The sequence below is a fragment of the Equus caballus genome, chromosome 10 (assembly GCF_041296265.1).
Source record: "Equus caballus isolate H_3958 breed thoroughbred chromosome 10, TB-T2T, whole genome shotgun sequence".
NCBI classification, from domain to species: Eukaryota; Metazoa; Chordata; class Mammalia; order Perissodactyla; family Equidae; genus Equus; species Equus caballus.
The window spans coordinates 62,549,461-62,688,137 of NC_091693.1; the positions used below are offsets into that span (position 1 = coordinate 62,549,461).

Genomic DNA, 138,677 nt, shown 5'->3' on the forward strand with positions numbered 1-138,677 from the left:
CTTTGTTCTGCTTCAGCGGGTATGTCAGTGACCCATAGGTACACCCCCAGGTTTCAGTATTTCAGACTCCACAGGGGAGGGGTTGAGGTCCTTCTGCTGTGGCAGGAGAGGGGTGTGTGTAGGCCAATTGCCCTGTGTCAGCTCTCGGGGGCACCTGCTAGCCACGAGTGACAACGTATACTGTAAGAGCTCATCTTGCTCTGTTTCTTCTCTGAGTGAAGGCGTTGCTTCATCCAGTACTCAACTATGTTGTGCTTTCCTTGGTGACTCCCATACCAAGATGCAATGGGCAGAAGTGTTTGGACTTCTGTTCCTGGCGGCTGGCACTGTGTTGATCTTTGCTGTCCTCCATGTATTTAGAGTCCTCCTCTGGTGTTAATTACACACAGGTGAACAGTGTTCTGCTCCACAGACTGCTGATGGGTACCTGGGTTTCTTCTGGGTGATGAAAATGGTCTAAACTGAGATGACATGATGGTTGCTCAACTCCACAAATATACTAATAGATGGACATGGTAACAATGCTCTTTGTTAAGAAAAATTCACTAAAATTAGAATTCTGTATAACCAATGCTTTCTGTAGCCTAGGTCCATGTAAGGATGATACTCTTAGAGGACTTATACTCCTAAGAAAGAAGAGAGGAGTCCATTAAGCCAGCCTTCTCATCTCCACTTTAAACGTCCCAGTCAGCCTCCATATTCAAAGAGGTCAAGGAGCCTAAATACAAAGGGACGCTGTGATGAAAGGGATGGTGTGTATGAGACTTTCCTCTTACTCAGCCTAGTTTCAACACTATTTGCTGATCTGCCAGATAGGTTGGATGTCAGTTTACTGTCATCTCAGCCTCCATCTTATCTACAGCTCATGCAGGCTGGCAATGTAATTTCAGGCTTTCGGCTTACATTTCACTTCAATCAGATATTCCCTTCATTTTTTTTTTTTTTTTAAGATTTAAACTTTAGCATACTGCTGTTTCAGTCCCCTTGATGCTATTTTTTTCTTCTGTTAAATTCCTGGCTCCATTCAGAAAGGGGGAAGCGGGAGATCCCAAAATACTTTCTGTTGTTCAGCCCAGATGATGAATCCTCTCTTCTCCAGTTCTGATGGTGGTCGGCGTTGTAGGAATGTGAAGCACACTGGTACCTCCAACATTGTCGTTGACTTAGCAGTTCACGGGGCACAGATAAAGTTGCTGTTAAAAGCAGTGTCCTCTTCCCTCCCTCATAGATGCCTGGGGTCACTTTTGTTTGGCATTTACGCTCCTTCACATTATTACAAAACCATACCCCGGAGTATTGCTAACTCAGTTTTCTCTTCACTCCATTCGATGTAATTTTCACATCAAGGTATTTCTATAGACTGGACAGAGTTAGAGTTCAGCTTCTTCTAGCCAAAGTGTTTAAATCTGACTAGACAGCAGCAATTGCTTTTTAATCTAAGCAAACTGATCTGTCAAAGGCAATCAACTCAGGGAAGTTATTCCAGGAGGATCCTAATAATCCTGATGAATCACACTGCCCTATGTGAAACTCAGCCGCTGAACTCTTGACACGGTGTGTCACAAGTACTTAGAGGAATAAGGACATACAGCTGAACTCTGTGTTGACACACAAACTCTCGCCTCTCGTGCATAAGTTAATGATTGCTGCATTTGGTCTGGTGGAGGAGTATACTGTTGTGTGTGGTGATGTCAACTCATGTTTAATGATGTTACATCAACTAGACTTCATGTCGCATCATCCACGGTCCTCACAAGCATTTATCAACAGTGTGCTCAATTCCTCACTGTAAATAAAGGTTTGTCGTTGTTGTTGTCGTTTTTAATCGTCTCATATGTTTTAAACAAGGGTCCCACCCTCTTAATGTCCCTACCAATTTAGGGCTTTACTTACCAAGATCTTTAAGTACTTTATCTTGTTTAATTATCAGACAGCACTGAGAGGTCAGTAGAGAGGGTAACATCATTTACTTCGTTAGTTAGTCGCAGACCTTGGACTCTCACCTACATCTGATGGTTTCAGGTTTTGAGGTCTTCCTGATGCTGTAAAGCTTGTTATTGGAGCTTTTGTTCCAGTGCTAGGATTACTCGGGTGGGTGAGCAGTGTTGAGAATCCTGTCCCTGGGTGGGGCATGCTGTCAGGGTCCCTCTGCTCCCTACAGAGAAACCCACCAAATTTAGACAAGGAAACAGCAGCTGGGAAGGCAGCAAGAATGAGTGGGGTCTGGAGGAGGGCAGGGCTGAAAATTCTCCCTAAGTGATGGGATAAGTGTTCTTTGAGAATGACCTCTACTTATTAACAGTTGGAGGAAAGCTTTAAGAGAAATTGGGACACACATTCAATTCAATCAAAGGGCAATAAAACAGAAGACTGGCTACAGGGTAAACTTGAAAGAATAATATAGTAATAATAATAGCTAACGTATATTTAGCACTTGATATTTTCCACTATTCTAAGTGTTTTGTGTATATTAATTTATTAAATTCTCATCACCACCCTTTGAAATAGGTACTGTTATTCTGATGAGAACTGAGGGAACAGGAGTTGATTAACTTACCTGTGACCCCACAGCTAGTAAATGTTAGAACCAAGATTCCAACCTGGGCAAACTTGTGCTCTGATTATATTGTGGTAATAATGATGAATTTGGGAAGACTTTCCAAATTATGAGAAATTTCATTTGTTTTTCTGACTTAAAAGCAATAATGAATATCTCCATTTCAAGCAGGATTACAGCCTCAACAGTCTGACTGACCATCCCATTAGAAACACTCAAAATTGATGCATAAAATTAAAAAGAAAAAACTTTTTAAAACATGCTAATAAGCTGGCCAGAAAATAAGAAATACTGAGATGCCTAAAATTATATGAAAAGGTGGACCCAGGGAGGCAAGCTGAACCCTGAAGTCAGTTTTCACTGTGATGATATTCACTATCGTGATGACCTTGATCTTTGCTTTTCATAGGGCATGGAGCATGAAGACACAAGTTAAAGTCCAGGGCCTGACCGAGGTGAGGAGTCTAACAGGGGACCTCAGTGGAAAGCTGGACCCACAGAGCCACTTTCCTATGTTAGAGACAACAAGAAAAACTGACGACCCAGTCCATACTGCTAGCAGAGGAGGAAAAAATTCTCTCCTAAGAATTCATAACCAGAAAACGGACATTCATCTGGGTTTCTAGTCTAAATTCACACTAGAGTGGCACCAAAGAAACTGCAGGTTAAGAATATGGTTTAAAACAGCTCTAGGTTGGTAGTGCGCTGAGATGCCTGCCAGAATCAAAAGCAAACCCTTTCTAAAGGAGCCAGACTCAAAGTCAATTCTCAAAGGATTCCCACAGGTAAACTACCAAAGAATAGAAGCTCAGACCAAAATATCACAAAACACACAAATAAAGCACCATGAGTGTAGAGCCAGTAGAAACCATCGTCATAAGAATCAGACCCCAAAAGACACCAGATAGCACAATGATGCAACAGAGAATGACAGGTGTAACCTGGTGGTGCTTTGCTTCAGCTGTACCACTTATTTCTTGCTTTCTGTCCCTGGGCTTCTCTGATGTCAGTTAGGATGTCTTCAGAAATCAACCAGGCCTCATACATGCGTATCTGGAAGTACAGGGATGTTGCCATCCCTGGGTCAACCTTTGACCAATGGGATTCAGAAGCTAATGGGTAAATGCTCCCTTCTTTCACTCTTTGGGTGGACAATTCTGAGATGCCAGCTCTTCAAAAGGTCCTGATGAGATTGAGTCCTTGTTGTCCACAGTGGAGATAAATCCACAGGGCTCTCTTACATTGGCTTTTTCTCTTTCCTTGTTTGACTCTGCAATCTCCCACTCCTGTTCCCTGGGTTCACTTCCAATAATAAACTACTTGCCTGAGAATTTAGAATACAAATAAGGAACAAAAGACTAAACCATGAAAAGGAAGATATGGAAAAAGAACCAAATAGAACTTCTAGAAATGAAAAGTAAAATAATTTTAATGTAAAATTCAAAGGATGGTTAAACAAAAGAATAGACATAGCATAAAAGAACAAACTGGAAGAGAAATCAGAATATTTTGCATAACACAGAACAGAGACATAAGCATATGGACAATCTGAAAGAGACGGTAGAGGGGAAATAGCTACAAAAGTCAAATTAGAATTCCAGAAGGAGAGAACGGGGAAAGGTGGGGGGAGACAATATTCAAAGAAATAATGGCTGAGTTTTCCAGATTGCATGATTAAAATCTTCAGATTCAGAAAGTCCTCAATTGCAAAAGCCAAAAAACATAGAAAAGCTGAATAAAAAACATAAATTAATGTTTTAATAAACATTAATATGTGGAAATAAAATATGAATAATTATATAAATTTAAATGGAAAAATAAACTCGTTTAGAAGTAAAGGCTATCAGATTGGATAAAAGTAAATAAAATCCACTTATAAGGTATTTTAAAAAGAAGCTTGTGACATAAGGATAACAAATAGTTGAAATTAGAAGGATGAAAATATATACAGTACAAATAACCAAAATAAAGCTGATGTTACTATACTAATATTAGACAAAATGTACTTTCAAGGCAAAAGGCATTGAAACTAACTACATAATGAGAAAAAGTTGATTCACCAGTCAGATATAAAAATTCCAAACTAAGTTCTAAATAATATAGCTTGAAATTATATAAAGCAAACTGAAAAGAACTACAAGAAGGACTCCATAAACACCAGTAGAGCTGAAGATTCTAACTCACCTCAGTGGTTGATGGCTCACAAAATCAAGTAGGAAAGTATCAGTAAGGATATAGAAGATTTGACCAATACAGTTAACAGGCTTTACCTAATGGGTATATATGGAACATTTTACCCAAAGAGTGGAGCAGTATTTCAAGCAGAGGCAGCAATTCGACTGATTCCAAACAAGTAATTCCAAACAAGATATAACTAATTTTAAATGACTGGTACCATAAATATTATATTCTTTCCCACAATGTGTTTCATAGAAGAATGAAGCACAAATGGCCAATAAATTCTAAAAATATTGCTTAACTTTTTAGTAATAAGGAAAATGAAAATTAGAATCACACTGAGATACTGTTTCACACCAACAGTACTGGCAGATTTTAAAAGTCTGACAATCTTAAGTGTTGGCAAGAATCTAGAGTAACCACGTCTCTTATAGACCACTAGAGAGAATATTAATTTGTATTACTACTTTGGAAAACAATTAGGATCATCTGTTAAAGTTGGATAAGTGCATTCCCTATGATCCAGCAAATCCACTGGAAAAACTCTGGCACACATGCAGACATACAAGAATATTCATAGCAGTATTGTTTTAATAAAAACTGGAAGCAATTCAAATGTCTACCCTAAACAAGGCCACAATAAACAAATAATAATGTTCACCTATGGACATGTGTGAAATTCCTCCGGGAAATATGAAGCATGAGATGATTGGGGTCATAGGTACACATACTTAATTTTACTAAATTTTTCCAGAATTCTTTTCAGAATGGCCCTACCAGTTAACACTCTGAATAGCAGGACTCAAGAGTTCTCATACACTCACTAAAATTTGCTATTTTCTATTTTCTAATATTTGCTATTCTGATATGGGACCTAATTTTTATTTTAAATTTGCCTTTTTTGACTTGCATCTTTCATACACTTCTTAGCCCATCCGGCTTCTCCATCTGTAAATTGCCTGACCATGTCCTTTGCCCATTTGTCTACTGGGTTTCCTATCATTTTCCTGTCCATATGCAGGATTTGTTTGCATAGTCTCTATGTCAATCCCCTGTTGGACTTAGACATTATGGATATCTTTTCCCAATTGTCATCTGCTAGCTTTCTCCATGCTGTCCATCAAATCAAAGAACCTCTTAGTTTTGTAATAAGCAATTTTTCACCTTCAAGTTTATGCTTTTTAGGTCTTATTATTTTTCCCCACGCCCAGGCCATAAGTCCTTTAAATAGTTTTAAGGTTTTATCTATAAATTTTTTTTGCTTTCTTTGAGAGGTTATTTCTCAGAGATTTTATAGTTTTAGCAGCTACTGTAGGTAGTATCTAATTTCCAATTAAATTTTCTGGTTGGTTATTGCTGATAAAGATGAATGCTATTATTCTTATCTCCCATCAGTTCTAATAATCGTTCTGTTCACTCCACTTACTTCTTATGTACATAAGTGCAATATCTGCAAATAATTTCGTTTCTTTCTTTCCAATGCTGATAATTTCTTACATCATAGCATTGGCCAAATCTTCAGTCCTATGTCAAACATTAACAGTGACATGAGTATTCTTGTCTTGGGGCAGATCTTAGTAAGAATGAAAGTTTCTCCATTAACATGATATTTGCTGGAGAAGTTTTGGAATATTGTCTTCATCAAATCAAGGAAATTCTTTTAAATTCTTAATTCTGTGACAGTTTTTATTAATAGGGGTTGAATTGTGTCAAGTGTTTATTTCTACATTTAATGATGTAATCATATTTTTCTCCCTTATTCAAATAATGTTCTGATCTGCAGTACTGTTAAGATAATAAATGTGTGTGGTTTTAAGCCACTAAGTTTTTGGTAATTTGTTACAGCAGCAATAGGAAACTAACACATTATGTAATTCTCATAATTTTACATCTCCTTTATAAATTGTAGTATAGAGAGGTTAAGTAACTTGCCCAAGGTCACACAGCTGAGGATTCTAGCTCCTGGTTAAAAACCTATGTGTGACTTTTCAGATCTGACCACAGGCAATTACAAAGACTTTACCTGGCAGGCCTCATGGGGGAAGGCTGCTCCCCCTGAAACATACCAGGTTTGGTGCACAGCCAGTGCACTGTAGTCTCTGAAGGCAGCGCAGTCAACGATTCCAGCAGGTCATGCTCTTCACATATTTGTATTCCTAGCCTTGGTGCCTTCATTCCTAGGTCTCTTTATCTAAGGCCTTGGGCAGAGGTCTTCCTCAGGTGCCGCTGCTGAGGCCTCCTTAGGAGGGGAGGAGGAGGAATCCTTGAAAACACTTTGTCCCACTGACTTTTCCCAGTACTTTCCCATTCCCAGCCCTTCTCCTTCACCCTCCCCACAACTGTGGGGTCCATAAAATTGCTGGAGCCTTTAGTTCAGGTCTCCCTCAACAGTGAGCCAACCCCTACGTCTACGCTGATGCACCTGATCCTGGATCAGTGCACCATTCCATGCAGACAACGCAAGGGGGGAATCAATGTCTTCTCCAGTTTTAGACTCTCACACCATCACAGTACGTGAGTAAAGGCTTGACTCTTTCATTTCTGGCGTGTTGCATTAATCGGCCACTCCAACACCTGACAGCTTAGCTCTCTCTCCCAGTCTGGCTGATCTCCTGACAACAGCTAATGGTGGAAAAGGCAGAATTCAAATCCAGGCAATCTAACTCCACGGCTGTACTCCTAACCGTGATCCTCTACTGCCATCTTTTGTGTCAGATGACAGTCGTCTAAGGAACTGATGATGGTGACTTGCACAGGGCAACTGAAGTTGACTAAGACATACTGGACAGGTAAACTCAACAAGAGTTGGTGATGGATTGGATGTAGAAGAAGAAAAATAAAGGATGACTTCTCAGTTTTCAGCTCAGAGCAATGACGCAGATGGTGGTGCCCATTTGCTGAGACAGAAGAGACAGGAATGGAGTGACAGGTGGCAGGAGGACAATGGGGAAACAAGGTCCTCTCTGGACATATTTAAGGTTTGAGATTCTTAACAAACACCCGTTAAGAAACAAACAAGTGAAGACGTCAAGTAGGCCACTGCATACAGAATTTTGGAATCTGAATGAGAATATCAATTTTGCTTTTTCTCTATTTCTAGATATTAGGACAAGAGGAATACTATATAAGAGAATACTGGGCAGACGCCACTTTAAGCATTCCTTCTCACTCCTACAATAAGCTTTTCAAAAAGAATCAGATATGGCCACTCTTCTGAGGAAAATATAGAGCCATCTTCAAATAGGGTTGGTACATGAACACAACAGTCTCCAAATCATGAAAACCACCAGGAGATCAGAATTCTCAAATGACCAGAACGTAGAACTAAGCAAGCTAATAATGCACTAATTAAAGATCTGAGAACAACTCAATGACTAGTATGCATTGGCCTTATTTTGCTGTTATCATTTTTAACCTTTTCAGGTATGTGTTCAAACAACAGGCTGATTATTTGTCTCCAAATCTAGGGGGCAATTTAATAATTCAGTGAGGCCAAATATTTGAAGCTGCCTTAGACACTCAGTGTATATTAAACCCTTCCTCCCCTACACTAATACACTTCTGTAGCTCATCTTTACATTTAATTATGTGCTGCACTGCACAGTTTTAAAACTTGTCTCAAATATTCCTTCCAAATGAATTTTATTTCCTTTGAGGATAGGGACTGGGTCACAGACCCTAAACCAGAGTTGCAGACATTTAAGGGGAATTTGTTGAATTGACTTGGAGAGTTTTCTCCACTAACTGTATATTCAGCACCCACCTAGGACTACTTCCCCTCCATTCACTCAGCTAGACTCGATTCACTCACACAAGGATACAGCAGTAGTCATTACAGTCTCCGTTTATGGTTTTAATGGTTTTGCAACATTAGATGCACAACGTATTTCCAAGTACCAAGTATGCTTGAAATTGAACATTTTTATAAAGATAATAAAAGTTAATGACTACCCATGATCTATGATCTGACAATACATCTGTTCTTTTTCATCTTGAGATGGTAAAATACCCACCCTAGCTTATTGTGGCACAGTGGGAGAGAAGAAATATAGTCCTATTAATCATTCTTAACTATCAGCTTATTAAGTTATAGTTTCCCAACAGGCTTGTCTTACATGACTGTTAATAGGCTGCAGGTGTTTTTCTAAAAGAGTCTTTTTATTATGCAGTTATGTCATAAAGAGACAGCATGGAGTAAAAGAAAACCTAGTGGACTAAGAATCAGGAAATCTAGGTTTAAATTCTAGTTTGGTTAAATAGCCCTGAAACCCTTAAGCAAGTTACCACCTCTCTGTTCTTCAATTTTCTCATTGGTAAAATAATGAGGACTGATTATAAATTAAATAAATTTGTGCCAATTTGCACTGGACCTATAGGCAGGTAACCATAACCCAGGACCTAAGAATTTCACAAAGGACATTCTAAGGAAATCTGTCCACATTAAAACAGCTTTAAACCACACTATAAAATTGGGATTTCTGATACTATTGTTAACCTTAAAAGTGAGTTTTGCTGCCTAACAACTGTGGAAGTGCACAAGAAAGAAGAGTGTTTCACATGAAAAAAAATCTGATATACTGCCATACACCGAAATTGTGGTGAAAATAACCAAAATTTTATTATCAGCTAAAAACGCATTCACAGAGACAACTGTTATATATAAATTCTCCAAATGACAAAAGGGTTGCAGTCCAACACCATGTAAGTCCATTTCTGGGAAACTTTATCAATGGAGGTTAGGTTTCTAGTTTAACCCATAAGAGCATGACTCCTGATGTAGCTGAGCTATGTAACATACTAGGAAACGCTGAAGTTCTGGGTCCTGAGGAAGGGGCTTGGTTCATTTGAAGATGAGTTTCCTTCCCTATTCTTGGGAAGAAGACCGGAAGCAAGCAATTACTCAAATGAATGTACCTTGGTCACACCTTTGTGATTCTCTTTTTAACACTTTCACACTCGGGTGGGGCACACAGCCCCAGTTGTGCTGGTAGAACAATCCCATCTGGTCTGACCTACCAAAGGGTTCAGTGTTCCAACAGCCCATTCTCGAGCCTTCAAACAGTAATTCCACAACCACGGAGCAACTGACAGCCATTTCAACAAATAGCCCAGTAAACATTACCACTCCTCGACTATAACTGGTGTTGAAAAAGATCACCTGTTATTTACAAAAGCAAAAATATCAGAAATCTAAGGGCTAAAAACTTTAGAGACATGGTCAAGTAAATTATGATACACCCACACAATAGAATATTACGCCACCATTTAAAAAACGTTTACAAGTAAGTTGTGATGACATGTGAAATGTTTAAAATACAATGCTGAATAAATAAAAAAAGATACTAAATGCTATGTTTTTTATGAACTCAACCACGGAATAAATGCATTGAGAAAGACTAGAAGCAAATACAACTTGTTGAGTAGTAGAACTATAATTTATTATTTTTTCCAAGTTGGTACATGAATCCATGCTTTCCAGATTTCCCCACTTCAAGAAAGTACCACTTTTGTTATTAAAAAAAAGGGAAAACTGGGCTGGCCTCAATGGCCTGGTGGTAAAAGTTCAGCATGCTCTTCCAGGGCCTGGGTTCAGTTCCTGGTTGTGGAACCATACTACTCATCTGTTGGTGGCCGTGCTGTGGCAGTGGTTCACATGAAAAGAAAAAAGAGGAAGGTCAGCAACAGATGTTAGCTTGTTAGCTCAGGGTGCATCTTCCCCAGCAAAAAAAAAAAAAAAAGAAAAGAAAAATTGAGGAGAAAAGTGTGAATTCAAATAAAACTCTTTAATCAGTAGAATTTTAGAGAGCTATAAATAGAGCTAGTTATTAGCAATGTGGAAATAGAGCTTTGTAGACAAAGAAGCATTCCTTTCTTTGATTTTGTTTGCAAAAGAGTTTAATTAGAAGACATTTTAAATTAACCACATTATAAAATAAGTTATGTGATTATGAAAATATTGCTTATGGCTACTGCTATGGCATTTTATAGATCTAATAAAACCTACTACTGATACTTGCTTCTCTTAATTAAAGATACTGGATGTTTCTTTTAATGTATGTATGATATAGAAAATAACACAGGCATGTGATTTAGACAAACAGGAAAAAAAAGCTATATAATGAAAAAGTCTTCATCCCATCTTACAACTTTCCTAGATGTAGCAACTGTCTCCAGCCCAGAAATCTGTCTTGCATATAAGCCCAGGAATATTGTATTTCCACCTTAACCACTCTTCTATATTACCTTATTTTATTGAACATACCTTAGAAACATTTACATACGAGTATGCACAAATCCATTTCATTCTTTGTAAATACTAATTACTATTCTATTGTATGGATGTAATACAATTTATTAGTAACTCCTTACTGAGAGACATTTAAATTATTTCCCATTTTTCTCTATAACAAACAAAGCTTCAGTGAACAATCCTATACAAATATATTTACGTACACGAACAAGTATATCCATAAGATAAATTCACAGAATTGATGAGTCAGAGTATGGGTCCATTTTAAAAATCCGATATTGCCAAATTGCCATCCAAAGAACCGGTACCAGTTTACACTCCGGGGTAACATTTCTGGTCAACATAGATTCTTTAAAGCAAACTCCAATGCTGCCAATGGCCCAGAAGGTGACATAAATGAGTGAAGCAGGCTGGCGTAAGAAAACGGCAAACCAGGAGCACATTCAGTCTTTGAAAGAAGTGGCTTCCACTCAACTCCAGCCTACTAATAATGCCTTCCTAGGAATCTATGCTCAATGTTGTTAGATTGTCTGATTTCGCAAAAGCTAAACATCTGGACTTCTGCATGAAATCTCCAGACTTTTTTTAATGTTGACAACTCATCAAAATTTCAGAATTGGCATGACAAACAAAACACATGCGTGAGTGGGAATCATCTCTTGGGCCTCCAACTCGTGACCTACGCTTTAAAGCTTTCATTTCCCCCCATGACATCCAACAACGATCCTCGTGGCAGTAGGATGTGTTCAGCATATTGTTTTAAAGCTGGGATTTCCTTAGACTATATCACATTTTGCTTTGGGATAAAGTAGATGGATTTTATTAACTACATGGTCACTATCCCTTCAAATTATTTGAATAACTTAATCTACTTCTTGCCCAGATGTTTTCATTAATCAGTTTTCTAAAACATGTTCCCTTGCCTTATATTTTTATTCCTTTAGAATGCTATGTTTCTCTCTTTTCTTTCATATATGGATTTCCCACGTTTTAAGAGTTGAGTTCCTTTCCTATTAGTGCAATCTTCTTTTACCCAAAGAAGAAAATCTTTAATCATTTTTCTATATTCCCATGCATTCAACATGTCCATCTACTTACAAAAGAAATTGTGGGAAGAGAATAAATTAAAAAGACTTTCTTCCTCTAGTTTAAATAGATTTCTGTTTTTGTTGTTTTTGGTGAGGAAGATTAGCCCTGAGCTAAACATCTGTGCCAGTCTTCCTCTACTTTGTATGTGGGATGCCTCCACACATGGCTGATGAGTGGAGTAGGTCTGTGCCCAGGATCCGAACTCACAAACCCAAGCCACTGAAGCAGAGTGCACGGAACTTTAACCACTCGGCCATGGGGCCGGCCCCTTAAGTAGTATTTTTAATCTGTATAAAATCTCTTTATACTAACTACATTCTTATAGTTAAAAAAATTAAGACAATATAAAAGAATAAACCCTGAAACTGCTAGATCTATATCAAAAAATATTCAAATTCATGGATAAAATACCATGAGACTTCTAATGTCTTATCTCTTCTACATAAATACTTGCAAAATGACCAATCTGACAAAGCCAATGTACCATACAATTATAAACAGAAATAAATCTTGTAAACATTAAATTTAGAAGCAATGTAATATTAAAGTCAGTTACCTATTTGAAAACTCAGAAGGCAATGATCTCTTCTACAAATAAATTTTGAAAATAAAAATTGGAAAATTAGCTTCATTTATTGTAAATAAAGCATCTGAATCATAATTTCAGAGCTAACAGTAATTTGTAAAAAATTCCTAGTTTATAATGTAATCTGTTGAGATATTTTATTAATATCAAAAAAACCCCACACAATAACAAAAGAGGACCAAAAAACACGTACGAAAGAAGTTTTACAACTTAGCAAAGCTTTCTATATATGTATTACATATATATGTATTTATACTGACATATACATTATCTGTTATTTGTCAGTGATAAATACACTGCTGCTCATATGAGAAAATCCGTACATAAAAGCCATTCCACCAACAATGATGCCATTGGATAGTCTATTTTCAGTTCCTAGAGGCAAGGTTCCAAACATTACAAATTCCTCTGTCAGTATTTCTGAATATGTGAGTGTTCTGACTTCTCCTTAAAAGGTATGCTGTAACTACTCAAGTGTCTCTTTTCAAAAGAAAACTGACTAGACCACCCTAAAATTAAAAAACTCAGTGCTGTGTATTAGGCATATATCACTTGAACTCAACATTTTAATTACAAAAAGCAAATTTAAGAAATAAAAGTGTACAGATTTAAATTGTAATCTGCACATCGGATTACTTCTTCAAATGTGTCATCAGAGCTCACACAAAAGTAATGAAAAGAAATACGGTAAAATATCACATTTTAATTTTACCTAAAATATAAATTAAATAAGGCAGAAGAAAAACTTTGAGACTACAATATATGTGGAAAATTGACCACTGAAAGACGCAAAGAATTCATACAATATAGTATAAGCTTTACTATACAAATTAGATGTCATTTCATAGGTGTTAGTCACATCAGTCTAAACTTTGTTATATATTAAAATATTAAAAAGCTAAAAAACATCATTGCAATATAGATTCAATATGGGAAAATACATATTTGTGGCTTTATACACAATCGAAATTAATCCATTCTATACAATAGTTTTCCAAAATATAAACAGCACTTTACATGCAATAGAACATACCAGCTGGATGTCCTAATATAATTTAATATATAGGAAAATAAAGAGAAAACACCCTTTTAACAAGACAGTTACATAGCAGAGGTGGAATGTACATTAAGATTGTGGTTTAACACAATCTTGGATAAGATTAAAGAAATATGAAAAAAGAACAATTTCTACTACTTTCAATTAGCATTTTTTAAAATAAAGACTATTGTGATTTTATATTTCTAATTGTATTACAAACTGAGCAAACATAAAAGGAAAAAGAGAGGAGGGGAAAAAGAAAACCTGATCCTTTCTGAATTTTAAACATCAGCCCTGCCTATGGGCTGCATTCGGGCTGCTTTTCTGCTGACAGTTTCCTAGATTACTTCTGCCACTCTGAATTGCGCATCAGTAGTCAGATGAGTTTTCCAGACTTCATTACGCCATTGTGTAACCATAGCTGCCACAATGTAGTGCCACAAGAAGTCTGTCTTTGAGTATTTCTTTACTTGGGTATTCAGGTAACTTGAGCATGTTGATGCTTTCAAAGAAAAATATACCACAATTAAATAGGACACCTATGAAATTTCTGACTGTTTGTCTAGCAGTGAAACACCACTCAGAATTAACATGAAACCACCCTCTCAAATTTGCATTCAAATTGGAAAACCCTAAAGTAGTATTTAAAAAGAAAAAAACTGCTGCATTGCAGTTTCCTTTAGCATGCAAATGTAGTGGAAGAAAATAAGTTCCTTTCAGCCTAAAATAAATAAGCATTAGAGCAATTTGAGTTTGAAGTGATGGTATAACTCAGTGATACTTATGACACCGTAACTTTAGTGATACTTGAACTATATTCAATTAAATTATAGGTAGTTTCCCCAAACATTTTCCCCACCAAAAAAGGCGGCGGTAAGGAACTATGCAGCTACTTATTTATCAGTGACTCCAAAATGCTGAATAGAGATCACACTGTTGAGGTTTTCCTCTCAATGCAGCAGTACATTAGTTAGACCTATGATCATTCAATATTAATTAAAACAATTCACGATGCATGCAAATGAGCCAATTTCACATACCATGTGCTTGAGGTTGGTAGGAGATTTGGAGTATATGGCACAGCAGCAATTGTGAAGTTTTGCAATCCACTTCCACCCATGATATTAGCAAATCCACCGTGTGGGACCCTGGAGCTAAGAGTTCATATCTTAATAAGTTATAATTATTACAGGAAAATCTTGGTGATAATTGTATTTCAAATTCTACATTAGGTTAAGAATATATTCAACTCTAGGACACTGACAAGATAACGTTTTTGAATCCGCAAATCTCCAACTCATTACTAAAAGCTGTTTTCTGGCCAGTCAGGAGGCTTCCATGGAGACACTCCCCCCTGCCCCCCGCCCCGCGTGTCTCTATAAGCCACACCACGCTTTGAATTGGCCACAGCACAGACCCCTACTATTGAATTTAGCATACTGCATGTACATCTATTTTCTTTCTTGTATCCCCCTACTAAACTGGAAATGATCTGAGGGCCCAAATATGTCATATTTGTATTTGTATCCTTGGGGTTATTAGCAAAATGGCATCTAGGAGACATTCATTAAATATTTGCTGAGTAAATGAATGTTTGCCTGATTAACTCAAGCAACAGAAGCTCTCACACATAATCCAAATGATTTCCCTGTTTGTGAAAAATAGCTAGGGTCATCCAAAGGGTTTTTGTTTTTTACTTTTCACAGTGGGAAAACTAGAAAATTCTTCACATTTCTCTTTCCAGGGATTCAGAATATCAGATCTATTTTTTTTTTAATGTCACCTAACATTACAAGTTCACAGGAAGGCTAACACTTAATGCATAAACACTACTAGAAAATTTAATCTTGGGTACACGGCTGTAGATGATGTAATTACAACTTCCTAAATTCTACTGTTTCCTTTGAAAGAAAATTATTACTTCAAATTAGCCTTTGTATGTATCATGATTAAACATACTGATTGAAAAACCTTCGCTTTTTTTTTTTTTTTTTAAAGATTGGCACCTGGGCTAACAACGGTTGCCAATCTTCCTTTTTTTTTTTTCTGCTTTATTTCCCAAACCCCTCTCCCCGGTTACATAGTTGTATATCTTAGTTGCAGGTCCTTCTAGTTGTGGGATGTGGGACGCCGCCTCAACGTGGCCTGACAAGCGGTGCCATGTCCGCGCCCAGGATCTGAACCTTGGGCCGCCGCAGCGGAGCGCGCAAACTTAACCACTCAGCCACGGAGCCGGCCCCAAAACTTCGCTGTTTTTAAAATGAGATCTGTAGTGCTTTTTACACTAAATTAGAATGACTTAGATAAATTAGAATGACAAAGAAACATTTAATGTATAGGTATTATATGCATACTCAAAGGCAGAAATCTGACTAGTATTAAAAATGTTTTCTAACATATGATTCACAGTACTAAGCATAATTCAGTTCATTAAAAAAACTGTTGAACCCCGAATATCCAAAACAATCTTGAAAATGAAGAACAAAGACAGAGGTCTCATAGTTCCTGATTTCAAAATTTAAGCTACAAAGCTACAGCAACAAAACAGTGTGGCACTGACATAAGGACAGACATATAGACCAGTGAAATAGAACAGAGAACCCAAAAATAAACCCTCACATATACGGCCAAACGATTTTCAACAGGACTGCTAAAAACATTCAACAGGAAAGGACCATCTTTTCAACAAATTGTCTTAGGAAAACTGGATATCCACTACAAAAAAATTAAGTTGGACTCTTACCTAACACAATATATAAAAATTAACTCAAAATAAATCAAAGACCTAAATGTAAGAGCTAAAACTATAAAATTCCTAAAACAGGAAGTAAATTCTGATATGTGCTACAATATGGACATACCTTGAGGACGTTATGTTAAATGAAATAAGGCAGTCACAAAAAGACAAATTATGCGTAGTTCCACTTATATGAGGTACTCAGAATAGTTAAATTCAGAGAGACAGAAAATAGAATGGTGGTTGCCAAGAGCTGGGAGGAGAACAAATGGGGAGTCAGCGTTTACTGGGTACAGTTTCAGCTCAGGAGGAGAAAGTTGGGGAGAGAAATGGTGGTGACAGTGGCACAACAAAGTCAATGTACTTAATGTCACAGAACTGCGTAGTTAAAATGTTAAATTTTAAGTTATGTATTTTTTACCACATACACTAAAAAAAGAACATGAAAAAAATGGACCAGAATTTTCTATTTGAAATCACTGATGATACATATACATTCACAGGGAAAAATAATTAACAATTCAATATAGATGAATCCCTAAAAAGAGCAGTTTTCTTTTCTAGCGGGAAAGCAGTTTAGTTACTGTTAAATGCTTTATTGATGAAATGCCTGAGTTTACCTTAGAAATCCAAGTGAATATTAAAAGTATGCTTGAATCTTGCTAATAAAACACTAATGCCTGAACAATTCCCACTTAGGGCAAGAGACTATCTAAAGAAGACCTGGATATGTCTGTAACCTGAAAATAAAATTCAGCATTAGCTAACCTATGTAGATTAATCTATGCCTAAAAAATTAACAACAGCAACAAAAATGAAAAAGGATAAAAGGCCAAGTTGTTCTCAATTTCCCATAGAGACAGAATTTTGAAATAAATATACTACTTTATCAGGACAAGATGAGAAAATAAGCCTTGACACTGATTCTTACACAAATTATAGCACAATATTTCAACAGCAGGATGATCAATCTAATGTCTTTCATATAACTAAATTTTGAAACATAAGCTTAAAAAATCAGAAGATCTCCTTTTTTTTTTTTTTTTTGAGGAAGATTAGCCCTGAGCTAACTGGTGCCAATCCTCCTCTTTTTGCTGAGAAAGACTGGCCCTGAGCTAACATCCATGCCCATCTTCCTCTACTTTTTTTAATATGTGGGACACCTACCACAGCATGGCCTGCCAAGCGGTGCCATGTCCACACCCGGGATTCAAACCAGTGAACCCCAGGCCACTGAAGCGGAACGTGCACACTTAACCACGGCGCCACCAGGCCGGCCCCCAAGATCTCCCAATTTTTAACATCTAAATTGAAATTATTCTGTAAGGTGATATTCACAAACCATCCTTGAAACCTCAATTCTCTTCTAAACTACAGCCAAATATGACCGGGCCCCATACTTGAATAATCAGTGGATCTTATGCTAAGATCACGGCTCATCAAGCTTAAGCATACGTGAGAAAAATAAATGAAATAGTCTTTGGTTGAATATCATGACAGCTGGATTATACAATGTAAAATTACCGTTAATAAAAATGATATGATTCTATTTTATACACAAAGAAATCATCAAGTCTGATTTTCATTACTCCTAAAGGGTAATGAAACCAAAGAGTAAGACATTTAAGACAGTCTTATAGACCAACAAAATATTGTCATTACTATAAAAGTTACTTTCTGTACTGATTCTTGGTTCTACACTTGGAACACACTTGAATTTTCAGTAAGGTTGCACTAAATTATACTCTGGACATGGATTAAGACATGTTTAGTATGCAAATATAAACAAATAGATAATCAGAATTTTCCAAAAAGTGTTAGAAGGAAAAAAATACACACTTTAGGTTTAGAATGGCAAATGCAATACCTATACTAACGACTACGGGTCTAATAAAAAGGAAAGTTAAGGTTTTAGAGAACGTATGACTTAGTTTGAATTCATAACAAGGACTCTACATAGACTAAGTGTTGACAGGTGGCTCCTTCAAGCTGAAGGTGAAACTTAGCTGTGTGCTGTCTCCCCTTGGCGTCGAATCTTCACCCACATCCTTCACCTCAGTTTAAATGGATTCACGCGCTACACTTCATGACCAGTTAAACAATAAACAGTGCAGCTCTTTTCAGCACTGCTAACAAAGACTATACTACTGACACAGGAGGGGCACTCTGCATTGCTAATTCAAGTATTTTTTTATTCTGCAAGAGCAAGTAATTTAATAGACATTTTTAGTACCAAAAAACTTGAATGATTGTTTTCTGCATTTAAAACTCACACTGACCAAATCACGGGGGAAAATCTAATTCATGAAATGGTGTTTAGATATAAACCATTTAGAAAAATAATAAAAGAGCGCTACCTCACAACATAAGCCAAAATAAAGTCCAAATGGCTTAAAAATTGGAATGTAAAAACAGAAATCATAAAAAAGTTACAGAAAAAAATGTTGACAAACATATATATATAAAATCTTGGCAGCAGGGAAGGATTTATAAAAACCATAAAGAAAAGTATTGATAACTGACTTGCAACGTAACTTAAAACTTTCATTTTATAATTTTTTTTTTTTGAGGAAGATTAGCCCTGAGCTAACATCTGCCACCAATCCTCCTCTTTTTGCTGAGGAAGACTGGCCCTGAGCTAATACCCATGCCCATCTTCCTCTACTTTATACGGGGGACACCTACCACAGCATGGCTTGATAAGTGGTACGTAGGTCTGCACCCAGGATCCGACCCAATGAACCCCCAGGCGCCAAAGCACAGCACACAAACTTAACTCCTGTGCCACTGGGCTGGCCCCCATTTTATAAACTAAATTTATAACTTAAATTACATGAAACTTGTATATTTAACTTAATAAAGTTAAAAGGCAAACAGACTGGACAAATATTTATAAAGTTGATGTCCCTAATACATAAAGAACACTTAAAAATTGAATTTTTTTAATGACAGGATAATGCACAAAAAATAAAGACAGGCAATTCACATGACACAAAATAATTACATAAATAAGAAATTATATGAAAATAAAAATGATTACATCCTGTATTGACTGAATAAGGGAAAGGCCTTCTCATTCCCTGCTGATGTGAATACTGAGAACCTTCTGGAGGGTAAATGAACAGCACGTATCACAGGTGCAGAAATTTATATACTTCTGTATCCAAAAACTTCCCTTCTAAGAATTTATCCTACATAAATAATCAAAGTGGCCCACAGGTATATAAGCACAAGAATTCCTTATTTGTTCAACACTACTCATAAACAGGAAAATTTAACAATAAAGGACAATATGAATTAACGGAGGTCCATAAATTGAAGAGCAAGCAGCCATTAAAACTATCAGATCTACAAATGGAACAATTTTTAATGATATATTGATAAATTCAAGTTATAGAACAGAAACAAGGTTTTTAAAAAGTAAAAATTTATATATGTGGGAAAAATTCTGGAAGAATAACCAAAATGTTAACAGCAATTATCTTCAGAGACTGAGCTCAGAGGTGATTTCTCTTTTTTAATTTGAATTGTCTAACTTTCTTACATAGAAATTATAATTTTTGTTTAATTCTCTTTATTAAATTACTCAAATCTCTTGGTATTTCTTGGCACTATGAAGCCTAAAAAAACAAAACAAAACCAACAACAAGGTTTTCTTTCATATCTTTAGTCTACAATCTGTGTATATCCATGCTTTATTTATGCTTTAAAATTAGATGTATAGTGTGACTCCAACTATTTTTCTAGTTATATAGTTAAAAGATTAAAAGAATAAAGCAAAATGTTAATAGTCTTATTTCTGATAATGGAATTAGTCAAAAGGATTTTCACTTTCTTCTCTTCTATCTATATCTTCCATTTTCCAAATTTTCTATAATGGTCATGAACTACTTTTAAAATAAGAAAACAGTTGACTTGAAATTACACATATATATTTCATACAGATATACACTCACAATTATGTTTTTAAAATAGGCAAGAAAGGGGCCAGCCCAGTGTCATAGAGGTTAAGTTCGCACGTTCCACTTCTTGGCGGCCTGGGGTTTGCTGGTTTGGATGCCGGGTGCAGACATGGCACTGCCTGGCAAAAGCCATGCTGTGGTAGGCATCCCACGTATAAAGTACAGGAAGATGTGTATGGATGTTAGCTCAGGGCCAGTCTTCCTCAGCAAAAAGAGAAGGATTGGCAGTAGTTAGCTCAGGGCTAATCTTCCTCAAAAAAAAAAAAATTTTTTTTAAGTAAAAAAATAAAATAGGCAAGAAAAATTAAGAAAAATAATTGCATCAAATTGTTAATAGTGGTTATTGCTGGTAGACAGTGGTTTTCCTTATTTCTTCTAATTTTCTGAGTATCCTAACTTTCCTAGAACTATGCACATTTATAACAGAAAAACTGAACTATATTTTCATAAAGAGAAGGATGCAGATGAAATTCTAAGTTATCAAGAATGAAGATTAGGGGGCCGGCCCAGTGGTGTAGTGATTAAGCTTGCGCACTCCACTTTGGTGGCCTGGGGTTTGTGGGTTTGGATCCCAGGCATGCATCTACACACTGCTCATCAAGCCATGCTGTGGCAACGTCCCACATACAAAATAGAGGAAGATTGGCAGAGATGTTAGCTCACGGACAATCTTCCTCAGTCGCATAAAAAACCAAAAGAGAATGAAGATCAAACTCTTTCTTTACATCTTTCAGATATATAAATTAAGAGGTTTAAATCATCTAGTTTTCTAATATCTACAATATTTAATTGGTTCCAAAACTGGACTTTTCAAAGAAGTATGGTATCACAAATTATTTTTTAGGCCATGAATCTCGAGACTTTAAAAGTTTGATAACAACTGGAGAAAAACTGAATAAAAGGATTAGCAAATTATAAAATACAATACCTATGCTAATAGTTATGACTGGAACAATCTGTTTTTTAGCAAACAACATTTATTTTTTAACATTAAACAAACATAACTGAGCATACTGTATGTGTTTTATCTTTAATGCCTGAATAAATCTCTGTTTAATACCTTAAAAAGTGGAAAGGGAGGAAGAAACTCACAATTCAGAGTAATAATTCACTTGGTTGTTTATCTCTAAGCCATTAGAAAAGGAATACATTAAATTCTTTCCATATTATTGTAAAAAACTTCTTACCTGCCAGTAACAAACTGCAGGAGAAGAACTCGCTCCTCTGGAGTAATGTCTTCCACCACTTCCCAGAACCACTAACAACAACAACAACAAACTCAGCTCGTGTTTCACAGCAAGTGCAGACTGCCTAACACCACCGAAATATGCAACATTCATAAAGCATATTCTATTCTATGAGACTCATTTATCAAAAATGACTTTATAAAAAGTTTTCATAGGCAATATTCCCAAGAGAAGAATTCAGAGAAAAACTTGACTCTGTTAATTAATGTAGGTTTCCATCCAATAGTGCTGAAAAGCTTACAAAATTAAATGGCAAAACTTAACTTCGTTCTAAGCTCTAGAGAGATTGTACCTGAATAACCGGATCTTCTCTTTCATAGCCACTGGTGTATTCTGTATTTTTCATCCAATCACTCACGTCAATTTCTGGCATGCCAGAAAGCAGCAGCTCCTTTGGGGAAGAAGAAAAGTATTTCATTAATCTTCTTCAGGGGAAAAGAAGCTATTACATTTAAATAGTAAATTTGCCTTAATTAGAAACTAATCCCATATAAAACTGATTTATTTTTGCCACAGTTTCTGCATGTCATCAATAACAAGCATGACATGGGAAAGAACACTTGACACTGATAAGCTCCAACAGTGTGAGATGTGGAGATGTGTCCACGTTGATATAATTTAATTAAAACATAAGAAGAGACAATAGTTTACGTTTATATATAAACACATATGCAACAACAGTTCAGATGCACCAACAACTTTATGAACATTATCTTTGGTTTATGTTTATTCATTATTTTACAAATTTGTTAAATCCTATAGAGACCGACTTTCAACATGAAAGTGACAAAAAAGACCTGAATAAAGCCTGAGTTGAGCAAAGAAAAAGATCATCAAGAAACCCTATCACTAGGAAAAAGGAGGTAATACAATAAAAATAGCTATTATTTTTTTAAAAAACAGATTCAGGCCTCTATTCTGGAATAATTCATATCCTTTAAAGTCAAGTTTCCCCAAGATGAGAAAAAAATGCAATTTTCCTAATTACTTTTGGTAGCCACCTTTTTGCCAGGAAGAACATCAAACAAACAAAGTATTAACCAAATAACTAAAAATGAAATTAAGAATGGTAAAATTTCCCATTATGTCTTCCAAAATAAAAGAGAACATGAAAAGAGCTTGTCCACATCTCTGAATCAGTCCATATCTCACAGTCGGATGTGTTTACATACTCAGGTAAGGCACTGACTAGCCTACTCTTAACCCTGACAGGCCAGAAGGCAGGGTTTGCTATTACCGAGACATAGATACAATGTGGCTCAAAAACCACAACTCCTGCAGCAACTACTCATAACATACATCTGACTGGTACCGATTGTGCTCTAAAGAAGGTTAACGATGGTTAACATAAGGTGATGTCTGAGAAGTCTTGGGGGTTTCTAATATCTACTCAAGGAGTCTGCAAGGTTCTCCCTTTTCCAACTTATCTGAGGCTGGATTTTCTCCATATAGTTCAGCCAAACAACATGTCACAATAGATTATATGCAGAAGCTGACGTGAGAACCCAGTTGTTTTCTATTAAGTCAGACATCAAAGAAACGTGCAGAAATGTAAAACAATGCCACTCTTCCCACTATTTTTGTTTTATTCTGGAAAATGAAGTTTTCATCTTTAAAATGTTATTTACATTAATATGTAATGGATTGTTATTTTTATAAGAATAAAATATTTTACACATCTGTTTTAACTTCAAATACAGTAACTATCAATTATTATAACCCACATAAACAAAAACTCTTGTTGAAAGGGGATCCTAAGACCACAAAGTTTGAGAGCTTCTAGTCTAGGGTACGTTTTAGCCCTCCTTGCCATAGTATTATAAGATACTTTTCCTGGATGAAGACGTTCTGGTTAATGTCCATTTATCACCCCCGAACACCCTCTCCACCTTTTTTCGCACTGCCCTGTGCCCCAGGAGGCCACTCCGTACAGACTGGCTCTCTTGCCCGTCGGCTTCAGGTTGGGTTCCGTCACTGAGAAACAGGCAGGAGTCTGGAGGTGAGGGTATTTTCTGCTCCCTCCTGCTTCAGCCCATCTTTGCAGTAGCCATGTCTCCACAATAACTCCTCCACCTGCCTCTTCAATTCCAGGAGTGACAAAGGCTTTCCACCGGAGCTAGTCTCTGGATGCCTCATCACATCCTGTTTATTCTTAACACTGCCCACACCTCTGTAATAGGCCCTTGGTTCAAGTTTCATTATTCGAACTAGCAGGAGAAATTCTGTTCCCTAGCAGGACCCTGATACACATCTGCCAAAAGGGGTGGGGATGAATTTTATACTTTTCTTACAATCCATGAGTTTAACCCTCTTCCCTTCTAGGCTGAAGATAAGCTTTTAATAATACTGAGTATGCTTGCATTGTTAATAATTATGAATAAAAATGACTGTGACTTTATTCTCTCAAGAAATTTGAGGTATTTCATAAAATGTCATATTATTTGTTATGACTTCTAGTGAAGAGGATGAACGATCTTTATTAAACTGTTGAACACCTGGGCAAAAAACGTTATTAAACTGACTGAAAACAAGTAGATGAAATGGGAATTCCACAATGAAAAGTACATATAACACAAAGTCCCAATCAATAATTTCTTATTTTTTTAACATATGACAAAACTGAATTAACCTACTGGAACTGGGTATAACATATAACCCATTCTAACGTCAGAAACTGAATCATGCAAGTGTTCAGAGCCATCAGCTCACCTAGTATTCACATGGCTCAAAGTTTTAATATTCTGGTACCATCACGGATAAATTCATAAGCAGCGCAATATGGAAGGACAGTCCCTCTGACACTGGGTAAGAACCTCTCCACTGTAATAGCATTGTATATGTATTAATGACAACAATGTTGTCACCCTTTTTGAACCTGATAATCATCTCTTGACTTGGAACTGCATTCTGTCCACAATGGACAAATACACCTCCGGTTAGGACAATGACGCTACTAGATACCCTCTTCTCACTAAACCTCTAGAATCTAACGTGTAGCCTTTAACTCAGATGCACATTTAGATGTTTGTGTCAACTTCTGAAAAAAGTTTCCTATCCCAGTGTAGCACAGCCCTTTCCTACGAAGGACATAAAGTCCCACGACAGGTTCTAAAACCAAGTCCCATTTATAACTCATGCCACTGAGAGGTGGTGTGGCAATGCTGAGGAAGAGAGACTGGGCTGTGTCTAACACACACTCGATGAACAGGAGCAAGTTCTGTACCTTCTTTGTTCTAGTTCTCCTCATTTGTGAAATGGGAATAGTACCGCTTACCTCAGAGTTCTGTTGTGAAGATTTTCAAAGTTAATACACATAAAGCGCCTGGCAAATACTAAGTGTTTAATCATCATCATCATCATCATCACTGCATAAATCAGAGCCACGTCTACAACACTGCTCTTCCTAAATAATGCCACCATCTCAATCAATCAGCTCAACGTTGTAAAGCCAGAAGCTAAGACGGACTAGGAATCCTGACCTCACTTCCAATATAAGAACCACAATTGAAAACTTACCAGTAGCAGACCTAAACGTGAAAGATAAAGGAATAAAGTTTTTAGAGGAAAACATAGGGAAATATCTTCATGACCTTGGAATAAGAAACAGTTTCCTAAACAGAACACAAAAAGCTCCACTCATTAAAAAAAGAAAAGAAAAAACAAGTGAACTGAACTGTGTTAAACTAAAACTTTTATTCACTAAAAGACACTGAAGTAAGAGAAGATATTCACAACACACATATCTACCAAGATTCCTATACAGAATATAAAGAATCCTACAAATCAGTAAACAAAACCCAGAAAACACAGTGGAAAAATGAACAAGTTACTTGAACAAATCCTTCAAAAACAGAGTACATAAATGGCCAATAAACACATAAAAACACTCAACCTCACTAGCCATGAGGAAAATGCAAGTTAAAATCACAATGAAATAACACTACTGATCCACTAGAATGGTAACAAAGAAAAAGACAAAAAATATCAAATGCCGGTGAGGATGTGGAACACCCACAACTCTCGTATCTGTTAGCAGGAGTGTAAACTGACACACTCTTTGGAAAACTATTTGCTAGTACCTACTATAATGGAATATATGCACACCCTATATGCCAGCAATTCCACTCCAAGGCATATAATCTACAGCATGCATACAAATGTTCTCCCAGCAACATGTACTACAACATTTGTGGCAGCACTATTTCAAATAGCCTGAAACTGAAGTACCCACCCAATGTGTATCAAGAGCAGAAAAGAAAAGAAAAAGCAGATTGACAGAATGAAATACGATACAGCAATGAAAATGAACAAATTACAACTGCATGCAACAATATGTATGATTCTCACAACAAAAAGTTGAGCTAAAGAAGTCAGATATATTCTAGGTGATTATTCTATTTATATAAAGTTCAAAAACAGGCAACCTAATCTATGATATTAGAAGTCAGGAGAGTGGTTACCCATAAGGCTGGACAGTGACTGGAAAAGGACATGAGAGGGACATCTGAGGTGCTAGGATTTCTGTTTCTTGATCTAGGTGCTGGTTTTATGGTATATTCAGTTTTTGAAAATTCATAAAGCTATACATTTACAGATGTATGTATTTTGCTCTATGTATATTGTAATTCAGTATCAGGAAATTATGAGGCAAAGTTTTTATAAGTTATTTCTGTTGTTAAGTGTTTTTTACATGTAGGTCCAGAAAATAATGTAATTCTCTCTTTTGAACTTCACAAGGCTATTTATTTATTTATTTTTTAGTGAGGAAGATTGGTGCTGAGCTAAGATCTGTTGCCAATCTTCCTCTTTTTGCTTGAGGAAGATTAGCCCTGAGCTAACATCGGTGCCAATCTTCCTCTATTTTGTATGTGGGTCACCACCACAGCATGGCTTGACAAGTGGCGTAGTTCTGCACCTGTGATCCAAACCTGCAAACCCAGGTCACCAAACTGGAGTGTGCCAAACTTAACCACTACACCATGGGGCTAACCCCATGAACTTCACAAGGCTAATTTAATCTAAGTGCAGTATAGGAAAAGTCAGATTTCAGTCACGTCTAATAATAGTCATAAGTACTCCTCCATTTTTAAATACTAAAAATAGTAACTTTTTTGGTTATCCAAAAACTAGATGAGTTTATGCTAAACAAAACCATTAATCTTAAACTTAAAAACACAACTGAAAAACCTCAATACTGTTATTTACTGAAACTAAGTCACAATGGACTTCAAAATTAATTAGCAAATTTTGTCCACTGTTATACTAAGATATACTATGAATAATAAGTTGAAAATACTGGTATATATGTAAAATTAAAGGTATACACTAGTGTACTTACTCATATATTAAAACGAAAGGCGTAAACTAATTTCAAGAGAAAGAATAAAAATCAAGGGATACTTTTCCATTGATCTAAAATTTACTATTCCAAATTATGATTTTTTAAATAAGAAAGCAGCTACACTCTATTTAAAATATTGTGTTTTACTAAGGATTTAGACAACTCAAAGAGTTTGAAAATAATTTATTACTAAAAATAGAAGAGAAAAAGGAAACAGGAAAATGCAGACATAAATCGTACAAAATTAGAAATCCCATTAGATCATAGTTAAAGGTAGGTAAATTAAAGGAGCAAAACAAAACATTCATTACAGACTAGCCAAGAGTGGACTCCACGTTGGTTTAAAATAGAAAATTATAAAATTATATATATGATAAAATAAGAAGCTGGAGAAGATAACACAAATACAACAAGAAAAACCGTCTTAATCAATTCTTCTTTTTGGAAGCATAAGCAGTTAGTATCAGTATCCTTGACCTCATATGGCCAAAGAAGACACTCAGGAATCAGGTGAAGACTGCTTTTGGGAGGACTGGCCTTCAACATCTCCCATGCAGAATACTTTGGAAATACTTTGCATTTTTGTTTATCACTACCTCACTCCATTTCACATTAAGGAACTGCTAATCTGGTTATTAAGTTTAAGAGAAGCACAATCACAAACCTTATAACAAATCTCTAAACACAAAATCAAACCATAGGCCTTATTATACATTATTCCATTCATCATAGTACTTCAAAATTATCTCTGAATTACATCAACTGGAGTTTTGTGTCCTGTGTAACAACAGAAGAACTGATGTTTTTCCTTACCAACTCGTATTCATCGAAGAGTTGTATGAGGGACGGCGGAATGAACATATGAAAGCCCTGTAAAAAAGCATTGATCTGAGGCTGGATGGCTCTTGTCATTCGAAGTTCAGTAACAAGCTGGACATACTCCGCCTAGGAAAATAAAAAAGCTTTTGTGATGATTTTGTTTTAATTTCACATATTTAAGATAATGTTGATACAATCATTTCTCATTTAATAGGTAAAAGTTTAGAATTAATTTAGCAACAATCATCATACATCTCAGCAAACAGGTAATCTACCATTCACTAAGCTAATGTTTAAGCCAATATCCTAGGAATCAATCACCCACGATTTCTCTCACACATCTCTCAGTGAGTGCTATCAGATCTACCTCCAGAAATTATTCTCAACCTGACCTTGTCTCACCACCACCACTTCTTGTGCCTTGGTGCAAGCCATCATCCTCTCTCACCTGGATTACTGCAACATCTGGTGTCCCTGTTTCCATTCTTACCTCCGTTCTGCTGCTTCTCCACACCAGAGTGATTTGAAAAATATATATGTATTTTATATATAATACAGATCACATAACTTTCCTCTTCAAAATCCTACAACGACTTCCCACTTAAGAGGAAAATCCAAATTCCTTTCCCCATCTGTTAGACCCTAAATGATCTAGCCTCTGTCTAGCTCTCTCATCTCACTGCCTTCCACTCTCTCCCTTGCTCACTCACTCTATTCTCCAAACACAAGCTTGTTCAGGCCACAGTGTCTTTATGCTTCCTGGTGTCTCTCACTGAAATGTCTCATTAGAATGTAATATTTCTATAGGCAAGGGCTCTGTTTTGTTTACCAGTATATACCACAGCTCCTAAAAAAGTGGCTGCCACTTTGTGTCAATAGATATGTGATGAATGCATACATTCAACAAATTCATTTAATACATACTTAGAACTTGACCAAACAGCTCATTCAAGAATAGCCAATTTGATTCTCACTTAAGGTAAACTACTTTCACACATTTTATTTTAGACGAGATTGGGCGCATTCAAGGTGGTATGGCCATAGACACATTTTATTTTAAAAAACATCATCGTCATCATAGAAAACAGTGTCCCTTAAAATTTAACTGGTAATAAAAAAAGACATTTTAGCTCAGACCAGAATAAATGATCAAATCTATCTATATACAAAAACTCTATCAATTGTTACCATTAATTTTTTTTTTCTCCCCAAAGTCCCAGTACATAGCTGTATATCCTAGTTGTAAGTCCTTCTATTTCTTCCATGTGGGATGCAGCCACAGCATGGCTTGATGAGTGCTGTATAGGTCTGCGCCCAGGATCCAAACCGGTGAATCCTAAACCACCAAAGCAGAGCATGTGAACCACTACACCACCAGGCTGGCCCCCTATCATTAAATATTTTAAATTATGTCTAAGTGAAACTTCGTGAGTTAAAAGCAAAATGTATACAGTTTTCCCCTCCCAGGAATAAATGCTGTAAACACAGAGGGAGAAAGCCTGTGTTAGACTCCTTTCTCTTTTTCCTTTCTTTTGGCAGAAATCTGATGATCTGATTTCCCACAAAAACTCACAGGCACTGAGCCAGCAAGTTACACATGACTACTGGCTATGAATTCTCTACACAACTCAGAGCTACTGAAGTGTCACAGGGGATTCCTCACAGCTCTCCCCAAACCCTACACAGACCCCTGTACAACCTGGCACAGGGAAGGCTGCCATCTCTGCTATTCAATTGACTCCTACTCCTACCACACCAAGTTTTTCTCCACTATTTAAGAATTAATCATCCTTTTACGAACAGGAAGCAGACAAGGATGCCCACTGTCACCACTCTTATTTAACATAGTATTGGAAGTCCTAGCCAGAGCAATCAGGCAAGAAAAAGAAATAAAAGGGATCCAAATTGGAAAGGAAGAAGTGAAACTGTCACTATTTGCACATGACATGATTTTATAAATAGAAAACCCTAAAGAATCCACTAAAAAACTTTTAAAATAATAAATGAATACAGTCAAGTCACAGAATACAAAATCAACATACAAAAATCAGCTGCATTTCTATATGCTAACAATGAAATAGCAGAAACAGAAATTAAGAATATAATCCCCTTTACAATTGCAACAAAAAGAATAAAATACCTAGGAATAAACTTAACCAAAGAGGTGAAAGATCTGTGCACCAAAAACTATCAAACGTTGAACGAAACTGAAGAAGGCATGAAGAAATGGAAAGTTATTCCGTGCTCTTAGATTAGAAGAATTAACATAGTTAAAATGTCCATATTTCCTAAAGCAATCTATAGTTTCAATGCAATCCCTATCAAAGTTCCAACATTTCCACAGAAATAGAACAAAGAATCCTAAAATTTATACGGAGGAACAAAAGATCCTGAATAGCCAAAGGAATCCTGAGGAAAAAGAACAAAGCTTGAGGTATCACACTCCCTGATTTCAAAATATACTACAAAGCTATAGTAATCAAAACAGCATGGTACTGGCACAAAAACAGACACACAGATCAATGGAACAGAATCAAGAACCCAGAAATAAACCCACACATACATGGACAACTAATATTCAACAAGGGAGCCCAGAACATACAACAGAGAAAGGAGAGTCTCTTCGATAAATGGTACTGGGAAAACTGGACAGCCACATGCAAAAGAATGAAAGTAGACCATTATCTTACAACATGCACAAAAATCAACTAAAGATGGATTAAAGACTCGAATGTAACATCTGAAACCATGAAACTTCTTGAAGAAAACACAGCTGTACACTCTTCGACATTGGTCTTAGCAGCATTTTTTCAAATATCACACCTGACCAGGCAAGGGAAACAACAGAAAAAATAAACAGATGGGACTACCTCAACCTAAAAAGCTTCTGCACAGCAAAGGAAGCCACCAACAAAATGAAAAGACAACCTAACAACTGGGAGAAGATATTTGCAAACCATCTATCAGATAAAGGGTTAATATTCAAAGTATACAAAGTACTCATATGTCTCAACAACAAAAAAACCAACAACCCAATTAAAAATGGGCAAAAGATCTGAACAGAGATTTCTCCAAAGAAGATATACAGATGCTCAACAGGCACATGAAAAGATGTTCAACATCATTAACCATCAGGGAAATGCAAATCAAAACTACAATGAGGTGTCACCTCACTCCGGTCACAACGGCTATAATTAACAAGACAGGAAACAAGTATTGGAGAGGGCGTGGAGAGAAGGGAACGCTCACACACTGCTGGTGGGAGCACGAACTGGTGCAGCCACTACAGAAAGCAGTATGGAGTATCCTCAGAAAATTCAGAACAGATCTACCACATGATCCAACTATTCTTCTGCTGGGTATTTATCCAAAGAACTTGAAAATACAAATGTATAAAGATACATGCACCTCTATGCTCATCACAACATTATTCACAATAGTCAAGACTTGGAAGCAACCCAGGTGCCCATTAAGGGACAAACGGATAAAGAAGATGTGGTTTATATACACAATGGACTACTACTCAGCCATAAGAAATTATGAAATCCAGCCATTTGTGACAACACGCATGGACCTTCAGGGTATTATGCTAAGTAAAATAAGTCAGAGTGAGAAAGTCAAATACCGTATGATCTCACTCAGAAGTAGAAGATACAAACAACAACAAACACACACACAGCAACAGAGCTTGGAGTGGTGGTTACCAGAGGGGAAGGTGGGAGGGAGGAGGCCAAAAGGGGTGATTAGGCACATGTGTGTGGTGATGGATTATAATTAGTCTTTGGGTGGTGAACAGGATGTAATCTACACAGAATTCGAAATATATTACAATACACACCTGAAAGTTATATAATGCTATAATCCAATGTCACTGCAATAAAAATAAAATTTAAAAAAAGCTTAAAAAAAATTAATCAGCAACCACATCAACTACGTCAATACACGCTTTAAGGAAACAGTGGACATAGATGACAATCAGACCACGAAACGCTGGCATTAATAGCTGCACAATTAAACAACAAACATAAACCAAACCTAAAATCTCACCTTGTTCTAAGGTATTAAAAGAGATGGTATAACTTCGGGGTGGGGATCTTGTATCCCCGACATATGCATATTCTAGGAGTCATATTTGCTCCTATCTGAGGATTGGTGTTAGTTCTCAGAGGACATAACACCAGATGCCATAGGATGAAATTGGAGAATTCACCATATTAAAGAATGAGTTAGTACTTGCACTGGCGAAATAGTTATGTTAATACACAGAAAGTTTTCAACTTAGAAAGCCTCAGCATAGAGACAAAAACAAGAACAAAAAAGAACCTTAGCAACTTTTTTCTAGCTCTGCCTTGAGCCTGACAACTGATATAAGACAGGTAAGCACAAAATAATTACAACAGGAAAAAATAAAAACACTAAGATTAAGGAGATTCAACTTTCAGACATTATGTTCCAGTTAAATTAAACGTCTAGTTACAGAAACATTTTGTTTTAATAATCTCCTACTCTTCTGAATGTGTGGAATGAATAATATCACCCTTCAGAAATCTTCCTTAAACTTTTAACTTTTTTCAGGCTTTGAACTTAAATTATGTCTTCTTATCAGAGGCAGTGCTGATGTCAAAAACTGACATATTTTTTTGAAGCTAGTTTTCTTCATGAAAATCTTTTTTTGAGACCAGCCCAGTGGTGTAGTGGTTCAGTTCACATGTAGGCACAGACCTACACAGCGCTCGGCAAGTCAAGCTGTGGTGGCATTCCACATACAAAGTAGAGGAAGACTGGCACAGATGTTAGCTCAGTGACAATCTTCTTTTGACAAGCAAAAAGAAGAAGATTGGCAACAGATGTTAGCTCAAGGCCAATTTTCTTCACCAAAAAAAAAAACCACTTTTTTCACTATTTCTTTAAAGATATCTAAATAAACCATATTTATTAAAATAATAAACAATTTTTAATAATGAAAACAAGATGCTCTTTTTTCTTCCCTCCAAGTAGAGTGACAAACTAGGCCACATTTGTAAAACTGTTTGGAATAGTTATTTTTTTTTAGCAATTAATAGTTTAATTGGCATTCTTATTGGCATAATCCAATTCACTGTTTCAATAGAAACCCTTTGGTAATAAAAGCTTCCTTCCTGGGTTTACCTACTTAATTATTATTGCTCTGGTACATAAGAGTTCTCACTGAAAATTTCCCCACTGAGAACTCAAAAGAATACCAGGTTTCCTTTGTAGGAATAAGTAGATATAAGAAAAAGGAGAAGCACATTTTTGCAATGTAACATTTTTCAATTTATTCTTTATCAGCATATTCTTACTTTTAAGGTCACAAATTAGTTACAAAGATTGACAGTCTGGTAAAAATCCTATTACTTCAGTTTCATTGGAATAATTTCACTCATTGAAAATAGTGATTCTTCAAGTAAGCATTTCATAGATTTGGTAATTTTCAAAGTGAATTTTTAGAATATACTAATTAAAATGCAGGGAAAAGTATATCCTCCTTGCTGACAGGAAGATGGTAAAGATAATTTAAAACGCAATCTAATAATACATACATACACACACTCAATATGGAGAGCCTCAGATCTAAACTGTTTTAAAAGCTTTCAGAGCAATAAAAAGATTTCTCACCATTCACTTTTCTAAAGATATGAATAAGAATCCACATTAAATCAGTAATCTACATACGCAAGCTTGTCTTTTGTGCTTGCATGTGCATCAAATGCATTTGTGTGTGAAATAAATCAAGTGAAACTAGCAATAGAAGATAAGGTATTAACCATACAAAAACGAAGTGGGGGAACACGTGCTAAATTTGGATCTGCCACCTCCTTCATATTCATTGCCTTAGTCAATGAGGCCTAGCAGTTACACAATCATTCAGACTTCAATTTAAACTGAGGGGCCACTAGTTACTAACTTTGAGCCCTTAGGCAGTTATTTAACACCTAAAGAAATACAGAGTCGTAGTTCCAAGCTCAGGCTTGAAATGTATAGATGGCCTGGGTTCAAATCCTAGCTCTACCACTTGTGAGCCATGTGATCTGGAGGAAAGCTACCTAACCCCGCTACGCTTCAGCTTCCTCACCCGGAGAAAGGGACAGCCACGCTTCAGATGACTGTTTAAGTATGAGTTAATAGACATAAGGCACTCTGAACAGTGCCTAGCACATTACAAGTACCAAATAAATGTCAACAGCTTTTAATATTAAAGCTGTTTCCACAGTGAATAAGTAGAAATAACTACCTAAAAAGGCTGTTAGAGTAAATGAGAACTGGACAAAGAACACATCTCAAATACACGCAATATAAACAAAGTACTCAATAGGCAGTAGCTATTATTATCACCAGGAAACAGAACTGATGGTAACGTGGCTGATGAAGAGGAGGACGACAACACCACCAGTTGTTCCAGGGTCCACCCCACACAAGTGGCAGTCACCCTTGAGTCCTTCTTCTTTCTCACCCCCTCCAACAATTCATTACCAAGTTCTATAAATTCTACAGCCTCAAAAGCTACCTCGTTTCCTCCATCCTCACTGCCACTGTTTAAAATCCCTCGGGCATGCTCCCAGGGCCAACGTCACAAATGCCTATCAGCGGCCCTGACTCCAGTATTACCCCATTTCAATCCATTCTTCACACAATTGAGTTTTCGTTTTTAAAAAAAACAGAAATCCGATCATGCCACTCTCCTCAATAACACGTGCAATCATCCCCACAGCCTTCAGAATAATTTTCGAAATCCTAATTGTGGATGCAGTCCTTCAGAAACTGGGCCCAGTCTACCTCCTCAACCTCATCTTTTTCAACTCACTTTGCAACCTAACCTACGATCGACAGCTCTGATCTACATATGGTTCCCCAAACACACCGTGCTCTGTCATCTCTGTGCCCTCCTGTAAGCCCAGAACGTTTCCTCCTCCCCTGTACTCCTAAGTGACCACTTAATGCTTCTCCTCTATAATTCAACTTCCATGCCACCTCCTCCATTCCCTGATGTCCTGCCCCAACTCACATCCATTTTTTTTCCCTCCCAGCCTAAATGAACTTTTTGATTAGTACTGCAAAAGTGTTAACACTTAAAACCCATGTAGCTTACTCTTCAGTTCTAAGAGCTGAAGATCTAAGGAAAAAATGTTACTTCAAACTCAAGATTTTATAGTTCTACAATTTCAGCTTTTGGTCGAGAATAAAAAAGTGAAAGTGAAGGGGCCAGCCCAGTGGCGCAGTGGTTGAGTTTACACACTCCACTTCGGTGGCCCAGGGTTCATGGGTTTGGATCCCAGGCATGGACCCAAACAGGGCTCATGAAGCCATGCTGTGGTGGCATCCCACGTATAAAAAATAGAGGAAGACTGGCACCGGTGTTAGCTGGGGGACAAACTTCCTCAAGCAAAAAGAAGAAAATTGGCAACAGATGTTAGCTCAGGGCTGATCTTCCTCACTAAAAAAAAAAAAAGGAAGAAGAAAAAGTGAAGAAGCAAAAGCAAAACTTTTTTAAAAGATGAAAATACTATTTAAATGTAAATGTTCCATTCCTGGTAATTCAGCCACTTTCAAAACTGAAACCAAGGTGTTTTTTCCCTTTAGATTTTAAAACAAAATTATATTTAAAAGAGTAAACACAAAATTAAATTTAAAAGAGTATGACATTTCAAATGTGGAAATGATATATATTCTTCTGTCTACATTACTTGTATTTATTTAAGGTACTGCTTTTTAAACAAACGTATTTTCATCTATTTGGTTTCACTCTATAATTATCAAAGTCTTTCAATAAAACTTAGGAATAAATGACTCCCCCATGTGGAGATCAGCTCACACAGACTTTCTCTTACTAACAAGCTTGGGAAGTCATTTAAGTTGCAGTATGCCCACAAATTTTGAAGCTGAACTCCAAATGTGACAATTATAACTTTATGCCTAAAAAGATTAAGTAAGTAAATGGCTAACCCTAAAATAACAGAAAAGTTCATGAAAGAAACGTATGTTAAAAAATAATATTTCTAAGAAACCCGGTTTGAAAATTTTATTTATAAATTAATTTTTAAAGCAAGTGATCAATTTAAGATGTAGGTATGTTTCTAAAGATTTTTAATATTTTTTAAATAATCACGTTGTTTATTGAAAAAGCATTAAATGTTTAAGCATCAACAATTTGATATACAATTATACTTGACTCTTCCTGGCAATATTAGAAAATGAAAAGGCTCACTTTATTGTGAGAAATGTTTATATCAGAAAAGTGAAAGCTAAGTAGAATTAACATATTAGTAATTAAAATCCTGCTTTTACCTCTATTTCCACAGCTCATCATTGAAAACAAAAGTTAGCCTGTAATCAATCAGTTAATATAGTTAAATAAAAATGTATTAAACTTAAGAAACAAGTTTCAAGCTCTTTAATATTGCAATAGTATTCCAGCCTCAGACCAGACTCACGATGAAAGATATATCCTCAATGTGAGTATATTCTTATTCTTATTTATTCAATGTCTTCCTTCTTTCTAGGTTTCAATAAAAGACAAATGCAAAAGAATAAAATATGTATTTAAAAAATCTAAACAAAAATCATGTCATACTAGGAGGGAGGCTGGTAAGAGATACAATTATAAATATAGCTAGCTATCACGCAATTGTTAATGTCATTCAAAACATATCTGAGGGAGTGACAAACCCACTCACCAGATACAGTATTCACAGATAAGAAGCATGCTTGAGGTTCTCTGCTGAAAAGCAATCACTTGCTTATAATAAAGACTCATTACCCTTAATTGAGAGTAGGTCTCTAGTGTAAAATAAAATAATAAATGCACTACAGGGTACACGATCTAATAATTAGAAGATTCCTGAAAATATTTTCATTCACTGGCAAGCTCATATAGATTTTAAAAATTAATTTAAAGCATTTTACTATTTTAATCTTCTAGAGCTTAACATGATTCATATTAAAAATCAAGAAAGGGGGCTGGCCCCGTGGCCGAGTGGTTAAGTTCGCGCGCTCCGCCGCAGGTGGCCCAGTGTTTCGTTGGTTCGAATCCTGGGCACGGACATGGCACTGCTCATCAAACCACGCTGGGGCAGCGTCCCACATGCCACAACTAAAAGGACGCACAACAAAGAATATACAACTATGTACTGGGGGGCTTTGGGGAGAAAAAGGAAAAAAAATAAAATCTTTAAAAGAAAATCAAGAAAGATCTTCCTCAATGTGATTAATTTTGCCAAGAGTATGAAGAACATTAGACTTGAAACTAGGAGACGTGGGTTTTGGCCCCAGCTTTTCTTTAGGCTTCAGGTTCTCATGTGTAAAATGAGAGGGTAGATCAAAAAATTTGCAAGTAGAAATGCACAAAAACTCAGCTCCTGATTTTATTTTCAAAAATTAAACTTCATGTTTTTTTAATATGTATACAGTATTAAATCTCCAAAAGTAAAATTATGCAGCTGAATTTGGTCTCCAATTCCCTGTATATATCTGAAACTAAAGCTATTTCTATAGAAAACTTTCCAAACAATACCAACTAACTTTTGTGTTGCTGTTTTCAGTTTATAAAATGCCGGTCACAATTCTGAACGGGAGGCATTATTAATCCCAATTTTACAGAATACAAAACTGAAGCTCAAAGAAGTTAAAATGAGGCCAAGCCTTATAGCCTTTTTTAGGAAAAAAAGCTATATTTTACTAAATCTCTAGTCTACAAAGTGGTTCAATGGACATTATTTTTCATAGTTAGTTGACTAGGAAGTTGTCTTGGAATTATAATCCAACTAAAGGAAAGGAAAAAGCCTGTTTAATCAGAAGTTGCTACTGTAGGTAAATGACAGAACTGGAATTCCAAAACCAGATTTTCTGACTCCCAATTTGCCATATAATGTATCAAAACATAAAATAAAACTGTATTATATATAAAAGTAAGATGATTTTCAACAGTGAAATTTAAAACACATGCCGAGGGTTAAAAATATGTACAGACGGATGTCAATTATTTCTTAGTAAAATTGGAAAAAAATATTTATATGTACAAACAGGAGATATAATACCAAACAGAAAAAGTTATTAAAAAAATCAAGCTCAGAGGTCTAACAGATTTACCGGATCCCAAAAGCGTGTACAAAGTTTAAACAATGGGATTTCTTCTCTTCTCTATTGGAATTCTTAATTTTAAAACATGAAGTTTTCTTTTTTAGTGCTGGCAAGGCACTTCTGACTCTTAGTTACCCCGAGCACAGCAGAGCGGAACTCTGCCCGATCTTTTTGGACCTCCCTCTCACCTTCCGGCGTTCTATGAGACAAGACTCTGCTGCTATTCATAGGGTTTTCATGGCCAATTTTTTCAGAAGTGAATGGCCAGTCCTTCTTCTTAGTCTGCCTTAGTCTGGAAGCTCCACTGAAACCTGTCCACCATGGGGGACCCTGCTGGTATTTGAAATACCGGTGGCATAGCTTTCAGCATCACAGCAACAGCAGATGCCACAGTATGACGACTGACAGACGGGTGGTGTGGTTCCCTGACCTGGAAACGAACTCAGGCTGCAGTGGTGAGAGTGCCAAATCTTAAGGTTGGTGAAAGCATGAAATAGTGATTACTTATATAGATAATTTACATAGAGATTATTATAAAACATGAAATAGTACAAATACGATCTTGATATAAGCTTTTTTTTTTAATCGAAATTTATACAACCAACTGAACTGTGATCTAGGCTGTTTCAGAAACGGCCTTAGCATATCTAACACAATATTGAAATCATCCTTTCTAATTCACAGTTTGATATTTGATAGTTTAGTTACTTTAAATATTTTATCTATTATAAAATGTTACGAAACTCTAACAGTAAAAGTTTTCCTAGCTAGCACAGGAGAATTTGGAGTAATTAGCAAACTATCAGGGCCATGTTAAAAAATGGCTAATGTAAAAACCTGAATACTCACTTTGTTATTTTGTGTCACAAGAATACTTCCACCTCCAGGTTTCAAAGGCACCTCTTCCATTGCTCCAAACACATCAGTCTCCACAGAAAATGTTAATTCTAGACCCAGATCACTGATATCATTATCTAAAATCCACTGCAAATTTTTGGCATATTCTGGATCAATGGATGCCACATCTTGGTAATTTACAGGAATACCTAAAAATGCAAACATACAGCAGTTATATTCTAAACGTTTCTGTCTTTCCTTACCTATTTAATGGTAAAATACTGCCCTCTGCAGACACTCTGTAAAACTGCAAAATATAATCCAATTCACAGCATGATTTAAATGGAGGCTAATTCCTGAATCTGGAAGTCTGTGAATTTAAGTTTATGTTTCTTCCGCATTTTTGCAATGTACTCTTTCTTTGAAATAGCTATTCAGGAAATTATTATAAACTTCAATTCTCTTAAGGATATTCATATTAAAATGCATTCTTAGTATAAACATATATACATTAAAATGAAAAAAAAATTTTTAGCAAAAAGTAGGTTGTTTTTCCTCTCCCTCAGGCCCCCCAATGCCTTACATACACAGATAGTCTCCAATCAAAATAAAAATTTTCTCATCTAAATTGTCACCACTTATCTACTTAGTTTTTCCTAAAGACTATTAAAAAAAAACATTTTAAATAAATGCCTATGAAATAACAATAGAGCCATACCAAGAATGTGCTTGTAGAATGACCTTGTGAAGTAAATGTTGACCAGCTGCCTATGGTTCAAAGCTAATCCCAAGATCTGCCCAGCAAACCGGAAATAGTTCAAGTGATCAGGATTGACATAGGAGTTGCTATTAGGCTGAAAAGTTGTTCCTATTAAAATAAATACAATGTAATTTATTTTTAATAATCTATTCGCAGAAGAGAGATCACTTCAAAGCAGATAAATTAGCTCACATATAATTCCAGCAAAGCTAAGATTACATTATGTATAAACAGGAAAGTTCTTTGTGGAATACATAACAGGCAGTGGAATTGGAAATACAAAAGACCATCATTAACTCACACAGACTTATCAGAGTAAGTCTTTGCCCAGAAAGAAAATTTTACGACACTTTTAATTGAAAGTAGTTAGAAGATGTGCCAGAGAGATCCTGGAAATAATATAGTTAAAAGACGGTACACACACACACACACACACGCATGTTTTCCCAGGCAGTGTGGAAATAATTACTAAGCCGTGGATTAAGGCAGATATTGTCTCATTCATCTACACATGTCCAGTGCAGTAGGTATTCACTACTTTTTGCTCCAAAGCAACAGAGCACTACAAGAGAATAACTAAAAATTTTAAATGTACAACTGTTCTTCAGTGATAGATCTAGTCAACGAACTTGATGCTTTTCAACAATTATCAGAAAATCACCTAAGTCCACAAGTCAACCAAGTCTTTCTCACAACATATAACCAAATTTAAATAAGTACCACTGAAGTAAAAGTAAAAATGGCAAGGGCAATAGTTATCCATTACTGTCAAAATCTAGTGCAATGGAATCTCATTCCACTTATATGAAAAAGGGCTAGAAACAGATACTGGTGATGGTTACACAACTTTGTGAATGTACTTAATGCCAATGAATTGTACACTTTAAAATGGTTAAATGGTAAATTTTACATTACGTATATTTTACCAGTATAAAAAAAAGTCTCAAAAAAAACCCTAGTGCAATAGAAAAACCTAATAGCAAGATCTCGACTTTAAATAACTCTCTTTCCTATTTTTCTGGGATCATCACAAACTCAGATTACAAATTCTCTCATTCATTCAACAAATATTTATGGAGCTCATGCTATTACTACTCTTCTAAGCACCTGGGCTAAAAGAAAGAATACCTAATGGAAAAATCTAATGAAATGGCATCAAAGAAAAATAAAGGAAAAGTGGAAAAGTATTGGAAAGTGAAATGTTTGGTCATTTAATATACAAATTTTGACAACAATTCACTTTATGCTTCACTGGTCTTTGATTTATCAGTCTTGGCCCTGGACTAAATTGCTGTGACCAATTTACAGAGATAAAAAGTACAAATTTGAAAGCTTATGGCTGAGTGACTTAAGAGGGCCACATGAAGCTAGTCATTCACTGCTAAGTACCTTCTGAGAATCATTCCGAGTCATGATGTAAGACTGGGTAGTAAAAGTCAAAGCAAAGTTTTGTGAGATGAAGACAGACTTCAAAGACAAACAAAGCCATAATTCCAAAAATTCAACAGTCTGAGAATAATCACAAATATTATTTACCTATTAAAATAGTGAGTGCTTAGGGTTACTGATGAACCAGCAAAGATTTCTGATGACTGAACCTTCCCTCCCTAGGTCTATGTACAATCCTTCTCTAAGTACTTTCTGGGAAATCTGGGTTATTAAAAAGGATAAGGAGAAATCAAAAGAAAAAAGAGGAAACAAATGGGGGAAAAATCTTCAGGAAAGAAATAATAGTTTTTATCTTGAAAACTTGTTAAAAGAGAATATAAACTTTATGTTATATTTTAAGTTCAAAATAAAAGTAACTGTGACACTCCCATTGCCTCAGAAAAATCCTATTGCACAAGAAAATACCCTCTTCACAAAATAATAACAACAGCACCTAATATTTCTTTCTGCTTTCTGTGTGCTAGGCACTGGGCTAAGCATTTTTACACACCAGCTAATTGATTTCTCACTACATTACAAAACATAGGTTATCACCATTTTCAAACAAGAAAATTGAGACGGGGAAAGGTTAAATTTACTGGCCCATGATCACAGCAAAAAGAGGGGCAGAGCCAGGACTCACATCCAGTCTAACACCAAAGGCCAAACTCTTAGCCACTATGCTACACCACTTCTCTATAGTAACAACCTTAATTTGATTAGAAAGCAAGCTTTAAAGAAATTATTGTAGACATTAGGTCTATCTAAACATTTCCCACATTCAAGAGTTCTTCATTTTATTTTACCAAAAGGACAAATCACAGTCTTTACGGTCTATGTTCTTCAACATCCCCGCTGCTATAAATTTGTAGTATGAAGAAGTATGTCAACTAACGATTCTACACCAAATCTGTTTTTCAGGTATGAAACTAAATAGAGTCAGAATATGGGACTATAAAGAAAAGAAATAAACCTAAAACATAACGCTCTACTGCCAAATCTTGCTTCAAGGATTAGTCCTAAATAAGTAAACTGAGTGTCTCATCACACTTGGCATAAAATCACAAACACACGAAATTCACCTCAGAGTAAATAATCAGAGTTTACAGAGTTAAAGCAGGCAGTCCCACATTCCCAAATAAGTTCGAATACGCCAGGTGTGTCTGAGGAGCCCAGCCCGCAGGTGAGACGGGCAGCTCCCTGGCATCGCCCCCGCCCCCCTTAGACTCATCCTTCTTATTCAATGGAGATTTGCTGCTGGTTTGGTTGGATGCAGTCAGAAGCTACATTCATGAGCATTCTCTCCTTATAAAGAGAATTTAAACACTGGAAAAGAAAAGACCTTCAGGAAATAAAAGCAACTGTGCAAAGCATTTAAAAACGAAAATCCCACCTTCACTTGGATACATCTCTATTAAGTTAGAGAACTCTCTACTACACCTTGCACGAATGAGGTGATGACCACGCATTTAGCCTGCAATATCACATTTCAGTTCTGTAGGTTGCAAGCACCATTTCAACAGAGTTCTTTAACCGTATTATATGGTTAAATAAGAGCTTTTTAGTTGCCAGGTCTTGTTGTTTTAAAAGAACTGAAAACTAAGTTACTATACATAAATAGATTCTAAGTTAAGATTTAACATCATGATTTCCAGACTTTGTTTTTTTATGACCAATACATTTTAAGACTTGAAAATTCAAATAGGGTTAGCAAACTTTAATTTTTCCAAACAAAGACTTGAATTTTTTTAATCCATCTACTAGCAGGATTTCACAAAAGGAAATTTTAACTCAAAAAAGTAGACTAAAGGACAATGCTTAAATTGATTAAATTCAGTTTTATTTTACAAAGGACTGATGAAAACTTCCTTGGGGCCAGCACTAGTCCCTGAGACAAGCAATTGATTAGAGGAAAGAACGTTAGACCGAGCCAGGTTCCACTCATGATCCTACCAATCACTAACTGTACTAACATCGACAAAAACTCGGAATTTCTGTTTTCTCTTCTATAAAATGGAAATACCCCATCTAGCTCACAGGGCTACTATGGGAATCAAAGGATAAAATGCATCGAAGAAGTCTGAAAATGTGACAAGTCACAGAAAAAGTCATCTAGACTGTACGACTTACCATCAGCTGACTGGGTAAACAATGCATAATCGGGATTGACTATTTCATTAGACAGAATATCAAACCACTCACGCACAACACCTTGACCCTGAGTTCAAGAAAATAAAATTGAGTATCAACAGAAATATAGGGAGAAATTTTTTCCAAATAATAAAATTAAAATCATATTAAATCTCTTCCGTTATCAATTAAATATTAAAATTTATTCAAGTCCATTTCAATCTTTGATACAGTTATCTTAATAGCACTTATTTTTATACCCACCATGCCTTCTTCTCCATGGAACCGTACAGCAATTCCTTGCTTTAGCTTTGCACAGTTGGCTTTTGACACAACTTCACAGCTACTCCTAAAAATAGAATCTAAATATGTAGCATTGGTTAATTTTATATATTAAAATTTACAACAGCTAGTATTTTGTGCCTCACACACACATCAATTTCTCTGTTAAACATACCTCTGTGAACCAGCAGGATATCGTTTTCATTCACTGGCCTGTGCACCATGTCTGAATCCGGGTGTCCTGAATGCAAATGTTCATAGAACCATTCGCAGCGATCTTTAAATGGCTACCCCAGCAGATAACAATGAAATATGTTAGCAGTATTTCAGTCATCTAACTATCAGATTTACTTAAATACATGCTCAAGGCCCTCTCTACAAATAATTATTCTTAGATCTTTTAATAAACAGTTCTAGACAACGTTCTGACATTTCAACAACTATTCACAAAAGGGCAGATCTTAGCGGAAATACTCTTGACTACCTAGAGAGTGTTTTTAAAAATTCCCTACATTTTCAACAGAAAAGACTTCATAAATTAGGTTATATCTAGGATTTAATATCACATATGTAATTGAATACATTACTCTCAATTTCTTTTATAGTCAACAAGGCTTATAAGAATGAATTTCTACACCTAGAAAAATTATGTTCTATTTCATTTTTCATGAAAATAATCTTTTACACCTAACTTTATTCTTATTTCCATTCTTTGAATACATAGTACAAACCCTGAGTTTTTTTCTTTTTGTAATGCAAGTCCTAACTTAAGCTTTGACTGCTGAGGCATCCACCACAAGGAGGCATGCACTTCAAAGGCGACTACCTAGAATAAACACATTACCAGCCACATGACTAGATAAAGAGCCAGGCCACCTCCCACCTCTGACACTCCTTTTTCTCAGAAATTTTGGTTGACTTCAATAACTGACCATTGTGGCCACTTGTTTTCTCTCTTCTCATGCTTTAAATTCCTACTCTCATGTTTTAAATTCACCAATAAAGAGTGAACCCGCAAAACCCCAGGCCCCTACCCTCAACCCCAACAAAAGCAGAACCCCAGGCCCATGCGCTCTCTCTCTATGACCTCCCTACGTGGCCCCAGGTGAGCTGTGTAATTCCCAGCTCCGGTAAGCAATAAACTTTTATTTTTTCAAAGTTTCCCGATGGTTATTACTGAAGGGTGTCTTACAGTCATAATAAGAACCACAGGGCTGGTTATTGATAGGTTGAGACTGACACACAACAACTGGCGTAGTCAGGGGGCCTGCACGACTGCCCTTGCAATTAACTAAGGGGAATGCTCTTTACCTGCCTGCAACTTGCTTACTAACTACCTAACCCAGGTGGGTAACACCACCTGGGAAAGAAGCACCACTTGCTGCAGGTCAGTCACGCTGCTATGTGCTTTCACACATTGCCTCTGTTGTGCGTTGCCTGCAGTCTCCAACCCAAAAGGTCATGGCTGCCAAAATAACCCAACCCAGAATAGCGAAATAGCCTTGCAACCGGAAACTAATGGCATCACCAGAGGGGAAATACAAGCGAGGCCTACAGTCCCTGTGTCACCACTTCACCCACTACTGTCATTCTTCATCCCCTGACCTGATGAGATATGTATCCAATCTCTGGCATGATGTTGCTCAAGAGTTACTGGACAAATACAAATGTCCTGAACATCTGGTGTCAGCACCTCCTAAGAACCCTGAGGAGGTACACCAGTTCCTTGATAAATGCAAAACGCCCTGGAAGGTGTGTGTTTTGGGCTAGCGGAGGCAGACCCCACACCCAGAGAGGTCTCCTGGGATACCCTGGAAAGGAAAGTGGCCACCTATGAAGAGGGCTCACAGTCATTCAAAATTTTCTGGTAACAACACATAAAACTAAGGCTATAGGATAAAAACAACAAGTAGAAACTGAGATAAAAAACTATACCTTAAATAGAATTCAAACCATTCTTAAAGATTTTATGCAGCAGGAAGGAGAGAGGGGAACTAATTGGCTATTTTTTTTTCGTATTGGTCTGAAATGGGTTCTGAATTGTTACTCACGGCTGCTAAAATACCTCAACTGACCAGTATCTCTAAAAACTCTAAAATCCATGACTCTCATAACATCCATCCGAGTGATATGCTCATTTCCTGAGATACCAGCTATCCCCCTGGCTTTCCCCTGAACAGAGAAGCAGCAGCAGCACACCTCCCAAGGTGGCCCTGCTACCAAGGGCAAAGATGACAGAGTTATCAAGGCCTCCAGCGAGGAGAAGAGGGAAAGGCAAAGGCCCCTAGAGCCACTGATACTCCCACCGGGGCCCTTCTTCTCTTCACTTGGATATTTATTGCCTAGTGCCATGGCCATCCTTCCATCACAGTGATCACTGTTAAGGCTCACAGTGAATGGAAAACACTAAGATGAAGCCGCCCATCTCCTTCTGCACAAAACTGGCATGGTCCAATGAGTTTATCATTTCCATGACCACAGGAACCCAATGACTCCGTTTCATTTCCAACCCTGAAGAGGCTCCATTGGACCTGGAGTCCAGAGAGAATTATTTCCACAGGGTACTCCCCCTAATTACAGGGTAACACTACAACATTTTATTGAGACTGCCAAAACCATCCCAAAGATACTAAAACTTCTGGGAAAAAACTTACATTCTTTCTCCGCCCCTTGAAAGTGTAAATCTTACCATGTCTTTGAAATGTAAACACCCCAGGAGGTAACTAAAATTCTGTCCACAATCACCTGAGACTGAAGGAAAAAAAGGTGGGGAAAGAAGCCTTTTAAAATACAAAATGCTATAAAAGCTCTCTTGCCCAAAATCTAGTCCACAGCCTCCTTAAGATTATTTGTCAGGAGAAATACAAATCTTAAAAGTCTTCTCAACAAACATTAGTAAAAAGCTTTAGTCACTGAAGCGAGTAACCTTACTTGTTACATCTGCCAATGTGAATTCAACCATTATTTATAAACTTGTGAGTCTTATACTGTTGTACCTGATTTGTGGCTAAAATTTTGGAACAAAAGCTAGAAGGTCTCTGTGTCTATCTGGATGTTTATGTATGTCTATGGATGTATGTTATATATATGTGACTTTTTTCTCTCTCTACCTCCAGTAATTTTGGTATTCCCAAAATTAATTTGTAAAAGAGCTCCGTTTAACTGGCTTAAAAATAAACAGTTATGAATTCAGTATTTCTAAAACTCAGAAATACAGAAACTAATCCAAATGTTTTTCAAGTTCACACAATTTGGGATAATCTTTGGTAAATAAAAGCTAGTTTAAGTTTGGTTTAATTAAAATAGGTATGTCTTCAGAGTTATCATCAAATGTAATGCAGATAAACAACTTTTAATCCACCTGGGTTTACTAGTCAAACAAATTCATGTTATCTCTACCACAAAACTTATCAGCAAGAAAAGTAGCTTGTGATGATGGCTGACTTTTTCTACTGTCCAATGAAGTTTTTCATGGGTAGTCTAAACATAATTGTTGGGAGGAAGTGATTTAGAAAGACGTAAGTGGGACAAGAGGTCTCAGGTGAACTTTTCAGCAATAATTATATGTTACGGTATGTCTACTTAAAATAGTTTCCCAAATCTTTGGTAACTTCCACCCTTTGAATTTTGCTAAGTTAAATTAAATTATAAAAATCCATTGAATGTCTAGATCATTTCCAAATAAGATAAAATACTGAAACACTAATTGCTAAACAAGTCTATCTACTTTTTCCCTCTTATGACAGAGGAACTAAAGATGTTCGGCTCTATTAGTAGCTATGTCTTGTGCCACGCTGAAAAATCATTCTATAACGAAATGTATGTTTCAAGAAATTATGAAATGTATTCATAAATTTGCCAATCTAAAGAATGCTGGTCTAACAGACGGTTCACAATTGCTTACTTCTTACTTTTCACTAGAAATTCAGGTTTCTAAGGGTTAAAACTTCTAACTAACGTATGTAATTAAAGCTACTAGAAATAATAATGGAAATACCTCTGTATGCAAGGAAAGTAGGATGCATTTTTGGCTAAGAGAAGGTATGAGGTATGGAGATGCATTTTTGTTAAAGGTAAAAAGAAAACAAATTTATCCCAAAATAAAACTCGTTTTTTTTAGAACAGAAAAGAGGAAAATAAAGGACACAACTGCATAGAAAGTTGGGAAGAAAGAGAAAGAGAGAATTTTACCTTGGATGGTCAAGTTGGCTAAAATCAAATTGTTATTATAAGAGGTAAGCTTTAATATCAACAGTATGCTTTTCTTTTAGAAAAGAACAGTAATTTTCTTTCATTTGATAAAAGGACAAAGTTTTCTTGGAGTATTGATCTGCTTCTGAAAAGAGATTATGAAAAGTTTTTCTTTACCTTCAAAGTAATTTGTCTAGAAAGCAAAGATTTTGTGTTTCACCAAAATAATTTCTTGTGCTTCATGGTGTCTTAATCAGGTCTTTGATTACTTAACAAAACAGAGTCTTCTTAATATTAAGAGAGCTAAGTTTTGCTTACAACTTGATATTTGCCTTTAAAATCTTTTGTCACTTTGGTTAAGTAAATAATTAAGCATTGTTTCATAAAGATCTGTGATCCTATTTAGTCAAGTGAAGTGTCCAAAACCTTTCAACAGTTTTGACAAACTTCCCAAAATCAAATTCCAAACTAAGTCTTTTCTTTTTTTTGCTGGGAAAGATTTGCCCTGAGCTAACAGCTGTTGCCAATCTTCCTCTTTATTTTTTTCCTCCCCAAAGCCCCAGTACATAGTTGTATATTCTAGTTGTATGCCCTTCTAGTTCTTCTATGTGAGCTGCTCCACAGCATGACTACTGACTGACAAGTGGTGTGGTTCCGCACCTGGGAACTGAACCCAGGCCACCAAAGCGGGGCGTGCCAAACTTTAACCACTAGGCCAACAGGGCTGGCTCCAAATGAAGTCTTTTTGACCTGGAAGTAACTCTGGGATTTTCCAAAGGCCTCCTAGAACATCTCAAAAGATTTGTTCTCTCTTCTTATAAAAAAAGAGACATTTATTAACCTTATATGATATGTTAAGTTACATGAGGAGCACTGTCAAATAAGAAATAATGTTAAACCTTCTTTATGGATATCCCTGTATGGATATGTATTATTAACATAAGTGTTCCAAACATTATATGAAATTCCTAAAAATCTGATGTAAATTGTTATCAGTCTTAATTCCAGCTACCTTAAAATGTTGTGTGCCACAGAAATAACCAAATTTCCTTGTGAGCTGCATTATAATGAACTCTCATCAGATCTTAACCATGGGCATTTTTAAATCTTTTGTCATTTACAGACAGTTACTGTTTTACACTGATGCTTTTGCTAAAGTGCTTCACCTTTAAGGAGATTCATGGAAAGGACTCTGAGAAGTACAGGTTTCTGGTAACTTTCAGGTCATACCACTAACCTAAGAATTTATAGAACTCTACAGAAAAACTGGATTCATAAAACTGCTAACCAAAGTTAAGATCAAGAATTAATTACATAGGATTTAATGAACTGATGAGGATAATTATAATCTTTTATGACTTTTGTTTGAACCATTGCTGGTTCTTTAATCTTTCGTTTTCCAGAGTTAAGGAAGTTTTTTCTCTTAAGCTAGTTATGACTTACAGCAATTTGGTAAAGTATACCTCTGTGAACAAAGATGAAGCAATTACTTTTTTCTTCCTACCTGATCCTTACAGAATTTGGAAACTCTCAGTGAATATTCTTATATTTTCATGGCAATATGGTTACTTACGTAAGTTCAATAAGAATCTATTCTTCTTGTAATAGGACACAATTGGAAACCTGGTTATATTACCAAAGCTTTAACTGGAACGTCACATTTGAGAGAGAGTCAGATATAACCAGGTAACTTTAAGGAACTGAGGATGACTTTCTGGAGCCAATAAAGCCGCTTGGTACCTTGCTTACAGGGTTCCCAGCAGCCTTATCAGGTGAGTAAGGAAGGTCAGTTCCTGGCAGGCCCAAGAATCTCCGGATATTTTGGGGACCTCGAGAAAAGAGGAATTCACTCAAATCTGTAAGTATTGCAGGCAAAGTCTGATGTCGAGTCCTTGGCTTGACTTCCTAGCCTTGAGAGGCTTTTAAAAGTTCAATCTGAGATTCCTTAGGAAAAGTCCCAGCAAAGTAAACTTAAAAGAGTCTATATGGTCAATTACTATTCCTGCTGCTCTTACGTAAATAACCAGGCCAAGTTTAATGAGACTAGACTTATTTTGAAAACAAATTAGTCTTGTTTTGATTATCTCTGATAGAAATGAGAGTGATTATGGAGAGAAAAAATTACATTTTAGTAATACACCTTTGTGGATATCAGATTCTAGTGCTGTTAATTGTCTTTGAGGTTCTGTTTTCTACCTGTAAAGTGGACTGGATGCTAAATTCTTCTAGTTTCCTCCAACATTTGGCTACAACTTTCCAAACCAACATTTCCAATTTTTCTCCCACCCTCTGACTTGGCATCATTGAGAACTAAAACTGCCTTTTCCCCAAAGTCACACAAGCTAAAATAGGACAGCTTGATATAAACTTTAGAGGAATCACCACAACAGCTCATATACTGACACTCTTCATGCCTGTTGCTATGCGGGCCACTCAAAAAGCTTACTTGAACACCCAATGGCATGATCAGACACATTAAAACTGTAAAGATGCTTTGAGCCTAACATCTAAAAGTCTTAACTGGCTGCCCTCAGGACTTATATTGGGTTTACAATTCACTTCAACCATTAACCTTTGTTTTTCCACTGAAATGCCTCTTATTAAATACCTGATTTCTCACACAGTATAGGCCTAACTTTGGGAGCCCAACTACAGGACTGCCTCCTGAAATGAAATACAACTGTTTAACTGAACTGACCTATTTTCATGGCTGGATGCTTCAAGTTTGGGACAACGGCTACAGACTGGATTTCAGACTACTGCTTGTATAATTATTATAGGACTTGCTACTATAATTCTATTTAGATGTGTACTTTCTGGGTTACAACATGCCCTACCCCTGACTTTCAGCTTATCAGGTAGGCAGTTAATGTCCTCATCACTGGCTGATGCGCTGGTATCACAGGATGGATTGTAGTGTAAACCCTAACAGGTGCTGTTCTTTTTCTTTTTTTGTAACACAAGTGCCTGACTTAAGCTTTACTTGCTGAGGCATCCACTTTAAAGATGTATCCAAGTCAAAGAGGCACCCACTTCAAAGACTGCTATCTCAAATAACACATTGTCAGCCACTGACTAAAGAGCCAGGCCACCTCCTCACACTGAAGCTCCTTTTTTTCAGAGATTTTGGTCGATTTCAATCACTGAGCATTTTGGCCACTTGTTTTTTTCTCTTCCCACCTTTACATTCCCACTCATGTTTTAAACTCACCAATAAAGGGTGAGCCCGCAAAACCCGAGGCCTCATGCCTGACCCCAATTAAAGCAGAACCCCAGGCCCGCTCTCTCTACCTTGCTATATGACCCCAGGTGTGCTGTGTAATTTCCAGGTCCTGTAGGTAATAAACATTTATTTTTTCAAAGTTTCCTGATGGTTACTGCTACAGGGCATCATAAGAAGAACCGCAATCATAATAAGAACCAGAGGGGCTGGTCCATCCACAACAATGGTTACTGATAGGATGACACTGAGATACAACAGAATATATGCAGCAACCAGAAGGAATTTGTTTCCCTTTTTTCTCCCCTTCCTCCACCCTAAAACTGAAGAACAAGATCTCTTGAATGATAAAGAAAATCTCTACCTTTTGTCCATCTGCCAGATACGCAAACTGCAAGTGATTTGTAATTTTTATGATCAATCAGTAAGTATTACTGAGCACCTAGTATGTGCCAACACTGCAGGTACATAAGAGCTGTGAAATCTCAATTTCGTTGCCAAAAACTGTTTAATACAGTTAAAGAGATTAGATTAACATAGAATAATACAATACATATATAATATCAAGTTCTAAATAGTGAGGTGCAGACTACAGTGCACTAAGAATTTAGAGAGAGTGCAGATGAGTGGAGTACAGGACTTAAACATGGGTAGGACTTGCTCAAGCAGGGAGGAAAGAGAGCACACGAGGCTAAGGGAGACAAGGAAAAAGGCACAGCAGGAGAAACTGTGTCTCTCTGGAGGATGAAGTGAAGGCACTGGCATAACCAGAGTCCTATTCCTACACATACTGAAGGAAATAAGTTTGTATAAATAAACTGACGACATAATTATGGATCCTGAGAATCAAGTAAAAGATACAGAGGCCACTGTGGAAATTTGGTCAGAGGAATAACACGATAAACGCAGTAATTAAAATGAGTATAAAGGGAGACCATCTAGGCAGCAGTTGAAATAACAGGCATTGAGTGACAAGGTCCAGGTCTGGTAGGAAAAAGGGACAATAAAGTAAAACTGAAAGACATTACTACTTTGAATAAAGACGAAAAGTAAGAGAATCTCTAGGGATAGAACTTAACAGGAAAATCCTCCCCTCACAATCTACCCCTACACTCCTAGAAGGCACTGGTGGAAAGATAACGAATGAGGTTTTATATATTCTGAATTTAAGATTATTTGGAATGTAACTACTAAGGGCTAGAAATAAATACTGGAATGTGCTGCAGTTGAGACACTGCAAATAGTCACAAAAAAGGTGAAGTTAGAGATAAGGTAAGGTTCCTGGTTCAAGAGATTAAAGATACAGGGAACACCCCCAAGAATGGAGAAGTATGATCACAGGTCAGAATTGAGAATTTACTTAGCAAATGATACACAAAGCTAGAAAAGTCAAAGGAGAACCAGAATGGTGCAATACCACAAAAGCCAAGAGTTTCAAGAGAGAAATATGATCAATATCCAACATCACAAAGAGGTTATCTTTCAGGCAGTTTTTAGGACACCAGTACATTTCTTCATCTGAGCTAAACTAAGTATTAGAGACTTAAACATCACTTTTTATTAATTCTTAATAAAAATATTATTCTTATAAAGATAACTGGTGAGAAATTAACTTTTTTTTTTGGCAGGGGAACATTCACTCTAAACTAACATCTGTTGCCAATCTTCCTCCTTCTTTCTCCCCCGACCCCCAGATCTCCAGTACATAGTTGTGTATAACTGTATCTTCTTCCAGTTCTTCTATGTGAGCCACCACCACAGCACGGCTACTGACTGATGAGTGGTGTGGTTCTGAGCCCAGGAAGCAAACCCGGGCCATCAAAGCAGAGCACGCCAAACTTTAAGCGCTAGGCAATCAGGACTGGCTCAACTTCTGCCTTTTAACATCTGCTCTTTCAGTAAGAAAAGAGTAAATGTTCCCTTTTTAAAAGTTAACTGTAGTAATTTAACAAATGTATAATGTTGTTCATACTTCTAGTAGTCTTTCACATTTGGAATAAAGCACTGCTGTTATTATATACAGTACTGGGCATATAAATTGAATATTTCATTTTTAATAAACAGACTAGAATGTAAAGTACTTGAAATTTTAATGTTGATTATTTCTAAAACTTTGGTAAAAGAGGAGGGAAAATAACACTACACAGAAATGAAGTATTTAAGAATGGGCTTTGAAGTTTGATATACATGGTTTGAAATGCTGCTTCTGTCGCTACTAGGTTTGTGACCTTAGGGAAATTACTAATCCTCCCAGAAGTTTAGTTTTCCCCACCTGTAAAGTACAGAAATAATACCCACTTCAAGGGCTAATTGTGAGGATTAAATGAAACAATACAAATACAGAACATAATAATGATAATTATAATCATAAAGTAGCTAATGCTTATGCACCTATAAGCCAGGTACTGTTTTAAGCACTTCACGTGCGTTTTCACATGTAATCCTGACAACACTACAAGAAAAAGGGACTCTTATTATCCCCATTTCACAGAGGAGAAAACGGCAGCACCAAGAGGTTAAGTAACTTGTGAAAATACTCAACATCTAGAACACTCAATAAATAGGTGCTGTCCTTATATTACTCATAACAACGTTAAAATTATTGGACTAAATGTTTAAAATGACAGTAAACTTACTTGCCATTATAAGATATTAAATGTTAAACTATATCCTTTATCTATAAAATGTGAACCAAGAAACAAAAGGAAACGGTAATTTTTTAAAAATAATTCAAATGGAACAGTAAAGGTACAAAATGCCAGCCTTCAAAAGCTACTAAGATATCTATAAGATAAAAACATCCACACACATAACAGGGGGTTGGCCCGGTGGTGTAGTGGTTAAGTTCAACGTGCTCCACTTTGGTGGACCAGGTTCGCAGGTTTGGATCCTGGACATGGACCCACACCATTCATCAGCCATACTGTGGCGGCAACCCACATATAAAAGTGGAGGAAAACTGACACAAATGTTACCTCAGGGATAACCTTCCTCAAACAAAAAAAGAGGAAGATAGGCAAGAGGTGTTAGGCCAGGGCTAATCTTTCCCGGCAAAAAAAAAACAAACAAAAGATCATCCCACACAAATATATATACACTTACAAAGCCAAAGGGCACATGGTTGTATGCAACCTTTCTGAGTACCTGCATTTCCATAAAATAATTTACAAAACAGGACTGATTACAGAGGTCTCTCCCTCTAACTATAGCCTACCTGAAAACCAACAGAACAAGAAGTCAATCCCTTAGCAGAGGTAGTTTTTGTTTTTAGTGGTTTTGGTGGGTTTTTTTTTTTTTTTATGATACAGCCCCCAAGTTACAGAAAATTTCTAAGAACAGTAGTATACAAAGTTTTTTTTCCTGATGTGAGAGTAAGTTGCCAACATGATGTCCAGTCACCCCTAAATATTTCAGTGTGTGTTTCCTACAAATAAAAGAATTCTCCTACATAACCAGATAACCACCATCAAAATCAGGAAATTAACAATGATACAGTATTACATCTAATCCTTAGATCCATTTCAAGTCTGCCAGTTTCCTAATAACGTCCTTTATAGTACATGACTCATGAATTGCATTTAGTTGTCCTGTCTCTTTCACTCTGGCACAGTTCTTCACTGTTTTCCTAATTTTCATGATCTTGATACTTTTAAAGATTGCAAGTCAGTTATTTTGTAGAATGTCCCTCAATTGGACTTAGTCTGATGTTTTCTCATGACTAAATTCAGGGTGTGCATCTTTGGCAGGAATACCAAAGAAGTGACGCCATGTTCTTCTCAGTGCATCCTATCAGCTGGCACACCAATATGTCTGCTTTGAACACTGCCCAGCTTCTCCACCGTAAAGTTCCTTTTGAATCTTTGTAACTAGTAGGTGTTCTGTGGGGAGATACTTTGAGACTGTAAAAATATCCCATCCCTCATCAAATTTTCCATTTATTCATTAATTTTTTCAGTACTGTTCTGATTTTATAATATTTTTCCAACATTATTTATGTTTATGTTCGAATTGATCCAGATTTGGCCAGTAGAGTCCATTCAAGCTAGTTCTGAGTCATTTTGACATAACCCCATCAATCTTTGAAGAACTTTCTTGCACAATAAGATGTTCCAAGCTCATCTTGTACTTTCCCTGACCCAGCCCTGAAATTAGCCACTTCCCCAAAGAGCCCTGGTTCGTTGAGAATGGTATTCAGAGACCAAGAACTGGGTGACAGGTTTGCTCTATCTATCTACATTGAAAACTGTAAGTTCACACTGATTTCTCCAATTCCTCTCCAATAGCAGTGGTTCATTCTATTCTCCTCCATTTTGTAAGTCCTTTCTCCAACGGTGAGAAACTAGGCAGCCATTATCTATACTATATACTATATACTATCCATTATACTATACTTTCTTATTTGATCAACCACCCCACTCTGTATATAACTAATTTCCTGTCACCGACCTGGACCTTTACTGCATGGATGCCCTGCCCCCCACTCGGGCTCTGTCAAACTAGTCTGCGCAATTGTCACTGTCTTCCACATCAGACATCCTCCACATGCCGCTGCAACTCACACACTCCATGCTGAGCCCCTCTTCTACACAGACACTCTTTTTACCACGCCCAACCTCCAAAACCCCATGCTGGGCCACATCTATACACGACACCTTCCTCACTCCGGTCAGGCAACAAAATCCCCTCTGTGGGTCAAAAACGTGGATAGCTAACACAGATGCTTTTTGACTTAATTGTTCAGGAAGGGAAGAGGGAAAAGGAAGTGAAAAGCAGAGATAATAACAAAAATAGCAAACTACTTCTTTCAAAAACTAAAAGTTTCTTTCATCTATAATCTCATTTGCCCTAGAATGGAGTGACACAGCACAGGTGAAGAAAATGAACTTAAGAACCAGACGAACTTTTAAATTCTGGTTCTCCTACTTAGTAGCTAAATGACTTAAACAAGTTACTTAACCTCTTCAGCTTCAGTAGAAGAGTACTCATCTCACATGACTGTTAGGAAAATAAAAGAATCCATGTAAAGCAAGTCTACAGTACCTGACCTAAAGTTAGCATTCAGTAAATGTAAATTATTATTAATACCTTCTCTTTTAAATCATTATTAAACAGATGTCAAAAAAGACCTATATACACGTACATAATTTTACAGGAATTAGTTCTTAGCTTTCTTCAGATTCTGAAAGGGTCGGTGTCCCTAAAGACATTTTAAAACACCTATCACATTTATCTTATGACTACTAACCAAACCATAGCCTCCAGTCTAGCCTACATTTCTGATAAACTACTTTCTAAAATTTTGCCGGGATCATTCATGTCATTCTCCTGAAGCAAAGCTGTCAGTGGCTCCTGACAGCCTAGCAAACAAAGAAGATTTTCCAATATGGCAGTCGAGGAAGGCTCAACACAGTATGAGTGCAACCTACCTTTCCAGAATCATCTCTCATTCCTCACCGACAGAAAATTTGTGCTTCAACCACTGTAGTTTTATACAGTTTTCCATCTACGTGCCCTGGCCCAAACGTAGGCTAGAATGCTCACCTTCCCCATTTACTCGCATCAAAATTTAGCATGTTTTAAAAGGTCCAGCTTAAAATCCACCTCCTGTTTGAAATTTCCCTTGACTACAGCAGCCAGAAGCAAGTTCTTTCTCCCTTAAACTCTTAAAGAACCAGGTAATACTGTAATCACTATTGTATAGGTACATTTATTATCTCTCCTGATAGACTGAATTAAGATCCACTTGGAGAAAGGACTTATGCTTTCTATCTCCAAAACGACTCCCAATTGTAGAACACATATACCAGTCACTACTTAACACTTATTCTTCACCATAGTTTTATGAGGTTGGGGTCATTACCTCTATTTTATAGATGAAGAATCTAAGGCTCAAGGATGTTGGAAATGTGCCCAAAGTGACAGAACTGGTAAGGAGCAAAACAAGCTTTTCCCCAGCATGTTTCACGAAACATGAGATATGTGGAATGAACCCTGGTGGGGGAAAGCTTCTTGGGTCAAATAAGTTTGGAGGATTAACAAAGTTAAATCACTATTTTTATCAAGGTGCTTCTCAAAGCCTTTACCCAGCTGTCGATATGCTTTATAAATTCCCAACAGGACACATGTCACATTTCTCAAATCTATTTGGGGACAAAATTCTCTTTCCATGGACCACCAGCCTTATAGGACTAGTATTCCATAAAACTCCTTCCAGGAAATGTGGCAACATGTTCTGTTGTCTTTGCACAAGCCTTGTACATAGTAGGCACACAATACACGCTTTTTCAAGAACAAAGATTACTCCTCATAGTAAAGTAACAGACTAATGTGCTTCCACATACTAAAGTAAAGAAAAAAGGTGATTTCACTACTCCCATAGCAGGAGGTCTCAAGTATAATAATTACTTCACTAAACAGTACTCAAATTAAGAAAATTAATTCTCTTCAGACAGACTAAAAACAACATTAAGAGAAATTTCTACCTGTGCTTTTATGATATGCATGAATCTTGACATCAATTCAGGACATTCAAGAAGAAAGTGAAAGTGGTCAAATATAATTTTGGGATTTCTAAAAGAAAAATATATTTTGTTTAAATGTACAGGAAGGATGAGTAGCATTAATTGAAATGCAAATTCAGATATACAGACACTGAAACAGAAGAAAAACACATATTAATCCACATCTACTATACTTTCTCTTGTCATTGAACATTTTTGATTAGCAACAGAAGTAACATTTTTTCTGTTGACACGAAAACTATAAATGAAGAAAGAAAAGGCTAAAAGTGCAGTCCATGAGTCAGAGAAAAGCCTTACCTGTTAACAAAGCATTTTAAAACTTCATCATGTTTGCAGACAAATTCAATGAAACGGGGTGAAGTCATTCTGTAGGGGGTAAAAAACAATCAGAAAATATAGAGACAAGTTGGCAATCTATCAATTTGATAACTATGTATTGAATTGGACTGGCTTCCAGAGGAAAAAAAGAACATGGGTTTGGATCATCTTTATAAATTTAGGAAACTGAGGCATGTCTAGCCAATTTATAACATGTAAAAATATACATAACTTTTCATTAACAGATGATATAAACAAGTGACTTTTTAAAAACCTTGAGATTTTAAGCATCTCTGCTCTACACATTTCAAATACATAATTAAGTGATCCTATACAAACTGACAATCACCATTCTGTATGTTAATAACTTATAAAATGGTTAAAACTCAATTATTCTGTACTAATTCTAGAGTAGTACAACGAGTATCCTAAAACAAGATCAGAACAGAACCTAAAGTCAACAAATTATTATTTGTTGTGACCAAAATTACAAAAAAAATCATAGCTTTTCTTCACCTATCAGAGAAGGAAATAATAAGCAGAAACCTTCTTACCCTGGAGGCATCTGACAAGAACAGCACATGTAAAAAGCTTGAATGACAGCACTTAGCCGGTTGGCTGTCATGGAAATCACATCCTGACAGTCTGCACTGGCTTCCTGCTTCCCTCCAAGACCATCTGGTTTAGATTCCCCTGTGCCAGGGGATAGATTTTCATAGCTCCCGGCTCCTGGAGGTTCAAATGGAGGAATGGAAGCACCATCTTGATCTTGGCCTTTCTGTTTCAGTAAAATAGAAGTGATATCCGTCGAGTCCTTTTTGTTTTTCATCAATTCTGTAGCTATTAAAACTAGCCACTCATCTAATGAGTGCCAAAGCAATTCAAGAGGCTAAGAGAAAAAGAAAAGTGTTTTTCAAACATCATTCTTAAACTCCAGGATAAAAAACCCACACAGCCAAATAAATATTATAAAAGAGAAGATGTACTCCAGATACTTCTGTTTTCCCCAAGTTTATGGGACAGTAATGCCTAAAGGTAAGTAACAAAAACATATGAATGTCATATAAATGACAATTTCTTTATTTATAGCAAAAATTTAATTTGCATTTATTTATTCCTTGGAATAAACTGGGAAAACTAAAATCTAACAAAAAAATTTATAAGCAATCTTTCTTCTTTTAGAAATTTTCAAATATTTAGTTTTAAAAGTATACATCTCTTTTACGTATACATCCCCCTAACCTTTATGGTATTAATGTTGTGTCAACAATTTTCAATTACAGCTTTTTCCAATTAAAGAAATGAGAATTCCTAAAGAGCCTAATAAACAGCTTGGTTTACTGGACTCTTTTCTTTACACGTAATTCCTAGAACTCTGGAAACTTATAAGAAATTTTAAAATATGATGATTTTATATATACACGCACACTCACATATATATATACACTTACCCACACACATACAAAATCCATCTCTAATGACTGGTAACTATCAAATACTGACTAGCAAATTCTTAATTGCAGGTCAAGATTAACAGCTTAAAAAAGAAAAAGGAGGGGAGAGAGTAAATTGTTTCTTATTTCTACACTATTTAAAATATTCCACCATTTGAGAATAAATGTCTTTTGTAAATTAACAGCAAATAGAATTTTATTTTTTAAATATTATGGGATCACAAATGTTACAACAGGACTAAGTACAAGAGAAGATGAAATATATACATCATCTCTGATAATTATAGTTTATAACACAAGCAGAAATATAAATGCCCAACTCTTTTAAAAGACCTGATAACAGGATCTAATGTACAGCATTGTGACTATAGTTATCAATATTGTACTGTATACTTGAAAGTTGCTATGAGAGTAAAGCTTTAATGTTCTCACTATAACAATAACAAATAGTAATTATGTGAGGTAAAGGATGTGTTAACTAACCTTACCGCAGTAAACACTTCACAATATAAATATGAATCAAATCACCACATTGTACACCTTAAACTTACACAATGTTACATGTCAATTATATCTCAATAAAGGTGGGGGGAAAAAAGACCTGCTAGAACATTTTTAATCCCAAATAAAGATTAACAGTTAAGAGGGACAGTGGTAAAACGGTCCTTCATTGCTACACTATTTTATTAAACATTCCTATTGAAAATGATAAATTGTCATTCTGCAAATGAATGTAGAAGTTAATCTTGATTCTTATATGATCACAGAATGCTACAAACTGGACCATACGCTTCAGAAAGATCTATCCTTACAATATTTCAACTAAAAGAAATAATCTTCTTTCAAATACCACTATGGAAGGAGATTACACAACCATATTTGAAACTTTAGCAAGAAACTAATTACACCCTGAGCTGGAATGAGCACCGCTCTCCCCACAAAGAGGGCTTTTCCATGGTTAGGCACAGCAGTGGGAAGATTCAGGGTCCCCGAGCTGCTCAGGGGAAAGGCAAGAAACACCAGCTTCCATAAATACTGAAATGACTCCTTTACATCTTAATTCTAATCATGATCCAAGTTTGAGTCTATGGTTTCTCTTCATGAGCAAAACAGTAAACCTGCTATAAAGGATGAAAAAGAATTTTTTTTTTTGAGGAAGATTAGCCCTGAGCTAACATCTGCTGCCAATCCTCCTCTTTTTGCTGAGGAGGACTGGCTCTGAGCTAAGATCCATGCCCATCTTCCTCTACTTTATATGTGGGACGCCTACCACAGCATCGCGTGCCAAGCGGTGCCATGTCCACACCAGGGATCCGAACCGGCGAACCCCAGGCCACTGAAGAAGAAGGTGAGCACTTAACCACTGCGCCACCAGGCCGGCCCCAAAAAAGAACTTTCTCTGTCAGCAAAACCATTTAGCTTTACCTCAGAAAATGAACTTCCAAAACAGAAAGAACAGGTGGTTATGTAAAAATGCTTGAAACAAAAGAAAAAAGGAATAATTGGTCTCCAAAAAAGTAGGGCTAAAACCTAGAAAATCAACAGCCTAGGTGGAGATGAAGTCTAGGGCAGGAAATGACGCCTGCTGCTTACGCAGATGAGAGCAGAGCGTGAACCTACAACACTCCTATTTTCAAGTCCTAACAGTGCGCAAAAATTAAAGTCGAATTGCGAATACTCTAGAAATAATATCAAAAAAAACCCTCAGATCTGTGGGCCGGCCCAGTAGCACAGTGGTTAAGTTCGCACGTTCTGCTTCAGTGGCCCAGGGTTTGCCAGTTCGGATCCCGGGTGCGAACATGGCATCACTTAGCAAAAGCCATGCTGTGGTAGGTGTCCCACATATAAAGTAGAGGAAGATGGGCATGGATCTTAGCTCAGGGCCAGTCTTCCTCAGCAAAAAGAGGAAGATTGGCAGTAATTAGCTCAGGGCTAATCTTTCTCAAAAAATAAAAAAAGAAATAATAAAACCTCAGATCTGTGTAAAATGATAGTGATGATAAAGATACGAAAAAGCTAGAAAGAGTCTTCAATAAAGGAACACAGCGAAGACTTAGAATAGAACGAGGGAAAAAAAGAAGAGAAGTAGTAAGTCATCTTAGGCCTTCTTTACTTTTCTCTTTTTCACACTTTTTATGCATGCACTAAAACTTAATCCCAACCTTGAGATATTTTTACCTAGAGAGTTGTCTCTTTGAAGGTTTGTTCAGAAAATTCATTCCTCAATACCAAAAAGAATACTGTGAAAATAACTTTAATTTCTAACTGTGGTAGCAGCCACAGACAAAAAAGACTAAATTTTAAAAATCAAAAATAAACCAAAGAAAACCATATCTATTATGCTTTCTATATCCATAAATAGTAATGATAAAATATTAGATAAGATACAAAGCACTGTACATATGAATTGTTACTAAAATATGAGTCAATGACTACAGAAAATATCAGTAGGCTTCTTGGCACGGTGAAAATCTTGCCTCATTTCACATTATTGAGTGATCTTTACCACAGAATCATATTCTACATCAAGTAACAAGCATATGAAAATCATACATGATTTTTCAAAACATTTCAAGTTATATTTCAAAGCTATAATATATAATCCCAAACTTGGACAAACAAAAGAAATTTTAAGATCCATGTGCCAAAGTGAGATACAAATTGAACAGGAAACCATTACTAACTTAAGTTCATAAGAGTATCCTGAAATCCAGTTAGTCTGACTATTTTCAACTTGATAAAGTCAAATGTCACAACTCGAAAGATAAGATCTCAAAGTTAAAAGTTTCTCAATCTTCCTTGGCTTCCAAATTTTCCCATTAAGTTCTATGAAACTGTTGAGAAAGACTTCTTAATATTCACAACAAAAGAGCCTATCAAGCATCAGGAAGCCTAAACTGTCTTCCCCACGCTCACACCATGCTACCTTCTCCTTCAGAAGCTCCCTTGGCCCCAAGGCACTAGATAAGACACTGAAAAAATGGTTAAGTGTTAAGATTAACTTAAAGGATTTCTAAGACAAATCACAAAACTACCAACAGGATGTTAAACAATTTTATCTACTAAAAACACATGGCCTATAAACCCACTCATTCTTAATGGAAAACCCATTAGTTAATCCTAACAATAAAGTGACATGTTAGAGTACCTAGTGAACAAAATGCAAAGAAGGGACCAATTGTTACCTTAGACAAAATGTGGTAAAAGTTAAAATGGTATTTCCAGTCTAACATTGCAGCAACTCAGCAAACAGTTAAGACTTTTACAACTTGAGTCACCCTACAATGAACGGAAGACCTTATATACATGGATGACAACGTAGTTTCTATTTTATCCTTATTAAGTAGAAGGGCAGAACATTCTGCCATCTTCCAAAGAGTCCACATTTAATTCATAAAATTAGATGGAAAGCAACTAATAAATTCCTTAAGAATAACACTTTATGTTTTAAAAAATTAGCTGAGTTTTATAATAAAAATGTTTTACCAAAGTGAAAGGTCAAAATTTAAGAGAAAACAAATGATCAGAGGCAAAAGCAGTTGTCAATGATGCAGAAAATATCATCTTAAAAAAAAATAAAAATACTAACAAATGAAATAGAACTTTATATATTATATGCGTCAAACGACAATCAAAACACAGTCTGAATTCCATAAAAAAAATCTAAAAGAAACACAGTGACATCCTTGTCTATTCTGTTATATCTGTACTGATCGGCTAGGTAGAAAACTAACATTTAAATCAAGCATTAAATGCCTATACAAGGCTAGCACATAGTTATTTTCTGGTATCATTAGCAATGGATGAAAGATTCAAATTTTAAGAAAAGAAAAATCAGACAATAGTGAGTATAATCTATGCCCAATTTGGATAATGGTGACCATATCTATACCTGATTGAATTTTCTATTCGTCATTATAGATGAGTATGAATCAAATCGGGTAGATTCTAACAACATGAGCCATGCCAGAATACATTACGAACAACTTGGTGTAATATCAATATTTGAGCAGTGAAATTCACTTAAAACAGCATTGACAAGACAGTGCATCAACGATTTAGATTCAAATTTTACAAAGACAGCAAGTCATCACTCCTAACTAGTGTTCAAAGAAGAGGCAGGTGAAGAGCCAAAATTTTAATTACAAGAGGATGCATAACTTCTTTCTTCCAGGAGGTGGCACAAGAGGGAAAAAAAGAAGAAACGCACACAGATGAAAACTCTCCTACACTGACTTAAAAGAGAGTGAAGCAGACAAACATGCAGACACTTGCACCTACCTTTCCAAAAGGCTATATTATACCTATTCCAGGTATTAAAGAATCTACTAGCCTCAAATGCTTGCAAACCATTTATTTGTGTCTGCCAAAAATTTTCCACGTAAGAGAAGAATCATTTAGCATAAATCATCAATTCAACTTGGAGCTTTACAGACAGTTAAGCTCTCAATCATCACTAGTTTGCAAGGAAGTGGCACATGAAAATGTTTATATCACTTTTTGGATAAAGAACCTATATTTATACTCAAAAGACTGTTTAAAGAAATAGAAGTCTTCATGATTCCAAAAGCAAATTTTATACTACGAAAATCTCAAGATAAATTACCTTTAAAAAAATAACATGGAAAGTTATTAAAGTACACATTTGTCCAAAATCTGAGTTATTTGAAAATTTAATGCCACACACAAAAAAACATTAACAATAGCAATTACAGCCATGTACATTTTGTTTACTTCATAAAATTATAATTTAACACGGGTAGCGACATTGCCTTGGGTTTTATATGGAATGGTTCTTCCAAGAATTCCATCCATAAATATGATTGTATAGAAGCGGCAGCTGAAGCAAAACAAAATATTTTAAGAAAATATCGCCACGATTCTTCCTTGAAGTGATCTCAGGAACTGTTAGTAAACCCAGAAAAGGAAAGTAACCTTACTTTAAAAACAGATACACAAACACACACAATAACAAAATCTAAAAAATCTTGGATATTTTCTTTCCTTCCGGATAAGAAATTCTTTTTTAAATCATGATGGCTGCATATTGCCACATTAAAAACTTATAATCCAATAAAAAAGTAGATTTAATTAGATTTAAACATTAAATACCTCCACGCTTAGAAGAAAACACTAACGAATTAAAATTTTACTTGTAAGGAAAATACAGAAAGCTCACCAACTAAGACTTGCTGTTGATTAGACAGAAATGAAAGGAGAAAGATGTGCCTAAGCTACAAAGTGACACACGTATGAACCAAATTTATGTCCTGTTGACGAGGTTTCTGATTAATGAACACATGCTTTGCCAAATTCATCTCTTTTAAGTCTATCTCCCTAAGAACGTCACATCCTTTTCTGACCTTGAACACCTGGCTTCTTGGAGTTTTATTCCCGTTGTAGCCCATATCGATTCCATTACTGGGAGAGGATGGACCAATTCGGAAGACATGACAAAATATCCTCACAATCCTTAAAAGGCTCTTCATTTGGGCATCATAATTACTAGATAGGCTGAAAGTAAAAATTAAAATATGAACAGATTAGATGGAATAAACACATTACATCTTAAAATACATACTTTAAACACTTTTACCACATCGAACATGTTTCATAATATAACCAGCAAAATTCCTTTCCTAAAGGGGCCATCCTGGTGATGTACTGGTTAAGTTCGTGTGCTCCGCTTTAGAGGCCAAGGGTTTGTGGGTCTGGATCCCAGAAGTGGACCTACACACCACTCATCAAGCCATGCTGTGGCAGCAACCCATATATAAAGTAGAGAAGGACTGTTACAGAAGTTAGCTCAGCAACAATCATCCTCAAGCAAAAAGAGGAAGATTGGCAACAGATGTTAGCTCAGGGCCAATCTTCTTCACCCAAAAAAAAAAAATTCTTTTCCTATCATGATACAGGATAGAATATTTTATTTAACAGGAAGTTATCAAATATACATTATTTGGATTGCACATGAGTGAATTATTAATTTTCAAGCAACCAGAATATAACCAATGAGCAAAACATAAAATATGAAAAAAAATCACCACTATGGAATAGGTGGTTTCCTGAGGCACCAACTTCAAGGCACTCTCCAACTTTCACTTCCAAAAGTATATTTGTAAATTAAACTGATTCTTTAAAACTCTAGGAACATTTCACAGAGAAGCGATGGTAGAAATGTTGGTCACATTCTTAGGCTGACCCACGACTCAGCTGCAGAGGCTGAGCTCCCTACTATTCTATCCATAACCCCATTTCTCCTCCTCACCCCAGAACAGTGACCAATTGCTCAAGTAAGAACACCCACAAATTGAATAATCTTAAAGTTAGTGACAATCTGCATTAGGGTGAGTCTCCACATAATCAGTTGTCTTATGACTCTACATAAATATAAAACATATACCCCACTATGGGGGGAAAAAAGGACGCAGATCCAGTTAACATTAAACCATATGAAACATAATTTAAACTTTCTCTGACAAATCAAACAGCCCTTTAGAATGCCATAGTGCGTAGGGATTGGCCATCATCATGAACATCAATCATCACTCTTTTGCAGGGAAACTGGAGGAATTAGGCTACATTTGTATGGAATCTAATGAGAGATCTTAAAAAAAAATTTGCTGTTGCTGTTCATGGGGTGGTTTCATTCTGAAATCTCTAACATCAGTTTTCTTGTATTACAACAGTTGCACAAAAGCAGACTAAAGAGTTGTATAAATTTGGGGGCCGATTGGTATGACTGGTTTTTTTTTTTGTTTTTTTGGGGGGTTTTTTTCAGTTTTTTTTTTTTTATTGAGTTATTGATAGGTTACAATCTTGTGAAATTTCAATTGTACATTAATGTTTGTCAGTCATGTTGTAGGTGCACCACTTCACCCTTTGTGCCCACCCCCCACCCCACCTTTCCCCTGGTATCCACTAAACTGTTCTTGGTCCATAGTTTTAAATTCCTCATATGAGTGGAGTCATACACAGATTATCTTTCTCTTGCTGGCTTATTTCACTTAACATAATTCTCTCAAGGTCCATCCATGTTATTGCAAATGGAATGATTTTGTTGGTATGACTGTTTTTTAATAAATTTAATTATCAAAGCTTACCCTCTCTTCCCCTAAGTGTATTTTACCCGGTCCTTTAAAATCTTCCTCTATGATATATTTAGGTATCTTTTAATCTTAAAAAAATAAGGATTAGTAATGTGGAAATAGCAAATGCCTACTTATAAATATTCCAGTTTGATAAGTGCCAAATTACAGAGTATCTTCTATCCTCGTGACACGTGAACCAAAATTTCTCAACATTTTCACTTCAGTATTCATGTTGTTTTCTCATTCTAAGAATTATTATTAAATGGTTAAAAATAGTCAATAAAAATTAGCTCTCACTTACAACTGTTAGTATAATATAATAGCCATTACTACCCATACTGTATTTGACTGGGACCACTAGAGCACATTAGCAAAATTTTTTGTTTTAATAACTTTGAATCAAATGTGTATAGAATCATTAGTGTAGCTTGCATTGATTTTTACACATTTGTGTTTACGAAACGTTTCTAATTTTATATCCTAAGATTGCTGAGACTGACAAAGTAGAAATGTAGTTTGGTTGAAACTATTTCCTTCAACTGTGCCGCAGCTCTTGGAAAAGTCAACTACAATGACTCTCAAATTCTTCTATGAAAAAGGTGTGAGTGTGATTTTCCTCTGCAAAATTATCATACATATAAATATTTGTTTAAAGTACCCAATCGAGGGAACATTTCATGAGCTATCTTAAGGTAAGAAGTATTTTCTTACATAATGGAATCTGAATATCATTATCAATTATTAATACAGTCTACTAATTTTATACTTTATCGAGTTTAAACTTCTTGCAAGCTGATTTGCTGGTCTAAAAAATGTCATTTTTCATTTCCAACCAAACATCTCTTTTGTATTATACAAAAAGATCATAAAATCCAAACTTTATCATATCCTTCTCCAGTTATCCACAAAATGACAATTTCATTCCAAGCCACCAGGTCTCAACATGAAAGTTTAAAAGTTAGTTTCCTAATTCAAAGCCTTATCCACGTACTTAACTTCGGTTTACATAAGAGTACACTTTCCTTCAGTATCTTACTTAGCAAATAACTGTGCTTTCTCTGTTCATTTGCACATTGATAACTACCTTACCTTCAATCATAAATATACAGAAAGCAGGATAACACAGTCAAACACAACACGACATGCAAAAGGGACCTCAGTAAATATTTATTCTCTTTAGCAAATATTCCTAGAATCAGTTAGAGAAAAGGCTATCCATTTTTCCAAAAGTGTGTTAAATAACATCTCAATCATCACTAATTAACATAAATTTGAATCAGTTAGTTTCTTAATTAAAACTTCTATTAAAGTGGCTAAAATTACACCACACTGTGAGTTAAGAAACATAAATGAGGGGCTGGCCCCGTGGCCGAGTGGTTAAGTTCGCGCGCTCCGCTGCAGGCGGCCCAGTGTTTCGTTGGTTCGAATCCTGGGCACGGACATGGCACTGCTCATCAAACCACGCTGAGGCAGCATCCCACATGCCACAACTAGAAGGACCCACAACGAAGAATATACAACTATGTACTGGGGGGCTTTGGGGAGAAAAAGGGAAAAATAAATAAATAAAATCTTTAAAAAAAAAAAAAGAAACATAAATGATTCAAAAATAAATGAACAAAAGGGAGATATTATGCAAAAGTACCATTAAACATAAATTGGCAGGGAGAAATGATTTGTATCTGAGATGTTCTTAAGAATCTACCTTGGTAGCTATGAAGATGGTAGAAAATATATATATTGGTTTCTGCCCCCAGTTCCTAGCACAAAGCTCCGAAAACCCTTATAATTTCCTAAGTGATAAGAGCACTAGGTGCATCTTTTGTTCTAATATTTGGTCTGTGACCCTGGTTCCTGACACGCAACTCATAAACCCCTTGGAATTTCCTGGGTGACAGCAGTGTCCTTTGTTCTACTGAGGTGACTCTTGGTGGGCCCCTGAATGGGGGCTGGTCCCCCAAGACCCAGCCATGATTAGAAGCTTGGAATTTGCAGCCCCACCTCCATTCTCCAGAGAGGTGAGAGGGGCTGGAAATGGAGTTAATAGTCAACATGCCTACATGATGAAGCCTCCAGAAAGGCTCAAAAATACAGGGCTCAGAGAGCTTCCAGGTTGGTGAACACATCCACATACCAGGAAGGTGACACACCCCAAACTCCACAGGGACGGAAGCTCCCACACTTGAGACCCTCCAAGACCTCGCCCTACGTATCTCTTCATCTGGCTGTTTACCTGTTTCCTTTATCAAACCCTTTAATAAACATAAGTAAGCTCTTACCTGAATTCTGTGAGCTGTTCTAGAAAATAACAGAATCTGAGGGGAAAGAGGTCAGAGGAACCTCCAATTTGTAGTCAAGTCAGAGAGAAGTTGTGGGTAACCCGGGAACCCACTACTTGCGATAGCATCTGAAGAGGGGGGCAGCCTCATGGGAATGAGCCCTTAACTGTGAGATCGGACCTTATCTCCAGCTAGATAGTGTCAGAATTGAGTTAAATGGTAGGAGACCCAGCTGGTGTCGAAGAAATGCTTAAGGTAGGGAATAAAAACCCACAAACATCTGGCGTCAGAAATGTTATGGGTGTGGGAGAAGGGTGAAAGTAAAGGAGAAACACAGGAGGGGGACTGGGTTTTCCCAAAACAATAACAATACAATAAATTCTAACACAATACTATCAACCAATACTCACTACCAATCCCAACAAAGAGCTATTTACAAGTCAAAAATGACCATAATAACAGATTCTATAAAGCATTTTAAAGGTAGCGTTGTAAGTGGTGAGGTGGTACAGTTTAGCAAAGTAGGGGTTTTTTTGGTTTTTTTATGATTGGCCCTGAGCTAACATCCGTTGCCCTTGTTCCTCTTTTTTTTACGCCCCCCCTCAAAGCCCCAGTACATAGCTGTATATCCTAGTTGTAGGTCATTCTAGATCTTCTATGTGGGATGTCAACCGCAGCATGGCTTGATGAGCAGTGTGTAGGTCCGTGCCCAGGATCCAAACCAGCAAACCCAGGGCCAGTGAAGCTGAGCATGTGAATTTAATCACTCGGCCACAGGGCTGGCCCCCCTAGAAAAGTAGTTTTAAAACTTATTCTGGCCATGGATCCCTTTTTCCTACCTTGTTGCTCCTGTTCCACTAATCTTCCTGTCATTTTGAAGAGCTGGATTGGAACCCAGGATTCGCTCTTTATTAGTTAGGGTATGAATCCTGGTTCTTCTATATACTAGCTTGACAATTCATTGAACTTCAATTTTCTTAGGTGTAAAATGGTGAAATGTAAGTGTAGCACCATACAGCCTAGGTATGTCGTAGGCTGTATCATCTAGGTTTGTGTAAGTACACTCTATGATGCTTGCACAATGACGAAATCGCTTAACGACACATTTCTCAGAATGTGTCCCTGTCATTAAGCAACACATGACTGTGTATAAATGCAAGTAATATAAAGGCATCAATTTCATGGACTTAGCAATAAGCCATTAAACCACAGACTCTTGGAAAAATAAAGAACTGAACTGAAGGAGACAGTTCAAGGAGGAGATTTTATAAGGAATCATGAGGGTTTACTGGGAGGCTGAGCAACAGTCTATAACCAGTTTTATAAATTAGTGATCAAATTCCTAAACCACTTTCTTGATTCTTCTTCACGCACATTTTACTTATGTGTGACTAGTCTAAGCAATCATTTTATAAAATTTTAGACACATATGCCCAAATCCACTTAAGTCAGTCTCTATTTTTAATCTCTAGAGAGACTAAAGTCTCCTCAGTAATAAGCTGATTGCTCTGGTCCTTTAAAACAAAACAAACAATATGTCAACAAATTTTTAGAACATCTTACCACTGACAAAAGGCATCCAACAAAATAAACTATTCCCAGAAAAGCCTAAAAGGAGACAAAGCTGACAGACACTGCTATCCATTGATTGATTACATTTTGAAATACTTACCTAAGCAGTTTATGACCATTTGTTGTGGCCACTTCAGCAAGGCTTGTTAGAATCTTCAGGTACTGGCTTTCACTTTGTTGAGACAAATGTTCCAGAACTTGCCGTAACTAAATATATTACAAATTTAAAAATGTGATTATATAATAATCCATTAAACTTTATCAAGAAATTAAGTACCTATTAGTTTAGTAAGTATCCCAAAGCCAATCAGCTGAAATTAAGTCCTTTACGCTTATTTTGCCTTACATAAATTCAAAAGCTAATATAGAGATTAGATGACATAAAATCTTTATTCAAAATCACCCAATAAAAAGTCATAAAAAATATAAATAGATTGAAGAGAAGTCACCAAGTGTATTTATGGAAACTTAATTCTAAACTTCTAAAATTTAAGAGAATTTTAAGTACTGCAATTTTTCAAAGAGTAGATCAATTATAAATACAGAGCTCAGTACACTAGTGATCACCAACCATAACATGAGATTCCTCCTTAGATTCTTTTCCTCTACCTATGGGGAATATTCTAATTATCTTAAGGAGAGACCAAAGACCCAGAGGACAGAAGGGCCAAATATCACCACAAATATTAGTTTTGATATAATTCATATTTATCCTATAATGCAGATAAGCAAATTCAAATTATTAAAATATTTATAATAAAATTACTAAGCAAAACTGTAAAATGCCATATACACTAAGCACGAACAAGGCTTGTTCATTTACAAGCTACTTAGCACAACTACATTACCATGTTTTCTCGGAGATCTTCATTCTGTGTCATTTGAATAATTGTCTGGAAAAGCCTAGGGTGATACTGAATTAACACTTCACACGTCTCCCCATATCCACCCTAAAAACGAAATTTAAAATTATCTAAGTTTAAAAACAAAGTTCCTAAAGGAATATCTGTTTCCTCCACAAGCCTGACGCCAAATTTGTGGGTTTCCCACACCGAGCAATTCTCTAATTCTCTGTGGACACCAACTGGGTGCCCTACAATTTAATTCAATTCTGACGCTAATTACCTGGAGTTAGCGCAGACCCCACAGGTCAGGGGCTCAGTCCCACAAGTGTGCCCCGACATCAGAAGCCAATCACGATCCAGGCCACCCATACATCGGACTAACCAGTTATAAGTCAGGAGTTCCCACCACCCCCTCCTCGGGTTTGAGAATTTGCTAGAATAGCTCACAGAACTCAGGGAAACACTTTACTTACTATTAACTGTTTATTTTAAGGGTACAACTCAGGAACAGCCAAATGGAAGAGACGCATAGGGTAAGCTATGTCACCTTACATGGAAGGTACAGGGTACATGGAAGGGGCACAGAGCTTCCATGTCCTCTCTGGGCATGCCACCATCCCAGCCCCTTCAACGTGTTCACCAATGCAGAAGTTCTCTCAGAACCCACTGCTTTTTCCATTACATAGGCATCATTTATTAAATTACTGGTCATTGGTAACTGAGCATCTCCAGCCCTTCTTCTCCCCGGGAGCGGGGGAGGAGGCTGCCCTCTAATCATACGGTTGGCTCCTCTGGCCACCAGTCCCCATCAGGAAGCTATGTAGGGGCTTTCAGCCAATAGCCATTTCAATAATATACAAAAAGTCATTCTGATCACTCTGGAGATTCCAAGGGTCTTAAAAGCTGTCGTGTGAGGAACTTGGATGAAGACTGACATATATTTCTTATAGTATCATAGTTCCTTTCAAAGATCATACTCTTCACAGAACAAAAATCTTTGCACCCACCCTCTCGTTTGAGAATGACGTGATTTTACCAGTCTCAGTTTCTATTATAAAGTAAGGTGTTAAGACTATACATCAACAATGTACCTGTACACACAAATCCAGAGGGGTTACTCCATTTTTATCTGGCAGATATTTGGCTCCTCGTAATAGAAGAATCTGGGCTGTGTCTCTCTGACCATGGCTGTAAGAAACAGAACCAAGTCAAAAGTAAATATTTTTAATTTAAAGTCCTTCCCCGTGAATTATGAACAGTTACTATGTATCAACAGAGGATTAACAATTTCAAAAAACTGATGGGAAGACCTGCACTCCATCCTCAACAATCAGGAAAACTGCCCAGTGTTAAGCTATACTTTCACTATGTAGATAAGAAACTGACCTATTAAATCTTAAAACTGCCTTGGGACACGTTACCCACAATAAAGCACAATATTCTGGGATAAGGAGCTGCTACTCAGGCTTATGCGTTACTTTTTTCTTCCAATCACTTCCTTCTCAACTCTAGCCTGACCTTCTTCCTACCACACACACCCAAGTCTCTAGACTTCCTACTCCAAAAGAACCTCACTACCCTAAACAAGAGTACATTTTATGGCACTTTAATACTTATTAAAAAAATAAAAAGGAAGTAAGGAAGGAGAAAAGACAAATATCAAAGTAAAATAATGGTGGGAGGGTAGGGATTAATTAGTCAAAAATACAACCTAGCTTCCAACCTTCATTTTATCAACCCACTCAGTTTGCTTTCTGCTGAGAGCTATTCAATCTGACCTAGGAGCAACTCTCCTATCCACAGGCCCCATATTCCCCAACTGCTCTCTTTCTAGTAGGAGGAAAATTAGTAACTGCCACTCTCTCAGCTAGGAGGAAGCGACTTTAAGGGTAGTAACCACTAGACTCTAGGTCTCGTTATTCAATGAGCTAATGTAATTCTAGATAAAAGCAATAAAAAACAATTTTACAACCCAGGGACATCAAACTTTACAGCTAATTTTACGAAATGCCCAAGGAAGTCATACATTCTGAAACAGAATCTGATGAAAAATCTTTATTTTGTAAATAAGAAAAGCTACTAACTCAAGCACAGGTGAAACTAGAACTCAGATCTCTAGTCTTCTAGACCAATACTCTTTCCCCAATGCCATTACCTAAAAAGGTACACCACTTCACAAAGAAAAAGACTATGCAGATTTCTCAGAAACTTCAAAAAAAAACCCTACTCATTCTTTTCCACAAAATTACACTGGAAAAGTATAATTTATAACCAATTATAATTAAACAATTTAAAAAAATAGGATCCTACTATGAATCTGGTGGCAGAGTATAGGTCTACCACTCTCTCGATACTTTACTGTAATACTGATTACCTTCCTTAATATGAATATCAATAGGCCAAAACTAACTTATGCACAATATCTAATTTACTCCAGAAAAAGCAAAAAATCAAGAAACCAAGTAAATCAGCAATCCCTCCAAGAGCAACAGCGACTAGTTTTACTAGTGTACATCAAGAAAAGTCATCAAGCATCATTTGTCATTGAGCTGGTCAGGACATTATACATTACAGCTAATAGTAGTAACTTTACAATTAATACTGTTCTACTCTTTATAATGTTTAAAAATACAGGCTAAGTAAAAAGAAACTAACCTGAGCTTAATTTATTTAGGGAGACAGTGATGTCCTGGCTAGTATCCAAGATTCTGAGAAACCCAGATTTACAAAGCTATTCTGTTCAACTTTACTCACATTTCTTTTACAGTTATTTAATATCCATGTGTCCCATCTCTCCAATTAAAGTGCAAACTTCTTGACAACAAACCTGTTCCACAGCACCAAGTATGGCAGCTGTCTTATAATACGTACTCAATACATCTGTTGAATTATATTATAGGTTTTAACTTTAGACAGCATTCATTTGACTAATAAGCATTAAATAAGGTACAGCACTACTGAAAATAACAAAGAGACCTGAATCATAACTTAATTAGGATCCACTAGATGAGATACATAATGCTCAGTTCTTTGTACAAAGTCTGACTTAACCCTGATACTGTTATAAAATAACTATTTGATTTTTTTTTTTTTTTGGTGAGGAAGACTGGCCCTGAGCTAACATCTGTTGCCAATCTTCTCCTTTTTTGCTTGAGGAAGATTGTCAATGAGCTAACATCAGTACCAATCTTCCTCTATTTTCTATGTGGGACGCCACTACAGTATAGCATGATGACTGGTATGTAGGTCTGTGCCCAGGATCTGAGCCGGCAAACCCCAAGCTGCCAAGGCAGAGCACACAAACCCAACCACTACGCTCCTGGGCTGGCCCCTCACTCCATTTTTTAATTAAGAAAACTATAACTCAAGAGTGTAATAGAATTGCTCAAGATCAACAGTTACAAGACAGAGCAGAATTTGAATCTAGATCAGTCTAATTCCAAAATTCTTCATCTATATCATACTGTTCCACCAAGACAGATAAACATAGAGTATGACCTCAAAGAGTAAACAACTTAGTACTCATGAGAGTATGGAATAAGGTGCCAAGGGGATGTATGCTATGACAACAATATGATGGAGATCAAACAGTATGAACAGACAAGATCACCATGTGCAAACAGGACACTTTTCAATACTGTGATTTTAAAAAAGTCTCAAGGGGCCGGCTCCATGGCCGAGTGGTTAAGTTCGCGCACTCCGCTGCGGCAGTCCAGGGTTCGGATCCTGGGCGCAGACATGGCACCGCTCGTCAGGCCACGTTGAGGCGGCGTCCCACATCCCACAACTAGAAGGACCTGCAACTAAGATATACAACTGTGTACAGTGGGGGTCGGGGAGATAAAGCAGGGAAAAAAAAAAAGAAAGATTGGCAACAGTTGTTAGCCTAGGTGCCAATCCTTAAAAAAAAAAAAAAAGTCTCAAAATAATTAATTTTGTACCATATATAGCAAAAAGGATAATTAGCATGAAGAAAAAGAAATATGTCTACTATGACATTATAGAAAGCTGGAGCAATTTCTAAAACATTAAAATCTCATCTATAATCAGGTAACATTTCATTTAAAAAATAAATTAAAACCAAGAAAAAATAGCTAATAATATACAAAATCCACATAACCCGATTAGGGCCTCACGTGCCTCGCCTGTAATACTGCGAGAGATGAAGACTATCCCCTAACAGATGGCTCAGAGTGTTACAGAAAAGATTTTTCAGTTCAAATAATTGCAAAAATTTGCTCAGTGAATAATTATTCTTTAGGATTCAACTTATTTTTTCATATTGATTGAGACAAGACTCCCCTCAAAGAAATGCCAATGTATTTCCTGGAAACTAAGAAGTTGGCAAAGATTTAACTAATAAGGAACCTGTGGGGCTTCTAAAGCACTTAGGACTGATTTCTCAAGCACTGTCTTCTAAGTTTAGGCTCTTTCAGCAATATAACGTGAAAACTAGGCTAAAGTGCATAGAATAAATACATTGCAATTTTTTTGGAACTGCTTATGAAAGAAAGAGACCATATTTTCTAACGGTCTTTTCCTTTTCTAAAGGGTTACAATCCTGGGTCTATGGGCTGTTTTATGTGGCTATTTTGATTTTGAGTTCACTAATTTAAAGTAGTTGTTTGGCAATAGCTACAAATGCATGTTCAGAATCTTACCCCTTTCTCACTCTATTACAGATCTCTAAAATTCCATAAACATCCCACTGATTTCCCGCATCTATAGAAGCCCAGCTAAACTGCATTTTTCCTAATAGAATAAAAGTTATCTGCAGGTACAGAAAATACTTGAAAATCATTACACATCCAAACTTTTATTTGAAGAACCCAGTTAAGGGAATTGGAAGTATTACGACTGATTATAAAACCAATCTGATAATTTAAGAACTTGAAGCATTTGAAGATACTGTATTACAGTCCTGAAAGCAAAGATGCGGGGGAGGGGGATCAAAGTGTGCCCACAGGACACAGGAAAGAAAGCTAACGAATAATGCGCTAAATACCCAGAGAAGAAAAGTGGCTGGGAAAGAGCTCCTAGCACACTTCCACGTGACAATCAGTCTGACAATGACTCGCTCACAGAAGCACTACCTTATTAAACAGTGCTCAGAATTAGAACAGAAGTAATATAAAGAAAAAAAGAAAATGTCTGTATGGTGGGAGAAGCATCATATTTCTTAGAAAGAAAATCCTGTACAGCAATGAAACTGAATGAGGACAACACAACTTCGTACTTACAGGGAAGTGGAAAAATATGTCAGACCTTAGTGAGCACTTACCAACTGCTAAGGGCAAATTACTCTGCAGGGTGCTTTATATGAGCCACCTCATTTAATTCTCACTAGAGTCCCACAAGGCAGACGTCAGCATTTCCACTTCACAACGAAACAAAGCTTCAGAGGTCAAGAAACTTGACTAAAGATGCACAGCTTTACAGCTGGGATGTGAACCCTGCCTCCAAAACCTAGGCTCTTTCTCCTATGTATCTCAATACTTTCTGAATTTAATTCTAAATTTTAAAAAAAGTTTTCGTTAACTGATCCTGGAATAAAACATATGATGATACATCTTGTAATACCTCTCAATCAATAAAAACTTACATTAAGTTTAGCTTTTATCTTAGACCCCTAGAATTTGTCTGCAGGGTCAATTTGTTCCATTTCCCACATTCCTTTCCCTTTCATTTATGAGAGATAATACATTGAAAATAATTTATATATTTTTTTTAAAGATTTTATTTTTTTCCTTTTTCTTCCAAAGCCCCCTGATACATAGTTGTATATTCTTAGTTGCAGGTCCTTCTAGTTGTGGCATGTGGGACACTGCCTCAGCGTGGGTCGATGAGTGGTGCCATGTCCACACCCAGGATTCAAAGTGACGAAACACTGGACCGCCTGCAGCAGAGTGTGCAAACTTAACCACTCGGCCACAGGGCCAGCCCCGGAAATAATTTGTATTTTTAATGTATACCTATATCTAGATATCACAGGTACCATTAAAAGTCTGTCCTACAAATGAACCATGTTCCATATCTATCATCCTGCTACAATGATGAAATTATTTTCTAGTTTCAATTTTAACCAGACTTGCTAAACCATCTATGTTCAAAGAGATCTAATGTTTGCTAGCTTAAAACATAATGCGGAGAGCATCACGGCACAGTGAGTTTTTCCCTTAGACTCTCCCCCTTAAGATACAACAAAAAGGACATTCATATACCAACGGAGGACATTCACACAACATAAAAGACATGTGAGAGACCCACACAGCCACACATCTGAAGGTGAAGGTGCTGGACCCCCAGGAGGAAGTGGAAGGAGGTAACAGGATCTCCTCTCCCTTCCTCAATGGCAGTGACCCAGAGCACGGGACCGTGTGCGGCTCTGAGAGGAGACAGGGAGGGGCAGCCCTTGGAAGGACCACCTTCGCTCTCCAAGTTGCCACACAGCCCAATGGAAAGGTCCACACAGAGGTGGCTAAGCACTTGCGGGGGTGTCTTCATCAAGCCAATACCCCTGGAGAGCAGATAGCAAGGGCAGAGCAAGAACGCACCCAGGATCATACAGGTAAAAGAAAGCGCCTTTTCCACACCCGGCACTCCAGCTCAGCTGGTTGGCCAGAGCACCTTGTACATAAGATAAAAAAGCAGCAGCTGTGAGAGAGTGAGCTAGGGTTGCAGCAGCCTCAGAATTCTCAGCTCTTCAACACCATCCAGTGGTGGCAGGTGGAAGCTATGACCAAATATTCTCACTATGTGGAGGCACAAATCCACGCCATCAAACAGTATGAAAAAATATGTTAATACTCCAAACCAGAAGGAAAATGACAAGCACCCAGAAATCAATCCTGAAGGCACAGAAATTTAATATAAATGACAGAGAATTCAAAATAGCTATCATAAAAAAACTCAACGAGTTACAAGAAAACACAGATAGTTCTATGAAATCAGGAACTTCTTCACAAAAGAGATTGAAACTATAAAGAAAAACCAATCAGAAATGTGGGGGATGAAAAATACAATGGATGAGATAAAGAAACATCTGGAGTCCCTGAATAACAGATCTGACATTATAGAGGAGAGAATCAACAGTCTAGAGGATGGAAATATAGAAATGCTTCAGATGGAGGAGGAGAGAGAACTAAGATTAAAAAGAAACAAAGAAATTCACCAAGAAATATCCAACTCAATTAGGAAACACAGCATAAGGATTATAGATATTCCAGAGGAAGAAGAGGAGAATGGAGCAGAAAGCTTGTTCAAAGAAATAAGAGCTGAGAACTTCCAAGACCTGGGGAAGGAGCTAGAAATATAAGTGAAAGACACTAATAGATCTCCTAATTATATCACTGTAAAAAGACCTTCTCCAAGGCACATAGTAGTAAAGCTGGCAAAAGTCAATGACAAAGAAAAAATATTAAGGGCAGAAGAAAATAACTTACAAAGGAACCCCTATCAGGGTTTCAGCGGATTTCTCAGAATAAACCTTACAGGCTAGGAGAGAGTGGAATGATATATACAAAATTCTGAAAGACAAGTTGCAGGGTACAAAATCGACTTAAAAAAATCAGTTGCATTTCTATACTCTAATAAAGAACTAATAGAGAACTCAAGAATATAATCCCATTTACAATTGCAACAAAAAGAATAAAATATCTAGGAATAAATTTAACCAAGGAGGTGAAAGATCTATACACTGAAAACTGTAAGACATTATTGAAAGAAACTGATGATGACATAAAGAAATGCAAAGATACTCAATGCACATGGATTGGAAGAATATATAAATGTCCACACTACCTACAGCAATCTACAGATTCAATGCAATCCAAATCAGAATCCCAATGATATTCTTCACAGACACAGAACAAAGAATCCTAAAATTCATATGAGGCAACAAAAGACCTCAAATAGCTAACGCAATCCTGAGAAAAAAGATCAAAGCTGAAGGCATCACAATCCCTAACTTCAAAATATACTACAAAGTTATAGTAATCAAAACAGCATGGCACTGGTACAAACACAGGTACACAGATCAATGAAGGAGAAGTGAAAGCCCAGAAATAAAACCACACATCTACTGACAGCTAATCTTCGACAAGGGAGCTAAGAACATACAATGGGGAAAGGAAAGTCTCTTCAATAAAAATGGTGTTGTGAAAACTGGACAGCCACATGCAAAGACTCAAAGTAGACCACTAGCTTTCACCATACGCAAAAATTAACTCAAAATAGATCAAAGACTTGAAGCTAAGACCTGAAACCATAAAACTCCTGGGAGAAAAGATAGGTAATACCCTCTGACATCAGTCTTGGAAGGATCTTTTCAAATACTCAGACAAGGGAAACAAAAGAAAAAATAAACAAGTGGGAATTTATCAACTAAAGAGTTGCTGCAAGACAAAGGAAATCACTAACAAAACAAAAAAACCCACCAAGTGGGAGAAAAATATTTGCCAATCATATATCCGACAAGGGATTAATCTCCAAAATACATAAAGAACTCACACAACTGAACAAAAAAAAAACAAACAACTCAATCAAAAAATAGACAGAGGGGGCCAGCCAGATGGCAAAGTGGTTTGGTTTGCACATTTCGCTTCCGGAGCCCAGGGTTCACCAGTTCAGATCCCAGGCACGGACCTATGCACCACTTGTAAAGCCATGCTGTGGCAGGCATCCCACATATAAAATGGAGGAAGATGGGCATGGATGTTAGCTCAGGGCCAATCTTCCTCAGCAAAAAGAGGAGGATCGGTGGTGGATGTTAGCTCAGGGCTAATCTTCCTCAAAAAAAAAAAACAACAGGCAGAGGACATGAACAGTTTCCCAAAGAAGACATACAGATGGCCAATAGGCAAATGAAAAGATGTTCAACATCACTAGTCATCAGGGAAATGCAAATCAAAACTACACTAAGATATCCTTACACTCATTAGAATGGCTGTACTCATCAAGAAAAAAATTAACAAACGTTGGAGAGATTGTAGAGAAAAGGGAACCCTCACATGCTGCTGGAGGGAATGCAAACTGGTGCAGTCACTATGGAAAACAGTATGGCGATTTCTCAAAAAACTGAAAATAGAAATACCATAGGTCCCAGCTATCCCACTACTGGATATTTATCCAAAAAACTTGAAATCAACAATTCAGAGAGACTTAGGTACCCCTATGTTCACTGCAGCATTATTCACTATAGCCAAGAAGTGAAGTAACCCAAGGGCCCATCAACTGATGATTGGATAAAGATGATGTGGTATATACACACAATGGAATACTACTCAGCCATAAAAAAAGACAAAATCATCCCATTCACAACAACATGGATGGACCTTGAGGGTATTATGTTAAGCGAAATAAGCCAGATGGAGAAAGACAAATACTCATATGTGATCTCACTCATATGTAGAAGATAAACTAACAGACAGACAGAGAGAGGAGTTTACTGGTTACCAGAGGGGAAGGGGGCTGGGGGTGGGCACAAGGGGTGAAGGGCCACATTTATATGGTGACTGACAAACAATAATCTACAACTGAAACTTCACAATGCTATAAACTATCATGACCTCAATTAAAAAAAAAAACCTATTGAGAATACAATCCTAGCAGAAAGTACTTCCAGGAAATTCTTTCACCATATCCCTATGCTCAGACTAACTATACAAATATCGCACCTGTGCACAACACTAACATACCTATATTTTGCTATTATACATGGCATTGTTTCATATAAGATATTTTTAAAACACACAGTTGTAGTGATTCATTCATTCAAAAATATTTACTAAGCATCTAAGTGCAAAGCACTGTACTATACATTGAATATAAAGTGGTGAACAAAATAAATAAAATTCTTGCTTTCATTGAGCTTTCAGTCTCGTAGGGGAGACACACTCTAAACAAGTAAATAAACAATTGCAAAACATGAAGTGCCATGAAGGAAACAATCATGACGCTGTGAAAGAAAATCTGAGGGGGCCAGTCCAGCAGCATAGTGGTTAAGTTCATTCACTCCACTTTGGCAGCCTGGGGTTTGTAGCTTCAGATCCCGGGTGTGGACCCACACACCACTCATCAAGTCGTGCTGTGGTGGCATCCCACATACAAAATAAAGGAAGACTGGTATGAATGCTAGCTCAGGGACAATCTTCCTCAAGAAAAAGAGGCAACAGATGTTAGCTCAGGGCTAATCTTCCTCACCAAAAAAAAGAAAGAAAATCTGAGTAGAGGCCAAGTTAGACCAGTCAGGAATCCCCTTACTCAAAAGCAACAGATACACAGTGACATGAAGAAGTCAGCCACACAAAAAGCCTAGGGAAGAACATTTCAGGCAAACTAACAGCACATAGAAAAGTCTGCTGGAAAGCATCCACTGCATTTGGGGAAGTCAAAGAGAACCAGTGTGGCCGCAGTACAGTGAGCTAAGCAGGGGTCAGACCACACAGGTCTCACAGGTGGAGGCACAGTTTGGATTTTATTTGAAAGGCAACAAAGAGGCACTGAAAAGTTTTGGGATACAGGGTTGTATCCCAGGTTGCTTCCATGTCTTGGCTATTGTGTATAATGCTGCAATGAACATTGGGGTGCAAGCATCTTTATGCCTTTGTGTTTTCAAGTTCTTTGGATAAATACCCAGCAGTGGAATAGCTGGATCATATGGTAGATCTATTCTTAATTTTCTGAGGATACTCCATACTGCTTTCCATAGTGGCTGCACCAGTTTTGCACTCCCACCAGCAGTGTACGAGGGTTCCCTTCTCTCCACATCCTCTCCAACATTTGTTGTTTCCTGTCTTGTTAATTATAGCCTTTCTGACAGGAGTGAGGTGATACCTCATTGTAGTTTTGATTTGCATTTCCCTGATAGCTAATGATATTGAGCATCTTTTCATATGCCTGTTGGCCATCCGTGTGTCCTCTTTGGAGAAATCTCTGTTCAGATCTTTTGCCCATTTTCTAATTGGATTGTTGGTTTTTTGTTGTTGAGCTGTATGAGTTCTTTGTATATTTTGGATATTAACCCCTTATCTGATATATGGTTTGCAAATATCTTCTCCCAATTGTTACGTTGTCTTTTCATTTTGCTGATGGTTTCCTTTGCTGTACGGAAGCTTTTTAGTTTGATGTAGTCCCATTTGTTCATTTTTTCTTTTGTTTCCCTTGCCCGGTCTGGGGACTTGAAAATATGCTTCTCAGACAAACGTCAAAGAGTGTACTGCCTATGTTTTCTTCTAGAAGTCTCATGGTTTCGGGTCTTACATTCAAGTCTTTAATCCATTTTGAGCTGATTTTTGTGCATGGTATAAGGGAATGGTCTACTTTCATTCTTTTGCATGTGGCTGTCCAGTTTTCCCAACACCATTTATTGAAGAGACTCTCCTTTCTCCATCGTATGCTGTTGGCTCCCTTGTGGAGTATTAGCTGTCCATAAACGTGTGGGTTTACTTCTGGGCTCTCAATTCTGTTCCACTGATCTGTGTAAGTTTTTGTGCCAGTACCATGCTGTTTTGGTTACTATGGCTTTGTAGTATAATTTGAAGTCAGGGAGTGTAATACCTCCATCTTTGTTCTTTTCTCTCAGGAATCCTTTGGCTATTTGGGGTCTTTTGTTGTTCCGGTCTAAAGTTTAAATAATCAAGCAAATCAAAGGCTCCCATCTATAACATACAAAAACACTGGCAACAGAAAATACTTTTCCTCATGCAATTAAGTAAGAGAACGATAAAGGTAAACATCTTAAAAGGGAGCTTAGTACTTGTGGGAAAACAAGAAAGCTTTAGAAAATATACAGAAATATTTGTATTTGGAAATACAGTAGAAATACAACATTCTTTAATGAAAGCATCTGGAAATATAAAATATCATACCTGCAAGCAAAGTACAGTGGAGTGGCTCCTGACACATTTGGCCTGTTAATATCGGCACCACTGTCTAGCAAGCACTGCACTGTCTGGGGGGAGAAGAAACAAAAGTAAAGCCAGAGAAGTCAAACAAAGACACAATTACCACAATTTTAATCCATATAAGGAAAGTTCCTGCCACAACTTGAAGCTTTAAAGAAGAACGAGTAGGAACATGACAATTATGATGGCTGAACCAATTCAACTTCTTGGTAAGCTCCCTGAGCCTCTCAGGCTCTACACGATATATGTGGAAATATCAATGCAATAGAAAATGTGATTAAGGCTCTAGAATATCGCTGACACGTGTAGCTACAAAGGACTTGAAAAGTGGCTAGTACAACTGAGGAACTTAATTTTTTATTTTATTTTATTATAATTAAGTTTAAATAGTCACATGTGGCCAGTAAATTGGACTGTGCTGCTCCAGATATTTGAATTTAAAAACCAAAAATTTTGCCTCTAAAAACAAAAGTACCAGAGCTCTAACTTTCTAAAAATCAGAGAGCATAATTATTAAAGTACAAAATGTTAAAAAACTAAGTCCTTTTGCTATTAACAGTAGCCAATACTGCCTCAGTTTCTCTGATAGTCATTCATATATTCTCTGTCCCCTAAGCTCTATTTCCGCAATCATTTGACTCATACTAAGGGACAGTAAGCTAATATAAGATCCTAAAGATGCACATCTGAAGGTTAGGGATAGGGTGAAGCTCTCCTGAAAACCTTAACAAGGAAAGTCTTTTCTGGTTCTATTCCTATGAGCCTCATTTGAATTTCTCCTGCAGAAAGGAAGAAAATGAGTAAAAGCTTAAGTTTCTGGAATTAGACTTTTAAATATTACTTCTAGATTGAACACATTTATGTTTATTGCTGCTCTGAAACTTAGTACAATGTCAGTAAAATAAGACGATAAATCCACAAGGAAGAACAGGAAAGAATACAACAGCAACTAGATAAGTCAGTAAGCTTTGGGAAAATAGCAAGCCAGTGGGGGAATAGTAAGTGACTTAGCAGATCAAAGAAAGCTGAAGTCTAAGAGCCTGCAAATGCGGATTCCAACAACAAACCAGCAAATTCTTGCTACAGCACACACACATACAAAACACAGGAAGTGGAAGTACCAGGTACCTTGGAAGATAGGAACGGTTACATACAGCTAAAAACAGCAGAAGGAGTTGAAAGCCTATAAAAACCAGTTGGAACCTCCCCTAGACCCTTCCTCCCCATCACATACAGTTAGCCACTATCCCTCCTAATAGCGTCTCAGAGGTAGGGAGGCTTATTCTCAGGACAAGGTGAAGAGGGAGGTCCTGGACTGGCAGGCAAGAAATACAGGTAAGAGCAGGGATGAGGAGCCATGCTGAAAATAACTCATTAGGTGAAAACCAGCCCCACATTCCACTAGGCTCCCAGAAATCCAGCAGCCGGACTTAAAGCCTGAAGCAGGAAGAGACTGAAAGTTTCCTCTCTGGAGAGTGGCACCAGACAACAGTCCCACAGATAATGGCGTTACAGATTCACCTGTCAAATAGCCCAGCTGTCCCCTAGGGGACCTTCAGCAATGCCGGAAGATTTTTTTTATTCTCATGACTAGGGTAGGAAGAGTGTAATCGGCAGCCAGTGGGTAGAGGTCAGGGATATGTCTAAACATCCTACAACCTACAGACAGGCCCCACAACAAAGAATTTTCCAGCCCAAAATCTCAATAGTGCCGAGATTGAGAAACCTTGGCATACTATGAGGACAGTCAACAAACCCAGCCATGTACACAACGCTTCCAGCCAATGTTTTAGTGCCTCACCACGACATAGGAATGCACAGACAACATTAAAGAGGCAACCGAAGCAGGCCTCTAACCCGAAAAACAAAATTAAAACCAGAAAAGAAAGTCAGAAAAACAAACACAATAAAGGGAACCAAAGAAAACAACAAAAATTAGAAAAGTAACTAATACCCTCAGAGAGAAAAAAACATTACAGCCATGAGAACACGATACTGGGGGGAAAATATTCAGAGAATAAGAAATTAAAAATATGATGGAATAAAAATTTAATAGAAGTTTGGAAAGACAATGTTGAAAAACTTTACAAGAAAAAAAGTAAAACAAAAAGACAAAGAAAATAGGAAAAATGAGAAAATTAGTACTGTAGATCAATCCAGGCAGACATAGCATAGAAAACAAGAATGCAGAAAATGACAGAAGTGAGAGAACGAAGGGAAGTAATCAAGAAATAATATCAAAAAATTTCCCAGAACTGAAGAACAGGAGTTGCCAGATTGAAAAGGCTCACCGAGTGCCCAGTCTAGTAAATTAAAAGATCTTCAACAAGGCATATCACAGTGAAATTTCATCATACTGGAGATATAAGATTCCAGAGATAAACAATAATTACATAGTCATTAAACTTAACAGTAACACTGGAATCTAAAAGATGAAATGTCTTCCAAAACTGTAAGGTAGATAACTTCCATGTAGAACTCTATAGCCAGCCACATTATCATTCAAATACATGGTTTTAAATAAAAAACATACTTTAGCTACATTAAGATTTCAAAAAAATCACTTCCAGTGCACCTTTTCTCAAGAAGCTACTGAAGGATACTATCCTCCAAAACAAGAGAATACACCAAAATAGAAGATGTGGAACCCAGAATATTGGAGATCAAAAACAGGAGAAACTAAGAAATTCTCAGGTTTAGAGGAAAAAAATAGAAGTGACATTATCTAATGAATTTGTCTGTGTAGTATACAATACTGAGAGATATCTTGTTGGAGCACATAGGAGGAATTACTGATTCATAAAAAGAAAAGTGGGCAAAGCCAATTATTAACTTTAATAAAAATAATCACCCTAGATAGAAAATGTTATTATAGTTCACTATTTGACTCAGCAGAAAACAATATTTACCTGACTATATATAAAACTAATATTGTCTAACCGAAGTTTACGATATAGGTAATTTTAGAAATGGAGAAAGAGGGCATGGGAAGACGTAAAGGAATTAAACCCTCACTTACCGTAACAGGAAATGACTCAGTGGTATCTAAAAGAAGTAATTAAGAAAGAGCAATAGAACCATATTCTTTGGAAATAGATACCAGAAGAAAAGCTAAAAAAAATAAAAACTTGCCTGGTGATCATCATTTGACAAAGAAGAAGGGTGGTTTAAGGGACTATCATGTTTTATTACAAAGATTTTGATAAAAAATATTTTAAAATATAATATTCATGTATTGCTACTTGAATTTACTTCTATCCCAAAAGGAATTCTAAAATCTACGTAATAAACACATTGTTACATAGAACTTAATTATTAGCTACATAATTCCTTTATGCACAAGGAAAAGTGGTCAAGTACAGCTTTCAAATATAAGAAAAACAAGCATTTAGGTCATTATTTTCTAAGACAAGGCCTTTGGGAGCCTTTTGATTATGGCTCTCCCCTTTTTGATTTTTGACCTAGAAGCTGCATCTGTGTGGTCCCAAAACAGGAGTGAGATGGACAGCAGCAACAACATTCACTAACTGTTATAGAGAGTATAGACAGAAAGCCATCTCTCAAAAGGCTCAGGAGAGATGAAAGCAAATATATCGAAAATATACATTAACATGCAATTAAAACCCAGCAATCCAGAGAGAAGCTGAAATCAAGTGATTATTAACAAAACATACAATGCATTCATAAAAATTATCTATCTGTTAAAACTACATAATGATATTATAATGTGAAGAACCTTACCATTTGTCTGGACACTGTGCTAAAAAGCATCTATCATTTCTTTGAAGGCATCCTGTGAGGAATTTGATATTCTCTCCACTTTTACAAGTAGGAAACTGAGTCTCAAATAGGTCAAGTAATGTGCACCCAACACACAAACGGGGAAGCAGGAATTAAACCTTAAGCCACCATGTTCATAACCACTATGCTATTTACCAAAAGACAGGAATTCTTATTTTTTCTGAATTCAGATTACTTAATAGTATTATGGCTAATTCAGCATATCTTCATACACTACATTAATCTTAGATGATCTACTAATTCCCCTAACTAAACAACGATTTGTGAGTCAGGCTCAAGGGCCTAGTCAGCTATTTACATCTAGTTATAAAATAACGCCCTTTCTAAAACCATATACTTTTTACAGTACTTCTGTATTTTTATTTATACTGTAGAGCTTGCAGTATAAAAACAATTTAGCCATGAGACTAACATATCCCTCTACTGTTCAACAAAGTGGTGAGACAAACTTCAGGCAAATTATAGCAAAAAAGCATGATTTACAATATGAACTGTCACATGTTCCTATCATATCCTTACATATAGGAAATATCCTACAAAGACGTTAAAAATTCTTTCTGTTCTTAAGAGAGAAAAACAATTGATTAAGAAAGCGGAAATAGCTCACTCCAAGTATTTTCTTTACCATTCATAAATCTTTCTGATTTTCTAATAAAATTATCCTAATTAAGATCCTCAAACTATGCAACCATTAAAAGAAACACATATTTTGTATGTGTGTGTGAGGAAGACCGGTCCTGAGCTAACATCTGTTGCCAATCTTCCCCTTTTTTGCTTGAGGAAGACTGTCCCTGAGCTAACATCTGTGCCAACCTTTCTCTATTTTGTATGTGGGTTGCCTCCACAGCATGGCTGACAAGTGGTACGTAGGTCCACGCTGGGCATCCAAATCTGTGAATCCTGGGCCACCAAAGCAGAACTCACGAACTTAACGACTATGCCACCGGGCCAGCTCTAGAAACACACATTTCTAAAAAGCTTTCAATAGCTTCAATTATAGGTAAAACGTTGCCTGGAGATAAACAGGGAGAAAAATCCATTTCCCTCAGAGTAAGGATAAAAAGTATATAAAGGGATTTGAATGTGAAGAATAAAAAACTGCCTTGCAGCACTGAAATCAGTGAAAAGCCATCAATCTTTGTGATTTAAAAAAAAAAAAAGTCTGCAGATTTCTTTCTGTAAAAGCTCTGAAACAGGAGGAGAAAGGATAATGCAAAATCCAATTACTGATTAAACAGCATAACAGGAGGAGCAAGAAAGCAACAGACAACCTAAATCACAGGTTTTCTTAAAAATTTCCAGTCTGTGTAAAACTATACGTATACAAAGGGTAAAATAACTCTGAAACTGGTAAAACTCAGGTAGACAAAACTCTGAGCAAGTATTAAATTAAAATGAATACATAAAAGCTCTTGAAGAAACAATACTACTTGAGGATTTTAAATTACAAAGAAGCATAAGGCAAAAACATAACTGAAAAGAATAAATTCTGCAGCCAACTACTGAAATCCCTAGGGATTCTCAAATGCAGAGATTTTCAGTGACAGATGCCAACAAATCAGATATGACGTTTTATAAGAATCAGCACTATCAATATATGCTCTACTTAAAGGTACAAAAGAAAAAAGTGACAAACATTCAGAAATGGAAAGAAAATAGCAGGAAAAAACCACGCAAACTGACATTGCATTTGCCTAGTCCTCTCTCAACAAAAATTTCAATGTCTATTACGTGCTGTGGATACTCTAGGTGGTGGAGTTACAGCAATGAACAACATGGACAAAAATCTCTGCCCTCATTAAGCTTACCTTCCAGTGGAAAAGACCAAGAGACAAAAGAAATACACAAAATACGTAGCGTGCTAGAGGGTGATAGTTCTAGCCAGAAAAATTGACAGGATTCTCTTTGACAGATTTAGATTCAATATGTTTTAGCAAATTTGTCACCCCTAAAGCCCTACAAATACTTCTGTGAAAACTAAACTGTGTCTGTTTAACAGACTGTAGGCCACCAGGTCCAAAAAAGCATAACTGTGATTTACGATGGTCATAAGTTTTTCTGTTTTCAAAATTTTATGGCTTCTCGTTTACCTGTAAAAATTCAGCTCCTCAGCTTACAATTTAGTAAATATACACGTGTAAAAGTACACCAACATAAGTATCTGTGACTGACGGCTCATTATCTACATTTTTCAAGTTAATACAACACACATAATTTCAAGAACTACACTGAACTGAAATCATTTTACGTGCCTAATTTCGATCACCAAAATATGCTTTTAAAATAATTCATCACTTCAATTCCCTGTCCAACCCTCCCTACCTAAAAAAAAATCCAAAAAACAAAAAACAAAACTATTCTCCTATTCCCAGATAATCTACAATGGGGGCTTTCCTCTTCACAGAAGAAGAAACTGCAGGGGAGGAACCTTGAAATAACACTATTGAAAGGGAATTTTCCTATAGCCTTCAAGAAACCCTTAAGAAGAAATAACACATTTTCAACAGACTTCATGACCTTTCAAGTGATAAAACAATATCCTGAGTGGAAAACTAATGCACAAAGCTAATGTTTGGGTCAATCTCAAAAGTCATTTAATTGAAGGCAGTGACTAACCAAGACCACCTGTGCCCAATACACTGCTAAATTACAAAGCAAGAAACCCACGGCAGCTCTACTTTATCAATGTCAACTCTCTAAACAACACTGATCAAAGTAAAATGGAATAGATATTCACTATTAAAACTACAAGTAAAAATCTGAGTTGTGGTATTATTATTTGCTAAAAGAAGACCAAACAACAACAAAAAAGCATCTCTGTTTATCTTTTATTAAAAATAATCCTGATGACATGACTTAACAGCAATGCAAAAATAACTTATGCAATAAGAATAATGGCCAACTCACTAATCAGTCACGGGTTTATACAGGTCTTCTCTAGAAACCATCCACCTAAACCTATCAAGACTTTGAACCCTTATGTAATGTCCAGCAAAAATCAATGTTATCCAGTTGTGTTAGAAAAATAACAGTAATAGGAGAACCATTATTTGCTCACATTTCCCAGAAGTGATTAAGGGAGAATTCCAACATTAGGATAAACAAAATTCTTTAATTCTAAAAATACATTCTGAAATGTTAGTCAGTCTACCTTTGTGCCTCAAGGCTGAATGCAATTAATGTTTTTGCAAAAGCTTTCAATTAAGTGTGCATGGTTGTCCTGTAATTCTCTGGATAAAAAGCTTGGGAGCTAGCTAAAGATATCAAGAAAGCTGACAATGTGGGTGAGCACTGTTCCCTCAAAAGGCTACAATTTCAGTAAAAAACCCAGACAGTTCTAGCAAAGATAGTCTATAACACCAGTGTCAAACAACTGCTTTTAAATTTCAGGAGCTTAAATCTACTCTAAGCAGGGTTCAACTACCATTTTAGACTGTTTGTGAAGCTTCATATTCAGCTATACAAATTTAACAATATAAAGTTTATTCTGATAATTGCTTTTTTCAGTGAATTCATAAACTAATCCTGCTGTGTACTCTAACTTACATAAATTGAGATTAAACCATTTGATAGTTCTCTAGGGTTTATAAATCCAAGCTATTCCAGGAAAACAGTTATCAATCATTTGTGGCAATTCAATACATTAATAAATCTTAAAGAACTAATGACAAAGAAAAAAGTTACCAAAAAGTAAGTTCAGTTTATGCCCCAAAAAATTGGAGTCAATTATATCTGTGTAGAATAGTAATAGGTTTTACTACACTTTCTAAAACTGAGATTAAAAATTAAACAACACTCTAGGCCTAGCTTATTGAAAAAAAGGAAATGAATTAAGGGTCCAGATAATGCTCTCTGTACTTTTCTTGCAGAATCACGTCATCCACATTAATAACGTCAGTAATAGTACCAATACTATTATGGCTCTTACGTGTCTTCCAAAGTGTTCACAGCACTTTCCTGAATTATGTAATCAGTAGACAGAAAATACCTTAGGAGATAGATAAGGTGAGGGGAAGAAAAAGTCGTCAAAGACTGTATAATAAGCCAGCTGAATAACCAAACTCTGAAATGATTTTTTTAAATCAATATCCAAAGACAAAGCATAATTCTGGTATTGTACAGCTAATAACAGCTAACGTAAGGAAAGTTAAAAATTAAATTACTAAGGAGTCATGACCATTTCTTTCATCTGATCATTTTTAAATAGAAATAGAAGTAGTTCAAAATCATAGTGCTATTATGTTGCAGGACAAAAACGGTAGGAATGCATTCTTCAACCGCCCAAACCGCCTCCTTCCAACAAGAGGACGATGGGACCTTTATTTCAGTTTACCTCCAACAAAACAGATGCATCTCTATGAAACCAGGGCAAAGATTACTCGATTTCTTACTTATGACATAAAATCATCTTTTTTCCAAATCTTTCATCTTTAAAAAAAGTAACACAAATCTGAAAAGCATTTCTTGTCATCAGATGCAAGAATATAGTACTCAATTATAAATTCTACAAAGCTTTAGAACTCTTAGCCAGTTGCTCAAAATCTTTTCAATGCACTCCTGAGATCTATCCTAAAATGAGATTAGAAGGTAGAATGTAAAGAATTTATCATATCTGCCTCTTTGATTTGAAAAGAACAGACATGCTTTTAAAAATATTTTAAAATGGAGTTTCTTTCCTCTTTATGTTTTATATTTTATTCAATAAAATAAATATAATCAATAAGCAAGCTTTTAAGCTTAAAAATAAAATAAAATCTTGAAACCTATGTGCACGGGTATATGTCTACATGGACACAAGTCTGAAGACCTTTTCATGAATTTATGCAACAACTGGCTACTTTGAGACAAGAAAAAGGCCATTTTCACTTGCTGCTAAAATAAGTCACTAGGATACCTGACAAAGCATTTTAGACTCAGTGTTCAACTTATGGAAAGATACACAAAGGGTTAAAAAAAAATCAATAATCCCTTACCCTGTAATAACTTATCATATCTCATAGCCCAGTAAATCATATCCAACTCAAGATAAAAGGATATGCTAACCCACTGAGATTTGAACATGTCCCAGAAATACATGAGTAATTATGAGATGGAGATAATATGAACACAACTATCAACACAGACTTTTACAGGTATATTCAGCCTGGAGGCTAGGAAATAGACTAATTTTTCAAGATTCCTTCTTGCCCTAATTGAAGAAAGAGTTAAGATGCATAAAATAATTCAGAAAATAGTGTTAAACATTCTCTTTACTTGATCCTTGCAGATAACTATAATTGACCAACTGTAACGGGATGGGATCTCACTCACCAATACAATCAACCACAAGTCACCAGGGCTTTTTGTACCTTTCCTCCTCTACTATATCTGCAAAATCTCACCCTGTGAAACTCATCACCACAGTGAAGGCAGGCTCTCTTATAAATCTTCTGAGAATACAATTCTTCAAAGGCATTTGACTATGAGGAATTCTCCCTTACTTTACCACACCTGCTTTAGGTTGTAAACCATATGGAATATATTATACTTATACTAACTACTCTTCAATAACTTCAGAAAGCAATTCTAAATTTTTAATGCAGTCTGTAATGCCCATGCTTTGAACAAATGTTTTGTAATTCTTGCTTCTTCACTGACTCAGGCAGCTAAAATTAGCTTTTGTAGATCATTTCTAATCTGAATTCCACTTTTTTCCTACAAAAGTTCCTGGGAAACAGGTAGGGTTTGCAATCTTAGTAAACAACACTCCACTCATCTGTTATAGCAGAGAGTGTTTACATTAAAGTAGGTGCTTTTCTGTCCTAGGAGAGCTACCAGCAGGACTCACTCCCTAATATGCAACAGTTGCTTAAAATCCTGGGCCATTCAAGATTAAGACATTTCAGATAATTTTTTTTTCCACACAGAATACTTTTTAAATTCAATAGTGTTGACTCTGAGGAAGTACAAACTGATGAGAAAGAATACTCCTTGAAAACACTGGGTTGGTTTTCAGATGACAAAAGACAAAAAAATAAAAATGAACATTGGTGTTCAGAAGAAATTCCAGGAAAGAAAAAACCAATCCTACATCCCTCCTTTTCTCCAACTCTTAATAAACATAAGACAGTGTCAATCTTGGCCTCACTATCTTAAAGAATCATGAACTGAGGTCATACCTACAGCATCTAAACATGTAGAATCCTACATCCTGAACCCAGATTAGGAAAAAAAAATTTGCAGAGATGGAAATCCAGATTCCACTTAGAAATTCTCTCAACAAAGACTCATAGAGAGTGTGTACAAAAAAATCAATACAAACAAACAAACATTGCATCTTTGTAGCTGTTGGCGGTGATTTACGTTTTCGGTTGGTTTTTGTTGTTGTTATTGTTCTGGTTAGCAAGTAAATAAATAACATTCTATTATCAATAATGTTAAATGTGGGGGAAAAAAACCTGAAAGTAACCAGGATAGGAAATTATAGCAAAGCAGAAATTTAACCTAAAATCTTAAGCTAACAATCTTCATATAAGGCAGCAAAGTCTCCTAACAAGATAGAAAACTATTAGCAATTTCAAAAGCCAAATGTTTATATATGGCAATAACAGAAAAGGATTGCCACAAAACATATGTATGATTTTAGAAATCTAAAGTAAGAAAGAATACAACTGTCACCACTCTAGTACTTGCATCATATTCCAAGACAACAGAAAAATATGATAATCCAAGTTGAACTATTCAGGCAATGTTGGTGCTCACTTTCTTCACTATCTAATGCCAATAACTGAGGTTTAAAGGTAAAAAATAAAATACGAAAAAGTTATTTGATAAAACAGAACAGAATAAACATAACTTAAAATTATGTGAACATACTACATTGAAAAATTTTAGTATATTCATATGAAAATCTATGAATCAGAAATAAAACTGAAATCCAAATCACAAATATTTTAAACAGATTTAAAAGCATTATTTTCTATTCCTTTTATCCACATAGAATACATTAATCAGAAGTCCATATGATGCAGAAAATGCTACAAGATTTTGCTATGACGTTTCATGTTCCAAAATAATGCAGAGAAAAACTTTCCATGAATTCCAAGTTTTCAAAAATAAACACATGCAACTTAATTTAAAGTCCTCATGGCTGAATTTACCGTCTTGTGACCATTCTGGCAGGCCACATGCAGCGCCGTCTGCCCCATGGCGTCCTCAACGTCAACGTCACTGACGTGCTGTACAAGGTCATGGAGTAGTTCTGTCCGCCCATTCACAGCCAGCCAGTGTATCTGTGCAGCCATTTAGTTACTTAACATTTGTGCAAGAGTGTTTCATATAAAAACAGCAGATAAATAACACTATTATTTCTCAACTTTGAGCACATGCATATTAAATATTAAAATCTAAGCACATATACTTTTTTCCTATTTTTTTAACGGGGTAAAAATATGCATCAAGATGTAGGTTACACCACCATCTATTTCAAAACCAAGTGCTTCATCGTTCAAAGTAGTTAAGTATACTACACTTAGGATCACCAAATACTCTGCTTCTCTGATGACCCTGGACTCTATGCACAGTTTGTCTCTAGAGAAAAGATAATGGATATTTTTCGTTCCCGAGAAGCAAACAAGTTAAAAAGTAATTAACACAGTAGGTGTCATATTCTTTACTTCTGGTATTTGACCAGTAATGCGTGTATCATACATAAATAATAAAATATATAGGGAAGATAAAAAATATAAAACACCTATAAGTCTATCACTCAAAGATAATCAATGTTAAAACTGTGGACTATGACATTCACGTATTTTTTATTTGACCTCTTTCCATTAAAAAATCTATCATCAAACTTCTGTTTTAAAATGGCAGCGTGAACACATGCATCAGTCTACTCTTCCCCAAACACCACTGAAATGACAGAAGAGTACTTTTTCTTAAACAACAGACCCATTAAGATAAAGAAAAGGAGAGAATATAGTAGCAACAAATCTTGAAAGCTGGAAGCTTTTGACTTGTCAGAACAAAAAGCTGAGTCCTAAACCAGTAGTCAAGAAAGCCAAGAAGGAGGTGATTCAGATCACAGAACTCCCCAAAGGCTTAAGAACCGGTAGTAAGAACCCTCCTCATGCAGGGGTGAACGTGGGACTAAAAACACAGCACTTGAAAGTACATACATTAACATTTAGCCCCTTAGGTCCCCATCCCTCCCCTATTCTGCAAGGCTGATACCTGCCCCTCCCCAACCTGACAGAGCACAAGAGGCTTCAGAGTCTCTAGATAAGACACACCAGGGACGCTGAAGCAAGAACATCACGCTGCAAGAGAGAGACCAAGTGCATGTTTACACACTGAATACTGAAATCCCAAAGCCTTCCCCTCTACCCAGGGTCCAGAAAGCTAACATGCTGCTCGCACTTGGAAGAGCTTCCTCTGAGGAATCCGACCAGCTCAGGAGTAAATGCCAAAGAAACTACCATCAGGAAGGATCCTGAAGGCAAACGCCCAAGCAGATCACTCTACACTGAAGCCCAGTGAAAAGACCTCACACATTCAGACAGACTTTTCAGACAGCTTCTCCCTGTTCCACCAAACATTTGACAAATGCATCTAATTTGAAAGACAAAACACAAAACAAACAAAAAAGAAAAAGTAGAGAAGAAAAGGAACCATGAATATTCAAGAAAAAAACTGCAAAAGAAAAAACTATATTTAATACGCTCAGGGAGAAAACATACTGACTACATCCTCGAAACAAGAACAGGAGGGGCTGGCCCTGTGGCCTAGCGATTAAGTTCGCCCGCTCCACTGCAGGCGGCCCAGTGTTTCGTTGGTTCGAATCCTGGGCGCGGACACGACACCACTCATCAAATCACGCTGAGGCAGCGTCCCACATGCCACAACTAGAAGGACCCACAACAAAGAATATACAACTATGTACCGGGGGGCTTTGGGGAGAAAAAGGAAAAAATAAAATCTTAAAAAAAAGAAAAAAAGAAACAAGAACAGGATACTATTTTTTCAAAGGGACAGGGCAAAAAAAAAACGGGAAGAAGAACTCTTGGAAATTAATACTATGATAGTCAGGCAAACTCAAAGGAAGACTTAGAAGATAATACTAAGGAAGTCCCCCAGAAAGCACAAAAAGACAAAGAAAAGGAGAAACAAGAGAAAAGACAAAAAAAAATTAAAAGGCTAGCCCAAGAGGTCCAATATTCAAATAATAGGAATTCAAAATGGAGAGAATAGGGAAAACACAAGAGTGGAAATCATCAAAGAAATAATTTCTGAAAATTTCTCATGAGAGTTTCCAGGTTGACAGAGCCTCAGTATTATCCAGCCAAATGGATAAAATTAATACAAACCAAGACATATAACCACGACATTTCAGAACTCTAAGGACAAAGTAGATTCTGTAAGTTTCTAGAGGGAAAAAACCAGGTTTCACAAAAGCCATCAAGAATCAAAATGGCACCAAGTTTCATAGAAGACAACAAAGCAATGCTTTCAAAATTCTAAGGGAAAATGATGCCCAGCCTAGAATTTTAGTCATCTAAATTACCAATTACATAATCAGACTCAAAGACTCAAGCAATATTCAGTCATGCAAAATGTCAACAAATTTACCTCCCATGCACCCTTTCTCAGTTAACTACTAGAAAATGTGCTCCAGTAAAGTGACAGAATAGTAATTAGGAAAGACAGACACAGAACCTATATAACAAAAAAAACAAAACAAGAGAAAGGCAAAAGCAATCTCCAGGAAGATTGTGAAGAGACATTCCAAACAGCTGTGAAGCAGGCCTAGAAGTCAACCGATTCAGCTTCGAGAAAACAGAAGTCTGCATAAGAGACTCCTTCAAAACTAATCAGGAAGATGAAAGGTACTGAATACATACTATGTGGATATTCACAAAGCTCAGGGAAAATCTGGTAATGAATTAATAATAAATACTCATAAAACTTAAAAAAATTTTAAAGCTGCAATATGGCAAGAAAGAGAAATAAAAGATACATAGACTGGAAAGGAAAAGATAAAACTATCTCTATTTGCAGATGAGATGATCGTCTACACAGAAAATATAACGAGCATACAAAGCCAATACCAGAAAGTTCCATACAGTATGATTCCACTTATAAAACATTCTTGAAATGACAAAATTTTAGAAATGGAGAACAGATTAGTGGTTGCCTGGGCTTAGGCTGGGAGTGAAGGGGAGGAAAGCTGTGGCTATAAAAGAATAACACAAGACATCTTTGTGGAAGCAGAAACGTTCAGAATCTTGACTGTGATAGTGGACAGATGGATCCACATGGGTAATGAAACTGTACAGAACTTAATACACACACAGGTAAAACTGGATACAAGTAAACAAAATTGGGGAAAACTGACTAAGATAGGTTGTATCAACGTCAATATCCTGGCCATGGTATTATACTACAACTTTGAAAACGGTTATCACTAAGGGAAATCGGGCAAAATATACAGAGGATTTCTCTGTATTATTTCTTATAACTGCATATGAATCTACAGTTATCTCAATTTTCTTAACGCAATTATTAACTACATGAAAAGCAAATGCTGTGTAAGAAAGTAACTACAGCAAACTACTTGGCCTAATTACGAAAAATTTTATACAGTCAAAAAATGAAAACACTGGGGCCAGCCCCGTGGCCGAGTGGTTAAGTTCGTGAGCTCCACTGCAGGCGGCCCAGTGTTTCGTCGGTTCAAATCCTGGGCCCGGACATGGCACCACCCATTGAGCCACACTGAGGCAGCGTCCCACATGCCACAACTAGAAGGACCCACAATGAAGAATATACAACTATGTACCGGGGGGCTTCGGGGAGAAAAAGGAAAAAAATAAAATCTTAAAAAAAAAAAAAATGAAAACACTGAAAAATGATCTAACTAAAATTATGACTAGATTGAAGGCTATGAGGGAAATGTTCTTGTACAGGATGGATAATGGGAGTGGCTGAAAAAGAGAGCAATAACCTTATCTTCCAGAAAGTCAGTAGGTGATGCCTAAAACTGAAAAATCAAAAGGTAGCAATATTAGCATGTTATTTAGATATAGGGAAACAAAATTTTTAAACCCATTAAAACCGTTGAGAGGAGGTGACTCCTGAGTGAGAAGTTTGGAGGCTGGGGAGGAAGGTCAAGAGAATGTTTTCTTTTAGGGGGAGGGTATCATAAGGTAGATGTATATTTATTTGAGGTATAAAGCCATATAATTTACATGCCATACAATTCATCCATTTAAAGTAAGCTGTATTTAAAGTATACAACTTACTGGTTTTTAGTATATTCACAGACTTGTGCAATCATCACCACGACCAATTTTAGAACATTTCATTTCCCCAAAAAGAAACCCTGCACCCATTAGCAGTCACTGCCCATTTCCTCCATTTCTTCCAGACAGATAAGGCAAAGATCTCACCCTGACTCTGCCACCTGGGTAAAGTAAGTCATCACTGCCTTCAGTAGTTCTTATGGATGTTCTTTTGCTTTGTTCTCATAGAACTCTCTGTTAGAGGCAATGAATTCTTTGACAGTAGTTGGGGGATGGTATAGGCACGTTAACAAATATTCCATCACTCTTATTGTCTCACTTTGATAATTCTGAGTTCAGAACAAATCAACTCAAGTCTAAATACCTCATCCCTACCAGCAATATAAATAAGGCAGGGAAAAGTCTACAAAGCCCTGAGCTTATGGTTTATGGTGCTGAATGATGGTGCCTTGGCAGACACCAACATTTGGAATTATTCTTTTGTTTGGCTCTATCCCCACCTCATCCTTGACAATGCACCTTGGCAACATTCAGGATGGGTAAGCATAGAATATACTTTATTGAAAAAAGTGGAAGAGTGACTTTGAAGGTGAAGAGAATTACATGCTTTAAGTCTTTGCCAACCACTTCCATAGAGCTAGAACTCTCTTCCCAACTCCCACTGCCAACCCTACAACCACCACTTCCACCAGTCTAACTTCTATTTGACCCTTTGGCCTCAGCCCATGTGATGCTTCCCTAGGATGCCTCCTCCAATGCCCGAGGTGAGGATGGGTCCCCTCCTATGACTTGGATAGCATCTCCGGCTCCTATGTTGACATTCATTACACTGTGTCACCACTGCCTGAAGACTTTCCTGTCTCCTTTGGAAGTTTGGGGACAAGAAGGATCAGATCAGCCATATTCACTGCTCTATCACCACACCAGTGAAGTGCCTAGCACATAGTAGGTATTCAAGAAATTCCTGTTGAAAGAACAAATGAATGAAGAAACATGAGGAGTCCTTTGTGAGGGTGACCAGTCTAGAAAGCATGCAGTCAACCGTTCTCTCCTTTTGTGAGAAAAATCCTGGGACTCTTGGCTCCCCATTGAAGGTCTCTTCCATCTCAGAAGCCCCTGGCTTTACTGTCCCACGTATTTGGTGGCAACTGTTCAATTCTGCAGCAACACATTTTCACCATCTCATCTTGCTTCAGCTGATGGGGTCAATGGGCCCGGCTGTTGAATTCATTTCCACTATGGTGGTCTGGGACTAGGCAGAAACAAATCTGGGGGCCAGAACAGTTTCCAAGAGGAGGAGGCACATCACACCATTCAGAGCCCCAGGAGAGAACATCAAGGTCGGTCCCAGGCAGGAGTGTAGAGACTGTTCTATAATAAGCCTTATAGAATAATTTCACTCTTCAAATATATGCATGGATAATTTTTCAAATAAAAATTTGATTTTTAAAAATTTTCTACTCCACTTCCCTTAAAGTTCAAGAGTGAAGGGGAGAAATTAGCAGATACAAACTTACGTGATTAAACATATTATGTTAATATTGGACATTTTTTTTTTCTGCTTTATCTCCCCAAATCCCCCCAGTACATAGTTGTCTATCTTAGTTGCAGGTACTTCTAGTTGTGGCATGTGGGACGCCACCTCAACGTGCCATGTCCGCGCCCCAGATCCGAACCAGCAAAACCCTGGGCTGCTGCAGCATAGTGCATGAACTTAACCACTCAGCCACGGGGCCAGCCTCAATATTAGACATCTTATCTTGCCTATGCCAGATAATGTCCTAAGGATAAGCTTTGTCAATTTCATAGTTTAATAACCCTCTATGGTACCTACAATATCACTAAGCATCTTGGAGATACTCAGAATACAGTTTTTCTTTACAGAGTAGATGGTGCTATATTGCTAATATATAAGAAAAATCAGGATTATCACAGAAATTGTGGATTCCACATAATAATCATGATTGAGCTTTTTCTTTAATAAGTCATTCACAAAATAATTCAAATGTTAGGGAAGCTGTTTTTAATGCCCCAGCCCCCTACCTCACCAAAAAGAATTTAATCAGAAAGGCCTCAAAAACTGGCATGGCACATAAATACTCAATATTCTTTAGTCAAAAAATAAAAGATTAAATATCTACAAATACTACCAAAGGAAGGCAAAAAAATTTTTTCAGCTTTATTGAGGTATAACTGACAAATAAAATTATAAGATTTTTAAAGTGTACAATGTGATGATTTGATATACATTGTAAAAGGACTCCCATCATCCAGTCAATTAATACATCCATCACCTCACATACAGGAAGATAAAATTTAACGTCTTCTGTCATGACTTCAAAATAATTTCTCAATAATCACATAATTCTATTTTATCTCTACTTTTGTAATAAATAATGCTCCACTAAATAATGACAATTCGATTAACGTTTCTGGATTTCAACAATCTGTTCAGAAATATCCCACACTACCTCCCTATAATATCTATGTAGATCAAAAATACATTAACTTTTTTTGAAAAGAAAGTCATATGGCAAAATGAATAAAAATACTAGTTTTGAGTAAGATATAACAAGTCTGAAAGGATACAGGCCAAAATATTAACAGTGATTATCTCTGAGTGCAGAAACACAGGTGAGTCATCACTCCCTTCATTCCTTTCTTTTCCTTTCTGCCTAGCCATCCAATTTTCCTTCAGTGTACACATGAAAAGCATTTAAAAGGACATAATGAAAAACAGCTCTCCTATAATGAACTCGTAACACACCCTAGCAGAGATGCTCCTAAGAAGTCCCTTGAAAGTCAGTGACAAAAGCTAAGGGAATAAGACTTCAAAATAAATGAAAGGTCATAAACTTAAAAAGAAGGAGAAAGGAGCAATGTGGTGAACCGTAACTTCCCCTAATAAAATAGAGCTGAGAACTCTATCTCAAACCATTCTGCATCTTCTTAATTATCACAAAGAAGTAACTTGCAGAAACACTTGTACTACACTTTACATTACTATCACCTTCAATACTAATTTCTAAAACATATTTTAAAAATCTCAGATAAAATTCTTAGCACTTACTGCTGTAAGGCCTTCATTATTACAAATGTTGACATCAGCACTGTATTCTAATAATTTACTCATGCATTTCTTCTGCCTGAAAAAGAAAAAGAGACAGTCACGGATAACTGGTCCCAGAAAAATAAACAAATGACAATTATTTTACTGAAATATTAAGTACACTCAACATTAGTCGATGGCAAGTATCAATGTATATCTGCAATATTTAAATAAACACTATAACATTTGAAATAGAATACAAAATTGTTTCTACGACTCAAAGATAATAGGATAAAGAAAAGGCACAATGAGGTTTCCATGTCATTGGGACAAATTCATCATTCAAAATTCTGAGAACTTTCTAGCATTGACTGAATATCTGGAACAGCAATCTTCACTAGAAATATAAGACAATGTAAGTCCAATGGAAGGGGAATGGATATAGCAAAACGATGCCTCAATGTTGTATCCTACATCCAGATTGCAAAATATTTAAAAGTTAATACTAAGATGAGTTACAAAAACATAACCACAAAATTAATAAAATTCACGTCTATGCATCCCCCCACTCATTTTTTTCCGATTATTTGTACTATGGTAAAATACACATAACATAAAATTTATCATCTTAACCAATTTTATGTGTACAGTTTAGTCATATTAAGTATATTCATACTGTTGTGCAACCATCACCACCACCTATCTCACGAACTCTTCATCTTGCAAAACTGAAACTCCATACCCATTAAACAGTAATTCCCAATTCCCTCTCCCCTTAGCCCCTGGCAATCACCATTCTACTTTCTGTCTCTACAATTTGGCCTCATCTAAGTACCGCATAAAAGTGGAATCATACAGTGTTTGTCTTGTTTGTAACTAGCTTCTTTCACCTGGCATAATGTCCTCAAGGTTCATCCACACTGTCGCATATACGTCAGAATTTCCTTCCTTTTTAAGGCTGAATACTATTTCATTGTATGTATATACCACATTTTGCATACCCATTCATCGCCATTGGACAGTTAGGTTGATTTCATTTTAGCTGCTGTGAATAAGGCTGCTATGAACATGGGTGTACAAATATTTTTCAAGACCCTGCTTTCCACTTTATTGGGTATATACCCAGAAGTGGGACGGCTGGATCATACGGTTACTCCATTTGTAATTTCTTGAGGAACTGCCCAAACTGTTTTTCAGAGCATCTGTGCCACTTTACATTCCTACCAACAAAGCACAAGGATTCCAATTTCTCCACATCCTCATCATCACTTATTTCTTTCTGTTTTTTTGATAGCCATACTAATAAGTGTGAGTTGGTATCTCAGTGAAGTTCTGATTTGCATTTCCCTAAAGATGAGTGATACTAAGCATCTTTTCACGTTCCTATTAGCCATTTTCATCTCTTCTTTGGAGAAATGTCTATTCAAGTCCTTTGTCCCCTTTTAAATTGCCTACCCATTTCATTTTGCTCACAATGTTTCCCCTTAGCTTGATCCATTCCTAGTCACTATTCAATATTCATCTCAATTTCCCCCTCATTAAATAATAAAATGAAAATTCACAGTTTGAAAACTGCAAATGATATACACACACAATACACATTTAAAATACATGCTGGACTATGCTCAGTACTGAATTAAGGAAATACAATCCACAGCATGAAGAGGTTTATGATCTAGTTAAGTAAACAGTTATACATATAAAATATAAAATAGTGTACATGTAATAATATATTATGCATATGTTATATAATATAGTATGTATATATAATATTAATATATACAAGTATACTACATACATAGTATACGATATAGAGTACATAGTACGTATAGTATATATGTGTATATATTACTCCTTACTCAATTAGATCATAAATTTCTTCACACCATGAATTATATCACTTTTCTTTAACCAACTCAGTACTAAGCATAGGTAGGTGCTCTCAGTAAAACTCAACAAAACTTTATTGATTATTAAATTATCAATCATATAAGTCAATAGCTAAAGTTTTCATTGACTGAATAAGCCTTTCAAAAGAAAAGAGAACTATGGCCCAGCCCCAGTGTCCTAGGGGTTAAATTCAGCGTGCTACACTTCAGTGGGCCAATTTTGGTTCCCAGGCATGGACGTACACTGCTCTGTTAGCCACCATGTTGTGCTGGCAGCCCACATACTAAAAAATAGAGGAAGATTGGCATGGATATTAGCTCAGAGTGAATCTTCCTCAGCAAAAAAAGAAAAGAAAACTAACAAATTGCTTTTCTTGGTTTGATTTTGGGATCAGAAATAAAGTTAAATATCATTTAAAATCAGCATTATAACCGAAGAAATTAAAGCTCTCAGCAAACTTGTAAGTCCAAACATTTACAAAGTTCCTTCATCTAACACATTGTTATAAAAATCTTAGGAAATAAATCTTCAATAATCTTGAGACAACAGACCAGACCGTCCTATTAAAATGAACATGTTGTTTAAAACGTTTGTGTGTGTGTGTCTGTAACCATATTGCTGGATTTCTAAAACCTACTCAAAAGCCTGCCATGGACCATTGGCCTATTACCAAAATAAACACTTAGGTGGGAATGAGCCAAAGAAACAGTCCCAAAGAAGTGTTTAGGGTAAGAGCTGCTGAAGAAAAGCAGCATCCATAATGTTGCCCCACACACCCAAAATGAACTGCAAATGGTACAGGACAATATGAGAGAAATATATCCTCTTTTTCTTACCTAACAGTCATTATTCCTATTTTCCAGAACCTGAGTAAATCAAAACAACCCAATAAGTGAGCACCTATTTTGCTAAGAATTGGAGCTAAAATATTAACTAATACACGGGCTCTGCCCTTTATGAGCTCACAATCTAGCCGAAAAAATCAGGTTTCAAATCTGACCAATATGCAACCTAAGGATACACAGTAACTCTGAAGTCTTCCCTTTTCAACATTCTCATGCAATCGTAACCAATGCTGGATCCTCCCGTACAGGAAGCAAGTATTTTCCTGCCCAGATACCGCAACAATTATAGGAAGCTTACGGTAACCCAAATGACACAGGGACCAGTCATCCAAGTGCTTTGTGGCAGCTTAATGGGTCTTCTACTGGAAAGGAAGGCAATTCAGTACTAATGCTCCCAGCATTAACGGGTCAAGAGAGAAATGATAAAGCAGGCCAAGAGAAATACACTACCCATCTGACAATGATAGCGAGGGAACAAAACAAAAAACTAACCCCCCAAAAAACAGATGGAACAGCAAAAGGGGCAGAATTCCCCTGACTTCTGCTCCAGTCTAGACAAACTGGAACGCATAGAGAAATTACAGTAAGAAGCTATTTCTGAAAACATTAGTGGCTACAGAAGTAACAAGTACTCAAGTCACTCAGCAAACATTTACTGAGCACCTCTAAGTTGGACAGAACATCCATTTAATAAATAATAAAAACCAAAATAGTTAAGAATTGAGTATCAAAAGTAATATTTACAGAAACAGAAAGGCATCCAAATTAGAAGTTATGTGAGGCTTATGAACTACTCTTATTCCTTTTCTCTTCATTGACTTGCCACGTGAATCACGTAATATCTGTCATATTTCTTTACCTTTAAGATGTAACTGCCTCCAACCTAAATGATCTCACCAAAATATAAAAAGATAAATACATGAGATGATGGTGACAGATGTGTTTCTAACTAGATGAGAGGAAACTTTTCATAATGTATATGGATATCAAATCATCAGCCATACACTTTAAATATCTTACAATTTTATTTGTCAATTATACCTCAAGAGAGCCAGAAAAAAAAGGTAATCGGGGCTGGCCCAGTGGTGTGGCAGGTAAGTTCACGCACTTCACTTGAGCGGCCTGGGATTCAGTGGTTTGGATCCCAGGCACAGACATACACACCGCTTATCAAACCACGCTGTGGCAGGCATCCCACATGCAAGATCGAGGAAGATGGGCACAGATGTTAGCTCAGGGCCAATCTTCCTTGGCACAAAGGGGAGGACTGGTGGCGGATGTTAACTCAGGGCTAATCTTCCTCAAAAAAAAAAACTCTAATGTCTCCTAAATGACTAAGTCTGTTGCTAAATGGCAGTAGATATTTTATCCCTGCTGTGCACCATCTGTCCTTTCATTTACAGTTGCTGAGACAGAATACTGAGATATTTTTCTATGTAACTTTTTCAAAGAGCTTTGTCACTGCCCTACCAACACTTGGGATAATGTAGCTAGACCTGAGATCAATTCAGCAAGGAAATGAACCATTTACTCTATGACCTTGGGTGTGACACACCACAACATACCTGATACCTATTAGAACAGTGGACAACTAAACTGGGTCACGTGGTAAATCAGGAAGTGGGGCAGACCACAGACAGTCAAAGGACCACGTCTTCCCCTGTGCAACCTGGATGTCACTACGGTGTTCCATTTTTCGGTTCCACTTTAATCCTTAAATGCAATAATTTGGCCTCAGATTGACACAATGGACAATTTTAGCTCCATGTCCATCTCTCTCAGGCTGCCACCTCTACTACCTAGAATCCCAGTTTAAAACAGGAAACAAAAGTATTTTCAAGAGTAATCAAAAGAAGAGACACAGAATATACATTCATAGAGAAGTTTTATAGCATTCAAAAATTATGTTCCTCAAGCCCTAAATCAAAACTACTTACTTTCATTTTAAACCTAATTCCAACCACTTTGGTCTGGTTTCTCATTCCAACAGAATTTTAAGAAATGAAAAAACAGTGGTAGAGGCAGACACAGAGATGTGACATCTGAAATTCTTGACCAAAAAAGGAAAAACCCATGAAGAGTATAGTAGGGTTTAAAATAGCACAGAAAAACATAATGATGTTCATAATGATGACCAGAGTTATCAGGAAGAGGCAAAAACATATGCCCATTTTGAAAATACTGCTTTTCTAACAGGAAAAAACTTATTTAATAAAAAAACTTTAACGGAGGGCTAGAAAGCACATTATTTATTTAGAAAACTTTTTGTTATAGTTAAAATGAAAAATAGTTTGAGACGGAAAGGAGTAAGCAGCCCTTATCTAGAAAGTTCACTCTAGTACAGCGTGTTCTCAAATCATTACACATACGCTGAGCATACTACATTTGCTCTGTCTTTAATTCCATTAATAAAATCAACTCAACAAACAATTTGGAAAAATAAGCCATGGAGTTACATGTGGCCAAAGATTAGCAAGACAAACAACACCAAAACAAGGAAGTGAAAATTACACTTTTCAGAAAATACAATGTCGTTATAATACAAGTAAAACTGAACTTTGACAAATATATTTTCAAGAAGAAAAATACCAGCAAACAATTTAATAAATTAAATATGCTAGTTATTTAAAAGTTGTATATAACAACCCAAGAGCCTCTTCCCAAGGCAAATATTGGGTGACAAAAAAAAAATCACCAAATCAAGGTAGAGTGCCTTGAATACTGTTAGTCATATCTGATAACACAACTTAAGCTACGTAAGGACACAAAATACTTACCCATTTCTAGCTGCCAAATGCAGGGGCGTACAGCCTGAGATATCTTGATAGTTTGGATTTGCTCCTTTCTTCAACAGCAGAACCAAGCATTCCACCGATCCACAGCTAAACAATATGAAAAACAGTTCAGATACATTCAGAAAACAGTCACAGCTGACAAAGCTTAAATAAAGAACAAAAATTTCTATTAAACACATTGTTTTTGAAGTTCATTTTGATTTTACTACACTTTGATTTAACTTGTCACAAACAGTAAATATCCTTTACTTTCAAAATGGCACATTCTACGATGAAAGCTATGAAGTATGTGAGAACTTCAAATAAAGCGAAATCAAGTATTAGTACATAAAAGAAACCATAGAGCAGTCTCAACTTTTTGGCCTTCCAGAAGTTAAATTTACTATGAAAAATTAATTTTGACACATCTACCTAAATCCTGAAAGGAGGCCAGATATCAACTAATTCATTGATTACACCCTGGAAGATTGTGGATAAAAACCATTCTCAAACCTAAGCAAAAAATATAAACCCAATGACTTCACATGCAGTTAGTACATAAAATCTCGTAATGGTAGGATCAAAAGAAAATTCAATGACTGTACCCTCTTAAGTACATCCAGGAAACACAATCCCCATGCCTAACCTCCTCTGATGCGATCTAGAATCCACCAAGACAGCAGATATGTGACTTGAGTCCAATCTCAAGGTTAACAATCTATCTAGAGAAAGAAGGCAAGCACAGCACACTAAGCCCTGAACAGAATAAAGCGTCTGTTCTCATGTCTCCCCAGAACTACTGTGCGACAACACTGAGTCAAAGCTTCCTGATCATTACTCTAGACCAGACTTTAATCCAAAATATCTTTAGTCTTACTTTGCTGCAATGTGAAGCAAGCTTCTTTTCACACGTCCAAATGCATAATTGACATCAAACTTTGAATTTGATAGTAGTTCAGAAACAGACCTACACCAAGAGAATTAAAAGACAAGTCATCACACTAAAGAGATGGTTTTTAAAAACAACACGGGGCCAGCCTGGTAGTAAAGTGGTTAAGTTCGCATGCTCCACTTCAGTGGCCCAGGGTTCACCAGTTCAGATCCTGGGCATGGACCTAAGCAGTACTTATCAAGCCATGCTGTGGCAGGCGTCCCACACACAAAGCAGAGGAAGATGGGCATGGATGTTAGCTCAGGGCCAATCTCCCTCAGGAAAAAGAGGAGGATTGGCCGCAGATGTCAGCTCAGGGCTAATCTTCCTCAAACAAACAAACAAAATAACTCAAGTTAAAAGCTCTTTAATTACTCTTACCAATTATTAAGAAGGTTCTGTCAGACGTCAACCTAAAATCAAGGCACTATTCTCTTAAGTGTAGCATGGCAGCCAGCGCAGCATCATCCCAAAACTGACTGCCCTGACCTATAAACTAGGGCTGAAGGTTTCCTGGTCTGCCGCTCTGGCTGTGTGGCCTGCTCTCAGGACACCTAAGTTGGCTTCAGCTCTCCCTAGATTCTTGAGAAACAAAGACAGTAGGGCTGGCTGCTCCCCTTGTAGGAAGTTGAGCCTATCTATATTACTTTTGGCCAAATAAGAAAAATCAGACAAAAACATGTTTTAGTTATACCAGACAGGAAGTTTCAAGCAAAAAATCATTTATATTTTAAACTTGTTTCAAAATAGTTTCTCTTTACTTTCTTCTCATTATAGCAAACTACCCAATGGCTAACCACAGCAGAGCTGTCTGCTGCGGGGTAAACGTCTCATCACATAGCCAGATAACTGTATCTCACATGTGCCCTGCAAAAAGAGTATCACCACTACATCAATAAAAAGAACATCCATGGAATGGAACACTACGGAAATCAGTTGTCCTTCAGCTCTAACCTCTTGCTACTAAAGATCAGTAGTGACCTCCAGCAGAAATCATCACAATGTTTTTTTCACTGTCAGAGACCAATCAAATATTTGACTTAATATCTGCCTATTCATTTAGAAAATCTCTTACCATAGAATGTTACGGTTGATATAGATCTTGGGAAATCTTTTTTTTTTTTTTTTTTTAGATTTTTTATTTTTTCCCCTTTTTCTCCCCAAAGCCCCCCTGGTACATAGTTGTATATTCTTTGTTGTGGGTCCTTCTAGTTGTGGCATGTGGGATGCCGCCTCAGCGTGGTTTGATGAGCAGTGCCATGTCCGTGCCCAGGATTCGAACCAACAAAACACTGGGCTGCCTGCAGCGGAGCACGCGAACTTAACCACTCGGCCACCGGGCCAGCCCCCGGGAAATCTTATTTCTTATTTCACAGGCAGAAAAGTATTAACAGAGGCTAAATAGGGCAACATCTACATACAAATTGTGTGTGTGTGTGTGTGTGGATGTACACACAAAATTCAGGAAAGTTTCTACTTCTCAAAAAGTGTAAATTTGTGAAATAGGCACTCACCTGTGTTGATCAGCCATGACCATTGGCATTAATGTATAAACAGCAGTTTCATTATCTGAGTAAAAAAAAAAAACAGAAACAGAATTATCTCCTTACTTTTTCCAAAGGGTGATACTTAAGACTACTTTAGAGTTTTATTAGCTCTACATAAAAAGCAAGAAGAAGACATGGAAGAACGTTAAGGATAGCACAGAATACCAGACGTACTGCAAAATTTACAACAATGCAGAATTTATCCCTTCTAATGCTCGTCCTCTGTACATTGTCACAAAAGTACTTAGCTTCTGGATTTGAGGGGGAAATTACAAACCTAATATTTTCTGTACCTTTAACAGCTGAAATTTCTTTTGCTTTCAAAGAGGTGTTTAATGACTTTGTTTTATCATACTTATATTTAGTTTGCAGGAATTTTAAGAATATGTGAATATTAAAGTTATATGAGCTAAAACAATTTTAAAACATTAAATACACACCATACTTGCTCCCTACCAATACTATAATAAAAGAAATTATTTTAGAAGCTTTTATGAAACAGCATTAAAGTCTTACTTTTACTTATTACTTTACACTATCAACATTTTCATTTATATCTTTTATAGAATAAAGTCACAGAAACCTGGTCCAAAAAAAAAAGATTAAAAGTCAACAACATCTGGGGCCAGCCCAGTGGCACAGCGGTTAAGTGTGCATGTTCCGCTTCAGCAGCCCGGGGTTCGCCAGCTCGGATCCCAGGTGCAGACCATGGGACACCATGCTGTGGTAGGCATCCCACATATAAAGTAGAGGATGGGCATGGATGTTAGCTCAGGGCCCTCCTCTTCCTCAGCAAAAAGAGGAGGATTGGCAGCAGTTAGCTCAGGGCTAATCTTCCTCCAAAAAAAAAAAATAGTCAACAACATCTATGATGCCATATTATATACTTATGTAAATTTCAGCTCGTGTTTGAATTTATTTTTATATATTACTAATGGTCATTCCTCAATTCAATGCATTTTAGAGGTTTATGATTTTTAATAAGTTATTTACAGAGAAGTAACCTTGACAACTCCCATTCAGCCCTCAGAAAGTTAATACCAATGTTAAAATTAATGAGTTAAAGTTTGAGGAGAAAAAGGATATTTGCATAGTATCAAAGTATCTCCCCAAAATTTTGATTAGTTACAAAGGAAAAATGGTAAATTTACGGTGAAGAACCCAGCAGACACCACCTTAATCAACTGATAAAGGGTAACATCACCAGAAATAACACATATCCATATCATGTACCCCCTGATACGGTCCACTGAGAAGGGCACACCACTTTTGTAGTATTCTTGCCAAAAATACATAGTTTTAGTCTAATTATGAGAAAACATCAGATAAATCCAAATTACAGGGAATTCCACAAAACGGCTGATCAATCCTCTTAAAAAGTCTCAAGGCCATTAAAGATAAGGAAAGACTGAAGAACTATCACAATTTGGAGGAGGCTAAGAAAACACAACAACTAAATGAGATATGGTATCCTGGACTGGATCCTAGAGGAAAAAAGGGACATAGTGAGAAAACTGATGAAATCCGAATAGAGTCTGCAATGTGGTTAATAGTATTACACCCATGTTTATCCCTTAGTTCTGATAACTGCACTAGGGTTGTACAAGATATGAACGTTAGGAGAAGCTGGGAGAAGGGTGTATGGGAACACTGTACTATTTATGCAACTTTTCTACAAGTCCAAAATTACTTAAAAAAGAAAAGTAAAAAAAAAAAAAGAAAAAGATGCAGAATTGTTATCATTAAAAGAGTTTTAAGAGATGAATCAACTAAATATAACGTGGACTTTGTCTGGATACTGATTCAAACAAACCAACTGTAAGAAGCTATTTTTGAGAGGGGAAAACTGAATATGGACTGGGTATTTGATGACAAAAAATTATTGTTAGTTGTGTTGGCTCTAATGGTGGTATTATGATTATGTTTGAAAAAATATATATTTAGAAATATTGGGGATGGCCCCACAACATAGTGGTTGAGTTCCGCATGCTCCGCTTTATAGGCCCAGGTTCACAGGTTCAGATCCTGGGAGCAGAACTACACCACCTGTTTGCCATGCTGTGGCGGTGACCCACAAGCAAAAGTGAGGAAGACTGGCACAGATGTTAGCTCAGGGCCAATCTTCCTCAAGCGAAAAAAGAGGAAGACTGGCAACAGATGTTAGCTTAGCACAACTCTTTCTCAGCAAGAAAAAAAAAAATAAAAGAAATACACTGAAGTATTTAGAGGAGAGAAGAAACAAGTTATTACCATTTCTTCACGTTTTTTCCTTATTTCACTATTTGTGAGTATATACACAAAAAGCAATTTAGTCCTAGTCAATATTCACAAGTTTAGTATGCAGATGCAACAAAATTCTTTCACTATAACATAGAAAAATAAAATAATACCGAAGAATCCTATTAGTAATAGCCAACGTGTTTTAAATCGTTATCTTAAAGGCACTGTTCTAAACACTTTACACACAGCATTTCTTTTATCCTCACAACCATCTTATGAACTAGGCACTATTATCCCCATTTTACAACAGAGAAAACTGAAGCACTAAGCAACAAGCTGTGTGGTGGTGGCATTAAGGGGCTAAGTGGAATTCTAACCTGACTGACTGCAGAGCCCCAACAATAAAAATCCTACAGTGCATCCAGTATACATTACATAGCGTAATCAAAAGGTCCACAATATTTAATATGTGCAATACTCTCTAATTTGTTTTATTCTCTTCTATTTCATTTTTTTAAATGCTGACTGCAACCACTAAACTGTTCTCATTAACCACCAGTGAGTCACCACTAGGCATTGAAAAACACTGCTTTCAGCCTCCCTGGGCACGGCAACATTCTTTATCCCTCATATAATACACACCCCAATAAAAATCCGAACGTCTAAACCATGACAATTTCAATTAAGTCACCTTTTAGTAAATAAAGTCATAAACAAGAAATGCCTTTATTTGTGAATGTAAACTTATAAATCAAGACAGTACATAATTTTAAGTGAGCATGAGTGAGCATCATAAGGTTTGCCTGGGTTTTATATATGGGGTGTTTATTAAGATGAAATTAGATGTGGATCTTACTTTTTAAGTCACATCTAACCTTATAAAAATATAGCTCACCTACACTAAAAGGTATGAAGAAACAAATACAGCCACAGCTACGGTGCTAGAAGACTATCCAGGAAACGCTATACTAAGAAGGAACAGAATAAAACTTGTCGTGAGGGGCTTCCTTCTCCACACTCATGAAGATACCTTGAGGAAGGCATATAATTAAAGTTTTTAGAGTGATAAGAAAAGTTTACTCTCTCACTTTATCAGATATGTTGGCCATTTTTATTAATAGATAATAAAATTTTATTAATAGACAAAAGTTTCAGAACTCAACAACTACAAAGAAAACCTTAAAAAACAGGGAGCTCAGACTCATGGAAGCGATTTTTGAAACATTCATGATTATCCTAAATCAAGATTCAAATATATGCGAAAATGGGCTCACATCCTATTATTCTATTAAACAAACTACATTCATTGTAAATGCAGTAGTTTGAGAGTATTTTTTCCACATAAGTAAACAATGTAAACCAACTTTGTAAAGTCCACCGAGAATGCATCTCCCTAAAGTAATTTCTTTCCCCTCCTTCCTCCCTCCCAAGAATATCCCTGTCAGCCCTGCCCAGGATGAGTCAACAGGCCGCACTCATTACTTCGTGGTAATACTCAGCTTTTCATCATCCCAAGGAAACATAAATGTGACCACCCAGTATCTCACTCGGTACATCAAATATCTGCAGTTTAATCCTACGCAACAAACTTGATTTTAGAGTAATGAACTTGAGTAAAAGCTCATTAAAAACATCCCAACCTTCATAATTTCTTTCAATTAGATCACTATGAACCGCTGAATTCTAAGGCACAATAAATATCTGATTATTTCCTAAATTTAGAGAAATCTCAGAACTTCTGCTTAGCCCTTAAAACGCAAGTACAACAATCTGGATTTTCATAATTAGAATATAATATATTTATACACACACACACGTACATACTCGAAAGAGCCAATCAGAGAATTCAAAAAGATTCACCAGAACTTAAGGACAGAGATAAATTAAAGGAACAAGATGAGCAAACTTATTATAATCAAAGAAAAAGAAATGTAAGCAAGACACCACTTGGCCTAGTAATATGAGAAAAAGTTTTATTTTCAATCACTCTAGTTTCCAGGGGCTCTCAGACTGTTGGTGGAACTTTCCAAAGAGTAAGCTGAGAGGTGGATACTCAGAGCCTTAAAAATGCTGATCTAATTAGATCTATAATTCTCCCATGTGTTAATCCTGAGGAAATATTTATAAAGGCAGACTGAGACCTAAAAGAGTACAATCGTGCTCCTCATAAAATCTACTACAAAAACAAAAATTACACTGAACATTTGTTGCATGTATCCTATGAAATCCTACAAAGTCATGCGTATTTAAAGATATATAAAACGTGACATGTTTTTAAAAGCAAAATAAAAGACTATATTTAGTATGATCTTAATCTGGTACAGAAAGAAATAATAGAAGGAAATAAAGAAAATACTAACATTGTTTATTTCTGGGTGGCGGAATAACAGATTTTTTTATTTTCCTTTTCAAAATTTTCTACAATGAAAATATATTACTTTCAAAACCAGGAAACATTATCAAAGTCTTCTAAATAGCATTTATTTAAAAAAAATGAGATTTAAACTAAGCAATACAAATTGCTGTGTCAATGAAACTATACAAGCAGTCTTCTTCATCAACGTATACCAATAATTTGACTGTGGAAAATGACCACAGAAATATGAATCCATTTCTTAAGTGAAATGGATTCACTTAAGAAATGGATTCAAAGGTGGAAGTTGGAAGGAAAGAGAAAGAAAGCTGAAGCTGCAAATCTAGTTATTAAAATCAGGATTATTTTCAGTTTACTTCATACTAGCAAAGTACCAAGCACAAAAATGTTTTTGAGAAACAGTCACCACAAACCATCCCTATTCTGAGTCATAAGTAGAGACCAGGCAAAATTTCTCCAAGAGAATTACCCCCAAAGTCCCCATTCCCACATTTCTTTGATAGCTCTCTCCCAAGGTCCCCCTCCCTTCCCTGACAAATCACCTCTCTAGCAGAAATTCAAAGAAAGTTTTGGAAAAAATGAAATAAGATAAACACACACCATGTATTTTTCAAAAATTCACCAGCCATAAGCCCCTTAGCCCTTCTCTCACTTGGGCATACAGAACCAATAGCCTCTTAGGGGCAGCGTGCGATCTCCCACTGTCACTAAAACGTCTGATTTCATGAAGCTGCTAAGAAAACGCTTTCTTTCTGACCTTCTTTATTACCAGTGTTTTACCTGTCCTGAAGGAACCCTGGCACACTGAACTAAAATTGCTGAACCACAGGGATCACGCCTTATTCCTCTTTGTAGAGCCCCAGCCCCACTGACGTCTGACGAATAAATGAAGAGTGCAGGCATGCATTTTAAAGTGTATATACGCATACACACAGCACTTTAAGAGTACAGGTTGGTTTCATTGACATCCTTTTATTTGTTTATTGTCAAAATACAATAGTGCTCCACATTTTCGAAAACAAAAGCTGCTTAACCCGCACCCCTCCCCCATCCCCACCTGCAGCTTAAAGCAAACACTACTGTTTTTGAAGCACCTCTCTAGCCCCAGCAAGCAGCGTTTGTAAAACGGCCCACAACTGGAACGTTTTCTGAATCCAGGGTTCCGCCATCTGGCTGATATTTCTGCCCCTTCGCCAAAAACCCTTGATGGACAGTCGGGAGAGACTTCGGTCTGTCCTGCTTCTTCCCGCAGCAGAACCGCACTGCCCGGGCCCCTCCCGCAAATTCCCACCTGCCCGGTCGGGAGAGACGAGCGAGGGGTGGCCGGGGCTCCTCGCCCGGCCCCCTCCGGGGAAGGAAAGTCAACGTGGGCGTTTGCTCAGCTTTCGGTTCGTTTTCCCAGCGGACCTCACCGCGGCCGGAGGAAGCCCCGCCCTCGCCCCGCCGGCCGCCCCGACGCCCCCAGCGCCGCGGCCCCGCTCACCGTCCGGCAGCTCCACGGTGCGCGCGCGGCGCAGCGAGCGCGTCAGGCGATTGAGCTGCTCCATCGCTCTCTCCATCCTCGGCGCGCCCTCCGCGCTGTCCCCGCCGCGCCGGCGGCCTCCGCGCCAGCGCCCTACATCCCGCCCCGGGCCCGTCCTGCGGCCGGAGGCGCTGGCTCGCCCCAGCCAGCGCCCGGGGCTGCGGGGCCGCTCGGGACTGCGTCCTCCGTCCTGGGGCTGGGGACTGCCGGACGGACCACCGAGCAGACACCCGCCGCCGCCGAAGCTGCCGCCGCAGCTGGCGCCCTTCCTGCCTCCGCCACCGCTTCCCTCCCGGACTCGCACGGCCTTCTGGGAACTGTAGTTCCGAGGCGGCCGAGCCGAGCGCCCTGGGCGGAGCCACGCTGGGTGCGCCTTTGGCTCCGCGCCCCAGCAGCGCAGACGCCGGGGTAGGGCGCTGTGTGCTGAAAGCAACGAAGTAAGACTGAACGTACACCGAAGTTCCAGAGAGACTTCCTGGGTGTCCCCACGCCCCCTCCTGCTGCCCTCCAAAGTTGTACGGGGGCAGCTTTCTGCAATTCTGTCACTCCCCTGCATAGCAGATTGGGGATTTGCACAATTGTTCTAGCTATCATCATCATCCCAGTTTTGGTACATTCGTTTCCCAGGTACATGAACTGTTGAAATATTATATTTTCATATGTCAAATTTAAAGAATAATAAAGTCAAACAAACGCAAAAGCAGAATACAGTGTTTGTTGCATTGCAAGTAACTTAACTAGAGCTTAATTATTTGTCTCCCCTGCTGGGCGACTTGATAAGGGCAAGGACACCACTCTATCTTGTGCCTTATATTCCTATACTTACCACGGCACCTGACACAAGGTTGAAACTTTGGGGAATATATGGGTGAGATCTTGAAAGAAAATTTTAGTTTATTTTGGTAGATGAGGTGTCAAGGTGATCCCACTGGGAAATCCAAAGAGTTTCACTTTGTGCGTGGCAAAAAACTTGACGATACCCACAACGTGTGGAAGAAAGGAGTTATAAAGAAATTGGGGAAAGATCATATTTGTCAGCTCTACACAGAAGTCGAGCACAGCCAGGATAAGAACAAAAATTTGAGCACCTGAAACAAGAAAGAATTAATCCAATCCAAGTGAATATGAGCCTGGCTAATAGCACTGACAATGAAATGTTAAGGAGGAATTTTCTCTTCTTGGACATAATCAGTGCAAAGATGATGCTGCAGTAAGAGAGAAGCAAAGAGCTTGGACTTTCTCAGCTTCTCCTTCCTCCAAGAGGCAAAGCTGTTCCTACGTACAACGAATGGGCACATGCGTGTTGATAATGTATGTTGTCTGGTCCAGAGGGAGAAAGAGAGTCTCACCTGCCTATCCAGCATGTGCAGGGGCAGATGGTGGGTGGCATGGATGTTGCCTGCCAATGCCACCCTAAATCCAACCTGCATCTGTGGGTTACTTGTTCCAGTGGTGCAACAGGCTCAGGGCAGACCTCCTAACCAGTTGGTTTAGATGAGACCTAAACCAGTCTGGCAACAAGGTGGAAGGTCAAAGCTTCAAAAGAATGACAAATGCTATGGGCTGGTCTGAGCCATGCCCAACACTTTGTAACCTGGTTTCAACTAGAAATGCTCAAGCCTTTCCTGGCCTTCCCCATACCATTCAGAAAGTCAAGATCCCCGCTGCTTTACAGGAATTAGCACCTTAGCCCCTGTCATCACTGCCACTCCTTAGGCTGTTGTTCCATATAAATCACTTACAAGGTCCTGTGGGCACCAAGCCTGGAGTTTGTGTGCAGGGAGAGGAGCACCCAATAGCCTCCATGGTGGGCATCGCTCCCCATGCTGGTTACTGTGGCCATGGGAGTGGAAGATGCTGGAAGAACGTTACAGAATGCTGCTGTGGATTATCAGTTCTAAGTTCTGAAGCATGACATAGTCTCTCAAAGAGCTCTGCTCCAAGATGTATGAAGCTGCAGTACTACTGTAGGCTTATCACCTCCTGTCCAATGGAACTTTCTACAATGACAGAAATGTCCTATGATCTACACGGTCCAAAATAGTAGCCACCAACCAAATGGGGCTACTGGGTCCTTGAAATGTAGCTAGTGCAGTTGGCTTTTAAATATGTACTTAAATGTAATTAATGAAATTAAATAGCCTCATGTGCCTAGTGGCTACCATATTGGACAAGACAGCCTACCACACCAAGAAGGAAGCTCTTCATGAGGTGACAAAAAAGCCAAATAGCTCCTCATAGGTTATTAGCTAAAGAATTGAAGATTTTCTCACTTGTCCTGTGGAAGCTAATACCAAGAATATCAAATGAAAGCTTCAAAAGTTTATTTTGGGTCCAGTGCCAGTGGCCTGGTGGTTAAGTTTGGCACGTTCCACTCCAGCAGCCCAAGTTTGGTTCCCAGGCATGGACCTACACCACTTGTCTGTCAGTAGTCATGCTGTGGCAGCAGCTCACCTACAATAAGAGGAAGATTGGCAACAGATGTTAGCTCGGAGCGAATCTTCCTCAGCAAAAAGCAACAACAAAAAAAGATATTTTGTATGATACATTCCATTATCAAAAGCAGAAATCTTTTCAATTATAAGAATCCAGATTTTCTGTGGCCCAGGTTTAAATTCTTTTTCTATTTCTGGATTTGCTTTCCTTCCTGGAAATATCCAAGCTTAAGTTTCTCCATTTAAAAGAAGAAAACAGTCAATTTGACAAAAGGCGGAAGAAGAGCAGAAAAAAAAAAAAGCAAAGAACAAAGAATAATCATTGTAAAAACAAGCCACAAAAAATAAGATGGTAGAAATAAGTCCAAGTATATTTGTGGCCATAGTCACAGAAAATATAAACAGAGTAAACTCAATGGTTAAAAGACGGAGGTCTTAGATTGTATGAAAAGTTAAAACAAAACAGCTATTTGCTATTTCTAAGACACCCCCATTTCCAGAAGGAAATGGGAAAAAAGACATACCTGATAAATATTGACCAAAAAGTCTGGTATTGTTATGTATCAGTCAGGGTTCTCCAGAGAAACAGAACTAATAGGATGTATGTATATATGTGTGTGTGTGTGTGTGTATATACACACATATAAAGAGATTTATTATAAGGAATTGGCTCATGTGATTATGGAGGCTGCCCAGTTGAAAATTTGCAGTGTGGCCCAGCAGGCTGGACACCCAGGAGAGCAGATGGTGCGGCGAAGTCTGAAGTCAGTCTGCTGAAAAATTCCCTCTTGCCAGTCTTTTTGTTCTATTCAGGACTTCAAATGATTGAATGAAGCCCACCTACATGACAGAGGGCAATCTGCTCTACTCAGTCTCATCAAAAAACACCCTCCAAGTGCACACATAAAATTAACCATCAGGTGGGGCCAGCCCTGAAGCTAAGTGGTTAAAGCTCTGCGCGCTCCACTTCGGCGGCCCAGGATCACAGGTTCGGATACTGGGTGTGGACCTACTCCACTCATCAGCTATGCTGTGGAGGCATCCCACATACAAAGTAGAGGAGGATTGGCACAAATGTTAGTTCAGGGCTAATCTTCCTCAAGCAAACAAACAAACAAAAAAAGCGGAAGATTGACAACGGATATTAGCTCAGGGTGAATCTTCCTCACCAAAGAAATAAAATAAAATAACCATCACAAACAATATTAATATCAGCAAAATGAACTTTAAAGCAAAAAACATTATTAGAGTCAAAGAGAGTCACCAAGAAGTTTATAATAGTCCTGAATCTATACCTAACAACATAGACTAAAAATAAATCTACACTTGACACAATTACAAGAATAAGTTACACCACCAATAGTGGTAGATTTTTAACACAATACTCTCTGAAACTGAGAAAGCTAGCAGAAAAAGATAGGTAAGGAGATGGAGGATTAAAAAATTCAACTCTGAGCCTCATCTAAGGCGTGTGTGGAACATTCCTTCCAGCTAACACAGAGGGAATACACATTCTTTTAGCGCACATCTATTTACAAGAACATAAAGGGCACTAGTGCTGGTCTTCAGAACAGTGTCGGTTAGGAGACAACAAGGAGATCATGACAGAAGCCAGACTGGGGTAGATTGAGAACCTCAAGGAATGGAGTGCACAGAGGGAGCTCTCAGAGGAAGACAAAGCAACCTACAGGTCAAGGAAGGCAGGTGATGCAGGAGCCAGTAAAAGGAACTCTGGAGCTGGGCTACAAGTCTCACTAAACCATGCTCTCTCATTCAGTACCCGTGTGACAGAATTTTTAAACAAAAATGCAGGATCCTGCCCTTCCCTCTTCGATTTCATCTTCGAATATTAAGGCCATTATTACAAGCTGCAAAGATCTTTTTGGATCCTGCATCTACTAGTCAGGTGTTTGGTATCCTTCTGTGCTGTAGATCACGTGCAAATTTGACAAGCTCCCCCTCTGTAGAGATTTAAGTCACCGATACAAGTACTGAAACAAGAGACGGCCAAAGAAAAAAACACATTAAAATTGCCACTTAAAAATCCCCCCAGATTATCTTTGATTCATTAACGAGCTCGTTTGGAGAGAATGTTTCATCATCTATTAATAAATCAAATTGTCTACATATCAAAAGTCATTTAAAAATAGTTGTGTACCTTTTGATCCATTCATTTCACCTCTGGAAATATAGCCCAAAGAAATAATCATAAATAAAGACAAAGATTTATAAATAGGTAGATTCACTTATTCCTTCAGAAGTACGTATTAAGTACCTTCCACGATCTAAGCACTATGATAATAAACAAAAGTACCAGCGTACTCTCTATCGGACAGAGATATTTCTGAAATAAATATTTTTAAAATAATTACACTCATGAATACATAATTACAAATAGAGATAAGTGCTCTTCAAGAAAGAAAAGCATTCAGTGAAAGACTAAGAACATCCAGAAAGGCTTTCCCAAGAAATAGACACTTAAGCTACAAATCAAAAGATGAATAGGAAGTATGTAGGCAAAGGAGAGAGGGTGGTGAGGAATGTACTAGATGGAGAGAATGGAATTTGTAAAGATCCTGTGGTGCATGGAATGTTCAAGGAAGCTAAAGAAAGTTGCCTTTCTGTTACATCTCTGAAAGCCAAGGATTGAAAGGAAGACTGTGAGATGAGACGAGGGAGGAAGCAGTCCATCAGGACTTTGAAGGCCATAAGGCCTTTAGCATCAGAGCAGTGGAAAAGCATTAAAGAATTTCAAGCTGATGGGAGTAATATGATCAGATCTGTGTTTGGAGGGAAAAATGTCTCTCCACAGCATAAAGAATGGATTGGATTGATGGTAAAGTAGATAAAGACAGACTAGTTAGTGGGCTACTAGTTAGTCCAGGGGAGAGGCGATTGTCTTTTGTACTAACATGTGGCTCTGTAAGTAGAGAGAACTGGATAGGTTGAGAAATGTTTGGGTGATAAAATCAATAACACCTGATGATGGTGGGAAGGTAGAGTTAACTTGTCCAAGATTGATCCCTGCAGGTTGACCTCCCAGAGAGGAACTAACTTCCGGAAATCTCAATGGAAACTGGATAAATCTTAGAGGTAAAGGTAGTCTCCCCCAGGAGAATATTGATGGGTTGGCTCAGGCCAGGCAGGAGAGAGGAGAAATAGAGAGGCAGCTGGAGGGGGATGTGGAGTTCAGGGAAGGCTTTTTGTTTTGTTTTTTTTTACCAGATAGCCTATAATTGAGGGTGTTTTAAATGCTCTGGTTGAAAGTAATTGAATATTTCAGAGAAAAAGAAATGTCTTAGAAATATCTTAGACTGGGTGGTTAAAAAACACCATAGACTGGGCCGGCCCAGTGGCACAGCGTTAAGTTCGCACATTCTGCTTCTCGGCGGGCTGGGGTTCACTGGTTCGGATCCTGGGTGTGGACATGGCACTGTTTGGCAAGCCATGCTGTGGTAGGCATCTCACATGTAAAGTAGAGGAAGATGGGCACGGATGTTAGCTCAGGGCCCTCCTCTTCCTCAGGAAAAAGAGGAGGACTAGCAGTAGTTAGCTTAGGGCTAATCTTCCTCAAAAACAAAAACAAAAACAAAAACAAACCATAGACCGGGTGGTTTAAACAACAAACATGTATTTCTCACAGTTCTGGAGACTGGAAGTTTGATATCAGGGTGCCAACATGGTTGAGTTCTGGTAAGCACCCTCTTCCAGATTGCAGACAGCTGTCTTCTCGTTGTATCTTCACATGGAGGAAAGACAGCTAGCGAGCTCTCTAGGGTCTCTTTTATAAGGACTCTGACCCCATTCATGAGGGTGCCACTCTCATCACCTAATTTCTTCCCAAAGGTCTTACCTCCTAATATCATCACATTGTGGGCTAGGATTTCAACATAGAAATTTTGTGGGGCTGCTCAGTGGCGTAGTGGTTAAGTTCCTATGCTCCACGTCAGCAGCCCAGGGTTGACAGGTTCAGATCCCAAGCATGGACCTACACACCACTCATTAAGCCATGCTGCGGTGGTGTCCTACATACAAAATTGAGGACGATTGGCACAGATTTTAGCACAGGGACAATCTTCCTCAAGCAAAAACAGGAAGATTGGCAACAGATGTTGGCTCAGAACCAATCTTCATCACCAAAAAAAAAAAAAAAAGAAGAAGTGGACCGGCCACATGGCCAAACCGTTAAGTTGGCATGCTCTGCTTCAGCAGCCTAGGGTTTTGCCAGTTCGGATCCTGGGCACAGACATGGCACTACTCATCAGGCCATGTTGAGGCGGCATCCCACATGCCACAACTAGAAGGATCCACAACTAAAAATATACAACTATGTACTGGGGGGATTTGGGGAGAAAAAAGACAAAACCCTCAACATAGACATTTTGGAGGTACCCAAGTATTCAGTTCATAACAAGGAATAACTGATGATATAAGATCTAAAGCACAGGAAAACTTATAAATAAATAAATAATAACTGTTCATCATGGATACAGAGAACAGATTGGTGGTTGCCTGAGGCAGGAGGTGGGGGGTGGGCAAAATGGGTGAAGGGGGTCAAATGGTACAAATTTGCAGTTATAAAATGAATGTTGTGGGGATGTAATGTACAGCATGGTGACTATAGTTAATAATACTGTACTGCATATTTGAAAGTAGCTAGGAGAGTGGATCCTGAAAGTTCCCATCATGAGAAAAAAAATTGTAACTATGTATGGTGATGGATGTTAACTGGACTTATTGTGGTGATCATTTTGCAATACATACAAATATTGAATCATTACATTATACACCTGAAACTAATATAATGTTATGTCAACTATACCTCAATAAACATAAATACAAATAGAATTTCTTTAAAATAACTGCCTTAAATACCTAACAATAAGAAAATTGTTCAAGAATTTGTGGTATGTATAAAATGCAATATTTTGCAGCTATTAAAACTGGTGCATAGGGGCTGGCCCCATGGCCGAGTGGTTAAATTCACGAACTCCACTTTGGTGGCCCAGGGTTTTGCCAGTTCGAATCCTGGGCATGGACATGGCACTGCTCATCAAGCCATGTTGCAGCTGCATCCCACATGCCACAACTAGAAGGATCCACAAATAAAAATATACAACTATGTACCAGGGCGGGATTTGGGGAGAAAAAGGAAAAATAAAATCTTTTAAAAAAAAAAAACTGGTGCATATGGCCCAACAACTGAAGAATGGATGGAGAAGGTGTGCTATATATCTACAGTAGAATACTACTCAGCCATAAAAAAGAGACAAAATCGTCCCATTTGCAACAACATGGATGGTCCTTGAGGGTATTATGTTAAGCAAAATAAGCCAGACAGAGAGAGACAAACACCACATGGTTTCACTCAAATGTGGAAGATAAACAAACACATGGACAAAGAGAACAGATTAGTGGTTACCAGAGGGGAAGCGGGTTGGGAGGTGGGCATAAGGGGTAAAGGGGCACATGCATATGGTGACTGCCAATAATAACATACAACTGATATTTCACAATGTTAGAAGGTATTATTACCTCAATAAAATTTTTTTTAATGGTGCATATGAGAAAAGGATAGCATTGTTTCCAAGGGGAGGGCGAGGAGAGTGATGGGGATGGAAAACGAAGTGATAAGGACCAGCCATGAGAGGGAAACTCATCACTGTATACCCTTTCAGATCTTTCTAATTTTGACTTCTATGAGTTCATTCCATATTCAAAACTGTGAAAATAAAATAAACTATTTTAAACAATCAGAAACAAAAGATATATATATATATATGAAAAGTACACAATAGAGTGGGCACTATAGTTACCTCCAAAACATTGTCTCCCTATTTTTGATGACAATCCCTATTTCGTTTTTTCTCAGTGGATGGTTTCAAAAGTTTTATGAAGGAAATTTTCTACATAAAAGTAAGGAAAATAACAAAATAAAACCCAGTATACGCGTCACCAACCAATCTTGTTTTCTCAATATTCGCATTTACTCCTCAACCCTCACACCATATTACTTTAACATAAATTTGGACATCATAGAATTTTATCTGTAAATATTTCTTAAGTATCTCTAAAAGATAAGGACACCAAAAAATAATTATGATGCTATTATTATACACAAAATATTTGCAAAGATTCATTGGCGTTGTCAAATATGCAGAGAATGTTCAAATTTTCTTAGTTGTCATCATTTTTAACAATTGGTTTATTTGAATCAGAAAGCAAATAATGCTCACAAATCACACTTTATTGATATGTCTCTAAAGCCTCTTTTATTCTAAAGGATCCCCCCTCCTCTTTTTCGTTTTATCTTTCTTTTTCTTTTTCCTTAACACTTACTTATGACTCCTAATTTCATTCAGTGTTCCGACTTTTGCACAGCCCGTGTGCTGACGCTACCCCTGACTCTAGGAGCATGTGGATCAGGGGTAATCTCATCCCAGGCCACTATCGATAGTGGATAGTTCAGAGTTCAGACCAATGAAAAATGAGATCTTCCACGAAAGAAGCTCCCTTACTCTTCTGAAGAAGGTTCCAGAACTCAAGTGCTTTCTCTCTCTCTCTAATATCATATTTATGGCAAAATATTGATCCTTTTCCTCCTAAGATCAGAAATAAGGTAAGAATGTTTGTTTTCAACATTCCTCTTCAACATTATACTAGAGATTCTAATCAGCGGAAATAGTACTGAAGTAATTTGATATTCATTTGGAGGAAAAAAAGAACCTAAATCCTTAGTCACATCTCACACAAGTTAATTCAGGATCGTAAATCTGAACATAAGAGTTAAAACTATGAAGTTTCTGGAAGAAAATATAGGGAACTATTTTCATGACCTGGGAGAAGGCAAAGACGTCTTATAGAGGACACTGAAAGCAAAAGAGCATAAAAGCAAAAATTTGATTTAGTCTTCAAAATTAAAAACTTATACTCATCAAAAGATACCATTATGAAAATGTATAGGCAAATTCTCTATAGGAAAAAATATTTGCAAAGCACACATCTCATAAAGAATTTGTATATGAAAAACTCCCACCAAAACTCCCATCAAAAGACAAACAACCAGTAAGTAGAAGATGTTCGTTCTACAGTGCTCTCAGGAGACGTGTGGCCCCTGGAGTAGTAAGAGCTAATATCTCGTATGATGCACAAAGGTAACAAGTGTTTATTCCATCAAAGCAAAAGGCTTCTTCCCTAAGACCAAGAAGAAATAATACAGTGATCAAGTGGAAGATGCTCTCCTTTCCAGACAACACATGTGCCTAGTACACGGGAGAGAATTAGTCCTGAAAAAATCTAACTGCAGTCAAATAATTTTTTTGTATTTTCTTGAGTCCTGAGATAACACACTACAAACATTGAAGACACATATATTAAAGATACATATCTAACTCTATGAATTCAAAGAACTATAGACACCAATTCTCTTCTCTGCATATCAACCACAGGAAGTACATACCAACAGCAGCTGTTCCTCATGGCTATGAATTGCAAGCCACCGGAACTTTCTCAGGAGTAGATTATTGCAAGCCTCCATGAAGTTCAGGATCAAAAATGTATTAGCTCTCGGGAGTAAATTATGGGATTTCCATAAATCATATAAATTGTGATTGTGTAAAGTAGGAGCTTTTGGCTACGACTAAAATAATTTTGATATTTCAAACTTTCATATACCTATTACAAAAATTTCATGGTTTATGCTAATATTAAAACAATGCTGTGTCTTCCAAAGTGAAGCCTTAGGACATAAATAGAGATACACAACACCCAAAACGAAACTTACACTGAGAATTTTAAAACTTTAACCATTAAAGCATTTGTAGAAGTCTCTGACTTTCATAATAAATGAAATAAAATCAGTAATTAGTGCTATGAAAGAGTTTTCTAAATTTTGTAGTAAGTTTACTGACCTTAATGGTCATGTGAGAGAGCATGAAAGATCATGTTTCCTACCAAAAAGCAATAGCGTCAAGAAAACTAGTATCATCAAACTTGTGTCTATCTAAAACCATTTTTATTTGTGTTGAGTTTTTTCCCACGTCAGTAAAATTCTGCCTTTTTCAAACATTCAATTTGGGTTAGATAAAAGGTGTTGTGAGTTCATTCCATCATCAGTAGCTTAGTCTCAAATTCAATGCAAAATTATATTTATGTGCAAGATGCAAGGTGGCAGTACAATAAAGAATAAGACTTTTCTTTTTTACTCTCAAGGAGTTCAACTTCTTGAAAGAAAGTTAAGATGTACAAATATGATAGAAATACATGGCCAACAGTGGAGAGTCCTTCACGTTGTGCCCAAACCTGGAGATGTGAGGGAGAGAATCATCCGTTCACTGTAGGGAGTAGAATCAAGGAAAATTTCATGCCTGAAAGGAGGTCACATTAATACATGGGGAAGAGAAAAAAGCAGGTCAATCTGATTAACAACAAATAATAACAGTTGATACTTGTTGAGCATTAATAGCTGATTTAGCTGAGGCTTATGGGTAATTGGAGAATTAAGGCCAACATGTCTTAGTTAGATTTCAGTTAGCCTTGAATGCCATGCTTAGGAGCCTGAAGCCAGTCCTGCAAGCAGTGAGAAGCAACATAATTAGATGGTTCTAGAAGAGAGTGGCAACAGCTGAATGAGTTAAGAGGCCGCTACAGGGGCCGGCCCCCTGGCCAAGTGGTTAAGTTCACATGCTCCACTTTGGCAGCCCAGGGTTTCACTGGTTCAGATCCCAGGGCATGGACATGGCACCCCCTCATCAGGCCATGCTGAGGCAGTGTTCCACATAGCACAGCCAGAGGCATCCACCACTAGAATATACAACTATGTACTGGGGGTTTGGGGGCAAAGAAAAAGAAAAAAAGAAGAAGATCGGCAGCATAGTTAGCTCAGGTGCCAATTTAAAAAAAAAAAAAGAAAGAGAGACCACTACAATTATACAGGTGAGTGGAAACAAAATACTGTATTAAGGTAGGAGTGAAGAAAAAAGATGGATGTGAGTACTGTGAATTGACACAATGCAGGATCTAAAATCTAAATGGACAATGGACTAGATTGGTAAGAGTTAAAGATGACTCCAAAGTTAGTGGTAGTCAGGAGTAACTTCTTTGTGTGTGTGTGTGCTGAGGAAGACTGGCCCTGACCTAACATCTATTGCCAATCTTCCTCTTTTTGCTTCCTCTACTTTGTATGCGGGTCACTGCCACAGAATGGCCGCTGACGAGTGGTGTAGGTCCATGCCCAGGAGCCCAACCCAGGCCACTGAAGCAGAGCACCCTGAACTTAACCACTAGGCCACTGGGGCCAGTCCCAGGAGTAAGTTCTTTTGAGAGAGAAAAGCTTGTTCAAAAGTTGTCAAAAGTTTTAAACAGATTTTCATGGAGCAAGACAATTATTTTAAATTCAAGTCTTCCATTTCTCATAAAGCTAGGTCTAAGCCATTCAAATTTAGTGTTAGGTATCTTTGATTCTGTCTTTCTTCCACTTTGGTGCCATGGACTTATAGATGAACACATGTTATCATGTTTCTCACTATTTATGTCCACATAATGTGTCTCTACCTCCAAATCATCACATTGTATAATCTGAAGAGCCTTATCAAGGCTGAGTCTGGAGTAGGGGATGATGTTTTGCTAAGTACATTTAATAAATGCATCTGTTATCTGAGTACTGGTTTTCCACATTCATATCAGTGTGGGTTTAATTTACATAAAATCACTTTCAACCGCCCATGAAGAAGTGATTTGTACACCTTTTCTTCAAGACAGATAGCACAGTGAAAAAACAAAAAGTGCAATTTCCCAAGGAAGAGTGGTTTGGGACTAGGAATTGGAGACATGCGCGTTCTAGCACTGACACTGACATCAGAAAACTGGGATTCATTCAAACAGTCTGGTTGCAAGTTTCCTCATCTGCAAACTGAGATTTATTAATCAGACTTCTTCAGCTACAAGTGACAGAAGTGTGACTTCACCTAGCTTATATGAAAAAAAGAATTTATTAATACAACAGGATGGTTCATGGACCCCAAGGGGAGGAGTCACCATTAGAACTTTCTCTGGTCTCTGTCAGAGTTATCTTCCTAAAAAACAACTCGAAACAATTTACTTACCACCTCAGAATCTGCAGCTGTCCCCATGCTCCATAATTTAAAGTCTAAACTCCCAAGCATACTATTCAAAGCCTGACACAGTCTGTTCTCAAACAACGTTTTCAGTCTTATTTTAATACTTGACAGTATTTATTGAGGCCTTCTGCAACCAGGCTTTGTCTCAGAAGGAAACAAGGCGGGATTAGAATTCCTGGATGTACCCCTACCGATGGTGTGTCTTGAAAAAACTTTCTTAACCTCCATCTTCACCATTTGCATAATGGGGGTAACTATAGTATCTACCTTATTTCACTTATTTCATTGTGTATTTCATGGTAGGAAACATGGTCTCACACCTTACGACTCTTCTTGATGGCCCGTTCTTGGACCAGGGTGTAGGGTCAAGCTATTTAAATAGGTTGCTCTCTTAGGAACCATGTGCATGGGAGATACAGTTCCCAAAAGGTAGGAGCTGAGAGACGCAAAATAATTTGCCCAATACAGAGCATATAGAGTTATTTATTCAACTCTAAAAGTCTGTGTCTGGGGACTAACGTCATTTGGCACATCGTTGACATCTATTCTCCTGAAATGTTCTGTTAAATTTTTTTTTTTGCTTCTTTTGTTTGTACTTTCAGACTCGCATTTTTCTCCTGAATCCTTCCTCATTTTTAGCACTACCACACTCCCAGAAATTCTTGATTAATTGAGTATCTTAGTACTTGTTGCTTTTAGGAAAAAGGTAAGCTGAGTTGATCTAAGAGAGGTTGCTGTCCTCTCCCCCCTCCACAATAGCCACCATGGAAGACTGTGCCTCCTCATCACCCACTTGACCCAATCTAGCCATTAGAGACAGGGTCAAAAATATTTGATCAGCCTCCCCACTCTGAGCCTTGGAGGTGGTGGATTTCATGTTATCAAGGGAGGAACAGTTTCCTTACAGCTTTATTTTACCTAGACACATACACAGCTCCAAAGTCCTTATTTAGCCTCAGCTTTACTTAATTAACCATTGACTTCTGTGCCCCAACCTGCTTTCTACCCAATCCCACAGTTTCAGTTTAACCCCTACATTTCACCATTTTGGCCAATGGTTCTTCAAATTACATTTCTGACTGAGTATGCCTATAGCATTCACAAAGACGGCTTGACTTTATATGAAAATCTTGGCAGAAAAACAAAAAAGATGATTGGATCTATTTTTTTCTTCACAATTACCTAGAATGTGGATATCTGGGAATGCGAGTATATAGATTTAGAAGTAGAATATAGCAAATCTTTGATGCTTAATGGTAGTTTTTTAGCTGAGCACTAACTCAATTGGAGAGGGGTGATTTCTTTTTATCTTCCTGAATAATCTATACAGAATCTTTAGTTTCTCTGGATTTCAACACACTAGATCCAGTGATACCTCATGGGTCATTGTGGAGAGAGCTTTGGTGGGGATGGGGCAGAACGCAAATGAAAGGGGAAGTGGGTGCTCTAGACTAGATGCTTGAGAAACAGTGGTGGTGGTAGGGGAGAGCACCTGCACTTCTGCGCTCAGACCCAGTGATGCTTGGAAAAGTTTCCTGTTAGAGGATTATATGGCCCCAACCACCACATTTCTGGAAGGAATTGTTCCCAGGAGCATTGAGGGTAGGAAGGGGTCTGATTCTCAATGAGGGGCCCAAATGGCCATGTACTACCTACAGTGATGCTCAGAGAAGTGCCACTAGGCTGGCCCCATTCTATTATAACTACTATACTAGCTATTCTATTCTAAACAGTTTTTTATAACTGGGTTGATTATAACCCTTAAGCATTTTTAGAAGGTATCATCAGACTGTACGACTAGAAGAAATAGCCTTTCATCCTTCTGACACCTCTTTATTTCTCCAAATCCCTATTTCATTTTGTGTTCAACAGATGGAACATGTGCAGAGCCTTCATGTCCATGCTGAAGAAGATACTGATAAATATAAGGTGCTGTCTTGGTCTATAAGAAAGCAACAAGTGAAAGCTGGTGGTGGAGATGGGGGAGAGGTGAAATACATGGCAGAAAATAGATGAAAACATGCACGTTCTAATTCACTGAACGCATGTTTATTGTATTTCTGTCCTGTTCCGGGTGCTGTTCTAGGTACTGGGGATATAGCAGTAAACAAGACAAACAATAGCTCCCTCCTCATGGGTTTACACTCTACTAGAGAAAGCTTAAAATGTGAAAATAAAAATAAATAATATAATAATAGCTATTCAAAGATGTTATGGGGGAAAAGAGGCAGAAGGAACCACAAGTACAAAAGTTATGAAGTGGAAAAGAGTTTAGGGTGTTTGAGGAATAACACAAAGCCCAGTGCAATTAGAATACACTGAGCTTTGGAGAAAGTACTAGGAAACAAGGTCAAAGAGGTACTGGAGTAGGTAGATCACAGTGTGATGGACCACCAAATGGTTTGAATCAATGGAGTGACGTAATTGGGTGTATATTTTTAAAGGATTTCCCTAGCTACTGAATAGAGAATAAACTGTAGGTGTACAAGCATGAAAGCTAGCAGGTGAGTTATTAGGCTGTCACAACAATTCAATAGAGGGATGGTAGTGACTTGAACCAAGATTATTTCAGTGAAGGTGGTGAAATATGATGATTTTCAAGAATTTGCTGGTGGATAGGATGACGGGTTTCAAAGAAAGAGAGAAGTCAAAAGTCTAAGATTTAAAGCCTAAAGATTTTGGCCCAAGTTACCGGGAGACTGGAGTTCCCATTTATGGATGATACGGAGGACACTGGAGGAGGAGCTGGTTGGAACACGGAGGAATCAAGACTACTTTAAATTTGAGATGTATATTAGACATCTAAAAGGAAATGTCAAGTAGAAGGTTAAATATATGAGTGTAACATTGAGGAAAGAGGTCACGGATAGATATATTACATTTCTCGTCATATTTACATTCCACATCTCATCAGCATTAGCCAGTATTAAAACTGCAGAACTGGATGAGACCCCTTAGGGAGTGACTGTAGACAGAGAAATTTGAGGTGATACGCCATCTAACATTCACAGATAGACAACTGTAGATGGATCTAGTAAAGCAGTCTAAGTGATGAGTGTAAAACCTGATTGGAATGAGTTTAATGGGAAATGGAGCAGCTTTTCTATATGGGTGAAGATAGTGCTAATTGGTAGAACATTTGGAGGACAGTTTGGCAATAGCTATAAAATTCAAATGCACATATCTTTGACCAAGCAATTCAGCTTGCAATTTATCCCATAGATATACTTGAATACAAGCAAAAGAACATATATAAGGATAATTTTTAAAAATTATGGTAAAATTTACTACCTTAACCACTTTTAAGTGTACAGTTCAGTGGAATTAAGTACATTCACATTGTTGTGTAACTGTCACCACCATCCATTTCCAGAATATTTTTCATCTTGCAAAACTGAAACTCAGTACCCATTAAATGATAATTCCCCATTCAAATTCTTAAATTTTTTTAATATGCCTGTTTATCTTTAAATATCCATCCGACTCCTGTCATTTTCTAGTTCCTTCATCCTCTTTTATTTTTTCCTATATTTATTTCCACCTGACTCATATAGTTGTTTCTCTGTTTCCCCCCACTGGAATGTATGCTCCCTGAGGGCAGGAACTTGGTTTATTTTTTGTTCATTGCTGTATCCTAAGAAGCTAGCATACTACTTGGCAAGTGTAGGAGCACAAATATTTGTTGGCAAGCATGAGGTTTAGAGAGAAAAGCATTCCTATTCTAATTTGCTGCTTAACAGATTAGACCCTGTCCCTGAGGATACACATTCTCCAGGGGTTAAGCCCCAAGTTTTTTGCTTCTGCTTCTCCCCAACTATCAGTTCTCTACCAGCACAACTCTTTTCTTAATACAACTTTGATCCATTTTCTTATCTTTTGCGACCACTTCAAATTCTTAGTCCCCTTGTCCTTCCCCTGTGAACCCCTGAAAACTGCTACCTCCAGTCCGTTGATGTCTCCAAGATGCATGAAGATATCAACTATTTGTTCCTTTCTCTCCAAGTTTATTAATATTATCCTGAAAACACACATGAGGTTTCTGGAGTAGAGACAGATCATTATTATTCACTTAAAAGCCAATAGCCACCCTATGGTTCTCCATATCCCAATTCTTTCCCCTGAGGTGATAGAATAAAGGCCAGATATTACTCTACAAACATGGGGATTACACTGTAGGAGAGGAATGCTCCTCTCACTCCCACCACTCACCCCCACCACCCTCTGACCTCCTCAAAAGAGAATCTGGACATTCATACAGAAGAGAGAGGCAGCTGTCCCCTTCCCGACGGAAAGTCTCCTTGGAGATGAAATGGAAAGGATCCTGGATTCTCATGTAAATAAATCTCTCAGGGGAAAGAGATTGTCTTCCACTTTACAACCCAGGGATACCTCCACGATCCTGGCTTTCACACTCCCCCAACTGTAGACACATGACTCTCTGAGGGCAATCTCTCTAGAAGTCTCTCATTTAATTGGTCATAAGTTACCTTTCGAGGCTTGCTGGAATCAAGTTTCAGTAACATTTGTTCAGAAAGCCCTAGCTGTATAGAAACATAAAAATATTTTCTCTGCAGCCCCACACCATCTTACCCTCCAGGTTAGCTAGTATCCATCAAAGACCTTAGTCACAAGCATCATAAACTTACTCTGACTGATTTAAGCTGAGAAGGAGTCACTAGGAAGCATATAGCCAGGCCTGGGAACCAGGCAAGTCCAAGGAGACCTGGACAGCAGCCAGGGTTGCTCCACAGAAAGAGTCTGATGTGAGAGCAGAGGAATGCCAAGCACCACAGCCACATCGCAGCTATCAGCTGTTAGCTGCTGACAGCAAACACTGGATGCCACAGCAGAACTTCTGCTGCTACTGCCACCGCAAGAATGGAGACTCCATTCTTCGCATCACTGGTTTCAAGTTTAAACTCTGGGGTTGGAACATCTGATCGTTTTTGTCTCAGACATGTGTTTCTGTCCTAGCTTCAAAGGAGGGAGGCTAGGAAAGTGAGTCTGTCTTTTTAGTTTCTATGGTGGGAGGTGGACTCTGACTGTAGCTGAGATGTATTATGGAGAGTTGACCCCCAAAAAGAAGGGAGTTCTGATGCTGGGCAGCCACAAAAACAAAAAATACCCACTATCTTGCTACTGTACCTGTATGCCTTATCTCAGTCTTTACCTACATCCATCCAAATGCATAAGCCAGAAATCATGGCAGTATCTTGGAATTTTTCACCCATACACCCAAGAGGTCTCACAGTTCTGTTGCTTTTCCCCCCTTAAGCATTTCTTAATCCTTCCAGGCTCCCAGGTTTATTGAGATATAATAACATTGTATTAGTTTAAAGTGTACAACATAATGATTTGATATATGTTTATATTGCAAAATGATCACCACAGTAAGTTTAGTTAACATCCATCACCTCACATAGTTATGTTTTTTTTCTTGTCATGAGAACTTTTAAGATCTACTCTCCTAGTGACTTTCAACTATATAATACAGTACTGTTAACTATAATCACCATGCTGGACATTATACCCCCAAAGCTTATTTATCTTATAAGTGGAAGTTTGTACCTTTTGACCAACTTCACCATTTCCTCCACCACCACGCCCCCCCCCCCTTTTAAGCATCTCTTGTATCTATCCTTTTATCTCTATCCACATTACCATGGCCACAATCGGGCCTTCATCATTTCCTCTTGCATATATATCCTCCTTGGATATTTGCTGTAGTATCCTACTTGGTTTGCCTGAGCCTGGCCTCATCCCCTGCAATCAGTCTTCCTCACTGCTCTTACACAAATGTCTTTCTAATATTTGATGATATCATCTCCCTACTTAAAGTCTTTCAAGTGGTCTTCATCACATTCAGAATAAAGTTCAGACTATTGGAAGGGCAAAGACCTTCTGAGGCCCCATTTTCGGCTTCATCTTCTTTCACTGTTCTGCTATATGTATGCTTCTCTCCAATCGTGACAAAATACTTGTTCTCCAAATAGGTAGATCTTTGTCACACATCACATCTATGCATGTGCCGTTGCTTCTCTCTGGAATGTCCTTCCAACCTCATTTACTTGCTTAACTCCTACTTTTGCTTCAGGACTCAGCTCATGCCACCCCCTAGATGAGTGAGAGGCCTGCCCTCACTGATCCCACAGCTTGTTCTACACACATATGTTACAGCTTAATCACCATGCGTTGGGTTCTTTTGCTGTCTGTTTCTCTCACCAAGTGATTTCTTAGAGGTAGAGTCTTGCCGTCTCTATACCCTCATTGCCTTGAATAGTCAATAAATATTTGGTGATGGAATAAAAAGCATCCCTGGAGGCAGGAAAGAAATTTCCACTGGACAGAAGAAACTGAGATGTGAGCAGATTAGATGAGTTGTCCAAAACTATACAGCTAGTAATGGCAGAGCTAAAACTAGAATTCTTAGTACCTACCTTACCAATCTCTCCTCTCTTCTATACCTTCTCTTCCACAAGGCATATTGCCTTTTATGAAAATCTCACTGCAGATTTGGTTCTGGAAATTTGCTCCTACACATGGAAGGGACACATACAATTTTAAGTAGAAAATATTCAAAGATATTGTCCCAGTACCAACTCTTATTAGTAAGAGGTCAGGTAGCACCTCAGGAAAAGTTACACAGGTTTTATCAATTTCATATACACAGAAATTCTTTCTGTCATAAAGTATTTAAAAGTCAATGTCTTATAACACAGCCAGTTGATCTGCCTGAGTGATGTCTAAGGTGATGGTACTTACATGAAGGCAAAAATCTGGGTTTTGAGAAAGACAAATACTATGTCATATCACTTACATGTGGAATCTACAAAATACAAACTCAGAGAAACAGAGAGTAAAGTGGTGGTTACCAGGGGTGGGGGCTGGGAGAAATTGGGAGATATTGGTCAAAGGATACAAACTTCCAGTTAGAAGATCAACAAGTTTGGGGATCCACTGTACAGCATGGTGATTATAGCTAATAATACTGTGTCATATACTTGAATGTTGCTAAGAGAGCAGATCTTAAATGTTCTCACTACAAAAAATGTAAATAAATGGTAACTATGTGACAGGATGGAGGTGGAAGCCAATGCTATGGTGGTAATCATTTTGCAGTTCATAAATGTATCAAATCAACAGGTTGTTCACCTGAAACTTACACAATGTTATGTGTCAATTATATCTTAATACATCCGGAAAAGAATAAAGCTGGCACAGAGAAAAACAAATCTGGGTTTTAAGGGAGCAGGTAACATTTTAAGATGTTGACATGTCAATAATATGGGGTGGCTTTGTGCCATTACCCTTGTTAAGCAAATCATGACTGTTTTGGTCCCTGCTAGTGCTTAGGTCTGTAAGTGTAGTAATTGCTCAATAAAAGTTACAGAGAGCAAATGACAGGCAGCCATGAGCACATGGATGACTCAGAACAAAGTTGTCAGACTCTGCATGTGAGGCTGTAATTATAGGACCAGGGCAGAATCCACCATAACTCAAAGTCTAATTATGGCTCAGTACCATGGCACTTGGAAAACTAGAGAAGCATTTCCAATTCACTATTGCCAGGTGTTTTATAGCCTCAGGTTAACAAATTATCATACCTATATGGACTGTGGTAATAATAGGCAGTAAATATTTTCATTTATCTTTGAAATTTCATCCTTTGTATTGTTTTCTACACTAGGAAGGCTCAGAAGCTTGTCATTAGAATGATGGGACAACAGATTTAGTCCTAAGATGAAATAGGTATTTTAAATAGAGGAGTAAATTCCTATTTAATGATTATCACTCTCTCTCAATAGAGTTAAGCTTAAAAATCAATTGGCAGAAAAAAATTATGCAATATGATACATATATGTATAATAGGACTATATATTTATAAATTTACACATCAATGTTGTCATTTTTTAAAAGTCTACAAGGATAATACCCATGAACCTGATAATGGTATCACCTCTGAGGAGGGACATTATATTGAGAAAGGAAAAGTTAAGGTCACATGCAGCAATTTGTACTTATGTGTCTCTGTATTTTCTAAAGTTTTTAACACAAATATCTCAATTGTATTAAGTATTAATCTTTTTTTTTTTTTTTTGAGGAAGATTAGCCCTCAGCTAACTACTGCCAGTCCTCCTCTTTTTGCTGAGGAAGCCTGGCCCTGAGCTAACATCTGTGCCCATCCTCCTCTACTTTATATGTGGGATGCCTACCACAGCATGGTGTGCCAAGCGGTGCCATGTCCACACCTGGGATCCGAACCAGCGAACCCCGGGCTGCCGAGAAGCGGAACGTGCGAAGTTAACCGCCGCGCCACCGAGCCGGCCCCTAAGTATTAATCTTGCCAGTTAAACAAACCCCAAACTTTTGAATTGAGCAAGACCAAGATTTGGCCCAGGCTAGATAGAATTTCCCATGCCCTTAAAAGCTCTCTTACTATGTCAGGATTATATCTTAAGCATGTTTACATGACAGAGTCTAGAAGTAATTTCGATATGTATCTGGTATTTTATTATATAGATGTAGATGTAGTATAATCTTATTCATGTCTTTTATTTTGTTTCCAACTATTTAAAACAACTTTTAAAACTTTTTGTCATGCGGTTTTTCGAACACAAACAAAAGCAGAGAGGATATATATAAGGAACCCCCAAGTATCCATAACCCAGCTTCAGTGATTATCAATTTTTAGCCAAACCTGTTTGCCTAAAATGAAAACTTTACTTTCTCTATTCATATAAATTCTTCCCCTTTGTAATCCTCTTTATCTAAAGATAAAGAAGAGATTTTGTGAATATCTGGATTCTGATTCATTTGCCATTCTCAGCGACTTTAATTAACGTTTAAATTCAGCTTCCATTAATAACATGGTTATTTACCAGAGTTTCACAACTATCTGGGGCAAACTTATTTAAAATCTAAATCCCCTAAGATTTTCTCTGTCCCTGTGACAGTTCAAAAATCTAAAAATCTTGTGCAAAGAACTACGATGATAATCATGTATATAAAGCTATCAGTGTACATTGACAGACAGTTATAGAATTGAGTATAATAGAGAGATCACAAAAGAAAATAATTTGGGAAAATAAAAGTTGCATCCACATTTAACATTTTCTTTCAACTCACGGTTTTTGGTTTTAAGAATCTTTTGGTCAAATGAAAATAAACTCGGGTGGCAGATGCAAGCCCAGTTCACTATTTCAGTACCTCCACATAGCATACTCCTGGAGGTGCTTTGCAACTTAAAATAATATTCTTCTCCAATGTATGGCAGAGTAGAACTTAGAGGCCAAGACCGTGAATTAGGCTGGAAAGCAAGGTCAATGGAGTGTAATCACATGGTGTTTCAGCTCAATGGTGATTCAGGACCATGGACAGTGATACATGCGCCCTCACCTCCCTTACCAACCCTGCGGTAGACAGTTTGCTCCTACAAAAAGACATCTGTTACTGTCTATCAGGAGTGGCTAGAGCAAAGGCACAGACATGGTTCAGAGGCCAACTGCAGAGGCCAGGCACCTACAATCTAGCATCTACAGAGCCCAGGCAGAAGCACGGTAAATGTCTTAAGATCCAAAGACAGATATCCAAGAATCACAGTCAAAGAAAGGAAAAGTCAAATCTGAAGACAAAAGGAAGGAATGGGGTACAAACTGAGGCTGACTAAAATAGAAAAGGGGAGGCATTCAGACTTGAGGACTAGAAACAGCACTTTTAAGTAAAGAAGCAGGCAAGAAGGTCCACACAACAGTACAACTTGAATAAGGTCTTCCTGCCCTTTTATCTAAATTCAATTCAATTTAAGTCGATTAAAATCCACAAGTGCTCAATGCATGCCAACAATAGTGAGATAATGGTTTTAAGCAGTAATCCTGGTGTGGACAGATAAAAGCTAACAGATTTGCGCTGCTCACAGACATGGACAGGATTGACTGGATGCTATTGATTATACCTGTGACTTAGGTGGTCTTGACATTTGGAAGCAGATACCTTAATTCACTACCAATTCTTTTGCACTAGCCAAGAGAAGATAAAGCAAACAGAATGAAAAGAGGAGTGAGGCTGTGGAAAGGAAATCGAGTTGGGAAAGGGAAAATTGATAAGTACTGACATGATAATTCCCATCCTCATCTTAGGTATTTAATTTTAAAGTGACTTTATATGGACCTCCTTTAGGAAGAAAGCCACAACTCTGTGTGTGTGTGTGTGTATGTGCATATAAGTTGAGAAAAACTTTTATCTTGATTTTATCCAAAATAGATAAAGGGATGCCAACACAATTGGGAGAAACAGACAAGTAAACATAGTATCAAGAGAAGTTTTTTCCATTCGAGAAGAAAGTCACCTCTTAAGGGCAAGAAGAGAATCCTTACACTCTTTTTTAAATATTTTAAGTAAAGAAAAACCTCATTAGAAGACAGAAACCCAGAGTACAGTGAGTAAGATTCTTAACATTAAAGACTCCTCTCTCAGAGACTGACAATGCTGCCAACTTAGTGGGAAGAAACTGTAAATAGAAGTTTGGCAAATAAGCAAGCAGAAGTAGTGGAGGACCATACATCTACTTCAGTTTGCTGCATCACCAGCATAATTATCACGGATGAAAATGTCATCTGGCATTAACATAAGTCTCTTCGTTGACCTCAACAATGGGTTTGGTATGGTGTGACTGACTATGTGGATGTCCTCAAACTTCTTCCAGGCTCCGTGTGTACTTTTTTAAAAATTTGTGCTTTGTTGGTTATAGGATACCTTCCTAGCTAAGAGACTCATTCTCTGTTCAGAGACATACAAGAAACTATACTCCTGCTTAAATCACATTCAGGTCTTGCCTAATATCTAGGAATATCAAGGGCCAAGCCTGGACCATAATGATTTTCCTCCTGCAGATGCTATACTTAGGAGCTTTGAGCCAACTCCTAGAATAGGGATCAGGAAATTTCTTCTGTAAAGTGCCAGATAGTAAATATTTTCAGGGCTTTGTGGACCACATATTCTTCTCCATCAAATATTCTCCTTTTTTTCAAAGACAATTTTAAAGATGTAAAAAGCATTCTTAGTTTAAACAGACTATGAGCCAGATTTTACCCATAGGACGTAGTTTGCCAGCTTCTGCAAGGAAAGAGGTTAGAAGCAGATTAGAGTTGTTTGGCCTAAAGAA

At 37.3% G+C, this 138,677-nt stretch overlaps 1 protein-coding gene across 2 annotated transcripts; it reads right to left on the bottom strand.

Moving 5' to 3' along the window:
- Positions 1-9,328: 9,328 nt before the first annotated feature.
- HACE1 (HECT domain and ankyrin repeat containing E3 ubiquitin protein ligase 1) lies at positions 9,329-115,276 on the bottom strand. 2 transcript variants are annotated; one of them, XM_001501736.7, is made up of 24 exons: positions 114,925-115,276; positions 108,815-108,869; positions 107,247-107,336; positions 106,373-106,477; positions 100,882-100,957; positions 93,672-93,803; positions 82,696-82,778; positions 71,920-72,016; positions 70,832-70,933; positions 70,084-70,190; positions 64,405-64,555; positions 58,142-58,476; positions 57,567-57,635; positions 57,231-57,318; positions 43,513-43,624; positions 43,320-43,417; positions 43,056-43,143; positions 39,456-39,605; positions 38,750-38,946; positions 27,800-27,931; positions 21,938-22,036; positions 21,586-21,656; positions 14,740-14,853; positions 9,329-14,201 (listed from the first exon to the last, which is right to left on the bottom strand). In XM_001501736.7, the coding sequence occupies exons 1-24, from the start codon at positions 114,998-115,000 to the stop codon at positions 14,099-14,101; spliced, it is 2,730 nt and encodes a 909-aa protein (XP_001501786.2). In that variant the 5' UTR covers positions 115,001-115,276; the 3' UTR covers positions 9,329-14,098. The 2 variants fall into 2 exon arrangements, with proteins under 2 accessions (XP_001501786.2, XP_014589784.1); XM_014734298.3 differs by lacking the exon at positions 93,672-93,803 and having other exon boundaries at positions 114,925-115,257.
- Positions 115,277-138,677: the final 23,401 nt, after the last annotated feature.

Coding starts and splice junctions, on each gene's coding strand:
- HACE1 (XM_001501736.7), bottom strand. CDS start 115,000: ATGGAGAGAGCGATGGAGCAGCTCAATCGCCTGACGCGCTCGCTGCGC. Junction 57,636..58,141: donor TCTTGTCAGATGCCTCCAGG/GTAAGAAGGTTT, acceptor TACCCCCTACAG/AATGACTTCACCCCGTTTCA. Junction 39,606..43,055: donor GTTTACCCAGTCAGCTGATG/GTAAGTCGTACA, acceptor TTATTTTAATAG/GAACAACTTTTCAGCCTAAT.